General features: G+C 39.2%; 1 protein-coding gene and 1 long non-coding RNA gene across 4 annotated transcripts; both read left to right on the forward strand.

Moving 5' to 3' along the window:
• The first annotated feature begins 2,728 nt into the window (after positions 1 to 2,728).
• Positions 2,729 to 3,306, forward strand: LOC124875725. The gene is made up of 2 exons (XR_007040108.1): positions 2,729 to 3,155; positions 3,232 to 3,306. It is a non-coding gene; the product is annotated as an uncharacterized LOC124875725 (long non-coding RNA).
• Positions 3,307 to 4,041: 735 nt separating this feature from the next.
• On the forward strand, positions 4,042 to 118,524 carry sema3b (sema domain, immunoglobulin domain (Ig), short basic domain, secreted, (semaphorin) 3B). Of its 3 annotated transcripts, XM_047364899.1 has the most exons (19): positions 4,042 to 4,502; positions 85,479 to 85,526; positions 85,775 to 85,967; positions 93,249 to 93,406; positions 95,070 to 95,132; positions 101,876 to 101,995; positions 102,124 to 102,217; positions 103,540 to 103,659; positions 103,765 to 103,907; positions 104,009 to 104,123; positions 106,954 to 107,023; positions 107,175 to 107,319; positions 109,218 to 109,437; positions 109,522 to 109,613; positions 111,186 to 111,227; positions 111,608 to 111,765; positions 111,865 to 111,920; positions 113,436 to 113,575; positions 114,307 to 118,524. In XM_047364899.1, the coding sequence occupies exons 3-19, from the start codon at positions 85,784 to 85,786 to the stop codon at positions 114,817 to 114,819; spliced, it is 2,433 nt and encodes an 810-aa protein (XP_047220855.1). In that variant the 5' UTR covers positions 4,042 to 4,502; positions 85,479 to 85,526; positions 85,775 to 85,783; the 3' UTR covers positions 114,820 to 118,524. The 3 variants fall into 3 exon arrangements, with proteins under 3 accessions (XP_047220855.1, XP_047220837.1, XP_047220846.1); XM_047364881.1 differs by having other exon boundaries at positions 4,043 to 4,502; positions 85,479 to 85,967; XM_047364890.1 differs by lacking the exon at positions 4,042 to 4,502 and adding an exon at positions 74,298 to 74,915 and having other exon boundaries at positions 85,479 to 85,967.
• The last annotated feature ends 25,655 nt before the right edge of the window (positions 118,525 to 144,179 follow it).

A 144,179-nucleotide genomic window follows, 5' to 3' on the forward strand; every position in this document is an offset into this window, starting at 1 on the left:
TTAAAATATAAAAACACAAACATAAGAAAAAGATATAAAGTCAAACTAGTTGAAAAATATCTAAACGGGACAAAAATCTTGAAATGCATTTGTTGTTACTTTTAGCTTTAGAAAAATAAATGAAACTATTTGATGGAGGAACAACAATATGACTGTAACAGGAAATTCAAATCAATAGGGACATCAGAGGGAGCAACAAGACATCATTAGGTCAAGTAAAAACAAGCTTGCAAGGAAAAGGAGTGGCTGAGTTTAAACAGACGTGAAAGAGAGAATGGAAGTGGAGGCTATGCATGTCGGTAAATCATGACTTAAAGCAGGGTAGTGGCGCATGAAGACATTTTGGGGTAGGCTCGCCTCAGTGGGAGCATCATATGGGAAGTGTCAAAGCATCATTTTGGATTACAGCAGGAAGACTTTCTTCTGCACTGGCACAACCAAGAACAGAGCTGTGTTTCTGATGGTTCCAACTAGAATGGAAATTAACTTATTTAGGTTACATTTTCTTAAATATGAGCCCTTAATGTACAAAGACTTCAATAACAAATGCTTGGGTATTACCAATTACTCCTCCCTCCAGTGTATGCTCAGATAACATAGAAAATCATAATGCAAGCACATAAGCCCAAAATCATTTTATTACTGACTGCAAATTACAAATTGTGGACAAGAAGCAAAATGAGGCAGCCTCCTACAAGAGAAGGCAAATAACTCAATTTATATACATTTTCATGTCCCTTTTATTATAAAAAAACTAATAAACTAAAAAAAACACCTGTGATTCCTGATGGTGTGGTAATTGCTTTTCAACTTTTTTAGCTTCTCCCAGCATTGCTTTGATGTTCGCTGGTAGCTGTGAGCAGCCATTAGCTCATTAGCTCAGACACCTCTTTGAATACTTTCTTGTTTCATGTTTCTCCGCCTAGCTCCCTCTGTATCTTCTTCTCAGCCACCAAGCACAGGAACGTCTACACCTCGCTGTGGAACCATGGTGTCGATTTCAGTGCTTCTACTGTATTTAAAGCTTGAAACATGCTCAGTTGCTGTGGGTTTTTACAAATGGCAGCTCTGAGAAAGCCTGAGTACCTTAAAAGAAAACGTGAGGAGTATGTAAACTCCTTGCCAAAATGTCCCTGGCTTGGATTTGAACCCAAGATATTTTTGCTGTGAGGTAGCAGCAATAACAACTGCCTCATTTGCAGCCTTTGGTAAGAACTAAGGATGAAAAATAGACACTATTAGCGAGCACAACTCCGAAACTTTGAACATTACAGTGGGTGCTGAGGTATGAAGAGATTCAAATATGCTCAAAACCCACACTCACTGTTTCATTTGGACTAGGGATTGGCATGCTCAAGAAAATGTACAGATGTTTGAATTTACAGATAATGTTTTACACTTACTTTCAACCAACTTGACTTCTCACACAACTCTGATACAGAATGTGCACATATACTAACCCCTTTCCCATGGACACAGAAACTGTCCTACAAAGCCATATTCACATAATTTACAACATGTCACTTTGTTCTTCAGTCATACAATACTAATACAATCAATATTTTAGCTTGGCAGGCTTAAATTTTTGATGAGTCATTTAAGTCAAAATGTAGTCTGGTTCCCAGTGTCTGTGTCTCTCAGTATAAGTAGATAATTACTGCCATCTTGCCTGGCCTACCAGCTCATCAAAGCCATTCCCAGAGAAAATCTCAGTATGGTTTTGGAAATGAGGAGACTGAGCTGTAGGGTTTACCCAAAAACAGCAAAGCAGATCGGAACCAACTTGATTTATATCGGTAAATAAACCAGCTTCTTCTAAACACAAAAAACCAAGTTTGACTTTTCTCTTCAAATCTGTATGCTATAATGGCTTTTTTTTTTTAAATATACAGCCCAGCCCTGGCAACACCTGATGAGGATTCAAGTATGCTCTTTACTGGAAACTGTAGCAAGGACTCTGGCAAATAAATTGAAAGATGTTCTGATTGGACAGCAACTCTCAAGAAGGCTGTGATGGATGAGAATCATTGAGACAAACTTCTAAGAAATGATTGTTTTGCTGCACCCTTATCACAGGAAGTGAAGCAGGTGCAAGCAGAGGAGTGGCTGGATTTTATGACCACGATGTCTACTTGATTATTCTTTGGAGGTAGACTTAGCACATGGATGAGTTCTTACAAAACGAACTTCTAAATCAAAGGTATAAGCAGGGATTGACTTGTTCCACCCATGGGTCTTCTAACTCTGTTGGGTCTCTGCCTTCAGAGATCCGCTGGTTAGGAACTCATGGTTCAAGTCAAGGACAAGTCGAATGCAAAGACAGTGAAATTAGAGTATAGACACAGAATAAGGTTGATTGGACTCTAAAACATGATGAATTCCAAGGTCATCCTTGAGTTAAGGAAACATGTGAAACAATATTTTAAATTAAGAAAAAACACCAAAACTAAGCTCAGGAGAGGTAAAAAAAAATAAAATAAAATAACAAAGGAAAGCAAAGCAACATGGCATGGGTGTTTTAATGCCACTTTGATAAAAGTTAGGGCTTTGTTTGTTATGATTCTGCACTGGTTGTCTGCATCATCTCTGTCTGCCTGCTCTGTGCTGCAGGTTTTAGGAGGATTGTTTTCACCTGCTCTTTCCCTGCCAGCTCCCTAATTACACTTCATCTGCTCCACCTGTGCTCCTGTCTTTATAAGCAGCTCTCTGACAGACAACCAGTGCCAGATTTTCAAAAGCCTTTGTGTGAGTAGTAGCCAACGGTCCTTCCTTGCGTTTGCCTGATCTGATCTCGGTTTATTCACAGATTTCCCTACTCTGCCTTGTCCATGTCAGGTACCTTCTTGTCTTCTGCTTTCTGGACAAACGACCTTGCTTCTGCCTCCTGACCAACCCTCTCTGCCTAACCCTTGGATCTGTATGCCTGTATCTGGCTCCCCGTTCATGACCTCACCTCTGTGCCCCGACGCACGATTGCAGCCTCTCCCTCAGATCCTGTCGCCTGTTTCTGTCCTCCCGGCTCTGTCCCTGTTTTTGTCTGCTGACACTGGGTTTGCAAACCTGACAGCCAGTGTGACGTTGCCCTGCTGCCTCCTGATGATCACACTGAGGAGCCGAAATTCAGTTAACCTGATCCTCTCACGGACTCTGAAAAGGTTAGTGGCTTTATTTTTGAGTGTTGCTATATTCTCAGTTCTTCGCTTAGCCGCTAACCAGTATGTGTGTCTCCAGAGGTTCCTGTGTCTGTTGCTGGTGGTTTCATGCCGAAGGCCTTCCAGAAAGACCAATAAATATTTTAAAACTTAACAGTTGTGTCCAGCTGAAATTTCGGGTCTTCTGAACAACCTGTTACATGGTTGGGTTGCTCATGCACGTGTTTCTGATTTTTGAAATCAGAATATAATGTGTGGAAAAGTATTCATGAAGCTATAAGATAAAACCATCTGGAGTGTTGTACTTCAAAAAGTTGATAAACATGTCATATGTAAGATTGTCAAATTTACTTTCTGAAATATCACTTCACCAGCCACAATCACGACATCTGTCTCCAACCCAAAGTACATAATAAACAGAGTGCAGGTTCCACGTTTAATTTAACCGAGAGACACACATTGCAGGGAAAATAAAATGTTACTTGGTGCTCTGCTCTGGGTTAGGTTGTTAGGGTGAGCAAATCATAATTTTTACTTAAAGAAATGCAAAAGCAAATTAGAAACTTTGGAATGACTTGACATTTTGAATTATATCAAGAACATTAAAATTGGTTTGAGACATCTACCCAAGGACTGGAATTCAACTAGGTTATAGAGTGCTATTTATAATCATAGGAGAAGGATGAGCTGATTTCTTTTTTTTTTTTTTTTTACCTTCATTTAACCAGACACAGTCTTGGTGATATATACAATTTTGTATAACAGGACTGTGACAAACAGACTTCACCTCTGGACTGTGGTAGAGGGAGTGGCATTGAAAGAAAGAGACGGGTGTGTGCAAGACACAAGGTTTGCTTTCACGCCTTGCTAAGCAGTGAAAGAGTATCGGTCACAGAGGGCAAGTCAAAAGACAGAGCGTAAAAGTTGAGGCAAAAGACGCACAGAAGAGAGAAAAGGCAGAGGAGGAAGAGCAGAACGAGAGAGTTTTGCTAAAAGCAGCTTCTGTCCCACCCCCTGAGTGTCTTCCCCTCCTTTCTGTCAGGATGGGAGGGAAAGGAGTGCAGCAGGAGAGACGGAGAAAGAGCTCAGCCATGCTCGCTCTTTAGCGTAGGACCCAGGAATTCCAGGACCTTTGGAGTTGTGAGCACGCAAACACTCACACATAAATAGGGCTTTGATACAAATCTATACAGGGCTCAGAAGGAGTGAAAGAGAAAAAAAGCTCAGAAAAAAAAAAATAACAGCTCTTTTCGGTGGACTATTTGACCATGATGGCACCTGCCGAGTGGAAAGTGGTTCAGAGGGGCTGAGGACTGAAACGGGACGCAGGCAGGGAATCCACTGATAAAGGTGAGAATGGGAATTAATTACATAATCCATGCAGCTCCTGCATTCTTTTGTCTTTGGGATTGTTCCAACTCAAACAAAGATTTATAGGGAAGGTACATTTAATGAGTGTGTTGAGCTGTGATCTAAAGTGACATGTGAACATAGATGCTTTTAAACATCTCTATTTTTAAACACATCATTTATAACTATGAATTAAAGCCACAGTGTGTTTGATATTTTCACCCCCTGATGCTGAGAATACCCTGTTCGGGTTTATGTTGTGATGAATTTTTATTTTTATTTTTTTTTTACATTTATTTATTACAGGATAAATCTCACTCAGGAAAAAAAAAATCTCATTTCAAGAGAGACCTGTTTCAACATTATATAAAGTCATAAAAGTGCATATTAAATCAGTGTTAAAATGTTTAAGATAATAAATAATCATAAAGCCATGATTAAGAATAAAAGCAGGAGCCTACTGCCACATTCTCAATATTTTTATACTATATTTTACACTTTAACAGTCTGGTTATTTTTGTTCTTCCACGTCTGTGTTCACCATCAGGGTCAATGTAATGTGTAACACAATGCTATTGCTCTAAAGTGCTAGTGGATTGATTTTCAAAGAAAGAAAATCAGCAATTGGATTATTATTTGTGTTATTATTCATTTTGATTTCAGAAGTAAGTGATTTATCTGAGGACAGACTAGGAAGGAAAAGAGTTTCCATGCTTGCAGGTGAATGTGTCTGGGATGTTTTATTTACTACAACCAGTGGATGTAGAGGATTTGGGGCAGTTTTTTTTTTTTTTTTTTTTTTTTTTTACTTTTACAGGCAGTTTTGAGTTTTGTATTGTTTTTGTTACATGCAATAGAAAAGTTTTGATAAGGTCTTACAAGACTTTCATGCACGTTTCTGACCCTTGTAGGCCTAAACCAAGCATTTCTGCAGTTTAGACTGTATAATTGAGTAATGTTTGTTTTTTCTTGTGCAATTAACCTGTCCTTTTTTTATTCTTACCCTCATCCAAAATCATTCTGTCCCTTTTGTTTTCCTGATATCATTACTTCTGCTTTCTTCTCCAGTGTTACAAATACTGATGTTGAATATCCTTCCTCTGCCGTCCCACCCGTCTTCTCTTTTCATCTTCACCATCTTTATAACTATTCACGTAGCTGTATAAAGCTTTTTTGTGTCTGTTATGCCTTTTGTGCCACCCATTATTTCTTGTCACTAAGCATCCCTCTGTTTTGTGTGCAAGGGAGTGTATGTGGTTTTTGGCCCATTTGTGTTTTTTTTCAGTTATATTGCCCCTACAACCCAAATGCATTTTGCACACAAACCCTTCTATTACCATACCATGGAGTCTGAACATTAACCCTTGAGTGGGTCTAAAAAGAAACTACCAAAGTTATTTAAGTGAAATACCTTTTGGGTGCTGCTATTCATCATGCTGTTTATCCACAGAAAAAAGAACCTTCCATTCAAACACAACATCTTCAAGTTTTTCCAAAATGCTATTATGCTGTCATTTGCTGAATTCTCTTTAAAAAAAAAAAGAATATTTCCACAACTACATGGGAGTGTGACCAGTTTGATATGCCTTGGAGTCTGTGGTGGAAACAGACAAGAGGCCGCAGGATTTATTCCACAAACATGAAAATGAAATATGCACACTGGATCGACTTTGGAACATTTATCATGCTTTTGCTTATTGATTGCTTGAGTTCACTGCCTGTTATGTGGATAATTTTAGTAGGAAATTCTCAGATTCCTATATTGTCTGTTTTTGACAGAACAGCAACACACTCCTTGGCCACTTTATTAGGTACAACTTGCAGGCACCAGGTTCAACCCAAGTTTGACCTCTGAAGTACCTTAATTCTCTGTGGCATACATTTAACAGAAGTCAGAAACATTAATCAGAGATTCTGGTCCATATTGACATGATAGCATCCCGCAAGAGCTGCAGAACTGTCAGTGGCACATTCAATATGTAAATACTGTACCAACTTTATCTCCAGTTCAACCACATCTCAAAGGGGGACATTGAGTTGTGGTAACTATAATGGTCTTTGGTGTACAATAAACTACTCTTCACAAAATCACTTTGTGATTAATGTGACCTGGAGCATTATCCTGCTGGAAGTAGCCTTCAGAAGATGGATACACTAAGGTCATAAAGGGACGAGCATGGTCAGCAACAATACTCAATCAGGCTGTGGCATTTGAACAATACTCTGTTGGTACCAAGAGGCTCAAAGTGTGCCAAGAAAATATCCCACACACCATCATACCACCACCAAAATAACCAGTCTGTACCTTTGATACAAGGCTGGACAGATTCATGCTTTCATGCTGTTTACACAAAATTATGAGAATCTGAAAGTCTCAACTGAAACGGAGACTCATCAAACCAGGCAACATTTTCCCAATCTGTTATTTTCTAACTTTAGTGAGACTGTGAGAATTGTAGTCTCAGTTTCCAGTTCTTTTCTGGCAGAAGTGGAACCAAACATTGTCTTCTGCTGCTGTAGCCCATCTGCTTCAAGGTTTGTTGTGCATTCAGAGATAGTATTTGACATACTTTGCTTGTAGCAAGTGATTACTTGGGCTACTGTTGCATTACTATCATCTTGAAACAGTCTGCCGATTCTCATCTGACATCAACAGGGATTTTTGTCCACACAAAGCGCTCACTGGATATTTTCTCTTTTTCTGATGATCTTCTGTAAATCTGAGACATGGGTCTGCAATTAAATCCCAATAGATTGGCTGTGTGTAAAATGCTCAAACCACCTACTCAGGTACCAACACCCATGACACATTCAAAGTCCCTAAAATCCTATTTTTTCCTTTTTCTGATGCTCAGTTTGAAGGTCAGCAAGTCATCTTCACCACATTTAGATGCCTAAGTCCATTTAGTTGGCCATTTGGTTAGATGATTTGTTATTTATGTAGAGCAACTAAACATGTGTCCTTAATAAAGTGGCCAGTGGGTATAAATATGTCTGATCAAAATAGCCAGCAACATCTTGGGTAATGTTTAATCATTATCATTTACCCAGAAAGTAGTAAGTGATTAGGTAGTGGTTGCACTAGTTTATAAGGGAGTGTTCCTCATTATTTGCTGAAAAACCAACGGAGAGACGACAAATGTCGGACATAGGTTAATCCCCTTTTTTAAACACCTTGGTTGAAGTGTATTACAGGCTAAGATGTTAATTACAGAGACAAACAGTTGTTTCCAGTGTCCTTTGAAACATCTGTTATTTAACTTTGAGCATGAGTTGCCACAAGGGCAAAACACTGCAATATTTAAACAAATTTACCAATGGTTATGGGGCAATTAGGTAATTTTACTGAGGGAGCTTTATCATTAAAAAAATGTGTCCCTCTTGTTAATGACATTTAAAAAAAGGTTGTGGTGGATTGGAAAGGATGCAAGGCAAACGTGACCAAATTGTATGTCTTGAAATGAAACACAGGAAAACATTCCTAAAGCATAAATGGTTCAAATGTCAAATATGTTGTTAAAATATGAACTGAAAATACTTCATACAATCCATCTAAATATTAAAAATAAAAACTGTAACATTTTTGCAGATTCACAATGGTTAGGTATGACAAAAGACTTTTTTTAATAGCAAACATACATTGAATGATTGCATATTACTAAGATAAGCCATCTGTGTTCGGCATGACAGAAAACCATATAAATACAAACTAACCAGCTGAAGAGACATATGCATTCGATTTTAAAAATCAGCACATCAGCTTTTTCATCAACATCTTTTTGTTAGGGCTGCAAATGTCATGAGACAATACTCAATACTGACTTAATTAGAAAACATGACCTTTTAGAAATATATTTGGGAAAACTAGGAATCCACATTTTTTCCATAAATATAGTAAAGGTTTCAGAGATCCCAAACTGTGGTTAAAAAATGTTGAATCACTGTGCAATATTCCAGTCCAGGTTTTAATAGTTCTTACTGTCCTTATGATAGTCTAATTATAAGGTGGCCCTAATGCAAAAATAGCTCCCTTTTAGTGTCTTTACAAATAGAATAAAGGCTTAGTAAAAGTCAAACTTAGGTTTAGTCACTCTAAGTATTTAAGGTTTTGAATTAGAGGTAACCCCACGGAATGGAGGTTTGAAGTCAACCGACTTCCCTTATCCACCTAAAGAGGTAGTCATAAACCCAAATCCACTATGAGCTGTAGGGGGTAATATGGGACTGCCGAACGGGTGTGATGTAGTTAGATGGTGCAAAGCAAAATCGGTTGTAGAAGCAACAGGAATATACAGATGCAGATGTGCACAGATGTCCCAAAATCAGTCTGAACTGGGGAGCATGGTTATCAGCAGAATCAGATGCAGCTAACATGTTGAGGATAGTACACAACAATTTTACTTGAATGTAAAGTATTGAATGGATTGCACGTGAATCACAACCTAAACCATAAACTCAGCCCTCTGATGATTTTCTCTTCAGAAATCCCTCGCAGGTCTTAGGTACTTCAATGGTAAATGCTGCAAGTTGTGAGCCATGGTTTAATAAATTCAGCAGTTTGTTGTGTAAGCACACAGATTTTGATGAACTTGTATAATATGAAAGGACAACATTATCCATCATAGGGTGTTCGTGGGTGGATGGTAATCTATATACTGAAAGGGGTTATTGATATGAAGTTTCCTTATTTTCTCTTGATGTAAGGCCATATTAGCTGACCTAGCAAACTTTGTATTTTCGAGTTACTTGCCTACAATAATACATTAGCAACTTGTTGAAAGTTTACTTTAAGTAAAGGATAGAAACTCATGCATCAAGTTTGCGATTTATGTGAGCCAGCTATGTACAAAGAGCTGATTTAAAAAAAAAAAAAAAAAGATTTGGTACACTGATGTTTATTTACTGTGAGTTGACTTGTCTTTCATGTTTTCAGTAAGTTTCCTTTGATGATGCAATGTTCAGAGTAGTGTCTGTTCCTGTTCATGATAATTACACCATATCCTGTGTGTATTGCAAACACCCTTTAAGTAGTTAGCAAAATGTGTTGCCCAGTACAAACAGCTTTGGTAAAGACATACACTGAATATTAGTTTTACCGCAGGTACCAGATGTTCACATGCTACATTCCTTTTCCTGTGCAATCCTTTTATGCAACAGAGCTGCAAAGAGGACATTTATTTAACCCAATAAATACTATGGGTTCAAGGTGGGTCTGCAGATTGCCTGGTGATGAATCGACCACCAAGCTAACTTTACGGTTAAAGTACCTATAGACTGATCCGCTGTCACACCTTAAAACCCATTAACCCCTCGCTCAACTCTGGCTCTGCACATTGACCTTTCCCTTAACCATTTGCTCAGGTGGAAAATGGTCCACCATATCAGCAGAAACCAGCTATCCTATATGTGTATAACAAGCACAGAAAAGTTTTAAAGATGTAGGCTGTTATAGATCCTAATGTGTCTCTTGGACTGATATTGCTAGACTGTAGCTCTTTCTTCATTCACTGTTTGCATGCTATGTCAGTTTTTATTTTGTTTGAAATATTAAATAAGTACCTTTGCTCTCTTGAAATATTGACTTTTTTTTTGCCTATAGGCAAAGTGGAAAAACGGCAGAGAAGGTTATTTCTTTATTTAAACCAAAAGCAAAAGGGTGTTAGCATCAAACATTTATTACTTTCTTTTTAATATTTATTTTTTGGTTTTCTTTGACAAGCCTCTTGATTTAAAAATACTTAGATTTCTTGACTAATGAACAATAGAATTTGTGTTTTTCTTAGAGAGGGAATAGACGGAGGTTTGTTAATAAAGGGTCTCGCAAAATAGCTATTCACATTTTAACAGACCATTTTCACATTGTGTGACATCATGTTTCAACCCAAAACTTTAGTGTATTTTATTACGATTTAATATCATAGACCAACACAAAGTATTGCACCACAGTGAGGTGGAAGAATAATTAAACATTGTTTATTTATGTATTCCCTAAATAACTAAATAAAATGCAGTGCAACCGGTTGCCCAGATATGCATATTTTCTGTTTTTGTCTGGGATGCTGAAGCTTATGTTTACATAACCTATGTTCCAGCCTGGCTTTATGCTTTTTCCTTTATGCATAATGGCCAGTTGTCCTAGTCATATCCAGTAAGGACAAAACAAAACCTTTAACCAACTGCTTAAAATAAATTTTACCTTTCTGATGACACTCACATCTATCAGTAGTTGTATTATTTAACATAGACAAATGTTTTGTACATTTCTTTTATAGTTTATATGACCCAGCTTTGGGATGGCCATCTTAAAATACAGTATAAACATGAGAAGCAATCTTTACTAATATGATTATTTATGAGTATACAGTTTTACCTTTTGATAGGGGGAATTCTTAATTGACATCTTTGTAGGTTTCCTGATCAGGAATTTAGAGTTTATAAAAGCTTTGGGTACTGTGGAAAACAACAGCTCATGCCGTAAAGTTGTTATATGATCCATGAGGATAGCCTAACCCAGTGGATGCATGGTTGCTTAGACAACAAAGGAGTTGAGCCTTGGGTCAGCAAAGGCAGTTTCCTAATCCATCACTTTGTTACACAAGTAGATAAAAAGGTAGGCAAGTGCATGATTGATATTTAAGTTTAACCTCTTAATGTGGGAAGATATTCTAAGACAAGAAAGAGCATGTACAAATATCAAGTTTATTTGTTGAATGTTTCTTACAGTAGGAAGTTATTGATGCCTAGAAAGGAAAGAGTAAATAACAAAAACAGGCTTTAAATATTCCATTACAGGGTTAGTATATTGGTTAATATGGTATAGAAAAAATTCCTGGGAGGACTTTGTGTGCAGGTTCAAACATACAGGGGTTGGACAATGAAACTGAAACACCTGGTTTTAGACCACAATAATTTATTAGTATGGTGTAGGGCCTCCTTTTGCGGCCAATACAGCGTCAATTCGTCTTGGGAATGACATATACAAGTCCTGCACAGTGGTCAGAGGGATTAAAAGCCATTCTTCTTGCAGGATAGTGGCCAGGTCAATACGTGATACTGGTGGAGGAAAACGTTTCTTGACTCACTCCTCCAAAACACCCCAAAGTGGCTCAATAATATTTAGATCTGGTGACTGTGCAGGCCATGGGAGATGTTCAACTTCACTTTCATGTTCATCAAACCAATCTTTCACCAGTCTTGCTGTGTGTATTGGTGCATTGTCATCCTGAAACACGGCACCGCCTTCAGGATACAATATTTGAACCACTGGATGCACATGGTCCTCAAGAATGGTTCGGTAGTCCTTGGTTCACCGATCCATCCCCATGCTTCACTCTGGGCATGCAACAGTCTGGGTGTTACGCTTCTTTGGGGCTTCTTCACACCGTAACTCTCCTGGATGTGGGGAAAACAGTAAAGGTGGACTCATCAGAGAACAATACATGTTTCACATTGTCCACAGCCCAAGATTTGCGCTCCTTGCACCATTGAAACCGACGTTTGGCATTGGCATGAGTGACCAAAGGTTTGGCTATAGCAGCCCGGCCGTGTATATTGACCCTGTGGAGCTCCCGACGGACAGTTCTGGTGGAAACAGGAGAGTTGAGGTGCACATTTAATTCTGCCGTGATTTGGGCAGCCGTGGTTTTATGTTTTTTGGATACAATCCGGGTTAGCACCCGAACATCCCTTTCAGACAGCTTCCTCTTGCGTCCACAGTTAATCCTGTTGGATGTGGTTTGTCCTTCTTGGTGGTATGCTGACATTACCCTGGATACCGTGGCTCTTGATACATCACAAAGACTTGCTGTCTTGGTCACAGATGCACCAGCAAGACGTGCACCAACAATTTGTCCTCTTTTGAACTCTGGTATGTCACCCATAATGTTGTGTGCATTTCAATATTTTGAGCAAAACTGTGCTCTTACCCTGCTAATTGAACCTTCACACTCTGCTCTTACTGGTGCAATGTGCAATCAATGAAGACTGGCTACCAGGCTGGTCCAATTTAGCCTTGAAACCTCCCACACTAAAATGACAGCTGTTTCAGTTTCATTGTCCAACCCCTACATATGCTCGCTTAGTAACTAAGATCTAACTGTTATTCAAAAGACAACAATTTTGATGTAATGTTTTTTTTTTAGCATTCAAGACAGGAAGAAATGAGGAAGTGACGATAATTAAATAATGTTCTCAACAAAGAAAGATAAAGATTTTTAGTTGAGAGCAAGACAGATCTATATTGAACTCAGATGTGAAGGTTCAGAAATAAGTTTAAACACTCTAAACAAACTCTTTATAAAAACTTTATGAGAGACATGTCGTGGTTTAGTCCATGTAGGGAGATTTGCGCTGAGTTGGAATTATTTCTCTGTTACCAAAACAATACTTGAAAGAGTGTTGCTAATCACTTCATACAAGTAGTTGTCTATGGTGATGTCAAAACCAGATAAGTGTTGCTAATCACTTCATACAAATAGTTGTCTACGGTGATGTCAAAACCAGATAAGTGTTGCTTCTGGCTGCAAGGTTTATTTCCATAAAAGGGTTGCTCTTGCTAGCTGTAAAATGTTGCTGCTGCTGCAGGGAGGAAATGTCATCATGATGCCTGACATCTGAGAAATTTAAGTTGCAGTGGATTGATTTTTATTTTGTCCATGTTCCAACAACAGGGGAGAGTTATTATAAAGTTAGCAATGACACAGCATAGCATACTAACCCCCCTACAACATGGCACTCTGTGTATTTAGCAGTTTCTCTAGAACTGACACTTACGTATTATTGTGTGTGTGTGCATGGTTGTTTTTCCTGTGTGTCTCTGTGTTGCATTGTGATGCACTGGCAACCTCTCCAAGGTGTTGCCCATGACCGCAACCCTGCAGGAAAAAGTGGAATTCATCAGTGTTGGATGGATGGATGAATGGATGGATGGATGGATTGATAGCTGGTTTGGTGATTCAAAACCTTTCTTAAATGTAAGTGTGAGCTATACTGTATCTCTGAACTGTACTGAGTCGTTTTATTTTAGTCTTTCCACAGCAAACATAAAATTTGTGGGTTTTGCTGGTTTCAGAGCTAATGTAGCTAAAGCTTGGAACCTTAGTTTTGTCATTGCTTAACATGAACTTGAAAATAAAACCAATTTTGATCATTAGGAATTTTTATTTAATTTATGGCACCAAGTTAAAAAGCATAAATATTTTCTCACTAACTTACATGTTGTACAAAATTTCAAAAGGTGTTTTGCTTTGATTCTTTAGCACAGAATTACTAACTAAAGACCTTCTTTACAAATAAAACATTATTGCAGCATGGGGTCCAAAGACATCCATATACAACTCTAAAAGAGTTGTTTAGGGTATTTATTCAGATATTACTGTGAAATCATGTTGATGAAAAATACAACTGCTATATATATATTTATTTGAAGTCTCTCAGTTGCCACTCGCATGCCGCCGAATCTGGAGATCATATAACGTATCAGAGGAATCGCAATCTGTTTAAAGCTTTGCTCTTTCTCACGCAATAGAAGCACCAAGCAGATATGCACTACTGTGACAGTGATATTAGCTGTGTTTCAGTTTGCACCAATTTACTTATGATTTTGTTGTCATAGAAATGCTTCTATAAACTGATGTTTTTTCAGTGTTAATTCTAGTGAAAAGACCTATAACTTATAGAAAACTAAACTTCAGTGCTGTGACCTCAGTAGTAGAGTGTTTTATATTTTATCTGGATTTTAACAAATTTTATTTATAGTTCCTTAAGTAAAACTCTCAATGTTATACTGTATTTTTGCCATCCTCCTACAGGATAAAAGATTGAGCTATACAGTCTGAAGTTTAAAGTAATGTATTATGTATTACTATAACAATGTGCTCATTACGTGCATTTTCTAATGCTAGAAAATATACCCTAGAAAAACAACACTGTCAGGTCTGCCAGGTCTCTCTGTTATGAAAGTGGCCTCTACGTACCTTCTTGTTTTCCTAGCCAGACTAGCTGTCTTCCTGTCTTTTTCTCATATGATTGGGTGAATTTGTCGCAAGTGGAAAAAAGCCAAACCATTGCCAGACTGACTAGAAATTGCCCTTTGAGTTTGTGCAGAGGTTTCTGATTGCATACCTGTGCATTAGGGAAACCGGGCCTGTCCTGTCCCATCACCTTGAGCGGTCATGTGGTGTTGAGGGTAAGGGTGAATCACTAGGCTGTACACAAGGCAATAACAAAATAACGAGATTCCCACCAACTCCATCACACACCCACACTGGAATTGTTTCAGGAACTCTCTCCAGCTCTACCCTTATATCCCAGGGGAGAGCTTGAGGGGCTTATGCAGAGGATTTGGCTGTCCTGCAGTGTGCCAGTCAGATAAGGAAGGAGACACAGGCCTGCCTGGTGACACACTTCTGAGCATGTGCTGTGCTGTATCTCCTCCTTCCGTTTTGCTTCTTTAACCCGTCACTCAAGTACTACTGTGTCTTGTAATGATACTACATGCTTGGACTGTCTGGATCCTATTTTGTTAAAACTATCATATGGAAACAAACACACTTCCAGAGATTTTCTTACCAAATTTTTCCGGCACTTTTCCACTGGATGATTTGGCTGTCCTGATGAAAGATAATTGGAGCATGTCCAACAGACCCATTTAATTTAGCTGATCAGTCAGTAAAAGATTGGTCATTTGAGGTTAAACCCATCTGTTCAGGTTCTTTTTAACTTGTCCTGTTTTCAACCAAAACAGGACAGAAAGTTGCTATTCCTTTCCTGTTTCAATTACCTTTCGCCTAAACAAACCTAGTAAAAAATTGCAAGAAAAAAAACATGATCAGAGAATAAAAGGACAAAAGACAATTAGTGTAGCCAAATTATCCAGCACTTTACCCAAGTCAGAAGCTAAATAACTAATGTAGACTATAAACATAAGCCCACTTTAATTGTCTGAGACATTGAAGGCCAAAGAAGCTTTCACTCACACTTTATGGGTCTTCTTGTATTTGTGTTTAATGCTTACATAATAAATAATATCTGTTCAGCTCTTTGGTCAGTTGTGCTATTTTCTTAAGTGCATTTTAAGAAGGCTAGCTTGGCTTGGCTTAAGTGAATATGTTATGTCCCTCTGAGATAAGAAATACAACAGTGAGGTGTCTTGCAAAAGTATTTATATGTCTTGTTGTTTTTACATTATGTGATGTTACAAACACAAAATTCAACGTATTTTGTTGGGATTTTCTGTGACAGATGAACATGAAGTAAAGGGTAGTAGTATATGTTGAAGTGAAAGGAAAAAAAAATTTAAACAAAATTTTTTGCATACTTTGCAGAAATTCATTATGTTGCAATTACATCTACAAGTCTCTACCAGGATGGTATGTCTAGAGACTCTGATTTATGCCAATCCATCTCTGCAAGATAACTCAAGGTCAGATTAAAAGGATCTCAGCTGTATTTACACACAGACCTGAACCAGACAATTTTAATTGATGGATATATGCTATAAACTGTATGTTTGGAGTTTTTGTCCAACATTGACCATCTTCCCTGTCCCTGCGGAAGGAAACCACCCCCACCCTATGAGGCAGTCACCACTATGTTTCCCTCTATGGATGGTGTGTTCAGGATGATGTGCAGTATTAGTTTTTTGCTACACATAGTGATTTGCATATTGACCAAAATAAAATTTTGGTTTGATCTGACTAGAGCACGCTCTTTCACATGCTTTCTTTGTTCTCAACAAGGCTTGTGGCAAACTGAAAAAAAAAGGCTTCTTTTGGCTTTATTTTAAAAATGTCTCAGTTTAGGTGGACTGCCTTGTCTTGGTAGGCTTGCAGTTATTCATTCTACCTTTAAAATGTTCCACTATTGTTGTTCAGTTATCTTCTCTGACCAACCTATGAGGCCTTTAAACAACAGCTGGATTTATACTGAGATTATATTACACACAGGTGGAGTCTATCTACTAATTTAGACATTTCTGAAGGTAAATGGTTGCACTGGATTTTATTTAGGGGAGCCACAGCAAACGGGGATAAATACAAATGGACGTCACACCTTTTAAATGTTCATTTGTTAAAAAATTTGAAAACCATGTAAAAGCTTTTATTTCCACTTGACAGTGATGTTCCACTTAGTGTTGGTCTGTCATTGAATATTGCAATAAAATACATTGAAGAATTGGGTGTAACATGGCAAAATGTAAAAGAGTTTAAGGTAGTATGACTGCTTTTGCAAGGCACTGTGTATCTTAATATGGTGTCTTTTCTTATATATATATTTTTTTTTTTTTCTGAAATGACTATTTCCTTAATTCGCAGATGTTAGTGTTGACTACACACCATACCATCTTGTGCTTCCAGCCCCCTCCCTCTCGTTGGTTTCCCTCTTTTTACTCCACCTGTAATCCCACTTACTGGTGCTCTCCATCTGCTCTGTATTACAGGAAGACTGTTAAAGAAATTAAAGGAGAGAAGAATTCATGATGGCTATTTACTTATTTCCCCAAGTTTTCCAATATTTTCCATGACAAACACCAAAACTTAAAGACAGATTTTTGCAGGGTCTATTCTGTGCTTCCAGCTGTGATTTGATGTATTGATCTGGTATGAAAATGGCACTGTGCCAGAGCACTCAGCTTCTCACCATCCCTATTCTATGCTCAGTTTAATCCTGCAGCACAGCTGCTGCTACACCTACATCATCATCACTTGAACCCTTTTTTTCCATTACTTCTTTTTCTGTCTCTAGTGAATTTGCCAGCCCATCCTCATTAATGCAAGGGTATCATGTGTTATATGTATGATACTCTGACCATCAGGGTTCATTTACAATTAATTATCATTTTATTTGATGGGTATTTAAACACATACTAAACTGAATCAGCACTCGTAAAATAAAATAGAGAAATGTTATCCACATGTAGAGCTACAGAACATTTTATATTATTTCATACCTTGTGTCATTCCATGAATATTATCCAACCTTTGGCCTTGTCCTGTCTCATCCTGTCCCCACATCACCCTTCACACCCACCACCACCCTCTTTATCATGACCATCCCCCAGCCCCAGCCTCTTGGCAGCTCCTCCAGGCAGGCTAATTGACTCGGTCCCAGGAGGAGGGGGATCATGCCACATTTCTAATTTGGCTTCTCCTTTTCCAGATAAAAGCCATATCCTTCCATCTTTCAACCCTTTCTTTTTTTTTAGAGTCTTCCCTGTCTATCCATCATTTTATGCCATTATTTCTGAACAGTAGCTGTTATTTTTCAAATTAAATCAGCTAATGTTTCTACATGCAAAGCATGTCTTTTTTTAAGATTCTTTAAAACCATCTTTTTATCATCTTGTTATCTACTCAACAGCCAGCCCCGAATATAGAGATTACAGACAAGTCAGTACATGAAAAGAGACACACACCCACACACACAAGCAATTATTTACAGAGCTCAGCCCCCCCACCCCTAACTCAACATGGGGTTCACCTTCAGAAAGCCTTAATCTCCGCACACACCTGGAAGACGTAGATGGGCGTGTCTCTGTCGTTCTCAACACGTGTTCCTGTGTAAAAACACCTTCTTTGGTCATATATTCACTAACAAGCAGACAACTGTAATGAGCAAAAAGATGTTGCTTTTTAGCAGAAATAATAAAAAAATCATCAGTTTCAAACTTAGCAAAGAAAACATAAATATATGCTGTACTGTGTGTATTGTGATGCTGTTAGTTCCTTGTTCCTACCATGTGTGCTATTAAATCAAATATCCAATAGATGAGTAGAATATTAGGTGTAAGTAATGTTTGCTCCAAATATATGAAGTGAACCCAAAGTGCAAGCAGAATATTTGAACACATGACAGTAAAACAGCACAATGGCATTCTGACAAATATTTGAAAGAATAATATGTGATATGTTTTTTTTAAACTATAGTTATTTGCCAATCCCCAAAATGGGATTCTCAGATGGACAGATAGGTATTTTAGTTGGCGACTCAGAGTTATCTGGTTTTTGGAAAATACATTTAACTAGTATTGTGTTGTTTGCTGGGAAGATTGAGAAAAATGTTTGATCTACTCTACTTCTTTATAAAAACAGTGTTTAAATAATATTTACAAACTGTTTATTGATTGGTTTTGTATTCAGATTTTCTATTTTTGTGTGGATTAGGAGTCAACCCTTAATATTTTTGTACCCAATAAACGTTTTCAAATGCTACCATCCAAATTGTCAGTATTTCCATAGAAACCATTAAATATATGAGCAGAAAAATATACTATTTTGATTAGAATAGGGTAAATTGAGAGTTTGTTTTTCATATTCATGGGAAAGTAAGAAAAATAGACAGCCCACTTGAAAAAGTAATCACTCTGTAAAGCCTTATGATATGAAAGACCATATTCAAAAAGGTTCCCGTTGTATCTGTACCTTGTAGAAAGTCTCAAATGATATAAAATGGAAAGATTAAATAACTGTTTAACTAGTCTGCCTAAATGTCTTTTTATTTAAAATTACTGTGATTCCTATATAAATTTAAAAAACATGTTTATCTCTCAATCTCTAAAATTGTGTGACCCTGGTGCAGCAGGTTACAGCTCCCTGAGCTGCAACTTATTGTAGAACTCACCTAATCAGTAGGTAGAGTCCATATTTATTCTCAGTATAAATCTAGCTGTTCTTTGAAGGTCTCAGTGGTTTGTTAGAGAATATTAGTGAAAAAGTAGTATTATAAGGACCAAGGAGCAAAGCAGGTCAACAATACAGCTGTGAGGTTTCAAGCAGGTTTAGTTTAAAAAAATTAAGCTCAGAAAATCTCATGGAGTACTGTTAAATCCCTCCCATGAAAACAGGAAGAATTTGGCAATACTGCAAACCTACCAAGACATGGCTGTCCACCTGCAATGACAGAATGGTGGGTGCTCTATTCAGATTTATATCTGTCAAAAAAGCTTAAAACGATGTCTTATCTTCCATCCCCTTCACAATAATGTACTACTTCGTGTTGGTCTGTCACACAAAAACCCACCATTGAGGTTTGAAGTTATAATGTGACAAAATATATTAATACTTTCAAAAGGCACTTTATGACACAATAGGTCACAAATTATATTTATTATTTGACGAGATAATGGCATACAACTGAAATACAATTTCTTTGTTTGCCATCCAGTGGAGTTTAGAAGTTCCTCTCTGCCTCAGTGGTTGTGCCAGCATCACAAAATAAACTTCCACACAAGTTAGCTGGTGATGATCAGCCTGAAGAGGCTTCTTCTGTCTAAATATCATGATTAGATCAACATGTTATCAATTTATTTTTAGAGATTGAGAGATATACATGTTTTCAGCATAACTGGCCTAACACCCAGAAGCAGGCTTAGGATAGGTGGCTTGAAAAGTATAGGTGGCTTGAAAGAGCTAAAGTGCCACAAAATTTAGCTCAGAAAGGCGGTTTCTAACTTCTTTTTTATTTCTCATCCTGGAAGTCAAACAACTTGTGACTTAAGAGAGCAAGACAAATAGTCAGATTTAGGCAGCTACATCCAGGAATGGTTGACACAGGCAACACAAACTGGGCTAATATACTTTATTGTACGACTGCTTTATTTAAAACACTTGATTCTAACTGCTGGTTCACTTTGCATATCTTTAGAACCCTTTCACACAACTGTACCCTGCACTGTACATTACAGGCTGGTTGCTGAATAATCTGATCCTTATATTGTGCCTTCATTGTCTACTATCATGTTTCCTCGTTTTTCAATGAAGGTGATTTCAGTCAAATTTTCTAGATTACCTGTTCACACTACACATTGAAACTCTATATTGATATTTTTCCATTACTTATATGCAGTTACTGGGTCCTCAGTCACCAATTTGTGTTCCTAAATGCCTTTGAATTCTTAAATAAAGAATCTGTACAAGAGTTGCTTTGAACTGTTGAGTTTCCGTCTCAGTCAGTGCATTTATTGCATTTAATACCAATTGTTGTGTGACGAAAATCTTCTGCTGTGTGTTTATCTGAATTTTCTGCATGTATATGGTTTGTAGATTTAATGCATACATTTGTGAGGTGGGACAAAATGCCTGACAGATAGCTTAGGTCTTTAACGTGAATGCTGAGGTTTACACAAGTTGCACACAAGGATGGAAGAAAAACAAGGGAACAGTAGATGAGTTTTGAATTAAAATTTGAAAACTAAAAGAGTAGTTTTTGAATACAGTGATGGATTAGTGTGAAAGTTGTTATAGCGGGACGCCTCTGTAAGAAGTAATGACAGTGGACAGCAGTGTGATTACATTTAGGCATCTGGGGACCTGTTTAGGTCTTTCTGTCAGGAAGGTGGCTTTCTTGGAATGGGACCCCAGAATGCAGACAAGCAGGTGAAAGTAGCTTGGTGAGTGAAAAGGTTTTAATTACAAAAGAAAAACTCACACAGGCAGGGGAAGCAGTAGCAGGCATGAAAATAGGCAGTCTTGGTGTGACACAGTCATGGACAGACCTGGCATGACAACAATATGTTTCCGCTAAGAGTAAACAGAAGAGCAGTGGATATAAAGGGCATGACACTGGTAAAAACAGAGAAACAGGTGGAACAGATGAAGCTGATCAAGGGCTGACTGTGACAGGGAGTGGTAACCAAAACATGAATGAGCTGAACAGAGATGCAAGGAAACGGTCTTACCAAAGGAAAATCTTACAAATGCAACAGAACATTAAATGCATCATAAAGAAAACAAGTAGGAACCTAGACATAATTGCCAGATTTGGATGCAATTTGTTAGAGAGGCAGACCAATGATTCAGTTGGCAAGGAGGTGGCTTCCCTACCACAGACACTGGAGGGCTGGCATTATGTGTGCAATGTGTTACAAGTAGTTGGTGGAGCTTTTTACAGCAGTGCCATTTCTTGCATGATTAGCGCCCTCAGTAAACCCCTCTGCCTGGGTTCCCACATAAATCCACTCCAACTTAAGGATGTTCCTAAGGCAAATAAATGATTGATAATGCTAAGTTTAGGATTTTCACAAAAAGAATAAAGGTTTCATCAATCTACAATTGTGTTGCAAAGAATATTTTGTTAAGAGTGATTCGTTCACTTGAGGTGTGACCAGTCTAAATATGCAAGATTCTAAAATGGTCAAATGTTATTTAAACTTCCTAAAAACACATAAATAACCCCTCAATTAAGCAGAGTTGTAGGCGATTAATTAGTATCTCTAGCAGCAGTGTTTTCTTACATTGCTTACCGAAACAAGAGCAATTGACAAATAACCTTTTTATTGCCTCATGGCTCCCTCCTGTGGTCGGCTGTCCTGGGCAAAAACCATATTTCCCAAATCAAATATGGCCTCTGTCTCACAGTCAATCTAAACAGCTTTTAAAGTTACTTGATAACGAGTATTCCTCATAGATGCATTAGTTAGCTTGGACCAATCTTAATAAATGTTTGTTTTTGATTGCATGGTGGGTTTAAACAAAGCTGGGAGGTCATATGGAGCCACAACCTGACATGTGTTGCATACCAATTTCACAACAGCCTGATGCTGGAAGTGAGTACGTGCTGGCACCTCATTGAGGTGAAAATGCAAAAAACCCCAAATATATACGGTGGGGAGAACAAGCATTTAATACACTGCCAATTTTGCAGGTTTTCCCACTTGCAAAGCATGTAGAAGTCTTTAATCTTTATCATAGGTACTCTTCAACTGTGAGTGAATCTAAAACAAAAATCCAAAAAATCACATTGTGTGATTTTTAAGTAATTAATTAGCATTTTATTGCATGACCGAAGTATTTGATCACCAGTAAAAATCCAGGCTCTCACAAATCTGCTAGTTCTTTTTCAAGAAGCCCTCCTGTTCTCCACTCATTACCTGTATTAACTGCACCTGTTTGAACTCGTTATCTGTATAAAAGACACCTGTCCACACACTTAATCAAACAAACTCCAGCCTCTCCACAATGGCCAAGACCATAGAGCTGGGTAAGGACGTCAGGGATAAAGTAGTAGATCTGCACAAGGCTGGGATGGGCCACAGGAAAATAACCAAGCAGCTTGGTGAGAAGGCAACAACTGTTGGTGCAATTATAAGAAAATAGAAGAAGTTCAAGCTGATGGTCAATCTCCCTCAATCTGGGGCTCCATGCAAGATCTCATCTTGTGGGGCATCAATGATCATGAGGAAGGTGATGGATCAGCCCAGAACTACACAGCAGGACCTAGTTAATGACATGAAGAGAGCTGGGACCACAGTCTCAAAGAAGACCATTAGTAACACTACGCCGCCATGGATTGAAATCCTGCAGCACAGGCAAGGTCCCCCTGCTCAAGCCAGAACATGTCCGGGCCCGTCTGAAGTTTGCCAGCTACCATCTGGGTGATCCAGAGGAGGAATGGGAGAAGGTCATGTTGTCTGATGAGACAAAATTAGAGCTTTTTGGTCTAAACTCCACTCATCTTGTTTGGAGGAAGAAGAAGGACTAGTACAACCCCAAGAACACCATCCCTAACGTGAAGCATGGAGGTGGAAACATCATTCTATAGGGATGCCTTTCTGCAAAGGAGACAGGACGACTGCATCATATTGAGGGGAGGATGGATGGGACCATGTATCGGGAGATCTTAGCCAACAATGTCCTTCCCTCAGTAAGGGCATTGAAGATGGGTCGTGGCTGGGTCTTCCAGTGTGACAACGAACCGAAACACACAGCCAGGTCAACTAATGAGTGGTTCCGTAAGAGGCTTCTCAAGGTCCTGGAGCGGCCTAGTCAGTGTCCAGACCTGAACCCAATCGAAAATCTTTGGAGGGAGCTGAAAGTCCGTATTGCCCAGCGAGAGCCCTGAAACCTGAAGATCTGTATGGAGGAGTGGTCCAAAATCCCTGCTGCAGTGTGAGCAAACCTTGTCAAAAACTACAGGATACGTCTGATATCTGTAACTGCAAACAAAGGTTTCTGTTTTTCTAATGTATCAAATACTGTCATGCAAAAAAATGCTAATGAATTACTTAAAAATCACACAATGTGATTTTCTGGATTTTTGGTTTAGATTCACTTACAGTTGAGTACCTATGATAAAAATTAAAGACTTCAACATGCTTTGCAAGTGGGAAAACCTGCAAAATCGGCAGTGTATCAAATACTTGTTCTCCCCACTGTACTTTAAGTAGATGTTTGTATAAACTTTTGAAAATTTGTCTGAAAGTGGATGAAAAAGACCAAAAGCTGTTTAGAAAACCCATAATTATTTTTAGTGCCTTTCAATAAAAAAGGGGAAAAAGTAACATAAAAACAACCAGGTGCACTGTCGTATATATGTGTGTTCAGTCCTGCAGAGCTGCAGTGTTTAACAGCATGGTATGGCTACATGCAGATACACTAACACTTCCTGAATAGAGAAAAAAATGTCAATCATCATTATTAGACAAGCATGAGTGTAGAAATTAATCTACGTCCATCACATACTGTGTGTTTTGATGACTCAGTGGGATGGCTGTGAGGTCCTGAAATCCATCCTCAGTGTGAGCTCAGATGATTCTGTTAAGTTCTCAGTTACTTGCTGCTATGCTGAGATAACTTCAGATTGAAATGACATAAGAAGGGACAATAACTGCTTTAGAATCTGAAATGTCTGTAACCAAAAGTGTTTAGTACGTTTTTTTTTTCATTAAATTATGAACTAAAAGAAGCAATGGACACTATAGCATCATTTATTTAAGCTTTGAACAATACAGTCATGTTCAATAAATTAGAATTCCTGTTCCAATAAGGCTTGTTTTTTATATTTAAAGTACCATTTAAAAATAACAACCTTTAACAAGTATTAAACATACTTTATTAAGTCGTATTTCTGTTTTGAGATGTTTTTTTTTTATTGGTCTGATGTAATAGTCTAATCCTAAATGTTGTTTTTTCATTAGCTGTAAGAGGAAAATCATCATATGAAATAGAAATAAAATCTTGAAAACATCTCTTTGCGTGCAAAAATTTCTATTATGTATTTCCCTTAGTAAATTGATTTATTGAAATAAATGAAATTTTAAGGTAAGGTAAGTTTATTTATATAGCGCTTTTCAGTAACGAGGCACTCAAAGTGCTGTACATACAATTACAACACAATCACAAAGAACACAGAAAAACAAATCAAATGCTAAGAAATCTAAAAATCTATGAATCCTTCTGAGAAATCTAAAAACCTCTGGTCAATATTACAATGATACAGATAACATTAATAATCCTTTGGGTTTTACTGGTGAGAGCTGGTTCTAAACCAATCTTTCTAAAGAGGTAATTATATCATTAAGTCCTCTATGTAGGGGAAAGCATCTTGTGCTAAGAAGTCTCATCATTCCACTGAATTCTAACTAGTGAAGCTGAGTCACTGGTACAAAACAGCTTTAATCCACCTTTTCAGGTGCTAATAATATATTGCTTTTACTGGTGAACTAAGTAATCTAATTAAGAAGGCTGGGTCATTGGTGTAAGAGCAGCTAAAGTCCAAGTTACTAATAAAGTTTGGTTTTCGCTGGTAAAATCTATGAAAAGTAATGAAATCAGACATTTACGTAAAGTAAGATAGGAGGGGAAAAAAAATCATATTTCAGACTCTATTCTTAGCAGAATAGAGTCTGAAGTAGTACAAAAAACCTCAGCTGGGGTAAACAACACACACATAAGTAAAGATTCAACAAGGGTATGGTGGAATCTTGAGGGTGTGAATATATATAAGTCTGAGTGTGTTTGCAAGAATTAGACTGTCAACACTGATAGAAGCGCCATTGTCCTTGAGAAGATAGATGGAAGTTTTATCAATCGGCCGCATAGTCCTATCAGCACACAGCTGGTAGGGGAGTGCTGGGGAAGAGCGTCGTGTTTATATAACATCCAGAAGATATTTTGTCGATAGCCAGTTAGCAGAAGTTGCCAAGGCCACATTGGGGAGCCAGATTTAGAAAAACAATAAATGTTGTGGTTCAGGCAGTTGTGAATTTCCAACGACCTTAAGAGTTTTACTTGTATGTCTCAATTGCGGATCCAAATAGCCAAATTTCTGGTATTTTCCGCAGATCTGGAGCGTACAACTTCTCCAAGATTATATCCTTTAACCTCTGAGTCCAACCGCTGCCAGGCTGCGATTCGGTTCAAGAATCGTGTCCAGCTTGCGATTCTGCTCTCTTAGCATTTCAGTCTGAGTGTTGATCGCTCTACAGACTCTATCTAACATCGCAGGAAGCTTTGGAAAGCTTTGAACAGCTGCCCACGTTTTGCGAATCACTCGATAAGCCAGGTAACCACCAACTCCAAAAACCAGAAATCCTGTTATCAAAAAAAAAATAATCAAAAAATTTAATCAAAAAATTTAATCAAAACAATATACAAATTTATTAAATATGACTTTAGAAAGCTCACCCTTTTATGTTAAGCCAAATCTGCAAAATCAGCTGTCTCAATATAGGCAGTATAGTTGTCATTTTATAGACAAATACTACAGGTGAGTAAAAAATATACATGTTTTTTACATGTCCCCAGAGACCCCAAGCACTTCACACCACATTCAGTCATCTACCCAATGACAATGGTGAACTACATTGAAGCCACAGCTACCCTGGGGCACACTGACAGAAATGAGGCCACCTTACACATGCGCCACCGAGCCCTCAGACCAACATCAGTAGGCAAGGCAGTTGAAGTGTCTTGCCCAAGGACACACCGACTGAGACGGATATGACGGGGTCTTGAACCGGCAACCCACTGGTTACAAGGCGAATGTTATTATGTACCAGAGACTACCAGTGCTGGAATGTTTGAACAATTATTGATTGTTAGTGACAGGATCATGTGCAGAGATCATATCTGAAAAGTCATGGTGTGCCATCCAGCCCAAAAAAGTCTGGCCTAAATGTTGTCCTAGTCCAGTAATGGTACCTGGGTTGTTTTTAAATGATTAAGAAAGTCAATCTTGTTCCCAGTTCAGGTTGGCCTCAGCCAGGGCTACCCCTAGTCATTAATCCTGTGTGTGTTTAGTTTGGAAACCTCAGGGTCTCCTCTTTGGTTTTTGGACTTGGTGTGGTTTTGATTGTGTCTTCAAGCCATAACCTTCACAGCTGGCCACTCTAGATCTGAGGCCATGGTTCTAAAGAGGAATAAAGTGGATTGCTTTCTTCAGGTCGGGGGTCATTCTCTGCTTATGACTATCCATCATGGCAGGATGGGTAGGCATATGGATAGACTACTCAGGGCATTGCCTGCATTAATATGGGTAGTATTCTGGTCTGTTGTTTCATTTAAGGACTGGGCCAAAATGATTTATCCTCTCATCAACATTACAACCCTCACTTATACTCATGGGATATAGATCCTAATCGATAGAACAAGATCCTATAAATCTCTGGAGCCGTAGAGCTGCTGCCTATCAATATTTGATATTGTTCTTGGATCTGATCAGAACAACTCCGTTTTACCATCCTTTGGAAGATTTCCTAGCATGTTTCAATGGATGGAGACCCCGGGGCTCAAACTGAACCAAAAAGCTTTGTGAAAAGTATGCGGCAAAGTCCCCATCAAGACAGTGTCTACACTGTATAAAAACTGACATAGGTCATGAACTTCGTTTAATGAAACAGATAACAGAAAACATAAAATCAAACTTCAGAAACAGACAGATGCAAGTCAACTAAGCGCAATCCGGTCTTTGCTGTCTGGCCTCTTGTCCTCTTTGCTGTTCTTTCCATCCATACATGAAATAGTCATTAGGTGTAGTGGTAATTCAGCCCAGCTGTCTTGGCACATTAGCTAATGTACATCACAAGACGTCACAAGCCTGAAGGTCTGTCTGGCGTGTTTGCTGTGTGTGCATGTATACAGTATCTGGAACCTTCCACATGCAGGTCTACGTCTGTCAGTGTTCAGAAGAGCCAGAACGGGAGCTTGGGAGGGCGGTGTGTGTTTTTACGTCAGACAGTTCACATGACATGGTTTTCTGTTCCATGGTTGACAGGTGCTAAATAATAAAAGCAGCTAGTAGGAGCAGGGGAACAGACAGGGCAGGCGTACATGAAGAGGAGATGTGAAGAGGTAGGAATAGCAAGCAGAGATGGTAGAGGAAGGAACCCAGAACAACCGAAGATATGATACAGAGCAATTGTTATTTTCTTAAACTTTAAAACTCTAAACATCTCTTTCTCCTCTGAAGAAATAAAATATCTTTTTCAGGTTATCTAACCCTAAAAGCTTAATTTCCTCTCTAAGCTTCTGGTTGTGGGTTTAGTTAAGCAAAATCAGAGTTATCTGAAATACAGGCAAGGTATGGAAAACTGGAAGAAGAAGTGATATTGCACGCCAAAACTGAGGGTTCATGTTGGTATTGTGCAGATGAATAAGAGAATTTATCCTTTTCAAACATGAGCTTTTGCAACTGAGAAAGAGATTCAGTTTAAGGAGAGGAACAAAAGAGAAACAGACAGAAGGTGACATCTGATTTCCGGCTTTTGTCTTTGTCGTCTCCGTGTCTGCATCACAGATTATGTGTGCATGCATCTGTGAGGCAGACGTGCACCTTTAACTTTTTCTAAGCTGCATGCCAGAACTCCAACTAAAATCTAAGAGCGTATGTCAAAAACAGTAAACTGCAACTGCATATGATGAAATGATGTGCTCTGCTAAGCATCCTGCTGAGATGGTAATGACAATGTGTCAACAGTGAGTGTCAGCTATCTGCCAGTGTTGCATTTCATTGATTCAACCAGATCTGAAAAAGCTCAGCTGAGAGGCCTTCTTTGGAAACCCTTTATGTAGCATACACAGCCTGAGCCACACACCTGGGCAGGATGCAGCTTACCCCAAGGGAAGCTTTGACTGGAACAACTGTGAGCAGAGGAGGCAGCAAAGATAAACTACAGGAAAAGCTAAATTTTTCTTTACTTTGTTTTGTTAGTAGCTTTTGCACTGATAAATTAAACCACACTGACACACCAATGTACATGCTATACCACAATTTCACAGAATTTACATTTTATTTTACAAAACTCTATGGCATGATTTACAAAAACATTAAATATTTCTACACCTGTTCACATTTTTGTATACATATTAATGTTATAACCTTTATACATTGTTTTATATACTGAATAAAGCAAAAATAAAGAATAACATTTGACAAATTTAGGAGTATTCTTAATTGATTATTGTATAGAATATTTGCCCATTTTGGAGGTTTGCTCTTTATGGAGTACCACAAGTCTAAAGAACTAATTTCGGCTAAATTAGTTGGGCTATCTGTTAGGGTAACACACCTCCAGTTAGCCACTTAACAGACATGCAGCTCTTAACTTGCTCACTGTAGTTTTGAAGCACTTACCTTAAAAAGAGTCAGGTTGAGGCTCTTTTAGTTTCAACTGCATGAGTATTTTTTTTCCAGCCACATTTGTCTTAATTGTGAAGGAAAAGTGCAGTATCTGTATTTCAGTTCAATTCAGTTCAATTCAGTTTTATTTATATAGCGCCAATTCACAACACATGTCGTCTCAAGGCACTTCACAAAAGTCAGGTACATACATTCCAATTAATCCTAATCATTGAACAGTGCAGTCAGATTCAGTTATTTATTCAAATTGTGTAAAAAGTTTTTCCATCTAAGGAAACCCAGCAGATTGCATTGAGTCAGTGACTTGCAGCATTCACTCCTCCTGGATGAGCATGTAGAGACAGTGGACAGTCACTGGCGTTGACTTTGCAGCAATCCCTCATACTGAGCATGCATGTAGCGACAGTGGAGAGGAAAAACTCCCTTTTAACAGGAATAAACCTCCAGCAGAACCAGGCTCAGTGTGAGCGGCAGTGGAGCCAGCTGGCACTTAGTTTCGTTAGACAGAAAACATTTTAACCAATTTGAATAATAAACTGAATCCGACTGCACTAGGATTAATAGGAATTTATGTACTCCACTTGAAATCTGTATGATTGGACTGAATTGACTTTGTAAAGTGCCTTGAGACGACATGTGTTGTGAATTTGAGCTATATAAATAAAACTCTATTGAAAATTGAAAACTAAATTAATATAAAAGCACTGAAATAAACTAACTTTCCAACGATATTCCTAAAAAGAAAGACCAGCATTGTCCACTAAGTTAAGACACAGACCTGTTCTCCTTCATGACGTGCCTGTCAGGATGTATGAATAATATCTTTTATTCACGGATAAAACAAAAAATATACCGAGGAGCAATTTTCAGACACCAGATATGGAATCTGCTGGAGGTTGGTAATTGAGCACTGTGAAGACACTATGACTGGTATGCGAATGTTTTGACTGTGTGTGTGTGTGTGTGTGTTTCAGCATGGCTGAGTAGGCTGAGCACTGAGGCGGGTGGAGTTTGGACAATTAAAAGAATTCCTGACTGGATTCTTTGTCCCATGAAACACTCCCATACGTATCAACGGTGGCTCAAAACACAGGGAGTGAGTGCAGAAGAGACACTTGATATCCTATAATCCATTCCCCTGTGTCTGTGAATCATTTTACTATGACAGAACTACACACAGTGAAGCGTATTACCTTCCTGCTCGTTAAAAAATGCAATTAGTGTTTTTTTGTATATTATTTTCTTGTTTATTGCCACCTTGTCTTACATCTGTACATCTTGTGCATACACTGAAAAACTCTTCAGCTCTCATTAGTAGAAGAGGTGACTTTATCTTTAAACGCAAGTTCATCATTACAAAAGTACATTCCTAAAGTGCTGACAGGCAACATTCTGTGGTGTTGCTGAGTTTCATCTATGTTGCATTGCGGCATGGGCATTCCAACATGCAGCACTGAGCTATGTGTAGTTTTGTCTAATTTCACAAAACCAAGCATCTTCTTGGGTTTTTCAAATCTTCTTATACCATAACTACTCCTAGTCCTCAATATTTGAAACATGTTGACACTTATGGAAATGAAGTGAGCAGAGGATTAGGGGATTTGTTGCCAATCCCATCTGTCATCTTCCTAAGTGGTCTTAAATCCCAGCTCAAATGGTGATGTTATTTAATGAGCTGTCGTCTGATTTAAGCCAGGTATCAATGCTACTTTTTGCTTTTTAAATTAACTGAATGGAATTTTGCTGAATCCAGAAAGCAATTGTGGGAATAAAACTAGAAAGCTGAGAAGTTTTGCTGCAATGTAAGATGTCTGTGTTTCTCTTAGTAACCGTTTAGAAGCTGATAACAGGGAAGAGCATAAACATGCAGTTTTAACAAACAGAACATCTGCTGGCCTAATTTTACCCAACAACTTTCCCCTGAAAAGCTGTATAGCTGCAGTCTTTTACTCACAGAGCATTGAATTCAGTTCATTCTCCAAAAAGATCTAAGTCATGGATCCCGTCATGTGCTGCGGTGTCACAGAGAACGAACATACTGTTTTCCTAAAGCACACTGTTGCTTTAGGAAAACAGGTGAGTCCAAGCTGTTTAGCTTTGTAAGCTATTTAATCTGTCATCTTTTTAAGGTTATTGAAATAAACTGACTGGTTCATCTGAAATGTTCACGTAGGCTGATTTAAACCTAGTTTGGTTGCAATTCAAAGATAAATAATTTAAAATTTGTAAGTAATGGCTGTATATTGTCTGCTTTATGGAAATAAACTTTTTTGATTGATAATATACAGGGGTTGGACAATGAAACTGAAACACCTGGTTTTAGACCACAATAATTTATTAGTATGGTGTAGGGCCTCGTTTTGCGGTCAATACAGCGTCAATTCGTCTTGGGAATGACATATACAAGTCCTGCACAGTGGTCAGAGGGATTTTAAGCCATTCTTCTTGCAGGATAGTGGCTAGGTCACTACGTGATACTGGTGGAGGAAAACGTTTCCTGACTCGCTCCTCCAAAACACCCCAAAGTGGCTCAATAATATTTAGATCTGGTGACTGTGCAGGCCATGGGAGATGTTCAACTTCACTTTCATGTTCATCAAACCAATCTTTCACCAGTCTTGCTGTGTGTATTGGTGCATTGTCATCCTGAAACACGGCACCGCCTTCAGGATACAATATTTGAACCACTGGATGCACATGGTCCTCAAGAATGGTTCGGTAGTCCTTGGTTCACCGATCCATCCCCATGCTTCACTCTGGGCATTGTCATCCTGAAACACGGCACCGCCTTCAGGATACAATGTTTGAACCATTGGATGCACATGGTCCTCAAGAATGGTTCGGTAGTCCTTGGCAGTGACGCACCCATCTAGCACAAGTATTGGGCCAAGGGAATGCCATGATATGGCAGCCCAAACCATCACTGATCCACCCCCATGCTTCACTCTGGGCATGCAACAGTCTGGGTGGTACGCTTCTTTGGGGCTTCTCCACACCGTAACTCTCCCGGATGTGGGGAAAACAGTAAAGGTGGACTCATCAGAGAACAATACATGTTTCACATTGTCCACAGCCCAAGATTTGCGCTCCTTGCACCATTGAAACCGACGTTTGGCATTGGCATGAGTGACCAAAGGTTTGGCTATAGCAGCCCGGCTGTGTATATTGACCCTGTGGAGCTCCTGACGGACAGTTCTGGTGGAAACAGGAGAGTTGAGGTGCACATTTAATTCTGCCGTGATTTGAGCAGCCATGGTTTTATGTTTTTTGGATACAATCCGGGTTAGCACCTGAACATCCATTTCAGACAGCTTCCTCTTGCGTCCACAGTTAATCCTGTTGGATGTGGTTGGTCCTTCTTCAGAATCAGAATCAGAATCAGAATCAGAAAAGCTTTATTGCCAAGTACGTTTTTGGACATACAAGGAATTTGTTTTGGCGTAGTCGGTGCAATACAGTACAAGTTAAACAGTACAAACATATCTACAATATAATATAAATATAAGTGCACAGTTTTAAGTGAGTGAGAGTAAATATAGAGCAGTATAAGATGAGTCCAGTATAAGAGAGTCCAAGCTGAGCGTTAATGTAACGCATAGTTACAGGTTACAAGTGTCCTGTCAGCAAAAAAAGGGGGGGTGTGGGGGAAAGGGACAGTGTCAGTGTGGTTTCCGGGCTTTGTTAACCAGGCTGGTGGCAGATGGGAAAAAACTGTTCTTGTGGCGTGAGGTTTTGGTCCGGATGGACCGCAGCCTCCTGCCAGAGGGGAGAGTCTCAAAGAGTCTGTGACCGGGGTGGGAGGGATCAGCCAGAATCTTCCCTGCCCGCTTCAGGGTCCTGGAGGTGTACAGTTCCTGGAGCGACAGTAGACTGCAGCCAATCACCTTCTCAGCAGACCGAATGACACGCTGCAGCCTGCCCTTATCCTTGGCTGTAGCAGCGGCGTACCAGATGGTGATGGAGGAGGTGAGGATGGACTCAATGATGGCTGTGTAGAAGTGCACCATCATAGTCTTTGGCAGGTTGAATTTCTTCAGCTGCCGCAGGAAGAACATCCTCTGCTGGGCTTTCTTGATGAGGGAGCTGATGTTTGGCTCCCACTTGAGATCCTGGGAGATGATGGTTCCCAGGAAGCGGAAAGATTCCACAGTGTCAATTGTGGAGTCACAGAGGGTGATGGGGGCAGGTGGGGCTGGGTTCTGCCTGAAGTTCACAACCATCTCCACTGTCTTTAGAGCGTTGAGCTCAAGGCTGTTCTGGCTGCACCAGTCCAACAGATGGTCCACTTCCCATCTGTACGCGGACTCGTCACCATCAGAGATGAGTCCGATCAGGGTGGTGTCGTCCGCAAACTTCAGAAGCTTGACAGACTGGTGACTGGAGGTGCAGCTGTTGGTGTACAGGGAGAAGAGCAGAGGAGAGAGAACACAGCCTTGGGGGGAACCGGTGCTGATGGTCAGGGAGTCAGAGACATGCTTCCCCAGCCTCACGCGCTGCTTCCTGTCAGACAGGAAGTCAGTGATCCACCTGCAGGTGGAGTCGGGCACACTCAGCTGGGAGAGCTTCTCCTGGAGCAGAGCTGGGACGATGGTGTTGAAGGCAGAGCTGAAATCCACAAACAGGATCCTGGCATAGGTTCCTGTGGAGTCCAGGTGCCGGAGGATGAAGTGAAGGGCTAGGTTGACTGCATCATCTACAGACCTGTTGGCTCTGTAGGCAAACTGCAGGGGGTCCAGGAGGGGGTCGGTGATGTCTTTTAGGTGTGAGAGCACAAGGCGCTCAAAGGACTTCATCACCACAGAGGTCAGGGCGACGGGTCTGAAGTCATTAAGCCCTGTGGTCCTTGGCTTCTTGGGAACAGGGACGATGGTGGAGGACTTGAAGCAGGCTGGCACATGACATGTCTCCAGTGAGGTGTTAAAAATGTCTGTGAAGACTGGAGACAGCTGATCAGCGCAGTGCTTCAGGCTGGCTGGTGAGACAGAATCCGGACCAGCAGCTTTCCGGGGGTTCTGTCTCCTGAAGAGTTTGTTGACGTCCCTCTCCTGGATGGAAAGAGCCGTCCTCGGCGTGGGTAGGGGGCTGGTGGGGGTTGGAGGTGCCAAGGCCCCTCTTGAGGTTGGGGAGGTGGGGGTGGTGGATTGTGGCTGCAGCTGTTGGGGGGCGTCGTGGGAGATGGTTGCAGGACTGTCCCTTTGTCTTTCAAAGCGGCAGTAGAACTCGTTCAGGTCGTTGGCGAGGCGTCGGTCGTTGATGGAGTGGGGGGCTTTCGGCTTGTAGTTGGTGATTTGCCCTTTCCAGACAGACGCAGAGTCGTTGGCTGAGAACTGGATTTGGAGCTTCTCAGAGTACAGTCGTTTGGCCTCTTTCACTGCCTTGCCAAACTTGTACTTAGCCTCTCTGTATATGTCTTTGTCCCCACTCCTGAAGGCCTCTTCCTTATCCAGTCTTAACCTTCTGAGTTTAGCTGTGAACCAGGGTTTGTCGTTGTTGTAACTCACCCTGGTGCATGATGGTACACAGCTGTCCTCACAGAAGCTGATGTAGGAAGTCACAGCCTCTGTGTACTCGTCCAGACTGTTGGTAGTAGTCCTGAACACATCCCAGTCTGTACAGCCTAAACACGCCTGGAGATTCTCCACAGCCTCACTGCTCCACTTCCTTGTCGTCCTCACAACAGGTTTGCAGAGCTTTAGTTTCTGCCTGTATGCAGGAATCAGGTGGACCATGATGTGGTCGGATTGGCCCAGTGCAGCACGTGGGACGGCGTGATAAGCGTCTCTGATGGTGGTGTAACAGTGATCCAGAATGTTGTCCTCTCTGGTCGGACATTTTATAAACTGTCTGTATTTGGGAAGTTCGTGGGTGAGATTACCTTTGTGGTATGCTGACATTATCCTGGATACCGTGGCTCTTGATACATCACAAAGACTTGCTGTCTTGGTCACAGATGCGCCAGCAAGACGTGCACCAACAATTTGTCCTCTTTTGAACTCTGGTATGTCACCCATAATTTAATTGATTTAATGATTTAATTTCCCTTTGGGATTAATAAAGTATTTTTGAATTGAATTGAATAATGTTGTGTGCATTTCAATATTTTGGGCAAAACTGTGCTCTTACCCTGCTAATTGAACCTTCACACTCTGCTCTTACTGGTGCAATGTGCAATCAATGAAGACTGGCTTCCAAGCTCGTCCAATTTAGCCATGAAACCTCCCACACTAAAATTACAGGTGTTTCAGTTTTATTGTCCAACCCCTGTATATTGCAACCTGATTCCTGTCATAAGAGTTCCCCAAAGGTGCAGAGATACTAAAATATTAGTTTGAATAATTGATTATTTTCAATGCAATTCAGATCAGTTAACTGATTTTGCCCCGACAAATATCATCTCAAGATGCACCAAACAAACAGGTCCAATTTATATATCGAAATATACAGTAAACAATAGAGGACGTTCTATAAACCTGTGGTAGCCTCTGCAGGGTTCTATGCTGTGTTCTGCTGGGGGAGTGGCTGCACGGAGCAGGACAGGAGTAGACTGGACACGATGGTCAGGAGGACTAGTTCAGTTGTTGCCTGGTAGAGGAGGCATGTTGGCTAGACTAACATCCATCATGAACAACGCCATGAAAAGTAAAGCTTCCCCATAGCATGAAGCTGCTGCCACCATGTTTCATGGTGGGTATGGAGTAATTAGGGGGAAATGCAGAGTAAACTTTCTGCCACAATGTGATTTGCATGTAGGCCAGATAATTAAATTGTGGTCTCCTCTGCCCAGAGCATCTTCTTCCACATCTTTGCTGTATCCCCTACATGCCTTGTGTCAAACTGAAAATGAGACTTCTAATGGCTTTCTTTTAAAAAGCAGTGCTCTCTTCGCAGTCTTTCATGAATGGATGATTTGTGGTGATCTATGTGGAGTGCATAGCTAATAGTTGTCCTGTTGACAGATTCACCCTCCTGAGCTATGCATCTTTGCAGCTCCTCCAGCATTACCTCACAACGTTTGGCTGTTTCTATGATTAATGCTAACTTTGTCTGACCCTGCAGTTTAGGTAGACCTCCCAGACTTTATAGGTAGTCAGTTGTGTCATACACTTTCCATTTTTGAGCGTTAAAGTTGAAAGTGCTCTGTTAGTAAAAGTTTAGGATATTGTTTTCTAACCTAACCCTGCTCAAAACTTCTTCACAGCTTTATCCCTAACTTGTTTGATGTAGTTCCTGGTCTTTGTAATGCTGTGTGTTAACAATTCTAACAAACCTCTGAGGTCTTCATGCAGCTGAATTTATGCTAAGATTATATTATACACAGGTAGACTCTTATCTACTAGTTAGGTGGTAAATGGCTGCACTACATTTTATTGAGGAGCATCTGAGTATGTAAACCACACTTTTCATGTTGGTATTTGTAAAAAAAAAACAAATAAAACAATGAACACCATACATCCTGCTGCTTCTTCTACCTCATAGTTTTGCACTACTTTGTGCTGGTCTATCACATAAAATACACTGACGTTTTTCATTGCATACATTTGAAGTTCTTAAGAAAGCATGGTTCAAAATAATGTGTCAGAAAAATTTTATGGGGTGTCGTTTGTATTGATAGGATTAAAGATTTTCTTAATACTTTATTGCTGGATTTTTGTCTGAATTGGGTACAAATGTTTAGCACTGAACTTTAGCCTCCCTCATGAGAAAAATGGGACAGTTGTTTGCCGCTTGTCTCCATCTGCCTCTTGCTTTTTTTCTCTCCAATGTTTGCTTGAAGTGTTATGAATTAAATAGGAAGGGTTAAAGAAACAAACAACTTTGTGAACTATTCTATTCTCTTCCAATGAAACATCTCTCTTACATACATTATTAAACCCTCTCATCTGCAACAACATGTTCTTTGGCGAGTGAGTGAAACTCTAGCTGTTTCACTGCTCTTGGAGGATCATATCAAGATGAATATTTTCTAGTATTTGCTCACCAGCATCTCCCTTACCCTGAATCAGGGATGTACTCCACAGGAACAAGGAGCTGGCAGACTCAACTGGTTAATAAGCCAATTAACCCTACAAAAGCCTAATCAAAGAGTCAGTTAGCATGGGACACATGCAGTTAGACACAACCAATTAGAGAAGGCTTTCAGACTGAAGTTGTGAGGTATGCACTCACAAAGTGTGTTTATTAATGAGAAGGTGCAAATCAGAGGAGCAGAAGGGCACAGTGTTGTGAAACAATATTTACCCCCCTACAGAATTCTGTTTCAGCAGTTTTGTCACACTTAAAATTTCTTTAATGATCTAAACCATTTATGCTAAATCATGAAATAAACTTAATATCAGAAAAAGATAAAAAGTGTAAATACAAGATGCTGTTTTCAAGTGAAAATTTTATTTAAGGAAAGAAGCTATCCAAACCAACTTGGCCCAATTTCCCCTGTTAACTTTAATTACCCAGACTGTTTGGGTTCAGTTTCACTAGCCACAACCAGGCCTGATCATTGCCAGACCTTTAACATTAAGAAATTACTCATATAGAAGCTGTCTGACAACATATAGTAGACTAAAAGATCTCAAAAAGCCACATATCATGACCTGATCTAAAGAAACTCAAGAACAGACGAGAAACAAAGTCATTAACATCTATCAGTATGTTAAGTATTACAAAGCCAGGGCAGGGTCAATGCAGCTAGCTATCAGGAGATTTTGGAGCACTTCATGCTTCCATCTGCTGAAAAGCTTTATGGAGATGAAGATTTCATTTTTCAGCACGACATGGCACCTGCTCACAGTGCCAAAACCACTGGTAAATGGTTTACTGACCATGGTATCACTGTGCTCAATTGGCCTGCCAACTCTCCTGACCTGAACCCCATAGAGAATCTGTGGGATATTGTGAAGAGAACGTTGAGAGACTCAAGACCCAACACTCTGGATGAGCTAAAGGCCGCTATCGAAGCATCCTGGGCCTCCATAAGACCTCAGCAGTGCCACAGGCTGATTGCCTCCATGCCACGCCGCATTGAAGCAGTCATTTCTGCAAAAGGATTCCCGACCAAGTATTGAGTGCATAACTGTACATGATTATTTGAAGGTTGACGTTTTTAGTATTAAAAACACTTTTCTTTTATTGGTCGGATGAAATATGCTAATTTTGTGAGATAGGAATTTTGGGTTTTCATGAGCTGTATGCCACAATCATCCGTATTAAGACAATAAAAGACCTAAAATATTTCAGTTAGTGTGCAATGAATCTAAAATATATGAATGTTAAATTTTCATCATGACATTATGGAAAATAATGAACTTTATCACAATATGCTAATTCTTTGAGAAGGACCTGTATACCCTACGCCCCTCTATGAAGTGTTTGCTTTGTAAAAGTGCATGTAGGGTTTGAAATACGTAGGTTACAAGCGTGCAAAATTGGAGAATTGGGACGGTAGGGGTTACGTAATCGACTTGCACCTCTGCACCGTAACTGCGACATCAAAAATGAAGGGACCCGTGGCTGTTTTTGCAGTCTTGCTGCTAAAAAAATATTTATAAAATGCAACAAGCAATTGTTTTGAGGATAAGAAAGTGCAGAAACCGAAGGAGGGTTATACACCAGACTCTTGCCACGGCGCCAGTATTTGTTTGAAAGCTAATTTCAGTGTTATGGGCTACTGACTGCCCAGACTCACTCTGAATCCAGTGGCGTCTTACAATATTGAGCCTGGAAAACCATTAAAAAACATATATTTGTCAGCTGGCTGTATAAAGTTTACGCATTTCTTATTACTCTGATTTGAAGGTTGATTACATTGATGGTTGTGATTGATGTTTGCTCAAAACGTCACCTGTAGAAGTGAATTGTGGGTAATATACTTCGGCAAAGTCTGGTTAGATGCGCATTTAGCCAAAGCGTGGATTGAGGGCACAAAGGGGGCAGGCCAAGGACCACTCTGGAGAATTGGGACACACTACGCACTCAAACCCATCAATGGGAACCCGCAATTCAGGGACACCAGGGTGGAAATGTGAGTATTGGGAGAGAGCCTATGTTTGAGGTTGTACATGGCTCTTTTAAAATAAATAAGTGACATTCAAAGTTGTTGGTGGTAGTATTATTATCTGGGCCTGCATGGCTGTTTCAGGAATTGAATGACTAGCAATGATTTATGGAACTATGAATTCTGCTCTCTCATGAAAATCCTGAAACAGAATGTCTGGCCATCAGTTTTTGACCTTACGTTCAAGCCCACTTGGTTAGCAGGACAATGATCTTAAGCACACCAGCAAGTCCAACGGCTGAAAAAAAAAAGGTTTTGCAGTGGCCTAGTCAAAGTCCATGATTAAATGTAAATCAGATGCAGCGCAATGAACTTCAAAGTCGTTCACAGTTGAAAAAAATGCTAAGGTTTATTATTTATTTTTCACAAAAGACCAGATTGGTTTGGGAAGCATTTTCCTTTAACAAATAAAATCCGAGTTTAAATAAGGCTTTGTGTGTTCACTCTGATGATCTTTGTCTAATAATAACATGTTTACTCAATTGTCTGACATTGAAGCTTGTTTGATGATCTCAAGCAAGTGTGACATAAAAGCAAAAATTAAAACAAATCTGAATGGAAGGACATATTGTTTCCAGCACTGTTGTTTACTCCCACTGTTTTGTTTTATGTGTTTGCCCAAAAACCAGAAACTTCATGGAGTAATACTTTCTCATGCCTTGTTTATGTTCTTAATGCTAAATCTACTTGAGAGTAAGTAAATTCTGTTAAAGTATCTGTATCTTTAAGGTTGAAAAAATCATTTTGGTTCAGCACTCCTGGGTCTTATAAGAGTGAAACTAGATTTAAAATACCCCAGTACCCAAAAAGCATGTTCCAAATGCTTCATTAAGTTACATTCGAGGCACCACAAGACAGTTTGTTCTGCAGTGGTAATCTCTGTGGCTCAATGTTTTTGGCATTGAATGCATGAATGTTTGGGTAAAACTTGACTCTGCTCAGTCCCTCTTTTGTACTCTTTTGTTGTCTTCATTAACTGAAATAAAGAGGAGGCCACCAAAAGCTCCATCATGTGGTTTCCTCTGTCGTAGGCACTAAATATTTAGAGGAAGCACTGATCTAATATTGTTGCTAGAGCAAAAGCAAAACATAAACAAACAACAAAATAAATTGGAGAATAATAAGGGATTTCCTTGCTGCGGATTATACTGTAGGGTTTCACTTGACAGCCAGATGCCAATTGTTTTGGGTTGGTTTTGAAAAGGTTTTCATAAAGTTATCATAAAGCTGTTGGGATTTTAGGTGAAAGGCCAACACAAATAAAAATCCGAACAGTGTGGCGTGGATTTGTAATTAGTTCCCTGAATCAATACTTGTATTGAGCCACCTTTCACTGCAAAAACAGCTGCAAGTCTATTGAGGTATGTCTGTACTAGCTTTCCACACCTAGAGACTAGACTTTTTGCCTGTTTTTCCTTCCAAAATAGGCAAAAAGCCCAGATTTGTGGAGTGCATCACTAATACCAGCCAATTAGGAGACTTTCAATAGAAATTGTTTGCTAATTATTTTATTTAGCAGAAACAGAGTAAAAGGCGGTGAACACAGATTAACGCCACACTTTTGAGATTTCTATCTGTAAATTTTGAAAATTATGTATCATTTTGCTTTCACTTCATATTTATGTGCTACCGGACGAAATGTGAAGAAGTTTATGAATACTTTTGCTAAGCACTATATGAAGGTACAAGGCATGCAATCTAAAATCATGTCAGTTTTTAGTGAACTTCAAGTCTTAGGTTAAAACACAGAACCTAGCTGCATATGTTTTCTGGATATTTATTCACCGACACCTTACTCCAGGTTTGAATCCAGGCATTTACGTTTTCCTCACTGATGTAATTATGTGATGTTTAAAGCTGGAATTTTGGTTGCCAAACACTAAAAGAATTGGAGAGAAGTTAGAGGTGTTGTTGGAAAGAGAGAAGAAGAACAGAAAGAAATGATTTATGACCAAGCTGTAATATTCTTTCCTTGGTCATTCCTCTCGTCCTGTCTCTCTCTTCCTTCTCTTCAGCTCTTATTTTTCATTTGTTTCCCAGCTGTTTTTATTATCAAACCTTCTCCTTTCCACTGCTTCTTTTCATCTATAGCAATGTCATCTCTCTCTGCAGTTCAGGTGTTGTTTGACTAACTTATTTAACCATCTTGCCTTAAGCAGATACTCTTACTGAAACCCACTCTGGAGAAAATGTACAAAACTTCCATTATGTCACCCATGAGCCACTACAAAATCGACAGGTGGGGTTAGATTGCAGAGTACAGCAATGAGTGGTATTTGAGAGCAGCTGTAATAAAGAGAAAACGATTATAGCATGCAGCGAATTATCTTGGTTCACGATTATGTGGTCTTTGCATGAAAACTGACTCATCCCTCAACAAAAATTATTGAATCCCACAGTTGGACAAAATGTTTTAGGGTACTCTTCATGAGTTAGATTTTTTTTTCATTCCTGATTTTTACAAACAGAAGATTAAAAACCTAAGCTTGCAAACTGTTATTTATATTATTTTTCTTTTTGATCATATGCCAAGAATACCCAGAATATATTCCAGAGAAAATTAAGGCCGCTTAATTGTAGAGATTGTTGTTAGCTTGGTTTACAGACTAACACAGAGAAAATAAGTTAAAAAAATTAATGTTTATACATATAGGTCCCAGGCATATTGCTTCAGAATTGTTATTTAACAGACGTTTGTTTACTGGTCAGTGTTTTTATGGATTCACACTGTGGAATTCCAATCTAAATTGCTGTAACGCCTATGCTGCACCACTGGGTGGTGAAAATGCTGACGTTAAGTATATGAAAATTCTAAAGAAAAAGATTCTGATGGTTGGTTCTCAGTGTCCGGGGCTGGATGCTTTGGTGTGTGGCGGCTCACTCCCGGTGGCTGCTTGCTGGGGCCTGGGCCATTCCAGAAGCTCAGGTAAGCTTGTTGTATTCATTCTCCAGTTGTATGTTTGCTTGGAATTTTTTTTCCCACTGGAACACCCAATTGGGTCCAACTTTAAATGACCTAGCTGTTGATTGATTAATTAGTTTTCAAGGTGGAGCTGAAAAATGTAAAGGCAGTCCTCTGTCTTAATGAATTAAGACACTTTTTTCGATGTACAAGGACCAACTTCATCTTCCAGTTTATGATCATCTTGAACCTCTGTGGATACTGGGCTTTTAATGAACATTCTAAATAATGTTATTTCATCTGATGGGTGACAGTTTGTCTTAGATGGAGGGAACTTTTTCCAACAGTGTAACAATCTAAAGTGCACAACAGAAGTTGTTTTAGTTAGTTTTAAGTTTGCAAAGCAGGCCATCATTAAGCTTTGGGAAAGACTCTGACTTCTGCTGTTTTTTCGAATGCATAGACCTAACCTTAAATTCAATTCAATTCAATTCAAAGATACTTTATTGATCCCCGAGGGGAAATTAGAATTCCAGTACAACACATCCAAACATACATCATGACACAAGACAAGGGGGGGACGGGTCACCGAGGCTTTGCTGCCCACTCACAGGCGCTGCCCTTGCTAGATGAGAAAAGAGGCCACATTAGGAAAATAGAGGGAAACAAATTCATATTTCACACTTTATCCTTAGCAGGATTCAGTTTGAGATTGCAAAAAACCTCAGCACAAAGAAGCAACAAGTTTACAAAACAACATCATGCCGGGAACGGTGAAGGTGGTGTGAGGGGTGCATATGTTTATCTTGAGCATGTGTGTGTGTGCGGGTGAGTGTGTGCAAGTAAGTCCATGAAGCACTGTCACAGAAGCCATTGTCCTTGATGGTTCGTTGGAATGTTCATCAACCGGCCACAAAGTTCTGAGCAGGTCCACAGATGTCCTCATGGAAGCGAGGGGGCAGAAGGAGCAGAGCGTCATGTTTACATAACTTCCAGGAGAAGTTGAAGATAGCCAGCCATCAAGGCCTTGCAAGGGAGCCAGATTCAGAAAAACAATAATTATTTGGGTTAGGCTGACTCTTAATTCTCCATCAGCCTTGAGAGTCTTGCTGGTGCTTCTCAAAGGTGAATCCAAACAGCCAAATTCCTGGTCTTTCACCAGATCCGAGCGAACAACTTTCTCCAAGATTTATCCCATTTCACCCTGAGTCCAGGAACCGCAACCTGCCTGCGATCCTGTGTAAGGATCACATCCAGTCTGCGATTCAGCTCACGTAACATCTCAGTCTGAGTGCTGATCGCCCTGAAGATCCCATCACACATGCCAGGCAACCTCACAATTGCCAGAACAGCTGCTGACATTCTCCGAATTTCTCGATATGCCAGGTAACCGCTGACTCCAAAAAGCAGAAATCCTGATATCAAACATCCAATTATATACACATCTTCCACATCCTCGACTGACATTATCGACAAACACATAATCCTCCACTTCTGCCAGGAGTCCATTGTGTATCCAGAGAAAAACGTACAGTCCGGACTGCCTCAGTAAAGCCAGAAATTAAGACATTTATATCCATTACTGCATGTCAACTTCTGAACAGAACTATACATTCAGTAATACTTTCCTGCATTGTGGTCTTCAAATGTGCTATTAACCCAAAATGTTATGACTGACTTAGCTTCTTTAAAACACATTAGAGTGTAAGTAACACCGGTTCAGGAGTCACAAAATCTGAGTTTGATTTCAGCTGAATTACTTATTAGCTTAGACACATTTCTGTAGCACTGTTGATTTTTCAGACAGAGTTTTGTGGCAGGTGTGGTGTGTTTATCCAGATTTTAGTCAGACTGCAGATAAACCTGGCTGTGAGCAAGAGTTGTTCTCATGGTGATGTGATTCCCATCTGAGGGTTGTGTTGGCCAGAAGCTGCTTGAGGATACAAGTGAGAAGAAAATAATTAACCACTGTGGACACAGGCTGCATTTAAAGTTGAGTTTTCTTTAAACTCGTTTTATTTTCTCATTATTTCATCAAAATGTGTAGAGGAAGAGAAAGAGGAAATAAGTTTCATGTGACCTGGATAGTTGTTCATGGAAAAAATGGGTGGGGAAACATTAAGATGGGAGCCAAGGGATAGGGTAATAAAGAACAAATAGTGAAGTAAGATATTTTGGTCGATGATTAACAGAAAGGAATGAAGAGATAGGATCCATCTTTGCTATGAGTTTGGTTGATCTGTGCTTATGAATTAATGTGAAACTGTTAATACTATCTCCCCTGCCTTTTATGCGCTTTATGGTCCAGGCTTTACTCCCTCACATTTTCCTTTTTGGTCACTGAAGCCCTGACCGCATATTCACAGTGTTAAAACTCACCACCTATTTTATAGTCTTTCCTCAAACACATGGCAGGAGAACCCATTTAATGTTTCTTCATTCATCCAAATGCTGTTCAAGTCATTGTGGTGGTGCTGACATGTCCTCTATCATGCAGCTGCTTAATATTAGGAAAGAAAACACTTTTTGTATTAATTCTTAACTATGAACAACTTTTAGCTGCTTAAAAAAAGTGGAAATCAATGGGCCATTTTAATTAAAAACACATATATATATATATATATATATATATATATATATATATATATATATATATATTATTTGAAAATAAATGTGTGAAAGCAACATCAATAGTATGTGGTTATACTTCTTTGTTCAGATTTCATCTTGTCTGGATTTTGTTAGACGTTAATCAACAGCCTGAGGAAAAAAAGCTGTGTAACAGTCTAGTGGTTCCACTTTTAATACTACCATACTGTTTGCAGCTAACAGCTAGTCTGAGAGGGGCAAAGGCCGAAATACACTTTTCAAACAAATCCATCCATCCATCCCTCCCTCCCTCCCTCCCTCCCTCCCTCCCTCCCTCCCTCCATCCATCCCTCCCTCCCTCCCTCCCTCCCTCCCTCCCTCCCTCCCTCCCTCCCTCCCTCCATCCATCCATCCATCCCTCCATCCATCCATCCATCCCTCCATCCATCCATCCATCCATCCACCCATCCATCCATCCATCCATCCATCCATCCATCCATCCCCAGCAAACAGAGCAGAGCTACCAATTGATACTCCAGCAGAATTTGATGCAGACAGTAACTTATCGAAGATGACAGATTAGTACAATGATCTGAAAGGAACTGAAGTTACCCATGAATCAGAATCAGCTTTATTGCCAAGTTCGTGCATACAAACAAGGAATTTGACTCTGGTACGCTCTTCTGTTCTGATTTTGCATTACAGAATATACATATTTACAATGTACATTATACACATATCTAATAAAAGGTGCATTTGCAACATCTGTATGCTGTTGTTTTGTACTCTATTAAATGTTCATCAGAGAAACAGCCTGGGGGAAAAAACTGTCTCTGTGGTTGCTGGTTTTAGTGAACAGTGCTCTGTAGTGACGGCCTGAAGGTAAAACTCTAAACAGTTTATGTGCAGGGTGTGTGGGGTCTGCAGAAATTTTAGCAGCTCTTTTACTGACCCTAGACCTGTATAAGTCCTGGATGGAGGGAAGGTCAGCCCTGATTATTCTCTCTGCAGTCCTGATTATTCGTTGCAGTCTCGACCTGTCCTGTTTTGTGGATGAGCCAAACCACACTGAGATGGATGAAGACAGGACAGACTGAATGATGGCAGTGTAGAAGATCACCAGCAGCTCCTGTGGAAGGTTGAACTTCTTGAGTTGCCTCAGGAAGTACAGTCTCTGCTGGGCCTTCTTTCGAACAGTGTCTATGTGTGAAGACCATCTCAGGTCCTCAGAGATGGTGGTTCCTAAGAACCTGACGTGGTCCACGGCCGATACAGTGTTGTTGAGGATGGTGAGGGGGGTGTATGGGGGTGGTGTTCTCCGAAAGTCCACCACCATTTCCACAGTCTTGAGTGGGTTCAGTCCAATGACAGTGGTGTCGTCTGCAAACTTAAGGAGTTTCACGGACGAGTCCGATGAGGTGCAGTCATTTATGTACAGAGAGAAGAGGAGTGGGGATAGAACACACCCCTGGGGGGCACCAGTACTTATTGATCTGGATCGGGAGAAGATGCTCCCCAGTCTCACCTGCTGCTGTCAGTCTGTCAGGAAGCTGTTGATCCACTGACAGGTGGAGGCTGGGACATTGAGCTGGGTGAGCTTCTGGTGGAGGATGTCTGGTATGATAGTGTTGAAGGCCGAGCTGAAGTCTACAAACAGGATCCTGGCGTACGTCCCTGGGTGGTCGAGGTGTTGCAGGATGAAGTGTAGACCTAAGTTAACAGCATCATCTGCTGACCTGTTTGCTCGGTAAGCAAACTGCAGGGGTCCAGCAGGCGGTCTGTGATGTCTTTCAGGTGCTTCAACACCAGCCGCTCAAAGGATTTCATGATCACAGACGTCAGGGCTACAGGCCTGTAGTCATTTAATCCTACGATGGTGGGTTTCTTGGGCACCGGGATGATGGTGGATTGTTTGAGGCAGGAGGGGACCTCACATTTCTCCAGTGACTTGTTGAAGATCCTTGTGAAGATCGGAGCGAGTTGATTTGCACAGGCTTTCAGGCATGATGAGGTGACGTTATCAGGTCCTCCAGCTTCTTTGTTTTCATGCGCTGAAAGAGCCTATTTACATCTTCCTCGGAGATCTTTAGTGCAGGCAGAGGATCTGAAGGTAGGGGGTTGGTTGCTTTATGGGAGGAATTTGTTCCTGAATGGGATGTGGAGGGGATGATTTGAGGTGTGAATGGCTTCTTGTCATGTCTGCAGTAGAAGCCATTCAGACGGTTGGCCAAGAGATGACTCTGTTCAGGATGGGTGGAGGGGCTCTTGTAGGCAGTCAGGTTTCTCAGACCAGTCCATACAGCTGAAGTGTCACCAGTAGAAAGGCTGTTCTTAATCAGAATCAGAATCAGAAAAGCTTTATTGCCAAGTACGTTTTTGGACATACAAGGAATTTGTTTTGGCGTAGTCGGTACAATACAATACAAATTAAACAGTATAAACATATCTACAATATAATATAAATATATGTGCACAGTTTTAAGTGAGTGAGAGTAAATATAGAGCTGTATAAGATGCAAGAGCAATACAACAGTGCAGGTGATCATTGTGCAAGTATGGCAGTGCAAGTAAAGCAGGAGTCCATGCTGAACGTTAATGTAACGCATAGAGTTATAAGTTACGGGTGTCCTGTCAGCAAAAACAGGGGGGGTGTGGGGGAAAGGGAGAGTGTCAGGGTGGTTTCTGGGCTTTGTTAATCAGGCTGGTGGCAGATGGGAAAAAACTGTTCTTGTGGCGTGAGGTTTTGGTCCGGATGGACCGCAGCCTCCTGCCAGAGGGGAGAGTCTCAAATAGTCTGTGACCAGGGTGGGAGGGATCAGCCAGAATCTTCCCTGTCCGCTTCAGGGTCCTGGAGGTGTACAGTTCCTGGAGCGACAGTAGACTGCAGCCAATCACCTTCTCAGCAGACCGAATGACACGCTGCAGCCCGCCCTTATCCTTGGCTGTAGCAGCGGCGTACCAGATGGTGATGGAGGAGGTGAGGATTGACTCAATGATGGCTGTGTAGAAGTGCACCATCATAGTCTTTGGCAGGTTGAATTTCTTCAGCTGCCGCAGGAAGAACATCCTCTGCTGGGCTTTCTTGATGAGGGAGCTGATGTTTGGCTCCCACTTGAGATCCTGGGAGATGATGGTTCCCAGGAAGTGGAAATATTCCACAGTGTCAATTGTGGAGTCACAGAGGGTGATGGGGGCAGGTTGGCCTGGGTTCTGCCTGAAGTCCACAACCAGCTCTTTAGAGCGTTGAACTCAAGGTTGTTCTGGCTGCACCAGTCCAACAGATGGTCCACCTCCCATCTGTACGCGGACTCATCACCATCAGAGATGAGTCCGATCAGGGTGGTGTCGTCCACAAACTTCAGAAGCTTGACAGACTGGTGACTGGAGGTGCAGCTGTTGGTGTACAGGGAGAAGAGCAGAGGAGAGAGAACACAGCCTTGGGGGGAACCGGTGCTGATGGTCAGGGAGTCAGAGACGTGCTTCCCCAGCCTCACGCGCTGCTTCCTGTCAGACAGGAAGTCAGTGATCCACCTGCAGGTAGAGTCGGGCACACTCAGCTGGGAGAGCTTCTCCTGTAGCAAAACTGGGACGATGGTGTTGAAGGCAGAGCTGAAATCCACAAACAGGATCCTGGCATAGGTTCCTGTGGAGTCCAGGTGCCGGAGGATGAAGTGAAGGGCTAGGTTGACTGCATCATCTACAGACCTGTTGGCTCTGTAGGCAAACTGCAGGGGGTCCAGGAGGGGGTCGGTGATGTCTTTTAGGTGTGAGAGCACAAGGCGCTCAAAGGACTTCATCACCACAGAGGTCAGGGCGACGGGTCTGAAGTCATTAAGCCCTGTGGTCCTTGGTTTCTTGGGAACAGGGACGATGGTGGAAGACTTGAAGCAGGCTGGCACATGACATGTCTCCAGTGAGGTGTTAAAAATGTCTGTGAAGACTGGAGACAGCTGATCAGTGCAGTGCTTCAGGCTGGCTGGTGAGACAGAATCCGGACCAGCAGCTTTCCGGGGGTTCTGTCTCCTGAAGAGTTTGTTTACGTCCCTCTCCTGGATGGAAAGAGCCGTCCTCGGCGTGGGTAGGGGGCTGGTTGGGGGGAACTTCAGGGGGGGGGTTGGAGGTGCCAAGGCCCCTCTTGAGGTTGGGGAGGTGGGGGTGGTGGATTGTTGCTGCAGCTGTTGGGAGGCGTCGTGTGGCATGGTTGCAGGACTGTCCCTTTGTCTTTCAAAGCGGCAGTAGAACTCGTTCAGGTCGTTGGCGAGGCGTCGGTCGTTGATGGAGTGGGGGGCTTTCGGCTTGTAGTTGGTGTTTTGCTTGAGCCCTTTCCAGACAGATGCAGAGTCGTTGGCTGAGAACTGGTTTTGGAGCTTCTCAGAGTACAGTCGTTTGGCCTCTTTCACTGCCTTGCCAAACTTGTACTTTGCCTCTCTGTATATGTCTTTGTCCCCACTCCTGAAGGCCTCTTCCTTATCCAGTCTTAACCTTCTGAGTTTAGCTGTGAACCAGGGTTTGTCGTTGTTGTAACTCACCCTGGTGCATGATGGTACACAGCTGTCCTCACAGAAGCTGATGTAGGAAGTCACAGCCTCTGTGTACTCGTCCAGACTGTTGGTAGTAGTCCTGAACACATCCCAGTCTGTACAGCCTAAACACGCCTGGAGATTCTCCACAGCCTCACTGCTCCACTTTCTTGTCGTCCTCACAACAGGTTTGCAGAGCTTTAGTTTCTGCCTGTATGCAGGAATCAGGTGGACCATGATGTGGTCGGATTGGCCTAGTGCAGCACGTGGGACGGCGTGATAAGCGTCTCTGATGGTGGTGTAACAGTGATCCAGAATGTTGTCCTCTCTGGTCGGACATTTAATAAACTGTCTATATTTGGGGAGTTCGTGGGTGAGATTACCTTTGTTAAAGTCGTCAACGACAATTACTAAGGAGTCCGGGTTGGTCCGCTCCACACTCAGTATCGGGTCGGCGAGCATGCGTTGTGTGACCTGCACGTTAGCTTGCGGCGGGATGAAAACACCGACCAGGATGAATGAAGCGAACTCACGGGGGGAATAGAAAGGCTTACAGTTTATGATGAAGGATTCCAGGTCTGGAGAACAGTGCTGCTGAATCACTGTCACGTCGTTGCACCAACCACTGTTGAGGTAAAAACAGATTCCTCCACCTTTCGCTTTGCCGGAGAGTTCCGTGTCTCTGTCCGCTCTGTAGAGCTGGAATCCTGCCAGCTGCAGCGCAGAGTCCGGTATTAATCCACACAGCCACGTCTCCGTGAAGCACAAAACTGCCGATGAATAAAAGTCCCTGTTTTTCCCCAACAACAGTTGTAGTTCCTCAATTTTGTTGGGAAGTGAGCGCACGTTAGAGAGAAATATTCCAGGTAACGGTGTTCGTAGTCCACGCTGGCGAAGACGTACCAGCACCCCAGCCCGTTTCCCTCTCTTCCGGCGTTTCACCGCGTGAACAAAGGTGAGCGCACCTTTGACCAGAATGTCCAAAAATTCCAGAGCAGTAGGCAGAAAAGTGGGAAATAACTCCTCTGGTGTAGTAGCCCTGATGTTCATGAGTTCTTCTCTGGTGAGAGAGCTCCGGGTACCATCACAGAAGACCGTTTTAAAGCAAAAAACAAAACAAAACAATGCGCATCTGCGGCGCCATTTTGGATTAAGCTTCTCACTATAGCTTCTCTTGGCTGCTTTGATCTCTTTTGTTAGTTTGTTCCTGGCCTGCTTGTACAGCGCCCAATCTCCACTTCTGTGAGCTTCTTCCTTTTCCCTGCGCAGATTCCTGAGGTGTGGAGTAAACCATGGCTTGTTATTGCCAAAGGTGCAGAAGGTTTTGGTCTGCACACACATGTCCTCACAGAAACTGATGTATGATGTCACCACATCAGTTAGTTGGTTTAAGTCAGTGGCTGAAGTTTCAAAAACAGTCCAGTCTGTGCATTCAAAGCCGGCTTGTAGCATCTGCTTTGATTCCTCAGTCCATTTCTTAACAGTGTGAACCGTGGGTTTGGAAGCTCTTAGTCTCTGTCTGTAGGTTGGGATGAGGTGGATTAAGTAATGATCCGAAAAACCCAGAGCAGCCCTGGTAACAACATGATATGAGTCCTTTAAAGCTGTGTAACAATGGTCCAGTGTGTTTTTGTCTCTGGTGGGACACTTCATATGCTGTCTGTATTTGGGGAGTTCATGGGAGAGGTTTGCTCTGTTAAAATCTCCCAGTATTATGATGAAAGAGTCCGTGTATTTTTTCTCCACGTCTGTAATCAGCTCAGCAAGATGTTTTTCCGCAGCAGAAGTGCAGCCATGCGGTTGAAAATATGAGCCAATTATTATAAACGAGCAAAACTCTCTCGGTGAGTAAAACGGTTTACAGATTATGGAAAATGACTCCAGATCCGGGCTACATGTTTTCCCCAGCACTTTTACGTCTCTGCACCTACCTTCATTTATATAAAAGCAGATTCCGCCTCCTCGCCTCTTCGCTGATAGCGGTCCGGGATGTTTTCACTCAGCCATGTCTCGGTGAAGCAGAGAACCGCTGATCCGCGGAGGTCCGTGTTTTTACCGGTGAGGAGAAGCAGCTCGTCCATCTTGTTGTTTAGAGAGCGGACATTTGTCAGGTGGATTGAAGGTAGTGGTGTCCGAAGTCCTCTTTTGCGGAGCTTTACCAGCGCGCCAGCACTTTTTCCCCTTCGACGTTTTCGGTGCAGAATCCCGTATAGAGCCGCAGCCCCACTCGCCAGGAGCACAGTGAACCTCGGATCGATGAAAGATGGTGAAAAAATCCCAAGAGAGGACTCTCTGATGTTGAGAAGTTTCTCTCTACTGAATGAGACCACAGGATTGTGGCCAGACACCACAGAACTGTGGCTCAAAAAACATAAAAACACACAAAATACAAAAACAAAGAGAGAGCGAAGCACCGAGGCTGCCATCGTCGGCGCCATCAGTAGTGAAGGAGAAGAATCATGAGCATGGGGTTTAATCTCTCCAGACAATCTTTAGTGTCCCTTAAGGCCTCCTCCAAACTGGACATGTTGAGAATCTCTTCTGGGAAAACTACTAATATATAAACCATCCTTATCATTTGCCTCAGTCACCTTGATTGGATTTTTTCCGATGACCAACAACTCTTTTCGGAGCCCCTCTTGAGTTGATTTGTTCTCAGCCACCTTTTGAAATAGGCCTTTTTGGGCCACTTGTACTGGTGATCTCATTCTTTTGATTAGTAGGCATGGGTTGCAACCAGGACAGAGGAAAATAAGGTAGACTAGTCAAATGGTCGTTTTGTGCCTCAACTTTACTCTTCATTCACCACAAGTCATCGTCTGCCTGTCAGTCTTTCTTGCCCTTTGTGTTTGGGAAGCTGTAACAGAGTCCACTCACTTATCAGAAATAACTTTAACTACACTTGATATGCCACGATATCAATAAGATCATTGATAATAATTAATCAATTTGAAAGAAACACAGCTGTGTCTATCACCATTTAGTGTCAATGTATGATTACAGCTGTCAGCAGCATACGTAATACTTAATTCAAAAGAAACTTTATGTTAGTATAATTGAAAAACAGCTGGTTTATTCATAATCGGAGATGCTATGAAAATGCATTATGGAGAAAGAAATAAACAAATAAAACTGCTGGAATGGAATCTATACTCATCCCTGTTCAATGTTAGCATCGTGGCACACGTAGCTGCAGCAGGAAGTTAAAAAAGTACATTTTAAAACTTTGATGATGCTTTTGCTTCAGACATACTGGAGACTGTGAAACATTAGTTTTTTTTTTGCCAAGGGATATACATTTCATTAGAAAATTATGGTTGATACTATGTTTAGTCTTTCGTACAAGTTTTCACAAGGTTGTTGCTGGAAATTGCTGTCAATCTGTTTTTTTTTCTAGTCATGTTTGTTGGCGTTGTGAAAATCCTGTGTTAAGTGGGTCGAAACATGAGGAAATTATTAGGTAAGGTAAGTTAAGTTTATTTATATAGCGCTTTTCAGCAACGAGACACTCAAAGCGCTGTACATACAATTACAATACAATCACAAAGCACATAAACACAGATACAGACACAGAAAAACAAATCAAATGATAAAATCAAACAACAGGGGTAATTTGAAAAAGTAAAATAAAATAAAGAGAATAGAATGATGGACAAGAAAATGAAAGGAAAATTGGACTGAAAACGCAACTAATCTAACTGTGCCTAAATGGCACAGTCAAAGGCCACTCTACACAAATAAGTTTTTAATCTTGATTTAAAGCAACTTAGGGTTTTGGTGCTTTTACAGTTTTCTGGCAGTTTATTCCAGATTAGTGGAGCATAAGAACTAAAAGCTGCTTCTCCATGTTTAGTTCTGGTTCTGGGTATGCAGAGTAGATTTGAGCCAGATGACCTGAGACGTCTGGATGGTTGATACACTGATAACAAGTCTGTAATGTATTTTGGTGCTAAGCCATTCAGTGATTTATAGACTAACAGAAGTATTTTAAAGTCTATTCTCTGAGCTACAGGGAGCCAGTGTAGGGACTTTAGAACCAGGGTGATGTGCTCCACCTTCTTAGTTCTAGTGAGGACGCAGGCAGATTTCATGGAACGCAAAGTCCTGTCACGTCTGTGAGTTGTGTGTTCTGCTTTTGATGCACTCCCATTCTGAATAGTGTGTGTATGCTGAGATCAGTGGTGTGGAATTAAGTGCTCTGCTGTGTTGACTGGGTGCTTTACTGTTCTGTAAAGTATGTCTCAATTTTATTTCGTTAGTAAAGAAAAAACTCATTTACTGCAAAGGGCATTCAAATGCTCAATAAGTACTCCGACATGATCATATAAATATTAGCAGTATTAATCAGACAATGAATGATGACTTGAGTCTTACTTTTAGTTTCAAGTATCCCAACATCCTGAGTTGAGTAAAGGGTGTGCAGCGCAAAGTGAGAGAATAAGTGATGTTATTGGGTCATTGCTGCAATGTTTCAGTTGCAATTGCAATTATTTGGTAACAGTGGTGCATATATTTGGTATACACGATATGAAGCAGAAGGGTGATGGCAGCCTGGTTAATGTGACTTATGTGGTGCAAAAATACAACTTTTGTGATTCAAATAAGCATTGGGTCTGCTGAGCTCAAAGCCTCTGTCAATAACAAAGTATTAAATAGAAGACTGATATGTGTTCTGTGTGGAAATTATGCTAAATGACTTTTTCCAACAAATTCTGTTGAGAATTTAAATTAGTTTAGTTTTTTGCTGGTTCTAATTGTAATGTAGGTGTCATTTCTAAACTTTAATCGGTTGATGCACATATTCTTCTAATCACTAGATGAGTACTTACTGAAAGTACTGTGCGTTTCCCAGTTTCCAACTTTCCAGACGGTTTTGTGTTCCAAACCATCTGGCATTCAAGATTAGATGGCGATCCGAGACGGAGTTCATAGAAAAACAAAAACTGAACTTACATAAGGACGCAGTTAACCTTCTTACTATCTTCAAAAAAGTGTCCTGCTCTGCTGTATGTAAAAATAAATGCAGATTATGTCTCAGTGTGTAGTGCATGCTTCCTAGCACTGCTTCTTGAAGTACAAGTGCAAACGTCTTGATAACAATACAGGACTGTAAAACAAAATAACCTGATAGACTTCAGGCATACAAAATGCTGCTTTTAGTGAAAACAAAATCCGTTAGTAAAAAAGCCAGATTAATTAAGGAGAATTTTAACAAAATCCAACAAAGCAAACAAATTAAATGTAGGATAGTTTTTTTTGAAAATCTCATTTTCTTGTAAGGATGTGAACATTTTTATTCACTTTCAACAACTGACGAAGGTAATATTCAACCTTGTGAACACAACCTCTTTGTTTTTTTTTTGGTTTTTTGCGAGAGAGCCCCACAATGCCATTGAAGCTTACCTGACAAAATGAGTCCAATCTACCCAAAACAATACCTAACACTAAAACTAACTTTTGATCTAATGTTATAGAAAGTTTTATTCCAGCTATAACTTGGTCTCATGAAACACTCATCACTTGCTCACCTTCTCTTCAAGTATTAATTTACTATGTTAAGTTGACATGTCCTTTATTATGGATTAAATTTAAACCTCATGGTAGTCCTGTTTAAACTATTGCACTCGAAAAAGGTTGCAGTGTTATATCTCATTTAATATATTTAAACACTGTTTTTGACCCTTTGCACACAGCTGTCACAACATGCTCAATTGTTTAGTTTTGTTTTCTATATGCATACAGTACTACAAAAAAGTATTTAGCCTCTTCCAGATTACTTCTGTTTTAGCTTTTTTGTGACACTCCTTAAAATCAACAAACTTTAAAATTAGACAAAAATAACCAGAGTATACAAAATAATGAATTGAATTTGATTAACCATTTATCTTAGAAAGCTGAGTTCAATTTTACAAGCCACACATAGGCATGATTACTGCCAGACCTGCAGAACCAAGAAATCTCTTTACTAGAGCCTATCTGACAACATGAAGTTGGATAAATAATGTCTTAAAGCAACACACCATGGTGCTAATATGATGAACCTAGGATGCTTTGCTGCTTTGGAAACTGGATGACTTGGCGTAATTGATAGATCTATGAATTCTGCTCTCTAGCAGAAAATCCTGAGGGAGAATGCCCAACCCTCAGTTCATGTTCTTAAGCTCAAGTGTACTTTGGCTATGCTGCAGGAAATTCCAAAGCACAGCAGCAAGTCCACCAAATGAAGGTTGTTTTGTGTGGCCTAGTTTATGTCTGCATTGGAATCTGACTAAGATGCTGTGACGAGACCTTAAACATCTCGTTCATGCTTGACAACCTTTCAGTGTGGCTGAATTAAAATAATTTTGAAAAGAAGAATGGGCTGAAATTCCTCCGATGGGATTTGAGCCATGCTGGTCTGAATTGCCTTTTCCCTGAATAAATGAAATTTTGATTTAAAATCTGCTCTTTCTATTTAGTCAAATCATCTTTGTCTTACATCAAAATTAGCTTGATGATTTGAAACATGTGTCTGCTGTTCACAAATGACTGAATAAATCAGCAAGTACTAGACGGTATAACAATAAACCTGGGAATAAATCCTTATGCTGGTGTGTTTATCTGGGAAGGTGGACTGTGGTTGCAGCCAACACATTCATTACATTTAGGAAAGATGATCTCCACAAAGCAGTGTGATGACTCTGGGATTTCCTTTGGAAATGGGGACCTTGGATTATTTTACCTTTTGTATGACAATTTCAGTACCACATAAAAGCATTATGATTATATCAATGCAGGCATGTGACTATTTGAAAGAGCATTGTTTTCTTGTATGTCCCACTTTAACCCTTACAAATTAGGAGGACGTCTAAGGGAAAGTGAAGCCAGATTTAAACGAGGAATTCAAAACAGTTCTCTACCATGTATATATAAAAAAAACTGTCTCTACCATTAAAAAAAAACAGATGCATCATAGAGTGATGCTTTTGTTTCTGTTACGGGAGAAAGTAAAGTTAATTCTAGAGAAGAGCGGAATAAAAGGGCTAGAAGTTTACTTTCTAGTGAAAAAAGACACTTGAATGAACATGTTGTGCAATTAACCACTGTAAGAGCAAAGACTAAAGAGGAAACTGGATGTGTGTGGCTTTGCTGATGTTTACACAGCATTAAAATAGCATTACCCTGTCAAGGACACTGTGTGTGTACAGTGTAATCCATATGTTTAATCTTAGAGCAGATGCAATGTACTGCAATCATTCTTCATAACTGGCTTTGAAATTAATTTTTTGGTTTTTACACTGCCGCATTTGACTTTTTGATTTTTTTCACTTTGCTAAACAGATTTATTTTGCAATTCAGATGCTGATTTGGAGGTTTTTTGTATTGCTAGAGTCTTAACCATGCATCCAGCCCATGAAACAAGATGAGAAACCAGATTTGGTTCACAAGAACAAGAAAAGATTAGATTTCATCAACAGTTTTTGGAAACCTAAGAATCACAGAATTTTTTATTTTCCTAAACAGAAACATCCATAGCCATTGTAGATTATTTTAGTCGAGATTTGACTTGTTTATGATTTGACATATATCTTATGCTGGTCTAATTCTAAGGTGGGCCTTACACGAAAAAAGCATTGCAAATGCACTTTTTGTGTTTATATAAACAGAAAAAATATTTTATAAATCTCAAACTTGGCTTTATAACTTTAAAACTATCTAGTTCTTCTTAAAAGCATTTTATAATTTTTTTTTCCAATGATTCAATTCACTCCATCCATTTAGTTTATCATCAACAGGAAGCTTCAGTGCCAATAACAGCCATAACCAGTGCCCAAAAATTGTTCACCGTGTACTTCAAATGTTGGCACACAGTGGTCGGGGGCAGACTGATGGACTTTCTCAACTAGTGAGCTCTTTCAACACAACAGGAGAACTAAATACTACTTCCTTTCTTACTTCAAAATAAGAACATCAAATACAGATATTGGTAGTGTTATTATGTATAATAACACAATAATAAGTATCTTAATCAGTGACATTTTGTAATGATTTTATTATAATATTTGCTAAAATGTAATTGCATTATGTCACTACAGTACTGTGTGAAGATCAGAAAGTGGAAAATAGCCTGTAGTCACAACGAGAAAGCCAAGTAACCTGGGAATAAAAAGTATTACATTCTGTTTATTTCTGGGTTTCCTATCTTGGCAGCAACTCTCCTCTGAAATATTCTTTTTTATTGGATATTTAACTGACCTTGTCTCACTTAATCTCTCATTTTTTACTACTCTTTTCCTTACTTCTTGAGTTTTGAGATTCTCAGTTTAAACAGCTTTGTTTTTTCTGTTGGCTTTGAAAACAGAGAGGGAGAAAAAGGAGGGGTCTAACGAGAAGATTTGGGACAAAAAAGGAAGGAAATGACAGTTTGGTCAAGAAAGCTCACGTCTTCCTATAGTTGACTTACTAGCTTTATGGTCAAACAGGATGAAACTGACCTGAAGACACAGGTTGTGGTGTGTGGAGAATTTTAAACTAAGAAGTCTTCCTTGAAAAAGCCATGCCGTTTTTCTTTAAAGGTTAGTTTTAGAAAATGCTGAGACATGTAGCTGCAAGCAGGAGAAATTGCTGATTTTCTATGTAAATCTAATAAAGATTGAACAAATTTAAAATAGCCCAGAGGAAAGCTGCACATTGCCTGTGATGCCTTAATAAATCCACCTGTTGGACAGCTGTGACATCTTGAGTTGATGTCCTGCTCCAAAACACTTTTTTTTTCTTTTCCTGTCAATGACTGGCACAAAAATAAAACTACATATTTCCCTTAAGGCTATATAGACTAGGGATGGTATTTTCATGTGTCGCCACATTTTCTTGTGTGTGAGTGTTTGTTCTTTTTGATTTGAGAGCTATGTTAATGACAGTTGTTGACTCTGTGATCATGAGGTGATTTCCCACGTTTCTCTGGAAACCCCAAATCACACTCATCGTCCTGTACCCTTTGTGTGTGTGTGTGTATAACGCAGGCAAACAGACCTCTATTTGCCCTGATTTGTGTCTGGATTAAATATGGACCCAATTGTTCCTTTATGGCCTTGCCATTCAGCTGCATGCTTAGTTCTCCAATCAGGATTTACACAGCTTTTAAATTTTAGAAGCATAACAATCCTAAACATGTTCACTTGTTCTGAATAAAGGCCTAATTTGCATAATTATAATTTGTGAGGCCTACAAGTGAGATTTATTATTTCTGTGAGAGGTAGGTCTTTGCTCAAACTTATTTTAAAAGCAAATTTGCAACAGCTTTTTATCTTGGTATTTATCTGGGAAAAAAAAAGTTTATTAGCCCAGCTTCCAGAAAATATCAGGATTGCTCCTTCAGTGTCTTTCTTGTCTTGAAAGCCACAACTTTAATACATTAAGACTGCAAACATGGGCACAATCAAATTTATTTGAACACATTAAAACTCTTTAGAGCAGTTTTTTAAATGGATTCATGTAAAATTATTTTACATTGTGGTATCTTAATCCTTTATTCTGTTTTTGAGATTTTTATCTATTTGGTGCCATGCATATCTGGTTCAACCCTCATCTCTTAAACTGCTGTACAGATCAACCCAAAACAGTTTCATGTTATCTAATGCAGAAGAGAAATGCAATTTGTTTTATATATAAACATGACAGCATCCATATCTCAAAATAAAATTTTCTTTCAATTTCCCACAACCTAGCTGCAAGAAGTAACAATTAACTCAATGTCATTTCATATACTTTATATCAAAAATACACAATAAAATGAAATTGCGTTCCTCTGGTCTCTGGATGTTATCAGTACAGTTTTTAGGTCTTCTAAGAGCACGTGAAAGGGGACCAGCCCCTGTCGCATCTCTTGACTCCCAGACATCAGCATGACCTCCCAGTCAGCAAAGCTTGCATTGTGTCTTCGTTGTAACAAACCTCTGCAATAGCCAATGGATGGCTGGCACTCACCCTTACGTCCACTACTGCTGTAGGTTTTAACTCAGAAATGCGACACATCATCAGGAAATAGTTTTAGCAGTAGACCCAGTACCACAGAAATAAGTTAGATTCCTGCACCTCTAGTATGTATGAATTCAGAGATGTTGCTATTGATAGAGAAAACAACAACCCAGCATTCTCACTTGCACATGAACCATGTAGTGTATTTACTTGCAGCTGTAAAGAATTCATCCTCTTTTCTATGGGAGGATCATCAGCAGGAAAAAGTACTGATGTAATCAATTCCTGCTGGTCAGCTTAAAGCTGTACTCAGCAAAAGGTTCTGCTGTCCAGCCTCCATCACTAAGCACACTGTACTCTGTGTATCCTCTCTTGGTCAGCTCAGGCAGTAAGCTGCATCCTCAGCAGTTGATCATTTTGGGCTTCCTCTATTACAAGCCACGTATTACCTTCCACACTGGTTGAAAGGTTTCCTATTCCCCATTGAAAACAAAAAAAAAAAAGCATAGCATTGTAATGCATGGAGCCAGAAAGAAACCTACGTTTCCTGGAGCATGCAAAGCCACTGCCATTCTTGAATTAATGACTTCGTCTTTGTGATGGTTGCTCTACAAAAGTAGGGAGTGCATAAACATATATCTATTGTGCCAACAGATATAGAAACCACCAACATTTGAAAAGACAAACAAAGAAAGGGAACAAATGGTTTGTCAAAACACAGCTGGCAATCCTGGACAGCACGTGCTGAAGTAAATAATCTGAAACACACATCAGATGTGGAAAATGAGAAGTTTGAAACTCAAAAACAAAAAATAAACCGCAATGAGCTTTGCACAACCTAACACCAAACACATTACAGACAAAATCATGAAAATTGGAACAAACAAGTGAAGGAACAAAAAGAAATCAAAGGCATGCTTTGGAAAAAAAACATGAACACAAAAGCCAGCTTAACCACAAGCAGACAGAAATAATAAACTATGACAGGTGCATTCTTTAGTGCTTTAAATAGTTGTGTGGTCCAATTTCTTGATTTGCAGAGACAAAATTTCACCTCGGTCAGTCTTTGAGACAGTTGATTTTCTGATGATATCGTAAGTCTGTCCCATCTAATTTTGTGTAGAAAAACTATTTTAATTGCTCCTCTGTACACTGATATATAATTACACTGTTTTGGAGCAATAACCAGCAATATACTGTAAGTCATTTACATTGGTCAACAGTTGAATGGTGCAGGACTACATGTTAGTGTTACTTGTGTTCCATAATCTGTTGTGTATTTAAAAAGAAAATACGCATGTGATGGTGAAATCAGTGAAGAATCTCACTGCTGCTGCTGGAAAGCCAGAAAGTCCAGCGAGATAAGAAATGCTCTAGGCATTTAGGAGTAAAAGTAACCTTGAAAAGATGTTGCAGTCTCAGAGGAAATGGACAGATAACTTAGCAAAAACAGGAAGAGAACTCAGGAATGTTTGCTGTCTGGTTATCTTTTTTTCTGTTTTCACATGTACTCTTACGTACTTCTTTGAAATGTCCTTTTCCACAACTTTACATGTATCACTTCTTTTCCTTTCACTTTTTCCCATCAACTCTGGACTTTGATTTACTTTATTAACTTCCTGGAGCCATCAATGAGAGTTAGATCAACATCAACACACAAATTGCTGACCACATTTATTTGCATAACTGGTAAAGATGTGTAAGAAGCCTTAAATAAATTCACCTTTCATTGCAGTAGCATAATCCCTGCTATTTTAAAATAAGAATCTGCCAGTCATTCAAAGAGCTGATGATGCAGGGCACTCTCATAAGATTTCCCTGGCCTTTAGAAGAAAAACTGACCCTATCCCAGAAGAGTTTAGGATGTTTTTGTTCATGGTGGTAAGACAGAACATGTTTTTTCCTGGCATAATTCCCAGATAATCAGTTGGCAACTCTAATGGTTGTTATGGAGACTCGGTGACCCCGAGATACCTTTCTTTGCTGCAGTTCTCAAACAGTAAGCAAGAAATGTATGTTTTTCTTACCTCCTTTACCATCCTTTCTACTGTACGTTTTTACGTTGATATTATGCTTCACTGTAATAAAACACTATATTTTAAGGCTTTTTTTCCACACATCTTTACCAGAGGAGGCAATATATTGTTAGCCTCATAGCATAATTGGATGTTATCGATGTAGTTTTTAGTTTTGTTTTAGTTTTTTTTTGTTTTATCTTGACAAAAATGATTTAGGCAATAATGCTATGAGGCTAACGATACGTATCTGGTACCGTCTGTACATGAGATTAATCCGTATTACAATTACATACCATATAACCTTCCTCTGCTCTTATGATTGGTACGTCCTCCTTTTTCATCCTCCCCTTTTTAACTATTGTGAATTGCTGGTTGACGATGGGGGATTTCTTGCCCACCAGCCAGGCTGCTTACCTGTGATGTAGGTGCACATGGCTGTTTGCCTCAGAGGTTAATGAAACTGCAGTTGTAAGATCTAAAATTAAAATAATGACAACACTGAAAATTGGAGCTTCTGTTTGTATGTTTTTATGCATCATTCTGCCTGACTGGCAATGAGAGGCTACATTTTTCAAATGCCTCTAACTGTGGAACGGTTTTTGTGAGGGTTTACACAGCCTGTAAGGGTTTACTTTGGGGTTTTGTTATTTATCGAGGCCATAATTTGCTTCCAACATAGTGATAAATCTCTTTTGCTTGGTTTTCTCACTCAAATATAAAAACACCTCTAAAATTTAGGTGAGTAATACAGAGAAGGAGGGAGGTTTTCCAGTTAGGGGTTGAAATTACAGAAATGTTAAATTTCCCTTATCCACTGTGATATAAGGAGTGGATAAACTGTATTTATTAGTGTTAGAGTTTAAGAAAGCCACTGTGTAACATGATCTGTAACTAGTGTGTTCACCCTGAAGAACTGCATGGTGTGTGTTTGTGTGTGTGTGTGTTTCTGCATATTTGTTACATATTGTGACAAGCAGAATCACCTGTGTAAGCGAGCACCGTTAATGTTCTCGTGAAGTCTTTTCAGCACTAAGCTTGTCTTAGATTTCCCCCAGGAGTCTATCCGCACAGTCAAACACTAATAACTGCACAATCTAGTGTTTCAACGGCTCCCTGTGGAAGTGTGTGTTCTTGCATGTGTATGTATGTGTGTGTGTTATGGGAGTGTGTTAATAATCCTTGATGGTGCTGAGAGCAGCCTGTCTGGCTGGATCAGTGCCTGTCAGGATCAGTTGAGTCTGCTCACTGCTATCAAATCTCAGGTCTTAATGAGGCAGTGCAGCAACTCTGCAGGATGTGTGTGTGTGTGTGTGTGTGTGTGTGTGTATGTGTGTTGATTCTTTGCATCTCATTTGCCCACTTTTTAGCTGAAATTATTTAAAAACAATACATGTTTCACATTGTCCACAGCCCAAGATTTGCACTCCTTGCACCATTGTAACCGACGTTTGGCATTGGCATGAGTGACCAAAGGTTTGGCTATAGCAGTCCGGCCGTGTATATTGACCCTGTGGAGCTCCCGACAGATAGTTCTGGTGGAAACAGGAGAGTTTAGGTGCACATTTAATTCTGCTGTGATTTGGGCAGCCGCGGTTTTATGTTTTTTGGATACAATCCGGGTTAGCACCTGAACATCCCTTTCAGACAGCTTCCTCTTGCGTCCACAGTTAATCCTGTTGGATGTGGTTCGTCCTTCTTGGTGGTATGCTGACATTACCCTGGATACCGTGGCTCTTGATACATCACAAAGACTTGCTGTCTTGGTCACAGATGCGCCAGCAAGACGTGCACCAACAATTTGTCCTCTTTTGAACTCTGGTATGTCACCCATAATGTTGTGTGCATTTCAATATTTTGAGCAAAACTGTGCTCTTACCCTGCTAATTGAACCTTCACACTCTGCTCTTACTGGTGCAATGTGCAATCAATGAAGACTGGCTACCAGGCTGGTCCAATTTAGCCATGAAACCTCCCACACTAAAATGACGGGTGTTTCATTTTCATTGTCTAACCCCTGTACATCTATGTGCAGGACAACATGTGTGTAGTCATTGCTGACTAAAGAAACACAACATGCTGTGTCAAGGTTGTGTTTGTGGCTTATCAGTTTGGTAAACTTGTTCAAAGTTAAAGGACTGCATTTATCCAGATGGACTTTGGATGGGAATTATCCAATCTCAGTTTTAATTTCAATTAGTTTTTTCAGTTTAACAGAAATGTGCGGGGCAGCCCATCGCTTTAAAACCCATTAATGTGTACATATTTATTGGTACCTATCTCCAGCTTTTATTGGGTGAGAAGTGGTGCACACCCATGACAGGTTGCAAGCCCATCACAGGGCAACACTGTGACACACGGGACAAACAACCATGCACACACACACAAATAACTAAGGGCAAGTTAGAGTAACCAATTAACCAAATGGGCATCTTATTGGATTGTGGGAGGAAGCTGAAGTACCCGGTTAGAACCCACACATGCAAGGAGAGAACATGGAGATGTAGGGATTTATGATTATTGATTATCAATATTTAAAAATCATAATTCAGAAGAAATACATTGTAACCAAAAATTATTCCTTACAAATAAAGATCAGAGATACACTCTGGTGATGTGATTATTGGGCTCACAGCACCCTAATAATTACAGGTATTTAATCATCATTAATAATTGATCATTATTAACCAAAACCAAACCACCCTAAACGTCACTGTGTTATTAACTGTTTTACCGAATGGTGGGGACACTAACCTTATAATGACAGATAACCACTCTTACACCAAATAAACACAGATGCTGTCTCTTCATGTGAATTCATGTGAAAATGAATTAAACCAATAGTCCACAATTACAATCCACTGTCCTGGACTAACAACTTTCACCTAATCAAGCATGCACTATTCTACAAAGGTGGGAAATTAACAATATAAAATAAAGATGCGAACTGAGCATAGTGAATATCAAACCAGCAGTTTATGGACTGAGTGGGAATGAGACAATAATTTGGATTGACTTGGAAAAAGGGAGCAGAATTAATAACGGCGAAGCCTTCTTTTTGGTCCGTTATTGTGTCTCAATGGCGGCTGTCAGCTGTTTTACAGTAGAGCCAGAGCATAAACTTCAATCAATATTTCATGTAACAAGTTAATACACTGGATTAACTAATGGTGATCCTAGGCCACCTGTATCAATGTACCTCACCCTGCCCAGACTAGTGTCCAAAAATTTCAGAAGTAGGAAACAAAATGGGTTTACTTGGTGGCGAATCCTCTCGGAAAGGGGTTTCAGACAAGTGGGCTTCCTTCTAGGAAGGGATGAATTTATGAGTGGCAAGTGTCGAACGTTCAAAACCACTAAACGGTCTCCTTCGTCCAAAAAGCTATGAAAATATGATGAACGTTGCAGTCAACTGAACAAACAAGGAGGAAATTTGTCTTCTTGGGAAACCTCTGTGGGTTTTCACCTTTGCCTAGAGAACGACTTCAATAAGGATATGAATCTTCTGATCATCCTATATCAGACAGATTTCCACCTTTGTCAAGCCATTCCGGCCAGCAGGGAGACAAGTAAACCTGCCTGCGAGCTTCTATTTCTCCAGAGATCACATCCGAGCACACGATCAGCAAGATACTATGCCTTGAAATGGCAGCTCAGCTTTTGCTTCAGTGGGTTTTTTATAAACTCTGCTGATGTCAGAGCCACGACGCCTGTTGAGCTGCGTAGTAGTTCGGTACAAAATGGACGATGACCCAACACAGACTCAATGTAAAAGTATTCAAGGCCAGGATTTAAACCCAGGACCCTCCTGCTGCAAGCCAACAGTGCCCAAGTGCATCCCCAGTTGGATGATGATGGTGATAAATTAAGTTTATTTTGTTTTGAAATGACCCAAGGTCATTTAACACAATTAATATTTAGTTGGAGACACATTCATGAACGGATTGTTTTTCAGCTTTTAACAACCCTCACTCTGTGAAAGTCCCTGGCTAATAATTGAAGAGCAGCCTTCTATTGGAAACTAATTCCCATAAAGGCAATCACCTGGCCAAACTGCTGCTGTAGCTTATACTGTATACCATCATGCTTTCACTCCTGATTACATGAGATAAATATTGTACAAACATCTTGAGTTTCAGACCACGAGTTCTAGGCCCCAGGTCACGGGTCACGAGTAAAGTATAAAGTCTTTGTTTTGGGAATCAAGAGTGATTCAAAACTGATTCTGAATCTTGAGTCACCATGTCTGTCATGCAAACAAAATCAAATTCTGTGTGTATGCACTGATCACTGCAAGATGATCAAACTTAGTTTCAAAAACCTAAGGTTGTTTTCAGTTAATTTGAAATCGAGAGGCTTCCACTCTGTTTTCCATGAAGTGACAATGAAGAGGTTGTCTTTGCCAAGCAGCCAAATGAGCCTGAACTCTTTCAACTCAATTCTAATATCCTGATGGTATATACTGTACATGTGCCATGGCTTTTCTTTGACAGGAAGACACTGTTTGTCCCACTGAAAAAGTTATTTATTTTATCTCATAGCAATTAGCAAAGCTAAGGATGGCCTTGATTTCTAGGTTTGCTGCACATCCTGCACACTGTGTATCTCACGCAGCATGCATTACATGTTCAAATATGAAAGGAATAAATTCAAATGATAATTTAGGGACATTTAGGAGCAAAAATGTGCACTGTGTGCGGCCTGAAGTTTATGGGCATTTCTTCAGTCGGTGATTTCCCATGTTTTGTCTTTTATCTGACTTACTTGTGATCTGTGCCCTGTAGCAACAGTATAAAAACCAGCTAAGTTTAAAGGGGTGTACTCCAGAATTACAAGTCCCTGTGCAGTACATCTGCCAAACAACCACAAACCTCCTTAACACATAGTAACACCATAAAAACTTTTGAATCTTCTACTATTTGTATAATATTGTTGAAGTACTTCAATCTTTTACTATCAGTATGAACAAAATATATTTATACATAAACAGTTTTAAAAATATGTCTAAAAAATGTATTCTCTCTAAAGATTAGCAGTGTTCAAAGAAAAGACAAGCAGTGCAAATACTGATAGAATTGAAATCTTGGATAATACACATCCCTACACTGTTCTACTTTTGGCAAATGGTGGAACTATTACAAAATACCACAAAATGTTGTGAAGTTTATTTAACTGAAAAGTCCTGCTGTTGAAAACCAGTGTGTGAAAAATGTATATGTTAAAAAAAAGAGGACACGGCTTTGGTCAAGCAAAGTGCTATAATCCACTGCGAGACCTGGAGAACCTGCTGTTTGTGTTTATCTGCAAATGCGTCACTAAAGCCATGCATTGGTTTGAAGGTGGTCTTATCCATCTAAAGACCCTTTGAACCAGAAGGTGTGTGACTGCATGCCTTTGAGCATTCAAGAGTATGTGTCCCATCTGAGCCTCCTGGCCCTGCAGTCAGCACCCACATTCATCCTCTCACCCACCCACTCAGACTGCCTTCTGACATGCCAGTCCATCATCCTTTTATCCTCCATTTTCTCAGTTGGGTGTGATTACATCAAAGTGCAACAGGGGGATTACAGGTTCCTTTGCCCCAAGGGGTCCCAGACTCGACCCCTCTCCCTCTCCCTAACTGTGGCACACACACACCCTTTTCCATTCCTGACACCGCTCCTGGGGCCCCTGTAATCCGTATAGTGTCAAAAGGTTAGAGGACCTTATCAATGATGTCCATTTAGGACCTGCAGAATACAGCTATATGCTGTTTGTTCTCACTGTTCAATTTCTTTCTTTCTTTCTTTAAACTTTTTTCCTCCTTTAAATCTGTTACGACCCTGCTGAAAGCATGACACTCCCTGCTTTAAATACACAATAATTTTGAAAAATAGACTTAAATAAAATAAATGCAGAAGCAGGGCTTGAGATGCCAATTTTCTTTTACCTGGCACTGGTAATAATATACATTTGTTCATTACCTATTTTTATGGTTATCCCTTATTAATTCAATAAACACTGTACTGTGAAGAAAAACATAGCTTTTTATTTTGCCAGTTTCTTACCAATTTTCCTCATTTTGTGCCCGCACATTCATTTTTTTTTACCTGTAAACAAACCACTTCTTACTTATTTATGTAAACAAGTTATTTTTGATTATTGAGATGGATAAATAATCATGATCATTTGGAAATCTCACATAATTTTGTTCAATTGTACAAGATTTTATATTACACTGTATTTCTGCTGATTTTAATTCAGATCCCTACTCGTGTCCAGTTGAGTCATATGAAATATTCCAGGTTATGACTCCCCCCAAGGCAAATAAATGTAACCGTCTTCCTGCTGTCATCTATTGGATTACCAATAACAGATTACAGAAAATTTATTTCATTTATCGATTGTTAAAGTGGGTTGCTCCTGTCAAAAAACTAGCCAGTCCCGTAACTCTGTGTTGTCAATTGTTTTCCACTTTAACTTCAGGTTTATCACTTGGCGCCTTGTGCATTCCTGCCTCCCACAGGTCAGTTCTAGAAGCTGGACTCTGGTCCAAATTGTAAACCCACCACTGTATTCAAATCCAGGCAAATATGGCCAGTGTGGAATGCTAAAGCTCATGCCTGTGAAAAGCCTATTTAACAAAACATAACCCGCAAAGACGAGCTGCTTCTAAGATCCCCCTGGTGTTATTGGAGATGGTGTTATCCAGTGCAGTTGTGGGTTTATAAAAATAAAGTCGATCGTGAGGAGTTGTCGTGCAAAAAGCATAAGTGAGACAGGCAAATATTTCATGTGCTAAAACCCAAACTATTTTACTTATAGTATACTATCAACGAATAAGAGGAGATAAAAAAGGTACAAAAGGTACCCTGTCCTGTATTGTGGGCACAATGACTAGAAGAAAAGCAAAGCTTTGGGCCTCTTAAAAGTATTAAGACTAAAAATACAACACCATAATGTGCTTGTGCTCTACACCTAAATATAGAAATATCACACACAAACTGTGCACACAGCCAATTAAAATGAATAAATCTTAAAAAGGATGAAAGCATGGCAATGCTAAAAGTATGAAAGAACACCCAGGTGTTTCAAGCCATATATATATATTTTTATTTAAACAATCATCCATCTATGTGACTAACAATCTTCTTTACAGCCACATAAGCAAGTTGCATGTACTGTATGAGGAGTATGTTTAAATAAAAGCCTGTATTTAATATTTTTGCTGAGGGGACCTATTCCTACAGCAACACTGCTTCCACAGCACTTATGCTAATAGGTGCAATTTTTGAAGTCAATATGGTGTCATTAACTGCAATGAAGCATGACCCTTTAGCACCGTGGCGCTGTTATTTCCCTTTCATCCTGAGTGTTTAGTTCATGATTGACATCAGAAGGGAGTCAATGCTACATTAATATTTTCATATGCACACAGTGAGCATGCTCAATTTCATCATATTATGAAAATATCTAATAACAAATCTAATATCAGTTTTCCAAGGTTTGGTTCATGGGTTTTACAAGCCAAAATCGAGTCATGTTGTATTGGTCTCTTTTCCCAACAGAGGTTATTGAGCCTCTTGGCGGTGAAATTGTGCTGCTACGCTCCAGTTTCATTTCAGTTTCAGTAGCTGCTGATTAGATGGTTTCCATGTTGCATATGGACAATTTAGTATTTATTTAAGAAGGTTTATACATGTTTATGAACTGGAAAAAACTAATCAATACAAGTTTATTTTGTTTTTTTAAATGTAATCATGATAGACATTGAATTTGTTTGAGCATTGGGGTAAACAGAGTAATCCCAAGGTATATGCACTAAACAAAACTGCATCCACTGCGTCCATTGAAGAATGGAATTTGATTCAGCACACCATGAAATATATTCACACCCCTTAAATGTTGTCACTTTTTGTTATGTTACAATCACAATGTTTAATGTATGTTATTTGTATTAATTTGTGCTAGACAGACGCGAAGTAGTACATAGTTGTGAAGTGAAAAGAAAATAATAGATGATTTTCCAACTGTTTGACAAATAAACAAAAAATGAGGAGCACCTTCATTTTTAGCATGCTTTTTACTCTGATACCCTTTAATACAGCTTTCGGAGTCTTTTGAACAACATTAGTGAATAAACCGCATTATGAAGACCTCCGCGGGGTCAGGGATAAAATTGTGGAGAAATTTGAATCTGGGTTAGGTTATAAAGTAAGATCCTTAGCTTTGAACTGTTCAGTTAATTAACCAAAAATTGAAAGAATATGGAACAGTGGGAAACCAAACAGGACATGGCTTTTTACTTAAACCTACAGGCTGGGCAAGGATTACATTAATCAGAAAAGCAGCCAAGTGGATCATGGCAATTCTGGAGGAGCTGCAGAGATTCATAGCTCAAGTGGCAGAACCTGTTGACAGGAAAACTATTAGTCATGCAGTCCAGACAGCTAACCTTTATGGAGAAGTGGCAGGAAGAAAATCATTGTTAATATGCAATTTGCAACAAGCCATGTCCAGTACATGTAGAAGAAAGCAATCAGGTCAAATGACACATGTAGAACTTTTTCAAAATTGTATGTGTTCCAGAAAACTAATACTGCTCATAACCCTAAACACACCATACCCACGTTGAAACACAGCGGTGGGAGCATTATGCTGTAGAGATACCTTACTTTAGCCATTACAAAGAAGTTTGCTTCAATTGATAGGAAGTTGAATGGAGCTAAAAGCACTGCAATCCTGGAAGAAAACCTGAAAGAGGCAGAAAAGGACTGGAGACTGGGTTTAAATTCACCTTGTAGCATGACAACAAGCCTAAATGCAACACTAGAGCTACAGTGGAATTGTTTAGATCAAACATAATAAATGTGTTACAGTGGCCTAGTCAAAGGCCAAACCTAAATCCAAATCAGAAACTTTGTCAGGGTTTGAACGTTTATGCTAAAATAGGATTTCCATTCAATCTCACCATTTTTTAAAGCTCAATGGGCAAAAAAAATTAATCTCTAAATGAGCAAAATAAGATACATACATTAAGAGACCGTCAGTTAATTTCCGACATTGCATATAAAATCAGTTAGGCTTTGAAAAAACAAAACGTCTGGGATTAGGGTACAATCATTATAACCTTCACTCTACAAATCATTATGTCACATTATGTTTGTCACACAAGGCTCATTTAGAAGCGTGATACATGATTTTGGTTTCAAGAAGCATATTTTCCTGGCAACTGTGATGATTATATAAACCTGTTATGAATATTGTACAACCTTTTACTGCACCTCCAGAGTTGCATGACTTTTTTAAGCCTAGCTCTGACTTGAAACATGTACTAAGCCTATTTCAGAAGTTGTTTTTTTTTTAAGCAGCTGTCTTAATTTAATTTAATCAGGTTAAATCTGGACTGATTTAATGTAATTTTCTAGAATCTTTTTATGAACTGTCATCTCTTAACAAATCTTCTTAAGAGAGATAAACTGACAAGGCACACTCATATAGTCCAATATATTTGGCATTACCTAAAAAGCCTAAAATAGGAACTAAATAAAGTCGCCATGTGAGTGTTGCAGCCTGCCTGATTATGTAACATGAAACATATGATAAAACAAAAAGAAGTTCTACTATCCATTTACAAAACAATTCAGCTGACTCACATTACCTTAGCTGGCCTATCTGTAGTAGCATTTTCTTATAGTTACAGTTCAGTATATCCTAAAGTATTCTTTGTTATTAGACATTTAATACTCTCACCGAGTAATAAATAGATGAGAACACACCAAGAGGAGGCTCTGATATGTCTAATGGTTGTTTCATTCCAATATAAAATCATTGTGGTTCAGTGACTTGCAGTGAAACACATATTCAGTTGGAGATGTTAAGACACTGAACCCTCATCTGTTTCAATAGCACAAAGGCTTTAGCTGAGACAAAAGCTTTTGTCATGATCACAGAGCTTACTCTGCAGCCTGTAGAGACATCAGGCTGGTTTATGACAGACAGGTCAGCAGGGGGTGGGGCAGGGGGCTGAGACATACATATAGCTTTAAAAGTGTTTGGAGCTCTCGGGATGAGTGTGCATTGTGTAAAAACTGCCCTGCAAACCTGGGGACAGGGCCCACCCTTGCTTTAGTGTGCCCCCTGATGTGAGACCTATGATCTGGTCAGAGTAGGTTATAGTTGCGTTTGTGTATGCGTGTGTGTGTGTGTGTGCGTGTGTGTGTGTGTGCGTGTGTGTGTGTGTGTGTGTGAGTCAGGGTTGCCAGGTGCAGTATGGCACCTGCTGCTGGAATGCTGGAAAACGATCAATGCAATATTGGTGTGAGTGTAAGATTTTAATCAAGATTCTGCCTCCATAACTCACCTACTGGCACAATCTGTTAAACAAAATGTTGGCTTGAGGTAAAAATTGACTGAGAATAATCTCCTTGCTAACCATCTTGTAGCCAGCTTGAAATACATTAAGTGATAAGAGGAAATCTTAACTAATAAGGTAGATAGTGAAGTAGAAGAATTGGAAAAAGGTAAAAACAAATTACCTGTGGTGAATTTGTGTGCGTACTTGAAAGTTGGAATTTTTGAATTCCAAGTCTATAAAGGTCTGTAGTACATCCCATGAAGTTGAAATTCTAGCTTGGAAAGTCAAAATTATGACTAAGGTCCCCAGCCATCCATAAGTTTAATCCATATACGATATATTCTTAGTTGGGGGAATTGTTCATCAGCACCACTGACAGCTTTCATCACATTGCACTAGTGGCACACATGATACAGTACAATCTTTATTTGTGAGCATGTTATTTTGCAGAAAACTGATTTTCTCTCACTAGAAAGCATTCAGCTTAAGTTGGACTTTACTTCAAGATTTGAGCTCAGCTCCTGGAACAAACCAAACGCAGCACAGGGACATAACCTTGAATTGACTGCTTTATGCCCACATAGTGTTTAAAATGAAAAACAAAAACAACATGAAATAGTGACTGGAGAAGTGAAAAGTTTAAACACAGAGTAAATTTGACTGCTGATTGTATCCACTGAAGCTAGACAGTGTAGAAAAAAAGAAAAAAAAAAAGAAAGTAAGAAAAAATTACCCTAGGCAATAATATTCATAAACAGTTCACAGAGATCTTTCTGCATCAGAAACATTTCATCTTATTGAAATGTTATATTAACTGACATCAGTCATCTTGACAGGAAGGTTAAAGACTGTACACAGAGAGTCAGAAACCGACTGTGTCCTAGTTGATCTGAAAGTTACAGAAATTGATATTTAACATCTGCCAATTTGTAATGGGCCAAAATCAAACGAGTGCATTGTATAAACAGGAAGACTTAAAAACTTAATTTAGCTTATTCAATTACATTTGATAAAAATTACATTTGATAAAAAAGCACCTTTTTGAAAATTATATCTTTCTCAATAATGAATGGAAAATCTTATTTGGCATTACAAACAAACAAATCTTCTTATACCTGAGGTGTCTTATATCCCTGTGTTATTTTGATGATTTATTTTTGGTGATGATCTTCCACGGTTGAAAGAACTATTTAGCTTCCTCCTCATATTATCTATCAGACTCAAGTAGGAAATGTGCAGTATTAGTCTAATAAATTGTAATTAACAATCTAAAGGGTGCAACATCAGACAAAAATAATAATTATTTTTATGATGTGTTTTATTTTAGACAAGAAATGTCTGCGTGTTGAGAAGAGTGGGAGCAATACGTAGTTTCTGAGGTCTTCAATAACACAATAAATCGCTAAAGTCCTTGCTAGATGCTTATTAAAAAATATTTAGAAGGGAATGAAAAGTCGCTAAATACAAAGAGAAAATTGACAAGTTTACACCAGTCTCAAAACAAATGCAGGAAGTCAATGTCATTGCAAAGGGTAAGAAAAAACAAATTGGAAAACACTAATTTGTTAGAATAACTAAATAATTTGGATGGTGTAATACACAGTGTTGCAAGCCTTTTAAGAATTATGGCTGTTCATGTAAAGGTTGGATCTGCAAACGGTAGCTCCTTGGCTCATGGCTGGGGTTGCAGCAGAAATATAATCACATACAGCACAACAGGGATTGGGAGTTAGGTTTAGGCACACAGTCCTATACCAACCCTGACTGAGAATGGATTTAACTAGCTTAAAGGCTATCAATTGCACAGCGACTCTGTTATGGTATTTATCTGCAGTCCATCATGGTGATTGTAGGTGTTTTCAGTTAAAAGGGTTATTTGAATGATTAGGTGGTCTATGAACAGTTGAGATACTAGAAAAGAAAAGCGAAACAGGCCTGAGACTGAATTTGAGTTTTTTTTCTCTACGACTGTGGTATTTAACACTGTAAGGGTCATTATTGAGATCTCATTATGTCATTTTTTTCTGTCAAAAATATTTTTGGAGCAGAGTGCAAGAAAAGGCTGATCCACATCTGAGCTCTGATATGACCACAAGATGATGTAAACCCTCATATGCCACAAACGTATGCCGATTACCTTCATACTGGGCGTGCTTTAAGTTAGTTAAATCATTCTTACTATACTGGAAACTGTTTTTATCTCTACATGTTTATACAGATTTTATCCAAACGGTTCTGCTATCTTAGTATATCAATATACAAAGTCTTTAGAGGGAATTCTTGTGTCAGTCAGAGGGTTAAGTCACGTCTTCCAGCAATTAGAGCCAAGTTTTTAAGCGTTGACAGATGAGAGCTGTGCAACAACTAGCTTGTTCTATCACATGTCACACTGTGTGAGGTGATTTTGGCAAACGTTTTGTCAAAGTCTCTGTCAAAAAATATCAGTTAGAGACGTGTTAATGTACTTGGCAGTTCTTAAAAGATATAGTGAAGTTCCCGTCCAAATGTGATGTTGATTTTATCCAAATTGTCTGAATTTGTTTTTTTCTTTTCTCCACAAACTGAGTCTGAAGTTTCATGCCACTAAGCCACTGCAGACGTCTTGATTTAAAAAGCAGCAATAACTGCAAAAACAATGGGAAGCCACGTGGAAAGTATGATGAGGTTATGTTGGAGGAACTTTTCTTTTTAGATTTTCCGGTGCTTTTCTGACAGCTGTGTGTAACAGTGTGGGCTTTATGAAGGGAGTTTCTTAGTTGAGGTTTCATGCCTTCAGCAGTACTTTGTTAAAGTCTCTCGTCACAATCAAAGGTGGAAGAGGAAACAGCTTCACCCAGGTAGCTACATAAATATACAGTGGCATTCGTACACACACAGAAGAAACAACACACCACATGTCTTTGGCCCTTTCTATGCCCCTCCTCTCACCTCCCACCTTTTTTCTCCTCTCTTCAACCCCTCCCTCCATCCATCTCTCCCTCCTGTTCTCTCCCCTTTTGAATTAAGTCCATTCTTTCAGCCTGTTCTCCCTCTGAGCATTTCTGCTCCACTCAGCTCCTGTGAAAACTCCCTGTGTTTGTGTGTGTGTGTTTGAACTCCTTGCGTGTGTGTGTTAAGAAGAGTTTTATGTGTGTGCACAGTGCTGTGTGTGTGTGTATTTTTTTTTTTAAGAGGAGCTGAAGTGCAGCCGTTCATCAGTGGTGCTGACTGCAGTCAGGGGAATACTCAGATCTCACAGCGCCGCTTTTCAACTTACTGCCTCTTACAGGACTGTTTTATTTTTTTAACTCACTGGACTTTTATTTTGCACCAAACCTGGACTGCACTGCTGCTCTCTTTCGGTCCCACCTTTATCTTTCACTGGAATTACCATTGTCCATTCTTCCAGAGATTCTTCTTGGATTGTAAAATTTTGTTTTATTTATTCTCCTAGTTTCTGGTTTGTCAATTTCTGCAGTTTGGATTCCTGGGATTCTGTGCTTCCATACTTTATTGACTTGAGGCATGTTAAACCTTAAATGGAAAGCTTCAAAACAAGTAATGGTGTAAAGGTGTACATGAACCATAAGATTGGTAATATTTGCGACAGAGAAAAGTTGTTCAAACAATGGAAACCATCAGTGCCACAAGAGGCATGATGGGCTCAGGTGGATGCTGATCCTGACCTGGAATGTTCTGAACTGGATGGGAAGGTGAGTTTTGATTCATTGTATACACGGCTCAAATCTCTAAAGTGTTTTCATGTATAACATTAAATCATTAATAGGGGTGTTACTAGAGGCATTTTTAGGATCCTGAAACTTTTGAGTTTAGCGCAGCTTGGAAATATTTTAATTTAATGCGACAGCAGAATCACTTCTGTAACTCAATATTAAAATAGTAGCAGACATGTTGTATGAGTTATGTTCTGCCTGGCCTGTTTTTTCCTAAGTGAAACAAATAAAAAAATGACTACAATCCATTTACTTTTTTAATCTGGAGTAAAAACTACATTAAATGCTACAAAAACTAAATCTTGTTACTTTACAAGGTTTTACACATCTGCTATAGCAGAAGACTTTTTTATTTACTTTTTGTAAATGATTACAGACACGTCCCATGTCAACCTAATATGCCAAAGTTAAATAAAATCAACCTGATTCTTAAAGAGGAAGCAGATCAGCTCCAGTGTTTCTGCAGCAGGATGCTATGTTTTGTCCTACATCGGATTCGGCTGTACTTTTCTGACTAAGGAAGAAGACCTTTTAATACGTTAAATCCTAATAGAATAAATTTTTGAAAGCAATACAGATTGCTCTTTACAGGCTGTTTTTTTTTTTTTATGCAAATCAAAAATCTTTGAAACGTTGCTTGTTTAGTTGCTCTTTAGGCTTTTGCCTTCATGCAATTTCCATTGACAAAAAGTTACATTTTGCTTGCATTCTAAAAACACATGGCACAGTTAAACTGCATTTATTACTTTTACCATTTTTAAAACTTTATATATTTAGCAACGTATTAACTCAATAAAGCAGGGTTTGTGGCAAATACTAACTGTCAAAAAGGTACATGTCTCTAAACTACTTGTAACCAAACATGATACATTTGATGTTAGAATGACATGAACAAAGATACTGTGGTAATATTTGGTGGCAACCACTTGCATGTTAACACTGTTGTGTTGTGGAACATATGTATGTTTTTTACATAGACAAGCCACAGTGCCTGATTTTGTTGGTATTCTACGGGCTAAGTGTATGATGTTAATAGATTATGCATTGATAAATTGTATCCCGGATGGATTAAGGGTCTGATTACCAAACATCAGCCTGAATGTCTAGGTCTAACAATGTCTATGGGTGAGGGACCATACCTGATACTGGTTCACAAACATCAGTAGAGACAAGATTGTAGCATTACTTATAGATAAACTAAAAGTTTAAAGTGCGTAAACGATATATAATAAACCAGTTTAGGTTTGATTAGTTAATATGTTGAGTTTGATTTTCTGATTCTAGTGCAGCCATTCTGGCTAAAAGGCATTAAATTATTCCTTTTTATGTTTTACAAAAATAGATTAATAGTTTAAAAACTGCATTTTAAAGATTTCTGGTCAGTTCTCAATTAACTGTGGTTTGTCACAAGAGCTACTTCCTTTTATACTTCAAAGTAAGAGTCTAAAACGTTGTCAGGGTGTCAAGCTTAAAGCACACCCTACACATCCACAGCTCATATAAATAGCTGAGGTAATGGCTTAGACAACTGCCAGAAAAAGACACATACTGCTAACAGTTGTAACTTTGTCAAGAAATATTCTGATAATTTAATTCCACAACACCCGTAGCTATTAATATACATTGTTGTGGCTTTAGCTGGCATAAACTGGGCCATCTGAAGAAGCCTTAACAGCTGTTGAAGCTTTACTCAGCCAGCTGTCTTCAGAACCTGAATGTGTGCAACAATACTACTCCCGACGCATTACAATTCAAAGCATCTTTCATCATTGCTGATTGCTAGTGGGATTTTTTTTTTTCTTCACAGAACTACAATGAAAGCTGAGCTCTTGTTTCACTTACAGGAGAAAGTTGTCTTTCCTCTGAGAGCTCTTTGGAACAGATCCAGTCAGAAGACCAGAGGCAGCTCTGTAAGGTCTTGATTCACAGCAGCTTGTTACCATTGACCAGAAAGCTGCATTTACCTTAGTGGTCCTTTAACTGTCGTTAATTTGCAATACTGTATTGCACCACAACAGTAAGGCACTTTTAAAAGGCATACATATCTACAGAGGCAGCAATCAGTCGGGCGGAAATCAGAATGTGACACTTTTCTTTTACTCTGATCACTGATTGGCAGGTCAAACGGACATCATCATGACTAGAAATCATTATATCAGGTTACCTCTTGCACCTTTTTTTCTTCTGTGTGTTATATTTCTTTGAAAAAAAAAAATCTCAATATATCAAATCCGAACTGGCAGGTCAGATGGAAAGAAAACTCAGTCTGTTACCAGTTAGGAATAGCTTGATTTAAGCATTTCTGTAAATTGACATACATTTATCAAATATAAGATCAATCCAATCCACCAAAGTCCATCATGGCAGACCTGACCAGTGAAAACATCCATCTTTATGAGACACTTTTAGCAGGAAGCGACCCTAACTCTAATCCTAACTCCAAATTGAATCCACTCCAGTGGCAACATTTCTTTTTCCTATTAAAGCCTTGAATACTTGGAATAATTAATCCAAATCAAACAAAGATTAACCACAGGTTTGCAGGCTGGGAAACTTCCCCTTCATGTTGCAGAGCCAGATGGCTCATTACCAGCAACCAGCAGAGTGCTGTGGTCTCGCTGGTTCTTTATTCACTTGGTCTCTGTTTCTGAGCACTTAGTTTATTCGACTCTAATCGCCTTACAGTTTCTGGTTCAGCATAAAGTCCCATAAAGACTGTTCATAGCTTTGTTTTACTTTACATACTGTGGATGTGTGCATTTGAGATTGTCTGTAAGTAAGACTGTGTGAAACCGTACTGTACTGCAGAAAATTCCAAAAGCAATACTGTCGTGCTACGCTGTGAGCATGAGTTCAAATTCATTCCATCCTCATATGAGATTTCACCGGATGTGCTGGTGTAAATCAATCTAATAGCTTTTTCTCATTTTACTTTCAGTTTAGTAATCTGCCTAAATATCAATAACATAGCTATCACTAAACTAATCATTTTTCACAACACTGGTGGTCTGTTCATTGCAGTTTTGAAAATACAGAAGTGAAATGAGGCACTGCTCACCTACCTGTAATTCTGAGTAAGACTAAACGCTGTCTGTCAAATACAAATCACAGTAGTAAGGTTTTTATTTTATATTTCTGCATACTTGCTCCATGCTTGTGCTCCCATCTTGGGATTGTTTGTAGAAATCTGCGGCATGTCCACGTTCTGCCATGCTTCTCCAACTTCACCTGCACTCTTAAGGCTGAATATATCAGCTAAATCAAAACACAATTGCTCCTAATGGTGCGTTTTCAGCATGGTTTTTGTTTAATAGTCCAGGCTGGAATGTTGCACAAGTCACATCCAACTTTTTACATGCATGCTGAATTTGTACTACAGTGCACATGAAGGCTAAGAGTGCGGTCCCTGGACACGTTTTTTTCACTTTCACCTATCAGAGTTGAAAACCACATACCTTTCCGTGTCCATGAAGGTGTGTCACATGGACCTTAGTGATCAGGGCACCCTTATTTATACGATTTTTGACTAGGTTAAACTAAAGCTTTCCACTCAGAGATGTTTTCCCTACATCCTTACAAAGTGTGACAATGCACTGGTTTCTAAAGTGTACACTAAAGAACCCAAAAGAAAAAGCAATGTTACTTGTCACCAAAAAAGCAACAAAACAATAGATCTCCGCATAATATATTCTCTAAACACAATGGTTGTTGTTTTTCTTCTTCCTCTTGACCTCTGACTTGTAGTTTGATTTAACTGTTGTGTGTTTAATGGGACTGTTTGAAAGGCAGTGTTAGTGTCGCTGTTTTTGTGAGCGGTCAGCAATACTGTAGTATTGATGATGGTTCCCCTACCATTAGTAGAGAGATGTCCAATCCTTGTGAGGATGTTTGGAAATTAAATAGGTCCTGGGTGGTGGATGGCTACCAGCTAGTCATATATACACTGTTTGCTTTAGCTCACTTAAGCCATTTAAAACAGTTTAAAATTAAAATTGTTCAACTCAGTTATCACTGCAGTTTCATACCTAGGTGATATTGCGATGGTTTGTAAACTGTCAGTCAGTCAGTCATTTTCTACCGCTTATTCCATAGTGGGTCGCGGGGGAGCTGGTGCCTATCTCCAGCAGTCTGTGGGCGAGAGGCAGGGTACACCCTGGACAGGTCGCCAGTCCATCGCAGGGCAACACACAAACAACCATGCACACACTCATTCATACACCTAAGGGCAATTTAGAAAGACCAATTAACCTAACAGGCATGTCTTTGGACTGTGGGAGGAAGCCGGAGTACCCGGTGAGAACCCACGCATGCACGGGGAGAACATGCAAACTCCATGCAGAAAGACCCCTGGTTGGGAATTGAACCCAGGACCTTCTTGCTGCAAGGCAACAGTGCTACCAACTGCGCCACCGTGTAAACTGTTTAAAAAACTGCATTGATTTTGGAGTAAACAGGTTTGTAAACTGTTTACTCCAAAATCAATGCAGTTTTTGTATCTTTTTGTGGTCTCTGGGAGATAATTCATGCAAATGTGGTTAAACAGCAGATCTTTACAGGCTATAAACCTTGAAAACAAGCATAATTGTTTTTTCTTCTACAGATCTGACTTGAACTATTTTTCTTGTATAAAAAATTCCAAAGCTACGTAGTATAAAGTTTAAACTACTTTTCTCAAAAGAAAACTGTTTTTGGTGCCTAAAATTAAGTTTTAGGTGCATCCTTCTAATTAAATATTTTAAGGTAAAAGCATACAAACCCACCCAAAATAAACTCATGAACTATTAAGCGGGCTGAATAGGTTCTCCCTAAAGTAAATAAATGGGGCAAAAAAAAAACATAAGAGTGTGAAATCTGTGCTTGAATTTTCACTAAACAAGTAGTCACCCGGTTGCAAAAGCTAAACCTTGTTCCCATTTTTTGTTAAGTGTCTGCACTAAGCTCCTTTCTGTCTGATTTGTTGTGCTTTCTCGCCCTTTCAGTCACTCTTTGAGTTAAACTCTTATCCCTTTTTCAGATTTTCCTTCTTTTGACAGTGCAGTACATGTGATTATATGCCGACATGGTGCAGAGATGTAAAATCCCATTAAAACTAAACATTTTCACCCCCAGTAACTCACTTCTTGCTTCCACCCTCTTCCTGCCCTCAATGTCTCCTGCCAATCAAACTGAGCCAAAAGCCACCAGTTACCTGCTGTTTGGTATTTTGCTCTTTAAAGTATAAACCCCTCCTTCCACCTCAATCGCTCCTTCAAATTCTTTCTTGTCTTCCACCCATCTCTCCTGCTTTTCATTTCTCATTTGCAAGGAAGCTTAGATTTGTTGGTTGCCGGCCAGGGAAACTCTTTTCTCTGTGAAGGCAAAACAATTGGCTCCTTTCTCTGCATCACATACCTTTTCTTTTCATTCTTTTTGTGGGACTGTATGCAGGCATGATGTAGGCCCTAAGTGCCCAAATCCCCACGTCTTGCCCTTTCAAAACTTCCCTCCACTTCCATTCTGAATGCTGTTTTTGTCTTTCCTTGCCTTTACTGTTCTTCTTTTTGCTTGTAAATCAGATTTCTAACAGTTCTACTTTTCTCTCTTCTGTATTCATGTGCTCATACAGTTTAACTTTCACCTTTTTTCACAGCTCTTCTCTTTCCTTTGGTTCTTTCCCAGCTATCAGAGATTATCATCCCATTACACGCATCTGCCCTCTTCTTGTTATTGTATAGTGTAAAACAGCAAACTTGTTGTACTCCATTTAACCTTGCTGTTATCAGCTTTAAGTGTCACTCTCTCTTGCTCTCTTGCAGCCAGAAAGAACAGCTGAAATGTCTCACTGTGGTTTAAAGAATTCAGTTTTATTTGAAACATTTCTTACCCATATTTATCTGTGCTTTCCCTGACTGAAAAATGGCCAAATTTGAATCATCTTCTCACAACAAAAACACTTCCACATCAGTAAGTGCTGCTCTCAGCGGGATCTAGTAGCTCTTATATATGATGCATTTATCTGGAAAAAATAACGGTAGTGAGTCTCAAACCAGCCAGATACTTATCAGGGTCGATCAGGCAGGAAATCAGTACATTTCTTGATGCATATTTGGTCAAATTGTCTAATGTTGAGCATGGAAATAAACCTGAGTATCTGGAGAGAAGCTATGCCTGCCCATGCCATCTCTGTAGTGCTAATAACTATGCCACCATGCAACTCTGAAATAGTTTTATTTTTAATTTAATTTAACTTCAACATTATTAGATTGAAAAATTGGACAATAACCTTATCATATCAAAATTTGATTTTCACTGACAAACAGCTGGATTTGGAAGATACATTATGACAAAATTGTGTAATGTTTTGCCTATTTATACTAGCTTTATGTGTATGTTCAGTGAATGTTCAGTATTACTAGCACTAGCTTGTGCTAACTATTTAGCAGGTAAAAGGCTAGTGTTATTTTACATGAATAAAGTTGTTACATGAACTAAAGTTACTAAAACAATTCACTGACATTAATAAGCAACATTTTAGCATTTCTTATTTCATCTTGTTGAAAAAGTTCAGTGAAATCTGATCAGGTTGCTGTATAGTTAAAATTTGTGGGCTGGGCGTGGCATCGGTGGTGCAGGGGTTAAGCATAAGAACCATGTCTTAGTCCTCGACGCAAGTTGGGATTGCGGGTTTGGGTCCTGACATTTGACAGTAAGCTGACAGGCAAAGGGGTGGAGATGGAGGGAAGACAAGCAGCAAATATTGCCTGGGCCAAGAGCTGAACCCGCAACAGGCTGCGTCGACTGCCATGCCCTCTTGTCTCTTTTCTAACCCGAGTCCCAATTATTGACCCATTATTTGACTTAAAGTACCCATCTTCTGTCCCAACAGCAGCATAAACCCAGCATATGGATTAATTTGATATTCACCTATCTGACCATCATAGTTTCAAACATTTCTTCTTTGTCCCACCCTGTGGAAGTAAAAGGCTAAAAGTTATGTTGCTAATATTCATTCATTCATTCTTGCTTGTGGTACCATAGGGTTGCACTCTAACTTCTCTCTGTAAAGGCGCGTCTCACCCAGGGGGCGGCCTGCTTTGTCTGCCTGTCTTATTTAGGCTGGTTTTTGACAGGACAGCTTGGCCCCTCGTCTCCTTCCTTTGAATCTCTGTCTGTCTTTATTTTTAATCCATTCCCTCTTGGCATGCCGCCGCTCAATGTCTATTGAAGCTGAACTGAATGCAAGTGTCGAGAGCCCTTTTTTTTATTATTATTAAGATGCACTGCAGGGCATGCAGGGAGTTTGAGTACTCGTGCACAAGAGTGTGTTTGTTGACTTGGGTGCTGACTGGGAGGTGTTTGTTGTCAAAATAAGGACTTTAATCACTTGTGTATAAGTATTCAAGGGATGTTGTCTGCAGTTGTTTTAAAGAAACAATACTTTTAAACTGATGATGGCACATAAAGCCGACATCACCAGACATTCAAGTGTGGACACACACACACACAACTCTGGGAGACTGAGGGACAATGGGACCAGTCGTTTGGTTTATACAAGTCGACAGGAGCGTAAGGACTTTACTGGAGCCTCTGTCACTCCCAGGAACTGTGACGTTAACTGTGCTTGACTGTGTTCCTCTTTGCAAGTCACGGAGCTCCAGCTGACGAGAGCACTGACGTCCATCTCCATGAAAACACTGCAAGCATCTTTGCAGCTTTGAGCGCAACCTTGGGCCCACAAACACACACAGTGTCTCTTTCTTTCTGCTTCACAGAGAAACACTTTATTGTATGTTATCACTTTAATGTTCTTTTATGACAACAGTTTGTGTGTGCATAAATCTAAACAGGGCTGGGTTTATGAAAGCATTTTTGTGTCTACTTAAACATTAGAATAAGGTTGCATTCTGTGCAGTACTTGAATGTATTTGTCCATTCAAAAACGTGTGGGTGTGTGTATGTGTCTAGATGTTCATAATACTGCAGGGTTTGAGAGAGTTTATGTCTCCTTTCAGCTCTGCCCTGTTGTGTTGTGGTCTGGCAGCCGTGAGCTTATGAGAGCTCTCCTGTCTCAATGCCTCAATGGCTCTATTATTCATCAAACTGAGTGCCAACAGCTCTTGACTGTGTGTGTGCATGCATGTATGAGTTGTCGTTGACTGTTTTGGGATTCATATGTGTGCTTTTAATTCTTCAACACAGCCTTCAATGGTAGTTCAACTGAAATCAAAAAATATGAGGGCTAACATGAAGAGCAATTTGACTTCTTCTCTGGCCCTTGAATTTCCTTGCTTCTTAATTATATTTCATGGTTCCTGTAAATGCCTAAAAAAAGGACATTTAGCCTAGAAAAGGGACATTGCCTTCTTTTTGAGTAGTCAGGGACTACCATCACATGGATAAGATGGACTGTAAAAGAATCTACACTAACAATAAGATTGAGAAAATAAAAACCTACAACCCCAAACATCTCCAGACCTATAAAAATTGAATTTGATGTCAATAAAGGCACAACTATGGTACCAAATTAGCCTTTTTTAATCACTTCATTTCTTAGATTGTTATCTCCATAACTCATGCAAATGACCAGATTATATAGGTTATCTTTGAAAATAAAGTTTCATTATCTGCAACACTTACGGGTGACAAACAAACAAAACCTGGAGAAATCTAGAAGAGCACTTTTTCACAGAACTTAATTATTGTAAATGTTGAAAGTCATTAAAGACAAAAATTTAAGACATGGGGATGAAATTGTGACATGTGCCATATAAAAAGGCTTCTTTTAAGCATATGAAATAACAGTTGGTCAAGACTAAATGCCATTGTGAAAGAATAAAATTATAAAATTATTTGTTTCTTGTTATGCATTGTTGGTAGCTGGGGACAGAATAGCAAAGTGTGAGTTTAAAATGTTATGCGTAAGGATACACAATGGCACTAGATTGGTGCAAAATGAAACTAAGTGGGCATGACATGGAACAACGTGGGAATAATGTGTGAGTGCAAAAATGTTTAATAGAAAATGGGACTTACCAAAATGACCAACTCAGAGAAACAGAAACATATGCTATAGTAAGTACAGCATGGTGAAAAGGTCAGAATGAATTGGTGAGCACCCAGAACAAAACAAGCAGATGTGGGTACAAAATGATTTGTTAATGGGTACAAATGGTGGCAGGGATGGGTACAAAATGGTTTGCTCACATACTACAATCACATACTACAATCACATACTACAATCACAGGTATGTGATTATAGTGTGTGGGCACAAAAGGACTTTGTGTGGGTACAAAAATGGTTTATAGGTACATTATTTTATTAGGTTGAGGCAAAATGGTAATGTCCTGTTGTGGAATAAATGGCAAATGCTTCAAAATGTCACTATGAATATCAATACAAAAATGAATGGCGAAGAAACAAATGCATTCAATTTTCAATTTAACTTTTACTCTTGCCTCTATTTAGTTTTATTTTATATAGGTAAAAGATAGACATTTGTGTAATTTTGAGCCCTAGAAGAAAAACTTTTGAGGTTTCAAAAGTTTTTATTTTTAAACTTCCATATTGCAAAAGATGCTGATTGTTTGAGAGGGTAGTAGATTATAGGCAGTGATAGGGTATTATTGTCAGGAGGGGTGGAAGAGGTAAAGGTGAAAAAAAATTTAAGTCTGTTGCCTGCCTGTTACTCAATGCCAACAATGAGGTACAATATCATGGAGACTGTTTCCAGTGAAAGACTTTATTGTACTGACTGCCTGGAAGAGTCCAAAGTACTGAAAGAAAGGTGTGTGTGTGTCCACTGCACACAACACCACACTGCTATATATGTACTGACTGGTTTACAAACCAGTGACCTGGTTCTTGTTGTGAGTCATAACACAGTACATATCCTTAACACATAGTCCATATCCATGAAGTCATTGGTTAAATCTGCTGAGACAATTTTTTACTTTGAATTTTGTAGATCCTCAAATACACTCTGTGTGTCAGGTTACGATGTATAATTTAAAATTTTACAAGTATACAGTATTTCTTAATATAATAGCTCAACTCTCACACAGATGCTAAAAAACGTGGTGATGCCTTCATTCATTCATCTATGCATCTGTCTATCCAAGTATCTGTAAGCTCGTCAGCAAAGGGATTATTTGATACAGTCTGCAAAAGTGTAGAGAGAATGTGGGAGTGGGTCGTCTGTCTTGGCAGTGCCACAGACATAGAGAGGTTGAGCTCGGCTTGGCATTTGTCGCTGCATAGCTCTATCTCACACATGCTGTCTCCATTGCTGTGGTCAGTGTGTTCGTGCGTGTAGGTGTGTGTGTGTGTGTGTGTGTATAATTTGGACTCTGTTCCCCTGTTTCGTGCTGTAATGTGAAGGGATTACAGTGTAGCTGCCATAATAGAGGTTGGCATTGACACACCCTGGCATGAGCATCAATCTGATTCAGACTAAATATACCTCAGTATTTGTGTATCAGTGTGTGCGAATGCAAGGGCATCCCTGGCAGAAGCAGAGCTAATTTCTGAATCATCCCTCTCTCTCTCTCTCTCTCTAATTTTAGGTCCATGAGTCCAGGCGGAATGTTTTTGTCCTGTCTTGGATGTGAGAGGTAATCTGTGTCGTCCTTCATAAGACAGCCAGCGAATATATCAGGAAAACTCTTGAGAAGAAATAAGTCTGGAAGAGACGCCAACTAGAAGCTTAGATAACTGGTTCTTTTCAATTTAGTAAAATACTTTGTTTGACAGTGAAAGAGAACTGGACAAGAAACAGATAAATAAAGCATCTTTAAAAACAAATATTGAGCACTCAAAGCCACCAAACCCAGTAAACCCTAACTAAGAGGTTTTTGTAAAGGGTGCCAAAATGATGACCATGATGATGATGATGATGATGATGGTCACCTGCAGCTCTCTATTGCTGCTCGGGATGGCTGCTGCCTACTCTGCCTCCAGCACTGTGACCCGTGCTTCATCTTCACCCTCCTCCTCATCTTCTTCGTCCTCCTCTTCCTCCTCCTCCTCACCACGCATGAAACTTTCATACAAAGGTAAGGACAAAAGTCAGTTCGTCTTAGCTGTGCACTACTGATGTAAGCTATTTAAAAACAACCAGATGCATACATACACACACAGCTAAAAATATATTGGCACAGTTATGTGATCCATTTCAAGTTTTTTAATGCTACAAGAGGCAGCACAATGCCCAGCACAACCACATAAACCAGGGATGTGCGCCATCATTGAAAGCTTGCAATTACAGCCTGAAGTCACTCTCCAAGGACGAGAGGCTCACTGCAAGCTGCCTACCCGGCTGAAATATGCGCCGGCTTCAATTTCAGCTCAGGGTGACTTGTAGGCTAGGGATTGAAATGATTTGAGTATTCTTTTTTTTTTGTATGATCGACAAAACACTGTCTCTTTCCATGCTTAAATACATTCAAGTTTAATAAGTAAGCAGAATTAGAAATGGCTTATTATTGTTATTTTTTAAAGACTTGCTTTGCGGCACCAGCGGCCTTTATTTTGTCATGTTTCTTTGAAAGTAGGCAGACAGGAAATGGGCTGAAAATGGGGAAGACATGCAGCACAGGCCACCGCGGTCAGAACTTGAAACAGGGCACAGCCGGGTCGAGAGCCAAAGCCTCTCTATACATGGGCTGCACGCTCTACCACTGCACCAGCACCTCACCCAGAAATGGCTTAATTTTGTCTAAACAATGTTTCATATGTTTTAGCTAAAAGACATTTGTCATGTAAGTAAACTAAATTGTTCCCATACTTAATTACATTGATAAACAGTTTTCATCTAATTAAACTTAACAAACTCTTGCTTTTTCTGGTTAGGCGTCAGCACGTATTAACACAATTGCATTTCAACGTAAAACAAAAAAGTAAATATAACACATTATCTAGGTTTGAGCCATGCATATTGGTTATGTTGAATATAAGTCAGTTACTGTGTTAGCATAGCATAGTAACATGTTGATATACCATTCTTACTTACCAAACAGAAAACAAAGCCTAGTTGGCATTGAATACATGGAGTTGGTTTTGATTTTATCATAAAGGCATCAAAATATCTGTGAAGCACATTTCTGCTTCTGTACCACAATTATCATCATGTAAAGCTTTATTTGTAGAGTTATCCCTCTTCCTTTTATCATAATAACACTGTATTTTATGCCTCAGAAGTTAGAACCTGGATCTGAAAATTACATCATATCCCAATTTTTCTAGTGAAAACCCGAAGGATTTTTCAAATAGTTGTGCTCAGTGCCCAGGCTAAGTACCATTAGCAACACAAATCCACTGTCATTTAGTTGTCTACACTTTCAAACACTAAAGGAACATGTTTAAAACAGTGGAAAGGTTCTATGTGTGACATTGATTTTTTGGGAAAAAGGATTTGAAATACAAATATTTATTTTATTATCACAACGTATAGTGTGTTTTATACATACAACAGCCATATTAGATTTTGCAGTCAAAGTTGATAACAGCATGCACATCTTGACGTCTGAGTTTCCAACTTCAGGGAAAGTTTCTGTTATTTCTGTTAACTTGGACTTCATGGACCACACCTTTCACTGTTTTTAAGTAGAGTACTGCAATGCATTAGTTTAGTTAATCTCCCCTAAATATTTAACATTAACTTACTAATATAGTCCTTAATAAGCCATTGAAAAAGTGCTTTCAAGACTACCCAGATTAATAATTAATAGGATTTCTGGTTATTCCTGATTTGTTTTTTTTTATATTTGCTTGATGTTACTGCATGTGACTATTAAAGTAACTGCAAGTATAGTTTTAGCCAAGTAGCTGAGTTTTATTAGGTTGTCTACACAATTCTTTACCATTTATTTGATTGTCTGTCATTTTTAATTCAACACATGGCTTTATTGGACTCAAGGTTGATTTAACCACAAGATAGTGGGACTGAGTAGTAAAGTCCCTGATGTCATGCAGACTGCTTTTAGGTGGCGTCAGAGTTAGAACAATAACAAGCTAATAAAGTCTTTTACATGTGTAAATTAATAAGGCTTCGGTTCATTTTCTTAAACTCCTCATTTAAGCTAGGACAATGGGGGAGAATATTTTTATCCTCTTCTCTGGCCAACAGCTTTTTTTTCCCCCCAAAGGTTTGGGTTGACACTCATTTTTTCCATTGTAACCATTAGGATATTTTTCTGTCCTCACAAGTCAATGGCCGTAGGCATCAGTCTTGAAATTGTATGTACATAACTTAAAATGATGTAATATTTTAATCAACCAGAAAATATATTGCAGCCCTTTAGCCAGCTGATTTTGATCTTCAGATTCCAATGCCATGTTCTGACACTGATATTTTAAACCAAACATCTTTCCCAGGTAATATTATAATTGCTACTCTCACAAAATAGAATTAGTTTTTTTCATAATAGCAATAAAAATAATTCACAATTGTCAAGCCAATTTATAAAGCACTCAAAAAACAGCAATTACTGACCAAAAGTGTAAAAAACCAACAACAACATCATAATTAAAAAGATTTTATTTTAGCAATCCTTATTTCCTTATTTTAAAATATCTTACAGAAAATGTGACCAATATTTATTCAGATCCCCTGAAGGTTTTAGATGCATTTTTCTGTCTTGTCCTTTATTTGACTCTTTTTATTGGAAGCACTACATTGGAAGGAGAACCCAAAAGATTAACTAACGTTGTGTCTCCACATAACAGACAATATAGTGGAGAACTATATTTAAACTGGATTTTTTAACTTGTTCCAACCTTTGCAGTTGTGCCAATGAGAAAGTTTCAAAAAGCCCATTCAGATGATTGTAGAGATGTGAAATTAGCATTGTTTAAAATATAGTATTGTATAATTAATCAGTAAGTCCGATATATTAATGAGTTTATAAATCTATTTAACAATCAAATGTGAATTCTTGACCTTCCCTAGAAACTCAATTCAGTTCATTTCAGTTTATTTAAATAGCGCCAATTCACAACACATGTTGTCTCAAGGCACTTCATAAAGTCAGGTACATACATTCCAATTAATCCTAATAATTGAGCAGTGCAGTCAGATTCAGTTATTTATTCAAATTAGATAAAACGTTTTTCTGTCTAAGGAAACCCAGCAGATTGCATCCAGTCAGAGATTTGTAGTATCCACCCCTCCTGGATGAGCATGTAGAGACAGGGGACAGTCACTGGCGTTGACTTTGCAGCAATCCCTCATACTGAACATGCACGTAGCGACAGTGGAGAGGAAAAACTCCCTTTTAACAGGAAGAAACCTCCAGCAGAACCAGGCTCAGTGTGAGCGGCCATCTGCCACGACCGACTGGGTGTTTGAGAGAACAGAGCAGAGACAGACAAAGAATACAGAAGCACTGCTCCAGGAGTACTTTCTATGGTAAGGAAAAGTAGATGTTAGTGGATGTAGCTCCTAGTCGTTTCATCTAGAAAGAAAGAACAGATAAACTTTGAGCCAGTTTTCAAGGATAGAGTCTGAAAGAGAGCAGATATAATTAGTTACAATAAAAGCTCAGTCAATTGCTATATCTAGGAGAGAGAAAGGGTTAAACACTGAAAGACAGGGACAAGTGGATCATCTGTAGAAGGTGAGCATTAAGTTGTTGCCAGCAGAAGCTCGGATGATTCCCCTCTCCAGAAAGGTGTCACAGGTAGACACAGTCAGGCCAGGTGTAGCTTCTAGGAAGAGAAAAGAGAGAACAACATTAAAAGCTGAAATAACAACAAATAATGCAAAATTGGAGACTAGTGTGAGAATGTAGCGAAGAGGGTGAAAGTGGTCATTATGTCCTCCAGCAGCCTAAGCCTATAGCAGCATAACTACACAGATAGTTTCAGTTTATTTTTTTATATAGCGCTTATTTACAACAATGTCGTCTCAAGGCACCCCACGGCACGGGGCCACCGGGGAAGCCAGACCAAACCACTGAGTGCCAGAGCCCGGCCACCCCACTAAGTAAAATAATAAACTGATAAAGTTTGTCCATCTAGAGCCCTCTGATGGCCATTGTTATACTAAAAACCACAAGGATCGGGATACCTCTCACTGTCAGACTGATTATAACCAATGGAAAAGAGAAGGGGTCATTCAGGTAGCAGAAATGGAGGGTGTGTTTGCACCTCAACCATAACTGAGCTGATTTAGGCTAAACCTGACTCCCCCTTATTCCATCCAACAGGGAGGGAGAAAGGCGGAGGTAAAAAATAAGGAAGATAGCCTAAGCCACTCTAACTATAAACTTTATCAAAAAGGAAAGTTTTAAGCCTAGCCTTAAAAGTAGACAGGGTGTCCGCCGCACGGACCAAAACCGGGAGCTGGTTCCAAAGGAGAGGAGCTCGATAACTAAAGGATCTGCCTCCCATTCTACTTCTAGAGACTGTAGGAACCACCAGTAAACCTGCAGTCTGAGAACGAAGTGCTCTGTTTGGAGCATATGGAACAATCAGATCTCCAATGTATGACGGAGCTAAATCATTAAGGGCTTTATATGTGAGGAGGAGAATTTTAAATTCTATTCTGGATTTAACAGGGAGCCAATGAAGGGAAGCTAAAATAGGAGAAATATGATCTCTCTTTTTAATTTTCATCAGAACTCTTTAACTGCATTTTGTGGACATACTGATAGTAAATATTTACAATTTGAGGCTGTAAGAATATCATTAGTGACTTTCAGTAGAGCTGTTTCAGTGCTATGATGAGCTCAGAAGCCTGACTGAAACTCTTCAAACAGGCCATTGCTGTGTAAATACTCTCACATTTGATTAGCAACTATTTTCTCAAGAAAGCTACCTTAAAACCCTGTGGTACATATCCATTTACTAAAGATAGATTGATCATATCTAAAATGGGGCTGGTAATCAGAGGGAACACTTCCTTAAATAATTTGGTTGGGATTTGGTCTAACATACAAGTTGAAGGTTTAAATGAAGCTAATATTTCTGATAACTCAGGAAGCTCCACAGGATCAAAACAGTCCAATCACAAATCAGGTTCTGCAGTTATTTCCAATGTTGTCTCACTTGCTGAGAATGAAGTAATCATCTTTGGGAGTATGTCAAAATTTTATTTTTAATAGAATCAATTTTATTTTAGAAGAATCCCATAAAGTCATGACTGCTGAAAGCTAAGGGAATGGATGGCTTAACAGAGCTATGACTCTGTGTACGTTTAGCAACTGTACCAAAGAGAAACATAGGATTATTCTTGTTCTCTTCTGTTAATGATGAGAAATAAGCTGTTCTAGCTTGGCGAAGTGTCTTTTTATACAACAGTACAACAATCACCATCATACATTAGAAACGACATTTAGATATCTTTATTTTTCTCAATGCCATGATTCATTTTAATCAGAGATGAGGAAACAACATCTAAAGATTACGAAAAAATAATCTAGAGCAACCAATAGTCAAAGTGTTAATCCATTAATAATCAAACTATAATACATTTCCATGAACTTACTGATTACAGATTAATAGACCATCAAACCACTAATAAGTTCTAACAATGAACAAATTATTTCTACTGATAAGAACTAACAGGATAATGATTGAATGTTGAACACACTTATGATTCAACTCATTAAGCTCTAATGTTATCCAGTAATTATCAGGCTATCATAAGTCCTTGTATGAAAAGATCTCCACTTAATCTGATTACTATCTGATCTAAGATAAAAAGGGAGTTTAGGGCCTTGAGTTACATATTTTACAGCAATCTTAAAAAGATTTTCTCTTACCTGAAGTGATTCAGTCTCTTGCTCTCTTCATCTCAGACTCTCAGCAATCAGGCAGGATAAAAGCTCTTAGCCTTTAGTACCAGCCTGTTTCTTTAGAGGAAAGAGAGAAGGCAACAGATTTCGATTTTAACAGTTTTAGATGTTTGGATTGTCAACTCTTTAGATGCCAGCCAGGACCCAGCATCAGTATGACAGCAGTTAAAAGACAGAGGTTACTTGTTGGGTTTAACTACAGAGGGTACCCCAGGGGATAATTAGGTAAAGCACTCACTTAAGGAGTTGCAAGGAAATTCCCATTCTCAGAAATGCAGCAAACAAACAGGTAATTCTGTTCAAGGCAACAGAAACAAAATTCAAAAAAGTCTTTCATGGTCCCAGATGAACTACATATGGCATGTCTTACTCTGGTCTGAAGCTTACATTCATCTAGTATATCATTAGATGGCCAAGTATTAAAATGTGTCTCTCTCCTGGAGGTTTTGCCTATGTTGCCACAGTTGGGAGGGAAAACAAAAATGGGAGATCATGTATGGGATCCTGTATTGACACCTCAGTGAGAACCACCAAGAAGCATTATAAAGGAGATGTTCGCAAGAAACCCCTTCAACAATCAATGTTAAAAAAAAAGTTCTTAAAAAGTTCTAATCATATCATTCATGAATATTGCTGGAACATCATATTAATTTAAAAGGTTGATACTATTGTTATTAATAAGTAAAGCTCAAAGAATGATCAGAAATGATTAATCTGTCTGGATTTATTCTCACCAAAAAAAAAAAAAACAAAGCAGTCATTGTTTATAATGCAAATAAACTCACAAACATTAAGGTCTCCAGCCCTGTGTGCACTAAATGATAAAACATTATTTTCGGACTCAAATTGGGGATTTCAGTTTGTGTGACCGATAAGGAAAATAAAAGATGAAAATCTCACATCCTAAGGTCCACGTATGGTACATCATACTTTTAGTATATAACACTCTGATATATGAAATATGTTGTAGAGTAGAAGCTGATGCAGATGATATAATGTTGAGAATTACATTCAACAGGTTTTCTAATATTTTAACCCTCTGAATGAAATTGGAAAGCCAACAGGAGGATGGTAACAGGGAACTCACTTGGCATCATTGCTGGTAGTGCTTACATAAACACTTTGGATTTATAATTATGCTCCCTGGGCTTCATGATCCTGTGTTGTTGTCTGATCAACTTGATGATGTTTTACCCCCATTTTACTCCTGTTTTACCTTCTTACCACTGGCTGCCTGTACATTTTAGGATTTATTTTGTGCATTTTCTGTGTTTGTTCCAGCTTTAGAGACTTTGTCTTTTACACAATGTTTTTTATACTTGTTGCCCCAACTTAACCAAGAGAAACACAAGCATTGAATAGTATCTAGTGTTTAACTCTAACAGAAGGGAGTACACAGTCAGTACAGATACATTTTTATTTCCTCATTAGATCCTTCTCTTAAGAATATTTAAGCTGCAAATGTTAATGTAAAAACATTAATTGGTTATGCATTACGTAAGATTTGATTACCATGGTTAATTAATTTATTTTTTTTAGAACTGCAACAGTACCACGGAGTGCGGCGATTTGAGCTGGAGCGCTCCTGCTGTTTCAGTGCCATGTTGCTGGATGAAGAGAGAGGCCGACTGTTTGTGGGGGCCAAGAACTTTTTGCTGTCACTCTCATTGGACAACATTGCCAAACAAGAGCACAAGGTAAACTTGTTTGCTTGTAAAATATGTTTCAGTGTCATAAGTCTTTCCACTGATAATACTAATTAACTGAAGTATGGATTTAACCTTCCCATCACTATGGCTATGTTCACACTGCTGGCAAATGCGACTCATATACGGCTTTTTCATGGCAGTCAGAAAGGCCAAATTCTGATCTTTTCATCTCCAAAGAAATCAAAATTGTGCTACTTCCAAATATGGCACTTAATTGGATAAGTATCTGATAGTTTTCAAATTGTCTCCAGTCAGAGCCGTCATGTCGCATTTCATTGCAGAAGTAGCAGTCACGGCTTCAGAAAAGGCCATTGTATTCAGTTGTGCTCTTTTTTCTTACCTTTCTTACCTCCTATTATGATGTGCTCATAATATTATTGGTTCCTATTGCTCAACAACTCAATAATAGCACAGAGACGCAGACATCCATTATTACTTTCGTAAACAGCGTGCAGCTCGGTGACGTCTACATTCTCCTTCTGCATGCGGGTTGCTTTGTGGTTTTGAAATGTTCAGACTGAAGTCTGATGGCAGTCACATTTAATGAGCAGCTTAAACGACCATTAAAAAAATGTGAATTTCAGCAAAAAATCTGAATTGAGCATCAAAACCTGCAGTCTGACCGTAGCCTATCGTTTATGTTAAACATGTTCATATACTCAGTTTTTTTCTCTATGGAAATAGAAAGAAGAAAAAAAAAACTGTATTGTATTTTGTTGATGAAGAACTGCTGTGAAACAGACTATTTTATTTTGACAAAAAAGTGCTCCCTTTTTGTCGTTCATGCTTATCGCAAAGCAGATATCTGTATAATACTGTCAACAATTAAAAGGATATAAGTAAGTAGGGCTTATTTACGATCTATCTACGTTTGCTGTTCACTTTCTAGGAACTAGTTATTGTCTCCTTTTCAAAACTAGGCTTCACATTGAGAAGGACTTGAGGGAATGACAGGAAGGTAAATATTCAAATTCTTTTACAATTGGCCATTGAGTACATATGACCCTGGTTTCCGACCGGAGGTAATCGGATAAATGTTGGATTGAGAAGATTTTAAAAAGTATTGAACAAACATGAAAAGAAAACTATTCTGTAAATGAAACTTCAGACATAACAGCACATAATAGTCATATTCTACTTTTTCAGTTACAGACATATACTTCCACCGTCCTAAAAATACTTTGAACTACAGGTGTACTTTAACAATAAGAATGTACAGCATCCCGTACAAATGTTTTAGTTACGTGTACTATATGAGCAAAACACAGTCTAGTGGAAATGTGTCTACAGCTGTTTGCAGTAAAATTACATGTTTGTTGTGTCAGATTTGAAAACGTTGTTGGTCTTTGGCGTTTGGGTGAGTTTGATTTATGGACAGGGTTTGCAGGTTCATCATAGCTGATGTCGTTTACTCCTTGTGGTCACATGTGCAGGGGAGGAAGGTGTCAGAGGAGTAGATGAAATGAGAAATAACAGACCTAGACAGAGGGAAGAGACAGGAAGTAAGCTGATGAAAAGTATGGGTAGCCATAATGAAGACCTTTCATCAAAACAGACGTTTTTAAAAGAAGTGCAGAACCCTGCTCAAAGACATGAATCAGGCTTTGTGAAGGTTTTGAACAGCTGATATTTTTCTGATCTTTTCTTTCAGATCTATTGGCCTGCTCCTGTTGACTGGAGAGAGGAGTGTAACTGGGCTGGCAAGGACATTACTGTAAGTCCTGTTTTTGTGTTGTTTTTTTCAGTTTCTCAGTTATAAAGTACGAGCAAAAAGGAAACCTTTTTGGAAAATGTAAAAATAGTAAAATCTTAGCCTAGGCAGGCAAAAAAAGACAGAATTGTGACAGACTGTGAGATATCATATTTTTCCTTTCCAGCTAAAAAGCACAATTGCAAAGCACAACATCAAGTTCCTGTTTATGAACTTTTATGAACATCAGATTTCTTATCAGCCTACAGTCATCACACACTGTACACAGCGCAGACAAATGAGAGGCCTATGGAGGTGTCCACTCCTACCCGGCCCGACACAATACTACCTTTTAATCCACTGGAGTCATGGGAGTCATCACAAGACAGAATCACTGCATGTAAACTGATAACATGCAATAATAGGTGCAGCACTCCTACTTTTAGACCTGCCATGTGGTGAGATCACTTCCTTAAAAACTAGTTATTTAAAGCCCAAATGAGATTTACACTTTGATAGAAAGTCAAAAACCTTTCTTTTGTTTTATCCACAGCTTTGAACCAGAAGAACCACTATAAACATCAAATTAATTTTGGAGCAGTGGTATTGCATATTTTACTATGATTATGGTTAAGTTGCTGTTATACTGTTTCTTATTTTGGTAAATGATGCAGCCCTGTTTTGTATAGAGCATATGTAATCAAACTCTTTCCTGCATGATGACAGGTACATTATTTTTCCTATGATGACAGTGTGTTCTATTTTTCTATAAAATGTAATCATCACCTGAGGAAAGTGCAATGCTCTTTGCACAGTCTCTGAGTGCCATTAAGCGATCAAATAATTATTTGCCGGATGACTTCTAAAAGAGGCTGGGCTGCAGATGGACCTAGTTCAAGCATTTAGCATGTCGATGTGAGCGACTCATCCACAGTGCTGACTGGCTTGAGTTTAATCAATGTTTTGTCATTGCTGCGATTGAGTTGCTCCTATGTCTATTCAGTTGCAGATGTGAATCTGGCATCTTAAAGTTGTGATGCTAATGCCAGGTGTGTCCTAAAGGTTTGCCAGATTGGTTTAGCTGATAGTCAGATTGTGTATGCTGCAAAAATGCAGAGGAAGGCAAGTCCATAAATTGTGTTAGCAAGATTGTTTACAGTGAACAAAAGATCTTGTGGAAATGTGATTACTGACATGAAAATAAACATCATGAAATAATTTATTGTTCATGTTTATCTTCAATAACCTAGATAGCCTGGTGCTGTTAAAAACATACTAAATTCCGTGATTGAAAACAGTCTATAATACTGACCAACAGCATTGAAGGAGCTGAATTAAACCATGTTACACTTAATTATTATTTTTTTTGCTGGTGTGACCGATTGTTATGCATATGAATATGCATGTAAAATCTGTTTCTACTTCACAGACAAATTTAAGGATTACCAAAGTCCCCAAGACCACCCAGGATTAAATAACAAACAAGGCTATACATCTTTATGAGTTTAAAAGTTCTTTGAGCCTTTTTGTGCATCTTTTTATTTTTATTTTTGTGTGCTAAAATGTAATGTCCAACCAGAATGTGGAGACATGCCACAAATTTGTTCTCTTATATTTAATAGATTTTCCTCTGTTATATATATCCTCTTTTAACATTTATTCATAAACTGTATGCATAAAGCATCCAGAACGTGTGTGTGTGTGTGTGTGTGTGTGTGTGTGTTAGGCAAACCCGTCATCAGTGTGAATACACAGCTGTAGCAGACAGACAACGGGCTCCATTCATACGAAAATCCAGGCTCCAGTTTCAAATGACCAGAAGATGGACTGTGTGTATTCAGGTTTCGTTGTGTTTGTGTGTCTGAAAGAGAAAGTAATGGTGAGGGTGATGAATGGTGAAAAGAAAGTTTAAAATTGTTTCTGAAAAACAAGGGAAGAGATTAAGCGAAATAAATGAGGAAGTTTTAAAACATTGAAACTTTCTTGGATGGTCAGGTTTTTTTCTTGAGTTTTAGGCTTTTCACTTCTGTTGAACGTTTCCACCTCACTTCTTGTTCTCATTAATTGTTCTTGTTTCTAAGTGGAAACTCGCCCACACAGGAACAGCGCTAGCCTTACACTTTTGACCCAAATTAGAGAAGTCTGTTTTTCAACCTTCTATGTGGATCTTCTCTCTCTCACACACACCTTTACCTTCTCTTTATATTCTTCCTGTGTGCTCCGTACACAACTGTTTTAATCTAAATATTAATAATATATATATTTTCCCCATATTATCAAACTCTTTCAAATTTTAAGGGTGGGAGGCCTGTTTAATATTGTTCTTTGGCCAGTAACTCAGTGTGGCCTAATCTATATAAGTCGGTAAATTGGGTGAAATGGTTGCCCATATCGAGGCAGCTCATCACTCTCACAGTCAGGCATACAGAGGAAAGCTTCCAAACAAACAGAGGTGTTCACATAAACACAGACAGACAGCAGCAATAAACAGTTGACACTTCACTGAGACACTTAGTCTGACTCAGAACAGGAGTGCCACTCTGGAGCTGCATTTAAATCCATAGAAGAGAGTGATTATTGTTGCATTTTCACGTAAAAAACATTTTCCAGAAACGAGAGTAGTCTTTTAGGGCCATTCTTAAACACTTACTGCTTCCACTACATTTACCAAGGTAAAAAAAAGAAGATTACCTAGATAGAAGAGTAACCCAAAAACCAGCCTTATCAGGGAAGTACTGTTTTCGCAGTAAAAGAAAGAATCAGCTGCGGCATTATCTCAAAACCTAAAAGTACCTTTTAAAATGAGCATGAGACTTAGCAATGACACATCTTATTTCTTTATTAGATTCTAAATTCACAGTAGAATTTATCTGGACTAATTATGAGTGGCTAAGAATCAGTATGCCATCGATAAACTCCTTGATGGTTCACCAGGCTTGCAGAATACTTTTGGTCATGTTCAAAAGCACAGAAATAACACAAACATAGTATTTTTCATGCAGGAGGAACTGAACTGACCAGTGAACTTTGAACCCTCAAATTTTGAGTGAGGCAGCTCAGTAGCCATGTAAATATCTTTGCCAAATATTTTGTAGGCAACTTTAACCATTTGTGTCTACTGCAGAAATGATGTTAAATTAATAAGAAACTATTGCTTTTAAGGATATCCATTTCATTTGCAGTTTGTATAAGGGAAAGGCCCAGATCTTTACTTAGAGGAATATGTCAAACTGGTCAATTCAGCGGCACTGCTATGATCAACAGAGGTGATCAAATGCATTCCTGGCCTATTACACTGTGCTGTGTTGTGTATCCAACAGATATCTATGGTGCACCACCAACCCAGTCAAGTGCAAACTCAAAACCTAGCTATTAACTTTGTTAAAGCCTGTTGGATTGTACAGAGTTGCAGTTTGAACAGGAAGTGAAAGATAAACTCTAATTCTGTTGCGTTTAAAGCTATATTGTGATTACGGAAATATGTGTTTTTAATGAGGGAAATATGTAAGTATCAGAGATAAGAGCATAAAGGGAACTAATACACACAGAGACAAGAATAAATACATATAAAGAAACAATCCAAAAATTTGTAAAGAAATTGCAGTGGCAATGAATACTTTTATCAAAACAGACAGATGGGAGGGCAGAAAAATAAACTGAACTGTTAAGCTAACCATCTCCAGAAAAGACAAAAGGTGAGAGGAAAAAAAGTCCTCAATTGAACAATACAGCTTTGAAAGAGCTGATGGTGAGATGTCAACTGAGGCAGTGTTGAGGTCACAGCCTGCTTTTCTTTGCCCACTATTTCAACTAATGAGTCAGTGAAAGGTCAAAGGTTATTCATTGAACCCTTTAACATCCCCCACCAGCACAATCACAGAAAGATCTACAAACCCCCTTTGAGAAAACCTGATTGCTGACATAAGTCACTGTCCCTGTTCTCTGTGTCTCTGAAGCATCCTTTATGTGCTGTCTTTCTCTTTTTCTCCTCTGAAGCACAGCTACCCAGACTGTCTCACCACGCGATAACACTGACATCCAAAAAAAAAGAACTACAAACTACACACACTAAGGGTTAAGATTAAGCAGAGGGTGTCAGGTATCTTCACACTGAACAGGTTAAGTCAAACTTTGTACAGTAACATTATAATATAGAAATAAAAAAGGTTACATACGCAGGAAAATGAAACATATTCAGCTCTGACCAGCTTCTCTATTCATGCTGAAGAAAAGCATTTTCACAGCATGATGCTGCCCCCACCACGTTTTACAGTGGGGATAGTGTGTTCAGAGTTCAGTTTTGATCTTATCTTGCCAGAGCACCTTCTTCCATGTGTTCATTATCTCTAAATAGCTTGTTGCAAACTACATACAGGTCTCTTAAAAGCTTTTTTACAGCAATGGTTTTCTTCATGCCACTCTTCTATAAAGTCCAGAAGGGCACAGATGTTTGCTGGCCTATTGATAAATTCTCTTATGTGAGCAGTCAATGAGCAGCTTCTCCAGAGTTACCTTAGGTCCCTTTTTTCTTCTCTGATTACTACTGTCCATGCCCGGCCTGTCAGTTTAAGTGTCTTGGTAGCTTCCAGTTTTTACATACTCTTTCTATTTTCAAAAGATGGTTTTATTAGTCCTCAGTGACATGTTCCAAGCTTGGAATATTGTTTACTAATGTTACTCTGCTTTAAACTTCTCCACAACCATCCCTGACTTGCCTGACGTGATCCTGGTCTTCTTGATGGTGTTTGTTCTCTATTGTTCTTGAACTAACCTCTGAAGCCTTCACAGAACAGCTGGATTTATCATGGAATTATATTTTACATGCAGGCTAACTCAGGCAATTGGTTGCACTTATTTTCTTGAGGAGCGTCAGAGGAAAGGGAGATGAGTAGAAATTCACACTTTTTCATTTTCTTTTAGGAAAAAAAAAACTTGAGAAACTGAAAACTGTATAATTTTCCTTATACTTTCCAATTACATTCACTTTGTGCTGGTCTATAACATAGAATCCAATGACATAGGCTGACATTTGTGGTTGTTATCGGTCAAAACATGGAACAGTTTAAGGGATATGACTGTATTTGCATTGCACTGTATGTAGTATTTGTATGCTGCTAGGGTTGCATCACTGTCAATCACAGGTATCTTTAATTATTGCATTTGTCCTGTCTTCATCCATCTCAGTGTGGTTTGGCTCATCCACAAAACAGGACAGGTCCAGACTGCAACGAATAATCAGGACTGCAGAGAGAATAATCAGGGCTGACCTTCCCTCCATCCAGGAGTTATACAGGTCTAGGGTCAGGAAAAGAGCTGTTAAAATCTCTGCAGACCCCACACACCCTGCACATAAACTGTTCAGAGCTTTACCTTCAGCCCGCCTCTACAGAGCACTGTTCGCTAAAACCAGCCGCCACAGAGACAGTTTCTTCCCCCAGGCTGTTTCTCTGTTGAACATTCAATAGAGTACAAAACAACCTCATACAGATGTTGCAAATGCACCTTTTTATTTATATATGTGTATATTGTATATTGTAAATATGTATATTCTGTAATGCAAAAACAAAACCAAAGAGCAAAGTGTACCGGAGTCAAATTCCTTGTTTGTATGTTTGTATGTACAAACTTGGCAATAAAGCTGATTCTGATTCTGATTTTAAACCTTCAGAGTTTGATCTCTTTGCAGATTATTGTGTACAATATAAAAGGCTATATTTGAAGAGGACGGTGTTGTTATCACAGCTGACTAGTGTGACTAGACACTAAAAATAAAATCTGATGCACATTCATTTCCAAAACAAAGTTCCAGAGAAGCCAGGGTAACTGGAACAACTTATTCTCCCTCAACTCCATCCTTCTAATCCTTGTTTCCATACTGGTTGAAAAAGCACTGATGAACTGCATACTTTGCTGTCACTGCAGTTTGTGTGTCACAGCATCAACGCCAGGGGCACTTTGTAATTCCAGCCCATTCTTGCTGCTAATTGTACTGCTATTTTTTTCACAAACAATTAGATCTATGTGATGTAATATATACCCCTGGAGAAAAATGCCATTAATGATAATAATGATTATGTCCACATTCTCATTATTTAATGTCAGAGCTCAGTGTTCTAAGGTTGCACAGTTAATGTATCTTGTAGTCTCTTAGCGTACCCTAAGTCATTTGTTAGCGGTCCCTGGAGAGCAAGCTTACTGTAATGTGTCTCTGAGATGGACAGATGTGTCTCGGAGTCAATAACATGCTATCTGATAGGACAAAGAAGGATCAGAAAGAGGTCAAGATACTGAAAACAGTTTTTTTTACCTAAATTTTGATTTTGGTTTATTTATATAGTTTATCAGTTAAACAATTCATTTGAAAATCAAAGGATGTCTGGTCAACTTGTTGGGTTTAGTGCATTCAGATTCAAATTTATATGTGGATAGCTGTGGACACTTCTATAAAAACACACTGCAGGCATGTGTGTATTCAGCCAGGACACAAAGAGTGTCACAACAGTCTGCTGGAGTTTGATGTAAGAGCTTGGCCGAGTTGTCACAGCCACATAGTGTGAGGAACTATGTGAGGAATGTGCATCAATAAGCCGAAGGACAGAATGTCCAACTTAATCCTGGTACAGCTCCCTCTGAACAAGTGAAATCTTTATATATGTAGTTTATTAAAGCTCAGAAAAAGTGTTAATATCAAACCTGTTGGCACAGAAAAGAAACATCCTACTTACACTACAGTTAAAGTAAAAATAATCTATGTGTTTCTGTTTCAGTCTGACTGTGTGAACTATGTGAAGATTGTGCACCACTATAACCGTACCCACCTGTATGCCTGTGGAACTGGGGCCTTCCACCCTACCTGTGCCTTTGTGGAGGTGGGAAACAGGATGGAGGTGAGGAACAAACAACAAAACCAACACAAACACACTTCATTAAAGACAGAATCTAACATTTCATAGGTGAGCTTGCTTTCTTGCTGTAGCATAAAAATCATTTTCTTTGTGATCTGGTTCCATGTCAGGACCACGTGTTTAGGATCGACCCCTCTAAGGTGGAGGACGGTAAAGGGAAGAGTCCATACGATCCTCGACATAATGCTGCCTCTGTGCTGATCGGTAACTCAATCCATACAAAATAATGTGACTATTTTTAATTTGTGTTATGTGACTTAGTTTTTCATATATTGGGCTACTACAGGCCTAAAAAATGACTGTAATTAAATTGCGTTACTAAAGTGTTCATACCCTAAAGTTTCTCACATTTTGTCAACCTACAACCACAAACCTCATCTTATTTAAATAGGATTTTGTGAGCTAGACAAACAAAAATAGTGAATAATTGGGAAATACAAGAAAAGCTATGCATGGTTTTTTAACATTTTTTTAAAAAAAATCTAAAAATGTTATAGTCATTTGTATTCGGCCTTTTTAACTCTGATACCCCTAAAGGAATCCAGTGCAACCACTGGCCTTTAGAAGCCACCAAACTTGTAAATTGCATTTCAGAGGTTTGATGGAGAACATTAGTCAAGAAACAGCTTCATGAATACCAAGGAACATACCAGGCAGGTCAGGGAGAACGTTTATAAGAAGTCAAACCAGAGTTAGGTTACAGACCAACATCCCAAGCTTTCTGAATCTCATACAGCACTGTTTAAACTGTAATCTGAAAACGGAAGGATTGCAGTGACAAACCTAGGAAGTCATGGTTATCTAGCTAAACTGACAGGCTGGGCAAGTACAGCATTAACCAGAGAATCTGTTGACAGGACAATTATTAGTTGTGCATTTACAAATCTGGCCTTTTATGGAAGAGCAGCAAGAAGAAAACCACTGTGGAAAGAGAGCCTCACATCCTGTTCACAGTTGTAGAGGACAAAGAAACATGTGAAAGAAGGTGGTTTGGTCAGATGGATCAAAAGTCTAACTTTTAAGCTTACATGGATGTAAGTAAGATGGAAAGCTAACACTGCACATCATCCTGAAAACACCATCCCTATAGTAAAACATGGTGGCAGCATTATGTTGTGGGTATATGTTTTATTATCATGGACAGCGAAGCTGGACATGGAAAAAAGTCTAGACCTAATCACTCTCCATTCAATCTGACTGAGCTGGAGATATTTTGCAAAGAGCAGGTAAAACCTTTAGTCTCTTTATGTGCAAGGCTGTTGGAGACAGCAACTCAAAAGTCATGCAGCTGTAATTGCAGCAAAAGGTGGTTATTTTAAGTATTGACTCAGGAGGCACTGAACCTGCTACACTTAGTTCATTTATTTGAAGACCATGTCTCCTTTTACCTGAATTTTAAAACTGTGTATTACTTTGTGTTGGTCTGTCACTTACTGGGAAAATGTTGAGGTTAGTGGTTGTAATGTGACAAAATGCGAAAATACTTTTGCAAGCTCTGTAACTGTAACATTATTTCTGTTTTCCAGGTGATGAGCTTTATGCAGGTGTAGCCACAGACTTAATGGGGCGGGACTTCACCATCTTCAGGAGTCTGGGGAAACGTCCCTCCATCCGCACCGAACAGCACGACTCACGCTGGCTCAGTGGTGTGTGTCCTTTTGTTTGTTCTGTTAATAAGCATCAAGCACCTCATGGGACAACATGGTGCGATGACTAACACTGTGCTAATTTTCTTTAATTCTGCCAACCAGAACCAAAGTTTGTGGGTTCCTTTTGGGTCCCTGAGAGTGAAAATCCAGATGATGACAAGATATTTTTCTTCTTTCGGGAAACAGCAGTTGAAGCTCAGGGTTTGGGAAAGTCCACTTACTCCCGAATTGGACAGTTGTGCAGGGTGAGAGATCATTTAATCAACATATAACAACATGGAAAATTAGGTTTAAAAGCTTGAATGTTCATGAAAAATCTGATTATAACTGAGTTTTATTTTGCCAGAATGACATGGGTGGACAGAGAAGTCTGGTGAACAAGTGGACAACATTCCTCAAGACCCGTCTGATTTGCTCAGTACCAGGAGCTGATGGCAGTGACACGTACTTTGATGAACTGCGTAAGTCTACCATGCACACAGTTTGGGGCAGGAACACTCAAATAAAACTACCAATTCAGGGGTTTTCCAAGTTAAATATGATGTAATATACAAAATATGTGAAGTCCAGGTTCTTCAGGACACTCAAATAAAACTTGCAGTATGTTAATTTAATCACGAAGGACATTGAACTGGTTTCATTACCTGTAATTTGCAGTTATATTGATTTCTACACAGAAACATATTCTGGTGGTTGTAATGGAGACAATGTTAGGAAAATGTGAAAAATTCACTGGGATTTATTCACTGCAGATTACCTTTTAGTGTTCAGCCCTAAAGAATTTAGACAATTTAAAGAACCAAAAAGATTTACAGTAGTGCTTTTGATTTTTGCATTTGTATCTTACAATAATTTAGTCCTCCTATGCCAGAAAGAGCTGAAAACAACTGAAAAAAGCTTAAAATCCTCCTACTACTTTTAGACACATTTTGTTAATCTTGCTTTAAAAAAAAGCTATTGCAGGAGCATTTATTAATTACAATTTAAACAATAAAACAGGTACAAAAATTTGCACACGTTATGGTTTAGATTTGAATTAGTAATCTGCTCAATTTTGAGCAGAGGTAATGTAGCTTTAAAAGAATAAAAGACACTTATGTAAGTAAATAAATAAATAAATGTGTAATTCCAGACAGTGTTCCTGTTGCGATCTGCCTGTGTTAAGTTTTTGAGTTTGTGTTCACAGCCAGGTTCTTCTCTGTTAATTCAGGTTATTTGATTCCTTCTGTTTAGTTTTGTTTCTTCCTGAGTTAGATGTGTTTAGTTTTTATTTCCTTACAGATCTGGTTTCCCCTTGTTGATATCCTCTAGTTTAGTTCCATTGTTTACCTTTTATGTTCAGTTAGACATGTTTTCCTGTTACCTCCCTGCTCAGTGGTCTATCTCCCAGTTAGCTCCTGTCTCCCGGTTCAACCAGCTGTTCCCGATATTCCTCCTGATTAGTGCCCTAGGTTCATTGGTCCATTCTCCTCCTTGCCTCGGTATTTAAACTCTCTGGTTTTCTGATATCATCACGCGTTCATACTGCCAGTTTCCATGGTCCTTGTCCTCATGTTTCTTCATGCCTGAGTTTATAAGTCATCTGTTCATAACATTATTAAAGACCTTTTCCTCATCATGGATTACCCGTCCTCCTGCTTGTGCTTGGGTCCTGCTTCACCTCCATGCTTTCCATGAAAGTTGCAATACTTAATTAATTTAATTTCTGTTCTGTTTCTTATTTTTATACAGTTAAGACCAAAATTATTCATACATCCGACAGATTTAGGTTTGAAGTATTTTAATTTTTTTAATTTTATCAATGTGTTTATTTTAAATGAACATATAATTAACATTTTGGAATGGCTCTGCCAGAATCCCAACTTAAATATGATAAAGAATTGTTGTTGGAGCGAACGATTAGGGTGATGGCAAGGATACCTTCCAACCTCTAACACATGGAGCTCATCTCTAAAGATAAATCATCAAAATACCAGTGAAAACATGCAAAAAAACTGCTCAGCAATTTTAAGAAATGCATTATTGCTATAATGCCAATTCCTTTATCAGATAGATGTCCAAAACATTTGTTTTATTAACAGTTAATGTATTTAACATCTTCCAACTGCTGGCTTAAGTGTGCACCAGCAAATGTAAAGGATGCATAATTTAAAAATTATTACCAATAAGAACCTTCACTATTTCTTCCGTAATCTGATTTTTCCTCCATCTTAAAAAAAAAAAGAAAAAATGTGTTTGTGAAAAATGCTCCTGAAATGGCAAGAAATTGTTAAATCTATTCGATCTATGGCATGTAAACATGTTCTTTGACAACATGGCTGCATTAGCTTCATTGTCTCATTCTTAAGAGGTTCAGCTTGTTAAGAAGTTAAACTTAACTAGCATTAATGTTGTCATTAAGCTAAAATCGTTCATAATAAAATCCATAAAAATGTATGATTGACCATATGTACCATTCTCTGTAGTAGTCACAACACATGAGAATGAAAGCTGACTGAACCAGCATAACGTCTAATCTTAATGGTTAAATTTGTTACCCTAAAAAACATTATTTGTTTTAGAATTTAACAAATATTGTGCAATACATAAATACCTATGCTTCATCAACATTTATTCTATTATTTATTGGCTATTTTAATGGCTACATTTTAATATTCTTCAAACTTCCATTTTCTAGTGTAAGACTTTATATTATGTAATATATTTCTCAGAGCTGTAGTCATGTGGATTTCCCATCTGCTGCAGGAGTTTTAAGATGTTTCTGATAAAAGTGTCTGGACCTTTCTGTGGCCTATAATATGATCTGCCTTTGTGTTCATCTCATGACGGAGTGAAAGGTTAACTAACTGGAAGACTTTGTCCAAACCCTAACCCCACCTTAGGCTACACCTGTCATTCACATTTCTCTATGTGGACGATGAGTCTCTTATCTTTACGATTAGCTTGGGACTATACCTGAGGCCACAAATAGAAAAGGTCTAGCTGTAAAACTGTGTAGGTAATCTACAAAAGCTATCTGGCAAAAAATGGACCGCATTATTTTGCAAACCTTTTTTATATCTGGAACTATTACATTTTTAAGTCATCTTTGTTTAAGAGGCAAGATTGAGTTTGCCGACATCCACATTAAGCTGCAGTGGATTCTGTTACATGTCATGACCCCCACTAATCAGCAAAATGTCTCTTTAAAGTGGTTAGACATGTCCGTAGGGCTCTGTTTATCTTTTTGCCAACCTTTGACCTTTGGGCTACCACCACCTGACTAGACTGTCTGTGTGTGTTTGTCCTCAGGGGATGTGTTCTTGCTGCAGACAAGGGACAGAAAGAACCCTCTGGTGTACACTGTCTTCTCTACTTCCAGGTCAGAGTTTAGTGACATGAGCATGTTTGTTTTTGTACAAGAGGGAGTGTGTGAATATGCGCATGAGAGAAAGCGAATGGCGATTGAACTAAAGTGAATGCAATGAGTGTATTTGTTGCATCTAACCCTGGTTCTCTTGTCCTCCCAGCAGCAGTGTATTTAAAGGCTCAGCTGTGTGTCTTTATTCCATGAATGACATCCGGAGGGCCTTCCTGGGGCCCTTTGCACACAAAGAGGGGCCTAACTATCAATGGGTCCCTTTCCAGGGAAAAGTACCCTATCCTCGCCCAGGAATGGTATGTTAATAACCACAATGACAAAACAACAGAGACACTGTAAAAACATCTACTGGTGACAGTTTAGCAAAATAATGAAAGCTCAATGGGGCAAATGCAAATTTGCATCATTTGCTATGTTACTTATTTTCTATTTAATGCTAAAATAAACATTTACCACATATTATTCACTTATGAGAAGTTTCTGTCCTTAAAATGTAGCATACTGTCATCCCTGTGTGGGTAAGCAGTTGAAGCATTTGTGAAAATCTTCAGGTTTTTTCAACTTGAAAAAAAAAACAGGGTTGTTTCTGACCAAAAGAAAAACTGATTAAACTCACATACATAGAGTGTAAAGGTATGTTCTTTTTCCAGATTAAACATTGAATATAAATTATAGTAGACTTGTAGGACAATTTTTAGCCAAAGGATTTAAATAAAAATAAAGAGCTTAAAATATTTATTTTCAAATCAAACCTTTGCAGCAGTTGGGTGAAAGGTGAGCTTTTTATTTCCTCCCTTACTACCCTCCTCGCTGTGTGTAAGACAAAGATGGGCTTAGTACTTTGTAGATAGAGGGAAGTTTAAGCTTATAGATAATGTTTGAGTAATTTTTCTGACTGATTTAAATAAGGCACATCTGTCTTACTTAAGTATCTTGTCTTTCGCATTTTACAAACTGGCTAATAGATATGGGACTCTGTAACACATCATATTTATACACCAGCTATACAGGAAGTTGTGAATTATTACATAAACATTCATTGACATTCTGATTGACTTAAACAAGTAATGTATACTTAATGTATGATTCAACTCCCCGTCCCCTTCCCACTGCATAATTGTTATTAGATAAAAGTTTGGATTGTTCTAAATATTTCAGAAGGAGATAAAACTTATCAAGAGTTAACCTGTGTCTATGAGGCCTAAAGAAAAGGCAATTCTAGCATTACTCTGGGGTTTAATACCTAATTTAATCTAAGAGTGGAAAGAAGAAAATAAAGTCCTTCTGATGAATAAATTGTTACCAGACACTGATCAGTGGACTTAGGGTTACAACCAGTAAAATATTGGATTCTGGTCATTTTAAAACACCTTTGTTAGATCAAGAGAGACGTTTTAAGTATAAAAATGTCCTCAATCTCTCAATGTAAGCAAAACAACTATACGGTGACTGAGATTGTTTTCACATTACTATACAGCTATTAAGTACTTATCGGTTTACTTACGATGCTGAAATGGAAAAAAAATACTTTCATTTAAATAGATACAACTATCTTATATAATACTTCTATATTAATAGGTACTTCAGTACAATGCTGAATACCAGACCTTTTTTTCCATGCAAACCTTTTCCACAGTTGTCCCAATCAATATAGTTTTCACACTCCACTAACCACAGAAGCATTCAGTCAGCAAGATTTGCTCGTGCTGAAGAATGCAACACAAACAACGTAATAACAACGCATATTTTTTTCTGATTTGGATTTAAGATTAAATAAAACATAAAAGAGTCAAATTTCTTTATATAAATGCACAGAAGCAATAACCTAAATAGCTTTCCGCTAAGATGTCCAAAGGTGCTAAAGAGCACATAAGTGTTCAGAAAATCCAGGACTGGAATTTTAATTAAAGAGAGAAGCTGGACTCTGACCTGGGAATAATTCTCTTCCAAGTCCCTGAAAACCCTCACACCATAATGACCTCAATGTGGCCTGCAGGACTGTGGTTTAGTGCATTTTTAACCAACTCAAATGCTGATGAGTCAGATGTTTTATTCCACTTATAAAAACACCAAAGCAAAAATATGTTTCTGTGGTATGGATAACTTCAGTCATAGTGATATTATTTTCATGTTTCAGCAAGTTATTCAAAATCCATCTGGAAACTAAATTGTGATTATCCTTTCCTTCCATTAGTGTCCCAGTAAGACATTTGGGAGTTTTGAGTCCACAAAAGGTTTCCCAGATGATGTGATCCAGTTTGCACGTCACCACCCTCTGATGTACAACCCTGTTTACCCCATGAGTCGACGACCTGTTTTTGTTAGAACCAATGTGGACTACAGCTTCACACAGATCGTCGTGGACAGGGTAAACGCTGCGGATGGACAGTATGATGTCATGTTCATTGGCACAGGTATGTGAATGGTTCTCTTTGCTTTAAATTTATTCTTAACTAAAATTAAAATGATGGTAAGATACTATGCATGTGGTATTTCAGACAAGGGGACAGTGCTAAAGGTAATCAGTGTCCCCAAGGAGAGCTGGAACAACATGGAAGAACTTTTACTGGAAGAGCTGGAGGTCTTCAAAGTAAGAACGCAATGAGAACTTTAATATCTTGTGCATTAAAGTGGAGATATATACTACACTGCATACTTTTATCTAACCTCACTTGTCTCCCTTTTTTTCTTTAATATGACAAAGGGTTTATTTTTCCAAATTTCTTTCAGTTGCGTTCAGACTTTTACCTCATGACAATTATGTTAAAATCAATGTCAGGAAAAGCGAGGAAGAAGGAAAAGAAAGTCAAGGCAATTAAGCATTCAACTGAAAGTTGCCAAAGACTGATAATATTATGTACAGAAAAACAAACTACACAGTGGCCACCAAAGAAGAATGAAGTTACAGCTAAATTGTCACTTTGGATGTGAGGTAATATAAGGTGAAGATTTGTATTGTGATTTATCTACTGTGGAGGAGGAAGTCAGGACAAATGTTTAGGAGGTAGTAGCTTAGAGACCTAACAGACCAGCACCCTACCCAGGGATTTAAAATCATTGTGCCACAGTGGTCAAATATATAAAAAACAGTCACACTTCTAGCAATATACAGGCATATGTTATTTCTGCCCTTTCTTTAACAACTACTTTATAAGAATGCCTTAAATCCATAAGCTGTGCAGTGATCGTGTAAAAGCAAATGGTAGTGAATGGAAGCAGCTGAAGTCTCACTTGTCTACACATTATTAGTATGGATTTTACGTGTGATTATTTATTTGCTCCACAATAATGTAGCTGTCAAAACATTTAAGGACACTCTCTGTCATGCCACTCAAGCTCTTTAAGTCCATCTACAGTTTACTTTTAGTGTTGTCACAACATATCATTTGACATAGTAATGCTGCACATGTACTGGATGGAAAGGAGGTCAAAATACTGTTACACATTCGATTGCTTATTTGGCTCTGTCACTGAGGAAAAAAACTGTAGCTTTTAATGGTTCTAATATTGGTTGACATATGCTCTTTAAAACAGAGTTTAAAGCATAACTTTGCTTTTTTACACTCATCTAGCAGGAAGTTATACATTTTGCCTCAACAGGACCTTTTTAGAAAGGTTACCTTCCAACAATAAAAAACAAATATATATATATATAGTCATCAGTCATTTTCTACTGCTTATTCCATAGTGGGTCACGGGGGAGCTGGTGCCTATCTCCAGCAGTCTATGGGCAAGAGGCGGGGTACACCCTGGACAGGTCGCCAGTCCATCGCAGGGCAACACACAAACAACCATGCACACACTCATTCATACACCTAAGGGCAGTTTAGAGAGACCGATTAACCTAACTGGCATGTCTTTGGACTGTGGGAGGAAGCCGGAGTACCCGGTGAGAACCCACACATGCATGGGGAGAACATGCAAACTCCATGCAGAAAGACCCCTGGCTGGGAATCAAACCCAGGACCTTCTTGCTGCAAGGCAACAGTGCTACCAACTGCGCCACCGTGCAGCCCTATATATATAAATATATATCTATATATATATATTTTTGTTTTTACCCTAAATAAAGTAGTACAAACAAGTATTTTCAATGGCTACAAAAGCAGGACTTTTCCGTTTTAAGGGTACTTATATTTGTATCCATTCTTCCTTTCTTCAGGATGCCTCATCTGTCATCAACATGCAGATCTCTTCCAAAAGGGTAAGTTTACTTTGATACCCAAAGGAAAACATTTGAATGCCTTTTTCATGTTTAAAACAATACTGATGATGATCTTTGCAGTACTAATTAATAATTTTGGGGAACAACAATATGTTCACAAGATGACAACCCCGGATTATATGTTGAAAAGACATGGAGAAAAAAAGAAGGTTGTTCAAGGGAATACTAAATCAGAATGGTTATAGAAATTGCACTTCAAATCGCTTAAAGGCATCATAAATTATCAGCTGTCCCTGTTACAGAGAGCTAGCATTGATTTATGGCAGATAATAGCTCTAGCTGTTTTTAACTCTGATAGGAGAACATTCTTCAGGCGATTTTGGCAAAAGTTTCCATCTTGCCTGTGCCTGTTTTCACAGCAACAGCTGTATGTCGGCTCGGACACAGGAATCGCTCAAGTCCCTCTTCACCGCTGCAGTGTTTATGGGAAGGCTTGCGCTGAGTGCTGCCTGGCCCGAGACCCTTACTGCGCTTGGGATGGAACATCCTGTACCCGCTACCTGCCAAATACAAAGAGGTCTGTGACAAGTCTATGACAAAGCTATGGAGAGGTACCTATGAAATAAAGTCTTCACACAAACAGAACTTACTATAACCAATTTTTTATTCCTTTCAGACGTTTCCGTCGTCAGGATGTAAGAAACGGTGACCCTAACACCCTTTGCTCAGGAGGTAAGATAACCAAACCTATACAGCAGAATGCAGCAGAGTTAAGTTTTATAAGTAGGAGAGTAATCTTGTGTTTAGATTACGAGATGATACGGGGTGCTAGGTATACGAGAATGAGAGCACCCCAGATTTTGGCACTATTTTCAGGAAAACTAAGAATCCCCAATTTCTCTGTTTTCACAAATAGAGTAAATATTTCACTAACCATAAACATTTTTGCCAAGAATCTCTATTTATTGTATAATATTTTAGTCTAGGTTTGATAAGTCCATATATCGGGGGTTCTTTTATGATTTTCTAATTCTATGATGATCCTCTTTTAGTCTCTTTTTGTGTTTTCAGAAAAAACAAATTATTTTAAAAATCTAAAATCTCAGTTTCTTAAAGAAAATCTGTGTTTAAAATTTTCCATTCAGGATGAGAGGTCAAGGTATTTTGTGTGTTGACTTACCAAATGCAATCAATGCCTAAAAACTAAAATAGCCCTTTAGCTCTGACAGGAAGCATTGAAACAGATACCAACTTTATTGTAGTTAGCAGGTAACGGCTATAGCCAGTTGTGCTTTGCTTGTGCTTACAATTCATTTGCATTTTATGTCAATTTGTCACACTTTCTTTTTTCTCAGTTTACAACTATTTGTCGTTCATTCATATTTTTTTCTGAAACAAAGTTTAAAAACAGATATGTAGTTCATGGCTTCCTTTACCAATTAGCATTCCAATTATTTGATTGTGCAGTATTTGCAGTAAAGCCATTCATTCATTTGCTTTACTCTCCCCTATTCTATTTTGCTCTTATAAACTGTATTTTGTTATGGCCGAATTCTCAAAACCTTGACTTGCTTTGATATGTGAAAACTCTTATTAGTCTTACTGTCTTTATGGCAAAAGAGCCAAAACACTTCACCTCTGGTGACATTCGTCCTCCCACACCACAAAGCGAGCATTATCTGTGTTTTTGCACCACAACTAAATCAGGCTAATCGCTCCAGCTGAAAGAGCTTCTGGGTAATACGATTACATCATGTGGCAGGCAAGCTGAGTAAAACTAATGAAGCATAATTGTTTCTAATTTGACTGGACTGGCCTCAACTGCAGATCTGTCTGTTTGGCAGGTTGCACACCATTGTTTCCTCTTTAAGCAGCATACCAGTGCTTTCTTTTAATGCTCTATTCTCTATCTTTGTTGAGTAGTTTTTTTTTCATCTTTCAGTCCTTTTAGCTAAAGCATAGGAACACAAAGTGTCACCAAGTGCTGTGAGGATATTATAAGTCACAACTTGTGAACAGATATTCAGATCAACTCACTAAGGCCTGATAAATAATGAGAAAAACAATGCTCATAAAAATAACATCCTTTTCAATTTTCACCTGTCAATTTCCCATCAGTTACACAAGAATTGTCATATATAAGTAGAGCTTTTTTAAAATGTCCTTACAAGCAACAGGGGCCAAGGTAAAGATAGGCCCATACAAGAAATAGAAAAGTCATATATTTGTCTCTACTGCCCTCTTCAGACCACCACAAGCACCATGTTGCAGAGAGGAAGCTGTATGGAGTTGAGGGAAGCAGCACTTTCTTGGAGTGTATCCCAAAATCGCTTCAGGCCAGAGTCACCTGGACCTTCCAGAAACATCCCCAGAACCCCAGAGAAGAGGTGAGAGGAAGATGTGGATGAGTTGAGAACCAAGCCATATAGTAATGATGCTCTCTGAGGTCATAGTAATGTCTTGCTTTTTTTCAAATTATCCAATTTATTTTCTTCTGGTTATCTTCTGATTGCTCTAAAAAATGTAATAGAAGTAACTATATACATAAAGAGGCACTGACAAGACTGGGCTTCATAAGTGCATTATCTAAAAATACTGTTTAGATGCTGAGTGTGTTTATGAGTGTTTCGGAGCCTTTTCAGTATCTGGCTCCTAAAACTGATTAAAAATGTGCCCTATGATGCATGGGACCATTGCTGGTGACATGACTTGATTTAGGTATTTTCTAGTAGTTCTTTTATTTTTGATGTACAAACGCATCTTTTTGCATACATTCAGATCCTAGCAGAAGTATTAATACCCCTTTGAACCATTCCACATTGTGTTATGTTTCAACCACAAACTTCAGTGTATACACTTGCGATAAACAACTGCAGATAATCCATTATTGGAGAGTAGAAAGAGAAAGTAGCCACTCTAATTATATGTTTTATCCAAAAAGAATGTTTTAAGCCTAGTCCTAATAGTAAACACAATCAAAATATATACCAACAGACCTGCAGCTGCCATTGCAGCAAAATGTGGTTCTACAAAGTGTATATTATATTTATTGTACAGTCAGGTAGAAAAATAGTAACAGACATTAAAAGCTGAATTGAATTGTATATTTTGTCTGTAGGTACGTCTTGATGAGCGTATCCTCCAGACAGACAGGGGCCTCCTCATTCGCCGGGTCCTGAAGAGGGATGTTGGTGTTTATCAGTGCCATGCTATGGAGCACGGATTCACCCAGACACTGCTGGGCATCACTTTAGAAGTTGTTCCATCAACATCTTCCTCCATCTCAAATATACCCTCTGACACCCCTGTCCGATTAGATCCTCGCAGCGGAGGTGGTCCCTCATCGACCAATCAAAAGCTTTGGTACCGGGACTTCATGCAGCTTGTGGACCACCCTAACCTCAGCACTGTCGACCAGATTTGTGAGCAAGTTTGGGCGAGGAAGCAAGCTGGTGCTGACCAGGTGGCAAAGAGTTTTCCTTTACCAGGGAAGGAGATCCTACCTTTGGGTCCTGCTGTCCGACCAGCCAATAAGAAGTGGAAACATCTCCAGGTGATCAGAAAGGGGAGAAACCGCAGGACCCACGATGGGAAACCAAGCCCTCGGGCACCTCGCAGTGCAGGGGAGTAATGATGAGAAAAAGATGAAAAAAAAGTAAGGGAGGAGGGTGAAAGAAAGGAACTGAGACTAGATACTCATGGAGGTTTTAACGCATACATATACAAACATAAAGACATGCACAGACACAAACACAGCACCTCCTGAATTGTGTTTATTTATCGATGGATGCCACCACTATATGGTACACCATTCCCATGATTCCTCATCCCTATGACCAGCTTTCTGCATGTGCTGCCTTACTGCCCAAACTGATTCTGCACGATCCCTTTACACTGCTTCACTAGGATAGTAAAGTGTGCTAGAAAATACTTGAGAAGAAAGTCACCCTTATGAGGAGGCAATAAACTGACACACACATTTAAAGCTTTTCTTAAAAGCCATCTCTGGACAACACCATTGATAAACAGTCCCAAAGGTTTGGATAAACTCACGTCAAGGTATAACATTTCTTTAAGTGACTAACATCTGGACAGAATGGAGAAAGTGACAACTGGACCATGATGCAAAAATATTATCTTTAACTGAAAAAAAACAATATTGTTATTAGTTGTACATGCATGCTGCATTTAAATTTGTAAGAAACTGAGTAATTGAACATGTTTCTGTGTCCCCCCCTTTCCATTACAACTACTTGCCTTTTGTGCTAATCGCACAGTAGAGCCATATAGACATGCCAGCACCTGTGGAACACATTTGTGGTGAAAATGTTATACATTTGCAGCTGTTTCCATTGACACATTGAGGTGTGTGAGCATAAACAACTAACTTAAATCAAGAGATGCACTGATCAGGGTTTTCTGGACAGTTTCCAGTTGGTAGGGTTTTGACCTGGGAGTACCAATTTTTGCTGATCCCAATATCTTTGTAAAGGTGTGTTTTGATTATGAGACCAAGAGGATTTTTAATTTGTTTTTTGAGAGCTTATTTTTCATAGAATCCTGAAATTTAATATGAGCATTTTTACTGTGGAACAGGGATGTTAGATGAGCAAATGAGTGGTATCTCCTTCCACTGCAGGAGTGTCAACCGAAGTTTTACTCAGTGGCTCAGTAAAATAATTGTTCCCATCTTAGATTTGAAAGCCAAAATTTTTAACTGAAAAAATATAACAAATGATTCTGTCACAGCAGCTACAAATTGTAACTTTTATAGAGTCACTACAAAGTCCATGACAAGGCGTAACTGTTTTAAGCTTCAAATTTTACACAAACGTCTATTTTGTATCACTTTTGAGGCGAAAAAAGTGTAAAGACACCTCTGGTCAGGATTACTACCTGTTGTTTTAGTCATATATCTGTGGTTATTTTACAGGGTTAACACTATGACAAAATTCTAATCGCTACAGGGTCAGGGGAATCTTGCACCATTCACAGACATTTCAAAAATGCCTCAGTGATCTGCTCAAAGCCATAACCGTACACATATAGCAGTTGCAACAGCTCTTTATCTCTTATTTCAGTTTCTATTTGTGCCACAAAACATAAAAGGTTTTAAACCATAAAAAGTACTTTGAATGAAGGACACAGATAATTAAAATATATTACACTTAGAGTTAACTGGATGTATGAGCTTTAGAATATGTGACCATTATAATGGTACAATTATTTTCTTAAACTAGAATAAAATAATTATGACATTTTAAACTGGCTTAATGTGCCTGTGACATCGAATGTTTATGATAAATCCAATTACATTCATGGAAAGGAAACATTAATAAAATATTTCAAAAAGTAGTCATGCCACTGATATCAACAGTTGTTGAAATATATATGGTCATACATTTCACTAAAAAGGCATTTCCAGACTACTCCTTTGCGATTTTGTTGAGCTCTTTTATGACGTCAAAGGGGAACCCCTGCAGGTAAACTGACTGCTGCTACAATAGCAGCAACACAGACAGCAGCAAAGAATCTGATATTTTTTTAGATATATTTCAGTCACTATCAGAGAGAGATGCAGCAGAGTCAGGAGAAGTCAGCTGTCAACAGATGGATCTCGCTATATTAATAAATACATACATGTATTTATATATACATGTGTATATATTAGCAGTTGTTAACATTAGATTAATTAGATCAGTTACTGGGTTAACTAAGGTATTATAAACGGAGCAATTCAACATTAAATGCACCAAATTAAGCAACAAATATTGCTTTGCTACACTCAGTGTAGTCACCCTTTGTAGAACAAAACATAGGAAAATATCTGAATGCATAAAACAAAAAGTGAAGCATTTTAACTGGTTTAACTTCCAAATAATTAGTTGTTTTGGACTTGCTACCGCATTTATCTCTCTTTTATTGCGCGATCTGCGTATGGTTCTTGGAGCTCCTCCAGGCTTCGCAGGGGACCGGACCAAACCGGACCGGAGCAGATACGGCAAATACGGCAATGGGTGCAGTAACAACCAGAGGTGAAGTGAGCATCATGGAGCAGCAGCAGCAGCAGCAGCAGACACAAGGGATGATTCCAGATCTTAAGACACTACCTGGTGTCATTTTTGTAACTTTATATTAGAATCTTTAGAGAAACATTTATTTAAATATGTTGTATGCATGTGTAAATTATCTTATTTTTATAACAATAATTTTGGGTTATTATTAATATTAATAATAATAAAATAATAATTTCGGCTTTGTAATTATTAACAATAACTGGCGATATCTAAATGTACTTTTGCGACAAGGATGTGTTCTTGCCTGTTGAGCCTTGATCCGTTTAGCAACAGCAGCAACATCCCTTAATTTAATGATCTTTTCCCATTAGATGCTCTGAACAGCATGGCTATAGACTCTGCTTCAACATTCTCCTTCGCCTGTCAGATATCCTGACCTCTGACATCATTTTTCATGTAAATTCAGAGGTTTCTTGTTCGAAGCAGTTTGACAAAAAGTCCTCTGATCAACACTGGCTGTGCTTGGTGGGACCAGCTCATCTGTCACTAGTCAGTTTTCAAGCTCTGATCCAGGCAGCTCTGATCCTCTTTACTTCAGGAAAGTAGGACAGACTAATGACTGCTGTCGTAGTATCACTGCCACCACCAGCAATGCACCGTTTCACCAGATCAACACTGTTCTTAATGCATCTTGGCTTCAACATGAACAGTTTACCATTGACGCTCACACAATAAATGACCGGAGACTTCCCCTTTCACATCATTTTCGGGCAACTTTGGACTTGTTAAATTTAACAACGAACTATGCTTATTTTGTGTCACAATTGTCTTTTATCACATATTCAATCCCAATATATTGTCAATTACTGCCCAATTTCTTCAATATAAAGATGTTTTCTTTCAATTTCTGCATTTGTGGGAAAAGTGTCACAGGCACTTAAACAGCTTAACAAGGCAGGGTGATGACAGTTAGCATTACAATAAAATTCTGTCAATTTTTTTGAGAAAATAGAACCACACCTTAACTGTCAGATATTCAACATATTTCATGACAGGCAGAGTTTAAAATTGCCAGTGGACAATAACAACTTTGCTGTAATCAATTTAGTCTTCATGATATCTGCTAATGCGTATGTTTCTATAGGTTGCATTCTGAATGGTCAACAGACATTCAGAATGTTGAATAGGTTTTTTTTAATGGCTTCTTACAACTTTTGTTTTTTCCCTTTCTCTCCTTTTTTCAGTAACAACTTGTGCACTGTAATTGGTATTGTCCATTCACTAAAAGAAAAAAGATTAAATTTGGAGTTTCAGACTGACTGGAAATTGACCTGGATTGATGACCAGAAGATTCCATGGTGCATCTCTGCTCAGAATAGTTACTTGAGTCATTGCATATGGTCTTAGTTAAGAACAGACCATAACTGGCCTGTGGTTATTACATTGCATTGCTAGTTAAAACCACTAGTAAGTAGGTGGTGGAAAATGTACTCACATTCCATAAAGTGAGAGAACGATAAGATGTCTACAGAACTCAGTCAAAGCTAAAAGAAAAAATGAAATAAATCAATGAATTTAAAGAAAAACTATTTGAAAACACAATTAGGAATCAAAGCTTGATGTGGTTTCATTTGTATAAACATACACTACCAGTCAAAAGTTTTAGACACACTTTCTCACCTAATGGGTCTGTTTATTTTCATAACTATTTACATTGTAGATTCTCAAAAAAGGCAAAAAAAAAAAAAAAAAAACAGTGAATGAAAACTCGCAATTATCTAGTAAACAAAAAGTGTGAAATAACTAACTATTTTTATATTTTAGATTATTTAAAAGAGCCACCCTTTGCTTTGATGACCGCTTTGCTCTCTTAGCATTCTCTCCATGAGCTTCATGAGGTGGTCACCTGAAATGGTTTCCATAGAACCTTAAAAGAACTTCCCTGAGTTTCATTGAGATACGGCCAGAGGTTAATATTTCAGTCATCACAGTAATGGGTGGCTACTTTAAGGATTTTAAAATATAAAACATATTCAAAGTTATTTTGCAAGTTTTTGTTTGCTACATAATTCCAGATGTGTTCATTCACAGTTTTGATGCCTTCAGTGAGAATCTACGTACAATGTAAATAGTCATAAACCTAATGAAAGCCTTTAAATGAGAAAGTGCTTCTGAAGCTTTTGACCATTTGTGTACAGCCAGAAAAAGAGCTTTGACATAATTCAGAACTTTGATTTGTAAAATAATATTTATATATGTATATCCTGCATTTTTGACATTAAAGAGAAATAATGAATATTATGGTTTGTGGGGAAAGGGATACATATAGTAAGCAAGGTCAGAATTAATGGGAAAGATTTAAGCAGACTCAAAACATGACAACCCATGTCGGTGGGCAACAGTACAGTGTATAAATATACACACACACACATACATATATATATATATATATGCACATATATATATATATATATATATATATATATATATATATTAGCATGATATTTATGAGTGAGACTAAGACTTTTTTGTATTCTAAGTGGTACTGCATTTCTTTGACATAGTTAGTGATACATAAATATGCAAGCAATATGAAGTGAGTATGAGATAATTAGTTCAGCACAGTGAACTTCCTACAATGCATTTTCTACAGTTTCTGAAAAATAAAAAAAATCATACACTGTTTGTAATCACTGTTTGTGTAATGTTACAGTCATTTAGATCATTGATTGCTGCCTATGGATGTTATCTCTAGTTAAAGGACAGTTAGGACTATAAGGTCTTCCTTTTTGATGTCTTTGTCTCTAGGCGTTTTATTTGTAAAGAAACCCTCTTGGTTGGTTGTTTGTGCTAACATGGTTTGTGTAGCCTGCTCCCTAGTGTTCATTGCTTGAACAGGCTCATATTAGGAGCCTCTCTGTGGTACTTTGATATATCATAATCTGTATGCAAGAAAGAAACTGATGGGTCTTGCCAGATAAAACATTTGTCTACGTTTTACAGTTATTAAATCTTAAATGTATCATCTTTTTTGTGCTGCTACCACCAAATATCATGGTTTTAATCAAATTATCTTAATTTAATGCATTCATCGCAGTTAAAAGCAAGGTAGCACAACCTGGGTCTGTGTGGAGATTTTAGATGTATGATATTGTCATTGTTATTTATGTACTTTCGTTATAAATGTGTACTAAACTCTTTAAACTAAACTGAACAATGACGAGTATAAAAGGGACACTCAGCATTTCGACACCATTTTGAAAACAAGATTGACTTTGATTAGCCAAAACAAAACAGGCTTTATTGCTTAAGGATGTAGCTGTGTGTTGCCCATATCTGCACCAAATAATTCTGAACCAGCAGTAATGTCAACCATGCCTGAGTATCCCTTTTCAGTCAGCTGTTGTTTTGTGCTTGAACTTGCATGACTAAAGTTCATGGCTAATGCATCTGACAATGACATGGTGGCAAGAGAGTTAGAGAGGTAAAGAAAGCACAATGTTATTCCTATGTATTTATGTGAAAAGATAAGCTGCGATGTTGTAGATTTTTTTGTTTTCATATAAATGTAGATTTCCTTCAGTAGCATTCATGTTCTGCTGATAAGGACTTGTCCTTAGCATTTTTAGTACTTTAAAGGAAATGGAAAAGCTTTCCTGGACACTGTCCAGTTAAAGTCTTTTGGTGTTCTAAGAGTCCTCTGTTCCAAAACCTCCTTATATATCCCATTCTATATGATGTGGCATTGTTCAAAAGCTCACAAGGAGAGGCTTTTCTGTTTGTATGTTGAGTGAGTGTGTGTGTCTGTGTGCAAGAGTAAACTGTACACTTGAACTCAGTTTGTGTCTTCCGTCTTTTGTGGACAACAGAGCTCTGTATATAATGGCAAAGGTACAGTGGTGTGTAGGGAGGTCTGTTGCTGAAAGTCTGAGGTCAAAGGCCAAAGTTAATGTGGTGCACTGTAATATTCCCGGGTCTTTGTGAAATGTCATGTCAAATCTTTTTTTGATTAATACAATAAAAATATGTAGTTACTTCAAGATTTCCTTGACTTTTGTAAACACCATTCTCATCTTAATGGTCCCTGATTACACTGAAACTGTGTTTTTTGTTTAACTTAATAAAAATGATTATTTTTCACACTGACCAGCATTAGGTCAGTATGTACAACTGCAAAGATAGCTCTGCATTGCTTACACATCTTTCCATTTTTCAGTCTATATTCAGTCTATGTTCAATTTTTTTTTTTTGGAAAGTGATTAAGGCCTATCCCTGTTGATACTTAATTAGTCAGGACACAACACCCATTTAAATAATGTTGCACTTAAATGCATATACTTAGTTAATTTCACTAGTCAAACTAACATGCAAGGTGTTGGGTTTTTGTAATAAATAGAAAGCAGGGGTACTTAAAATCCACATCCCTGGAACATCAAAAACCATCACAAAAAGCCTGCATGGGGTCCAAATCCACTTGCTGGTGATCACTGTCATCTATACATGGCTTATGTTTTTTTTTTTTTGTGTTGTGTTGTCATGTTTTTATTTGTTTTAAATTTTGAACTATTGTTGTAATTTGCTGTTTTGTGTGCAACACTTTGGCCAAGGGTAGTTGGTTTTAAATGTGCCATATAAAAAATTGGATTTCATTTGACATGGATGTCATAAAATAGAACAGCATCAGAAAGTTTATTTATTTCAGTAACTCAAATGAAAAATTTAATTGCATATATTTTATAGATGTTTTACATACTCAGAAAATTAAGCTAATTCATTAGAACAATATAAACAGGGTTTCTGATGCTAAAACACTGGCCTAACAAAAAATATTTCCATGGGCTTTACAGTATATGCATTCAATCCTTGGTTGGTGCTCCTGTTGCATGAATTACAGCATCAGTGCAGCGCAGCATGGAGGTAATCAGCCTCTGACTCTGCTAAAGTGTTAAGAAAACCTAGTTTTACTTCATTTAGCCAGTATTGTTGGCTCTGGTGTCTCTCACCCTTTTCTTGACCATACTCCATAGATTCTTCGTGGGGTTTAGGTCCGGAGAGTTTACTGTCCAGTCAACACAGGGATACCATTATTATCAAAACAGGAATGGTACTTTTCTTAGTTTGGCCCCATAGCTGGAAACTTTCAGCTGGACATTAAGTAACTTGGATTCTGTGCTTCTCCACTCTGTTTCTACACTCTGGGACTTTAATGTCCAAATAAAAAGTAAGATTTGCTTTCATTTCAATCTGTGTGGTGGTTCTTGAAATACATATTCTAACTGCAGTGTATGGCTTGTCAGTGGACTTTGTTTCAGAATCCTCTCAGTCCTATAATTTTCTACCACACTTTTGTCTTCCACTCAATTTTCTGTTAATATGCTTAGATACAGCTATGTAAACGCACAGGAATGACGTTCTTTTGCTTACCCTCCTTGAAGAGGCGGGCACTATTTTCTGGACAACTACCCAGTCAGCAATCTTCCCAATGATTTTGCAGACCACAGCACAGACATAACAGATTGATTGTTGGAACATACACAGACCAGTAAATCACGCTTTTTGGCTCAGCATTTTTATATTTTAGATTCTTCAAAATAGCCACTCTTTGTTTTGATTACTGCTTTGCACGCTTGACGTTCTTTCCATGAGCTTCATGAGGTGGTCACCTGAAATTGTTTTACAGAGAGTCTTGAAAGAGAGTATTCCTTTTCACTCTGTACACCTCAGACTTCCAGTACAAGACAGACTCCTGTCATCTGCAGAAATACTCAAGATGATTCTGCAGTCGTGGGGTGGATCAGAGATGGACAAGAAGCTGAGTACAGGAAGGTGATGGACCGCTTTGTGGCATGATGTGGAAACAATCATCTGATTTTGAACGTGACTAAAACAAAGGAGATGATTGTAGATTTTAAGAGAAACAGGAATAAGTCAAAAACTATTTCTATCATGGGAGAAGAAGTGGAGGTGGTGGAGGAGTATAAATACCTCGGTGTTCACCTGGACAACAGACTGGAGTGGAGATGCAACTATGAAGCCATCTACAAGAAGGAACAGAGCAGACTGTACTTATTGAGGAAGCTTAGGTCCTTTGGTGTTTGCAGCAAGATGCTGTATATCTTCTATAAGTCTGTTGTGGAGAGTTTGATCTCTTCTACCATCATCTGCTGGGGAAGCAGCATCAGAGCCAGGGACTTAAAAAAGCTCAACAAGCTGATAAAAAAGGCTGGTTCTGTTCTGGGGACTCCTCTGGAACCTCTGGACATCATTGTGGAAAGACGGATTCTTCATAAAATGAAGAACATTATGGAGAACCCTGGGCATCCTCTTCATGAGACTGTCCTACAACAACAGAGTGTCTTCAGTCAGAGGCTTCTTCAGATCTGCTGTAAGACGGAACGCTACAGGAGATCCTTCCTGCCCACAGCCATCAGCATCTACAACGGCTCTTTGAGGAAACCTTCATAATATGAGCTATTTCCCTAAAGTAGTTTTGAATTGAATTGAATTGAATTGAAATAACTTCCCAGAATTTCATTGAGAGATGGCCAAAGGTTAATATTTAAGTCATCATAGCAAAATGGTTATTTTAAGAAATTTAAAATATAAAATACATTTTATTTCCTTTATAATGTGTTGTTTGCTACATAACTGCATATGTGTTCAGTCACAGTCTTGATACCTTCAGTGAGAATCTACTTATAATTTAAATAGCATAAAGAAAAACAGTAAATGAGAAAGTGTTTCTAAAACTATATATATATATATATATATATATATATATATATATATATATAGTTTTTTTTGTTTTTTGTTTTTTGTTTTGAATTTTAAACAAGTGAATTAAATGGTTAATAGTACAAATAAAATCAACATGAAGAAAAAAATAAAAACTAATTAAAACCTTATACTGGGTCAAGTGCCAAAGATGGCACCCTGAGGTTCCACAACCAGACACCCTCTTCTTCGTGACGGTGCCTTAAGATAAGCTCCATGCACACCTCAAGCAGGATTGTGGATAAGAGGCAGCCCTAGCGGAGCCCCATACACACTGGGAACAAGCTCATCTTTTGGCCGGCAATGTGCACACAGCTGTTGCTTTGGGTATACAAGAATTGGAAAGTCCTTAAAAGCGTTCCTGACACCTAGTACTCCTGCAGCACCCCCAAAAACATATCTATCTTTTGGGATACATAGTAGTTGTAACCCTACTCCAGATCCCCAAGACACATGTGAACTGGAGAATTAAACTCTAGGAGGAGGTAAAGGTTGAAACTGTTCCTCTTATGTGGAGGATTTCAAGGCGATAGAGATCAAAGAACACCAGAAATGTGAGTAGCACCAGTCATATGCCTATGATGACTAAGCAGAAGCAGGACTTGCTTAAAAAATACAGGGGTTGGACAATGAAACTGAAACACCTGTCATTTTAGTGTGGGAGGTTTATCAGTTGTTTTTATCAGTTGTTCTATACATTTGTAATTTAAGTGTTTCTGCCTGTTGTAGCCACTTAGGTTTCACTCTGTACATATTTGTTTTCCTTCAGATTTCTCATCATACATCTCAAGCGTTTTCGGTTTACTTCATCTTTCAATCTGGAGAAGGTCAATGATCCTGTTAGACTTCAAAGGGAGCTGGTGGTGTCCTCCAAGCTGGTAAAAATCTCTGAACTTTTCACTGAATGTGGTGAAACATCAGAATCCTTTAAAAATAAACAAACACGCTGTCTACAGTGTTTAAAGTACTTGAAAAGCTAACTGTTCTACACTGTGGTTTTTGCCAGGGTGGTAGCCACTACAGTCTGATCAGCACCATCAGTCATTTCGGGAACACTGAAGGAGGACATTACATCTGTGATGGCATATACCCAGAAAACCGTCCAGATGGGCCAACGGACCTCTGGCTCACATTCAATGATTCAGAGGTTCGTGAAACGACTGGTTGGAAAGTTTGCTGGAAACGGAAAGAGTCCGCATACGTCCTGTTCTACAGGAGAGACGTAAGGAATTAAAACTATAAAATCCCAACCTGAGGTCCACACAGGTTACATGAAAATAACATGTTAGACTGGCTAATACAATTCTTTTTATATTTCTGTTCTTTTCTATATTTTCAGCTGTAGAGGGCACTGGCACCTGGTCGTGGTAAAAAATGGAGGAGCAATATTTTTTTATATGTTTATTAATATTAAATTTAGGAATAATATAATATAATAATATAATAGATTGTTCACACACGTTTAAATTCGACATGCTTTTACCTTGGAGTTTGCATGTTCATCTCTGTACATGGGTTTTCACCGGGCGCTTCGGTTTCCAAAAACATCTATGTTAGGTTGAATGGAGACTGGGTATGAGAGTTAGCGTGTGTGGTTGTGGTGCAAAATAGAGAACAATACTCATTTACTCTTTATCCATTTGCATTGTTTTTATATTCAAGTAAAATAGCATAGGAAAAAAGCTACTCGTACTCGTCGTCTTCTGCTTATCCGGGACCGGGTTGCGGGGGCAGCAGACTCAGCAGAGACACCCAGACGTCCCTCTCTCCAGACACCTCCTCCAGCTCCTCCGGGGGGAGCCCAAGGCGTTCCCAGGCCAGCCGAGAGACATAGTCACTCCAGCGTGTCCTGGGTCGTCCCCTGGGCCTCCTCCCGGTGGGACGTGTCTGGAACACCTCCCGAGGAAGGCGTCCAGGAGGCATCCGGTATAGATGCCTGAGCCACCTGAACTGGATCCTCTCGATGTGGAGGAGCAGTGGCTCTACTCCGAGCATGTAGTTTTTATATATAGTTTTACTGTTGCAGTTGGGATGGGATGCATGATCAACAGTAGTTAGTACTGTTGCCTCACAGTGAGAAGGTGACGGGGGACCAGATGGGAAGTGAACGATTTTAACTAAATGTACTGAGTGCGACCTGAAACATATGAATAACACCAGTTAAGAGGTGTATTTGTGATGCCAAGAGAGGAAAGTTTGTCGATCAGGATGGTGTGTGAGATTGTATCAAAGGCAGCAGGAGGAGAATGGATAATGAACTGGAGTCAGCAGCAAAGTCGTTAGTGAATTTAAGAAGTGCTGTTTCAGTGCTATGAAGGGATGGAAACCAGACTGCAGCTGATCATATAACGTATTGCAGGATAAATTGATGTGGGTTTGATTAACTACTGTTTTTCAAGAATTTTGGAATTGAATGAAATTTGAATGAAAATTAGTAAGGTTATTAGGGTCTGAATCCAGGTTTCTTGAGTATTGTGGTTACAACAGCGTTTTTGATGGCAGAAGATACAACACCATTGGTAAGGAAATGTATGACGGTAGTGTAAATAGTCTGTGATGAGAGGGGACAGAGAGGAAAAGGTGGATTTAACAAGAACAGTGGGAATAGGGTCTAATGGGCAAGTTGAAGATTTGGATTTATGAATGAGGTTGGATACCTCAATACCTGATGGTAAATTGAATACTGAAAGCGAATGGCACAAAGGGGGCGGGAGGAAAGACAAACTCTGGAGAATTGGACCACACACTCAAACCCATCAACAGGAACGTGCAATTGAGGGACACAAGGGAGGAAGTGTGAGTATTGGGACAGGGCCATCGGAACAATGAATAACAGCGAATTATTAAAACACTACTGGCTCGATCATGCAGGGATTCACCTCCTAAACAGCCGAGCAAATGAGCAGATAAACTTCTATAAAGATTAGGACAGGTTAAAGGTGCACCTCTAGTGAAGTAATATTAGGAAGGATAAATAAATAATAGAAACAGTGATAAATTACCATGACTTAAAACTGACCAAAATTACAAACAATATCATACAGAATTATTTAAATATTTACAGATGGTAAAATGCTTTCAACAAATAAATTTGAAACAAATTGAACAAAAAAAGAAACAAAAAAAAAAACCCTACTTGAATCGCCACCTTAACGTGGTGGAGGGGTGATCCCAGAGGCTATGTTGTCCGGGGCTTAAATGCCCCTGGTAGGGTCTCCCATGGCAAACAGGCTCTAGGTGAGGGGCCAGACTAAGAGCGATTCAAACACCTTCAAAAGGATTATTACAACGAGTCATGTAACGTTGCCCGGTACATCGGAGCTGGGGTCCCATCCCGGATCCAGTCCTAGGGTCAGGACTCATCTGCGAGCGCCTTGTGGCCAGGTTACTCCTCACGGCACGGGACCCAGCCGGGCCAAGCCTGAACGAGAGATGCAAGGCCATCCCCCAGTGGGCTTACCACCTGAAAGGGGGAGCCTCGATGGACTGGTGCAAAGAGGATCGGGCAGCGGATGAAGGTGGAGACCTCGATGACCTGATCTCCTGCTGCTTAAACTGGCTCTAGGGGCGTGGAATGTCACCTTGCTGGGAGGGAAAGAGTACTTGCTTTTTGTGTGATGGCTGGAAAGGGCTTCTCTCCCCTCTCCCATCCACAACCACATTCAACAGAGAAACCATTAAAAGTGTGCTGGCCAGCTGGATCTCCCTTTAGTCTGCTGGCTGCAATGTTGCAGACTGGAAGGCTCTCTAAGAAGCGATGAGGAGAGTGAAAAAAAATCATTAGGACTTCTCTTTCTCCAGGACATTGCATTAAAACATTGTGTGACCTGGGCCCAGAGAATTACCATTCCAACCCACTCCCACCATGGACTGTTCAGTCTGCTGGACTTTGGTAGGAGCTTATGCAGCATCCAGCACTGGATGCTGTATTTTCTTCTAAAATGCAGTTTCGGTCACCCAGGATAGTCATCCTTTTCTTTTTCTGCTGAAACACATAACAGTGCAATAACTATTTCTGTAAATATACTATGGAGTAAAATGTATGCACATTTTTTCTATTCTATTCTAGAATACAATAAGCACATTTATTTTATCATAATTCCATAAAAGAAAATGAAGTTAGGATTTACAGGTAAATATGAGATAAATGACTGAAAAGCAACTCCAGAGATCCTAGGCTTTGTGGTCAAACATCTGTTCCTCAAGCACTTTATTTATTTCATGTTACTTTCATTCACTTGCAGGAGAAAACTGATTGGATTTATCACACATAAAGGAAGGACTTCAACTATTCTTTTGGGAAAAAATGTCATTCCATTGTGTATAGTGTGTACAGTTACTACTGACATACTATGCTATTCAATATTTTATAAATTTGAGATTCTTACCAGGACATTTAAGACACCAGATCCCTGCAAAGGAATCTTGCATCTAGATCCAGATCCACATAATCCTGCTTAAAAGTCTGATTGAATTATCCCATTGCCTTTGTTTTGTCAGTGTATTTGATAAGACCTGAAACTTCACTGGTATACTTTTGATAGCAAAATTTGATAGCTTATGGTCCATTTGAAAAATGCCAAGTTGTAAGAAATCAGTGATTTATTACCAGTGTCATGGGTATGTGGACTATATTCCAACTGTACAATCTGTAAGATCTTCTGCTTGTCGTTCTTGAACAACTGTTTCCCATCCTTTGGCTCATCAACCTTATCACTCTGTAGTTATTACAGCTCCCCTGATCACAAAAGCTGCTACTAATACATTTCTTCTTCCTTCCTCAGGCCTCCTCTCAGCAAATTTGTTAAATAGTCAATTTAACAAAAAGCCCACCGCCTTCACTGCTACATCTTTCACATCTCCATATTTCATTAGGGGCCAAATGGACCAACTGCCTTTCCCCCTTTCATCCATTTTACTGTCTTCTTGTTTCCCCTGATTAAGTTTCCTCACTCAGTCTTTTATTTTTTTTAATCATCAGCTGCTAAGTACCCATCCTCAACACACTCTCTTTACATGTTAGTACATTATCTCTATCCTTTATAAGTGTAACCTGCTTCACAATTGGCTCAGTTTAGTTTAGAAATTATATACTTAGTTATACTTGTTTTTAGTGATTTTGTCCCCATGTCTACACTTAGTATTTTACAGGTTCTAACCACATGGGGGCAGTAAATGTACCACAATATATTTGTACTACACATCTAAAAGTTCACATACGAGGCAGTAGCTGCATGGAGGAAATTTAAATGTTTTATTATGTGAACAGATGTCTTTCGAGTCTTTTAAGTTGTGTTTTGTGGATAATTTAGAATGATGTCTATGCATGGGTTTTAAGCAAAACACATCCTCCTATATGCACCTCTTCTCACAGTTGTTCTCCACAGTTGCACTGCTGATGTAATGACAGATTTTTTGCAGACCCTTTGACACATGAAATAAACACAAAGGTACAGAGTGTTTAAATGTTTCCCTCTTCTCTTCAAAACAAAAAACGTGTAAACGTGCCTGACATAATTTATTCTGATTCAATCATGAGCTGCCTGTAAGTACTGGCAACATGAACGCACATTTACATCGGACGAGACACACTGCAAGAAGTGATGCTTTCATTCCTTTCTTATGAACACTCACATATGTTTAAGTATTCGCTTAAGCTCACACATACACACGCACACACATCATGCCGTCAACAGTCATAAAGTCTTAGGAAATTAAATTGCATCTGTAATTCTCACACTGGCAGGCATTTATTCCCCCTGTGTTTTTAAAGGCGTTCAGAATTCTGTGTGGGTAAAATTGGTTTGCAATGGTCTGTGGGGTCCTAATTGAGCTCATTTCCGCTGACTGATTTTTACTGGTTACCACTTACCCTTATCACTGGATCTAAGTTTTAGTCAAGGAAAGAAAGGATGCTTGTGTGTTTACATCACTCCTCTTTTCTATTCACGGCTCCACTTCACTTGACCTCGCTCTACTCAACCTGTTGTGTTTCCATTGACTTGCCGACGAGCCCCAAGCGCTGTGCTTCAGAAACGTGTAACCAAAATGTGTGTTGTCATTTTTCTCGGACACCATCAAGCTGCCGCTGAACATTGCAGTCTTCTATGATGCACAGAAAAGCTTGCACCTCATCGTTGCTCTAAAGGTTAGTTTTGCTGGTTACTTGTGAGGATTCCATGGTGTGCCTGTAATGTAGTAAGTTTGGAAATATGGTTGCTGTTTTTCTGCTCATGGCATCCATACAGCTGACATCCATGACCAATCAGTATACAACAGTCTGTTCAGTATAAGTATAAGAAAACCCAGTAATGGAAATGGTTTGAAAACATGCTGAGTGGAGTGTAGCCGGCCAAAGTAGAACCCATGGAAATGCGTCAATCTCTCCCTTAGTCGGAGTAATGTTAAACATTGTATATTTTACTGAATTTGGGTCATGATTTTTACCCCTGATCATAACTGAAGTTACTTGTAACATAACCAGTTTCAGACTTCTTGTAGACCAATGAACATGCACATGTATGAACACCTTTCTCTGTATGCTTAATCACACAAAGTATGTGTGCCATTCAGATACTTTTGTTTTTTCACACATAAAACTATTTGTATGTATATTTTTAAACAGTAAGTCTTTTAGTTTTACTGGAACTGAAAAACTACAACACTATTGCCCTGTACATACCCTTTGCTAGCATGTTTACATGAATTTTGCTTATTTCCTTATGACCTTGTGAAGTAATTTTAAAGTCATTCTAATGCCAGTGCCGAAAAATGTAAAAGTTTGAACACAAAACTGAATTGGAAATAAATAAATCAAAAAATAAGCTACATTGAAGGAATTGGGAGCGTAAGATCCAATTAGAGATCTTTAGAGTCAGATTTAGTCTTTTTTTCTTCGAAAGATTAACTAAACAAAAAATTTATTTCAAGTAAATACCTTGCTATTTTTTAGGACCTTTGTCTTCACAGTTCAGGTTTGTTTCCTTTTATGTGTAATTCCCACTTCTAACTCAAACATGTCACTGTCCGCAAGCGATTTATTTGTCTAAAAAAGTACACAAAAATTGTTTTATTAAATCAATTCAATTAGGTATCTTTTCTTCAAAGTAAATTTTTTTGACAAATGCAAACATATGAACATTTATATGTTTATATAAATGTTTTTTTTTTCCATTCAGGAAAGCATTTTTTAATACTGAATCTTCTGTGTGGGAAGTTGAATGTTATACATGTATTGTTGTAAACCATTTGGAAATTTAAGTTTGTTAAAAATAGTCAACATTAACCACAAACACTGAAGTCTTCTAAATGTAAAGGTTGATGTACATATCAGTGCAAATAGCTGAATATATATGAGAGCTATTACTCAATTGTAATTTATCCGACTTTATACCAGTTACTGATATAAAATGAACCATTTCTTAGGCACTTCCCTTACAATATACTTAAACATGCATGGCTATACACAAACCTTACCTGACAATAAAGCAGACTGACAGGTCTGATGATTAATGACCCTAATTTGAAGTAATTACACCAGTGATTACCCTCATCAAGAGAAAAAGACATGTTAACATATAGAAGAAAAAACTCCCGCTAACCATATCCAGGTAATCAAACACTTAAACTCAAACATCAGGTCTGGGATATATGCAGCCATTGAAAATCGACTACCTTGACAAACCAAACATATAACTATTTTTCTTAGAAAACGAATAGGTCAGACAAGAAAGCAAAAAGAAAAATATAGACAACATTGCACAAACCAATCTGAAAAGAAGTTTGAAATATAACTGGCCTACAATCTGGGACAGTTTATCTTGCTAAGACATGAGAGAATCTCCAGTTATGGCTCATCAGCACCAAAGGGTTTGCATTACAGTTTAAAAGTTGCTGGAAATGGCACAATACATAATATGTTATCTAATCAGTGTTATCAGATTATGTGCAGAAATAAAAAGCAGACTATGTGGACATCAGACTATCGCTGAGCACTGTGTATTTGGGTGAGTGAGGAACATTTTCAGCCATAGGGAAAATGTCCCCAAAGCAAAATCAGGTTATCGCATTCATTCATGTCAGCAGAAGGTCCTGCTTCCTCCCTGAATCATGCCATTTGATCACCTTGGACATCATATTGAAATGACACAGTTGGCTCAGGTTCGCATTTAAGAAGAAAATACAAAAATTTCTGAAAATGACTCCATTAGAAATGAGAATGACTGCTTGTTGTGAAAGGAAACCAGTCAAGAGAAACAAATTCAAAAGAGACAAAAAGCAAACTAAGGCCTCTATGACAATACTCTTGTTGTGTGGCATTTCAGTCCTGTTGCATTTTACCATTTATATATATACCTGCATTAGATAACTGTCTTGGCCTCTTTATTTAGTTTAAATCCAGATTAGTTGGACCCAGCGTAAGCTAATGTTTTAGGAATCATAGTGATATGTGCAAATGTAACTTTTTGAACCTTTGTATTTATTTATTTCAAATTTACACAGAGAACATGTTACATCTAACAAAAACCATTGTCCTGTTTATAGTCGAGCCAAAGCCCAATTTGCAGGCCAAGTCCCTGGTTAGGCTTTGAGAAGTTAACCTTTAAAACTACCCCTCCTTGAACCGTCACCTTAACGTGGTGGAGGGGTTTGAGTGCTCAAATGATCCTAGAGGCTATGTTGTCTGGGGCCTAAATGCCCCTGGTAGGGTCTCCCATGGCAAAGAGGCTCTAGGTGATGGGTCAGACAAAGAATGGTTCAAGAACCCCTCGTGAAGAACAAAATATCGAGGCACGTGACATCGCCCGGTACGGCGGAGCCGGGGTCCCACCCTGGAGCCAGGCCTGGGGTCGGGACTCGTCGGAGAGTGCCTGGTGGCCGGGTTGCTCCTCGCGGGACCCGGCCGGGCCAAGCCCGAACGAGAGACGCGAGGCCATCCCCCAGTGGGCCCACCACCTGCAGGGGGAACCGTGAGGGACCGGTGCAAAGAGGATTGGGTGGCGGACGAATGTGGAGACCTCAGCGGCCCGATCCCCGGATGCTTAGGCTGGCTCTAGGGACGTGGAATGTCACCTCGCTGGGGGGGAAGGAGCCTGAGCTTGTGCGGGAGGTCAAGAGATATCGACTAGAAATAGTCGGGCTCGCCTTCACGCACAGCGTGGGCTCTGGAACCCATCTCCTTGAGAGGGGTTGGACTCTCTTCTACTCTGGAGTGGCCCACGGGGAGAGGCGGCGGGCTGGTGTGGGTTTGCTTGTTGCCCCCCAGCTCAGCCGTCTCGTGTTGGGGTTTACCCCAGTGGATGAGAGGGTTGTATCCCTGCGCCTTCGGGTTGGGGAGAGGTCTCTGACTATCATTTCAGCCTACGGGCCGAGTGGTAGTGCAGAGTACCCTGCCTTCTTGGCGTCCCTGTTGGGGGTGCTGGATAGTGCCCCTCCCGGGGACTCCATTATTCTGCTGGGGGACTTCAACGCCCACGTAGGAAACGAGAGTGACACCTGGAGAGGCGTGATCGGGAGGAATGGCCTCCCCGATCTGAATCCGAGTGGTGTTTTGTTATTGGACTTCTGTGCTAGTCACGGATTGTCCATAACGAACACCATGTTCAAACATAAGGGTGTCCATCAGTGCACTTGGCACCAGGACACCCTAGACAGGAGGTCGATGATCGACTTTGTTGTCGTATCATCAGACCTTCGGCCGCATGTTTTGGACACTCGGGTGAAGAGAGGGGCTGAGCTGTCCACTGATCATCACCTGGTGGTGAGTTGGATCCGCTGGAGGAGGAGAAAGCCAGACAGACTTGGCAGGCCCAAGCGCATAGTGAGGGTCTGCTGGGAACGCCTGGCGGAGCCCTCGGCCAGGGATGTATTCAACTCCCACCTCCGGGAGAGCTTCGACCAGATCCCGGGGGATGTTGGAGACATAGAGTCCGAGTGGACCATGTTCTCTGCATCTATTGTCGATGCTGCTGCCCATAGCTGCGGCCGTAAGGTCTGCGGTGCCTGTCGCGGTGGCAATCCCAGAACCCGGTGGTGGACACCGGCAGTAAGGGATGCTGTTAAGCTGAAGAAGGAGTCCTATCGGCTGTGGATGGCTTGTGGGACTCCTGAGGCGGCTGACGGGTACCGTGAGGCCAAGCGTGCTGCGGCCCGGGCTGTGGCAGAGGCAAAAACTTGGGCTTGGGAAGAGTTCGGTGAGGCCACGGAGAAGGACTACCGGTTGGCCTTGAAGCGATTCTGGCAAACCGTCCGGCGCCTCAGGAGGGGGAAGCAGTGCTTTGCCAACACTGTTTATAGTGGGGGCAGGAGACTCCTGACCTCGACTGAGGACATTATCGGGCGGTGGAAGGAGTACTTCGAGGATCTGCTCAATCCTGCCATCACGCATTCCGTGGTGGAAACAGAGGCTGGGGACTCGGGGTTGGACTCTTTCATCACCCAGGCTGAAGTCACCGAGGTGGTTAAAAAGCTCCGCGGTGGCAAGGCTTCGGGGGTGGATGAGATCCACCCTGAGTACCTCAAGTGTCTGGATGTTGTAGGGCTGTCATGGTTGACACGCCTCTTCAACATTGCGTGGCGGTCGGGGACAGGCCTACGCCAGGGTATTGGAGAGGAGAGTCCGACCGATAGTCGAACCTCGGCTTCAGGAGGAACAGTGTGGTTTTCGTCCCAGCCGTGGAACACTGGACCAGCTCTATACCCTCTACAGGGTGCTCGAGGGTTCATGGGAGTTTGCCCAACCGGTTCACATGTGTTTTGTGGACCTGGAGAAGGCATTCGACTGTGTCCCTCGTGATGCCCTGTGGGGGGTGCTCCAGGAGTATGGAATCGGGGGCCCTTTATTAGGGGCCATCCGGTCCCTGTACGAGCGGAGCAGGAGTTTGGTCCGCATTGCCGGCACTAAGTCGGACCTGTTCCCAGTGCATGTTGGACTCCGGCAGGGCTGCCCTTTGTCGCCGGTCCTGTTCATAACTTTTATGGACAGGATTTCTAGACGCAGCCAAGGGCCGGAGGGGGTCTGGTTTGGGGACCAGTGGATTTCGTCTCTTCTTTTTGCGGATGACGTGGTCCTGCTGGCCCCCTCTAGCCAAGACCTACAGCATGCGCTGTGGCGGTTCGCAGCCGAGTGTGAAGCGGCTGGGATGAGGATCAGCTCCTCCAAGTCCGAGGCCATGGTACTCGACCGGAAAAGGGTGGCTTGTCCTCTTCAGGTTGGAGGGGAGTTCCTGCCTCAAGTGGAGGAGTTTAAGTATCTCGGGGTCTTGTTCACGAGTGAGGGAAGAATGGAGCGGGAGATCGACAGACGGATCGGTGCGGCTGCCACAGTAATGGGGGCGCTGTGCCGGTCCATTGTGGTGAAGAGAGAGCTGAGCCGAAAAGCAAAGCTCTCAATTTACTGGTCGGTCTACGTTCCTACCTTCACCTATGGCCATGAACTTTGGGTCATGACCGAAAGAACGAGATCACGGATACAAGCGGCTGAAATGAGCTTCCTCCGTAGGGTGGCCGGGCACTCCCTTAGAGATAGGGTGAGGAGCTTGGCCATCCGGGAGGAGCTCGGAGTAGAGCCGCTGCTCCTCCACATCGAGAGGAGCCAGTTGAGGTGGCTCGGGCATCTATACCGGATGCCTCCTGGACGCCTTCCTCGGGAAGTGTTCCAGGCACGTCCCACCGGGAGGAGGCCCAGGGGACGGCCCAGGACACGCTGGAGGGACTATGTCTCTCGGCTGGCCTGGGAACGCCTTGGGCTCCCCCTGGAGGAGCTGGAGGAGGTGTCTGGAGAGAGGGACGTCTGGGCGTCTCTGCTGAGTCTGCTGCCCCCGCGACCCGGTCCTGGATAAGCGGAAGACGACGAACGAACGAACCTTTAAAACTAATGATACAAAGAAATGTATTTCTGCTTTCTGCTCTCGGTGGAGGAGGACGCTTTTTCTCTGTCTCCCACCCCCTCCCATATCTGCCCTGCTTCAGCTCTGTGTCTTGTCGTTGGAGCCTCTTCTTGCATATCTTCCAAATTCTTAGTTATGGATTTGGTCAGCTGATAGTTACTCGGACCAGAAACGCTTTACATGTTCTGTTGGTTTATCAGTATTTGAACCACTGCCTCCATTTCCTATAAAATAATCATCGGCTTCTGTGTAAATAACCACCCAGCACAAATGTGGCAATGGTTTAATAATTATTGAAAGAGCATTGACAGAAATTACTTTAACCTTTTAAAAAAAACCTTATTAAAGACAAAAAAAAACTCTGAGCATCCTTTTAAGTTAAGTTGAAAATAAATCAAGGTTGTGCCCAAATTACATTTTAAATTGATGACAGGACAAGAAGAGCTCAAAGAACATTCTTGATTTTGGGCATTACCTGTAAGCATGAATGGCATTATCCATCATATAGAAGTTGCAACATTGTATATGAATAATTGAAAATGTATAATTGTTAGGATATTATGAATTATTGCACACTATTTTTGTTTCATGTATGTTTTGAGTTTGTTAAATTGGCATGATGGTCTAGATCACACAAATGAAAAAATATGTATATGCAGACACATTGGGTATTTTGGGTTTGTGATAATTAAAGGTTGTTCTCCAGTTACTTCTCATTTATTTTCTGACATTGAACTGAATTTTGTGTACTTTTTGTAATGTGCTTTCAAATGTTAAATGGATTAAAAACACATCTGACTAAATAAACAATAAATCAACAGACCATTACACAGGTACATCAGAGAGAGATTGCACCAACATCTGAAATGTATTACTTTGGGTAAAAATGAAAACAGCTGCCTGAAAAAGTTATATTGAGTAAGACTTAACCTAAAATCAAGAGCATATTAATGCACAGTAAAAAACTGAAGCTGGTTCTTTACTTTTGCATTGGTTTCAACATGCAGTTGCAGGGAAAAATCATGGCTCTAAAGATGTGAGAAAACTGCAGGAAGGAGGAAGCTGTATGCCCAATAGTATGCATGTGGATCATGTTTATTAACAAGATAAAACACAAATGATTTGTGCTTGCATGCACATCAGTCAAAATTGAACACAAAGCAGAACTCATTTACTTGCCTAGATTATGAAAGAAACAGTTTACTTTTAATCCTAACAAAGGTAAATGGAGGATAGAGGGGTATTTTAGGATTGGGCTGTAGGGGCATGTTTATTAAACCCCTGTATGCATTTAGTATGTGGAAATATCATAAAAGGGTTGAATGAGACAGGATTACGATGTGTTGTAAATTGTATTTTCAGTGCTAAATCAAAAGAAATTAAAGTTTTTAATTGTTTCCTGACCAACCTTTATGATCATATGCTTATAAATGTAAGTGTGTGTGCAAGTGTGTTTATGTCGTTGGATTGACTGACAGATTTTACTATGTTACCTATATTGCAGAGTCTGTTTAAAAAAGGTTTGGTCTCAGGTGGGCAGTTCCAGAGGTGCCTGCTCTGTCAGCCAGCACCTCACAGCTGCTGCAGCCATAATTCACAATGGGCTGGTCCTGTCAGGCCACTCTTTACCTCCAGCATAATCAAGGCGATCTGGAAGGAGACCAAATCTAATTTCAGCACTGTTCCTAAACAGGAAGAAATCAGGAATGATGCATGAGTGTGTGTGAAGGTAGAGAACCAGCAGTATGTGACATAAAGGACAGATTTCCCAGCAGCCAAAGCTCGGCCATGTGAGTTACCCCAACATTTAACCAGCCAGGTGCTTGTTTTGCTTGGGGTTGTTTATTCCGTTCAGGGTAGAAGCGGTACTTAGTCTCCAGCTCTATCTGTTTCTAATAGCAAAGGAATGACAGAACAGCGTAAGAACATGTTCTTCTTTTGTTGTTGCAGCAACATCTGTTTAAACCTAAAACTGTTTTCCTGCATGTGTTGAAAAGAAGGAAATTAGCTGGCCCCTATCTCATCAACTGTGTTTACTAATGACTACTATTTCGTTGGCACAATGATGATTCATTTGGTGGACAACGAGAAATGAGCTGCGGCAGTCATGACTCATTCCTGTAGGAATGAGGTTAAAGAGCAGGTACACAACTTAAGGTTAAACACACTCATTCTGTATTGTGGCCTAATAACCATTTGTGATAGTTTAAAAGTGTGTTGACCCAGACTTCCGTGTATTCTGTTCAGTCTCTACATTGGAAACTAACCTCCAATTTTTTGTTCTATTGATGTTTTTTATAACCGCTGCTGATTTTAAGCCCCAATGCGATTTGGTTGTTCCTGAAGCCAGATATTCTTTCCTTTCATCGAATCTCCTGCCGAAATGGAAATGCTCTAAAATGAAACTTACTTTTATGATCTTCCAATCTTTCTTGTCTTTCTTGGGTAATCATCAACAGTCAAAGTGGAATCTTTGCATCTGTTGGTGGTTTTCTGCAGATCATGTAAGCACATGCACTCTGTTGTCTTCTCAACATACAGCAAAAAATAGTAAATAGAAACTAGTTATTTGAAAGGCTACAAAGTAATTGTGGGGCCTGCACCTTTGAGAAAAAGTGTCACTATTTCTAACAAGAGATAATTATGCAGGCCAGTTTACTTTAAGATTATTCAGAATTGCCGTAAGTGTCTTTGGCAAAGCCGTGAGTCGTGGGGTTTGTTTCTCAGCAGATGAGATTTTGCAGGAAAATTAATGAAGCATGAAATCATTATCAAGCTGTGGTGTAGCAGAGCTCTGAGTGGAATGCAGAACGAGATGATCTAAACATGGTACAGAAATGAAACTGAAAGCTCTGCACATATGCTCATATTGCATTTTGCACAATCTTTTGAACTGAAGGAATGAGATAATAATCCACATTGTTTGTTTGGGGGACATTAGTTCAGTGGACCTTCTGTTTGGCTCTGAACATCTACTGCATAAGCAACCTTTGGGTTTAAAATTCTGGACCAAAGCCTCCCAGAGGTTAACCATCTGAGGTCTTATTTATTCACCTTTAATTGCACCCGAGTGTATTTGAAACTTTCATCAGAGCAACTGACGTTTTAACCATGTGTAAATAACACGGTCATGCTGGGTCGACTTACCACTTAAGGTGGGATTTATTTTCGATTCAATTCATTTTATTTATTCAGTTGAAAAAGTATGAAAAATATAATAATATAATTATAATTATACAGAAACACTCAATCAATTCAATCGAATCACAGGCATATAACCAGACTCAAAGTATGTTACGTATATAGTCCAATTTGATCCTAATTATAAAACACTGCATTGACGTTCACTTTATTTTTCCAGTTGGTAAAAGGTTTTCTATCTAAAGAAAACCAGCCATCTGCATTGAGTCACTGACTTTGCAGCAATCACTCTTCATGTTGATTGCATTGTGTTGTTACCAATGCATCATTCCCTAAAACCAAGCAAGCCTGTGATGCAGACGAGAATAAACAAAACTGTTAATGGTTCAATATTCAATGGCAAATGTGGTGAAATTCAAATTGTGTTTAATATGCACAAAAAAGTGAATTTGTTTAAGGACAACATCCCAGCTTTTGCCCATTGTAAAATGTATATTCCCTCAGCAGAAACTTAATAATTATGGTAAATAAATGTGTTGTTTTCCTATTATCATGTTCTGCTACATTCACAAGATTTGTAAAATCTCCTTCTTGTTTTCCTGAGTTGAGTTAAAAGAATCAAAAAAAAGTTTTACATTTCAATTTATGGGACACAGCTGCTTCAAAGCTCTGATTTAGGTTTATTAGAGAAACTCTGAACCATTGGGCAGTCTTCATGTGGTGGAGTTCAAACACTTTTTCCTTCGTTTTATTTTGTTACTGATTACATCTACCAGAGTAGTCTAACCTCATTGATCCTGATAGAAGACATGGGACTTTCTTTGTGCATGCTGGAGAGTATCAGTTCTCACACTGAAAGACCACAGATCTTGCCCTGCCCAATGCAACATGTGTTTTTTATTTAACAGGCACGGTTCTGTTTGTGTTTATGCTTCTGACCTAATACTGGTCAGTTCTACTTAAAAAATCTGAATTAGGTAGACTGTTATTTTAAAGGAATGTTCCTTTAATAGGAGGGGGGATATGGACTTTGAAAGATTTGGTGTAGCTTCCTTCATTTACTGATCACAAAGTGCAGCATTTCCATGTCAATGTATGTTTGCAGTGGCCGGAAAAAAAGGATTTCTACCCCTTGATATTTTTCACGTTATAATACAGTGGTGGCAGGATCATGCTGTGTGATTGTTTTTCTTTAGCAGGAACATGAAAGCCAGTCAGGCTTGACAGGAAGATAGTTGGAGGTAAGAAATGGGCAATCCTGAAAGAGAATGTGTTAGAACCTGCAAAACACATGCCACAGTTGCAATGTGAAGGCTGATATTATGGCACATTCAAAGTCTAGACCTAATTCTATTTTAAAATCTGATACAAAACTTGGAAAATGATGTCAAAGACAAGAATAAGGAAAATATTAGTAAGCAAAGCTAGAACCAAAGAAAAGACCTAGAAGAAAGGTATCCTCTAACAAGACTTACTGTTAAAACTAGGGCAAAAGCTGGCTTTACAAAGTATTGACTTAGAGGGCCGAAACATTTTCAGATTTGTATATTTTCTATTAGCATAACAATATGAAAAAAAAAAAAACTTACAGCTTTTTCATCCCACTGTAGTTTTCTCTGCCATGACTGAAACAGCATTTTAAAGTATCTGAAAATTGCTTTTTGTGGACTTGTGCTTTAAGCTAACCATTATAATGCTGTTAATTTCTTATATACCAAAGCTATTGAATGAGAGAAGCACCCGATAAAAGTTTTTTAGAAGAAGTGATAAAAAACGAGGCCAAAGTGTCAGCTACACACAACTACACTTAAAATGCCCTTTCCCCTTTCAGTTTCCCTCGTCTTTGTATTACCTAAGTAGGACAAGGAAAATGACAGTGTAACTTTAAATAAACTTAGGAGACCATAAAGCTCCTTAAAGTATCACAGTTTCAACATGTTTTTCATAAAAATACTTTAACCTAATTCAAAGAAGCTAAAAAGATTGGTGTGATCCTGGCATTTGAGCCAAGAAGCTGAACTCTTCACAATCTGGAACAAATCCAAGGATTTTAGGTTGAGGCTTGTAAAAAGGGTGTTGTAGTTATCCAGATGTGATAAGATGAAAGCATGTATGCTGGTCTCTCTTTAAAAGGCACAACATTGAGGTGTTAAAAACATAGATTATTATGAAATCAGACATCACAATTCATTCCAACAAATTCAACATGATCAAAGCAGAACCATCTGGTGGCAGAAGAGGAGTGAGATAATTTATTTCACATTCTCCCTGGCTTTCTGCTGGGATTCTGTGGAGGCCTGTATAAATGAGTTATTGGAGAATCAAAAGGGAAAATGTACAATTGATTTTAGACTGTCAGGATCACAACAGGTAGACATCACACTGCTTAGTCCTCCATACAGAATCAGAATCAGAATCAGCTGTATTGCCAAGTTTGTACATACAAACAAGGAATTTGACTCCGGTACACTTTGCTCTTTGGTTTTGTTTTTGCATTACAGAATATACATATTTACAATGTACAATATACACATATATAATAAAAAGGTGCATTTGCAACATCTGTATGCTGTTGTTTTGTACTCTATTGAATATTCAACAGAGAAACAGCCTGGGGGAAGGAACTGTCTTGAGTGGGTTGAGTTCAAGGTAGTTCTGACTGCACCAGTGTACCAGCCGATCCACCTGCTGTCTGTATGCAGACTCATTACCGTCCTGGATCAGTCCAATGACAGTGGTGTCATCTGCAAACCTAAGGAGTTTCACGGATGAGTCCGCTGAGGTGCAGTCATTTGTGTACAGAGAGAAGAGGAGTGGGGATAGAACACACCCCTGGGGGGCACCAGTACTTATTGATCTGGATCGGGAGAAGATGCTCCCCAGTCTCACCTGCTGCTGTCGGTCAGTCAGGAAGCTGTTGATCCACTGACAGGTGGAAGCTGGGACGTTGAGCTGGGTGAGCTTCTGGTGGAGGATGTCTGGTATGATGGTGTTGAAGGCCGAGCTGAAGTCTACAAACAGGAGCCTGGCGTACGTCCCTGGGTGGTCGAGGTGTTGCAGGATGAAGTGTAGACCTAAGTTAACAGCATCATCTACCGACCTGTTTGCTCAGTAAGCAAATTGCAGGGGGTCCAGCAGGGGGCCTGTGATGTCTTTCAGGTGCTTCAACACCAGCCGCTCAAAGGATTTCATGAGCTACAGGCCTGTAGTCATTTAATCCTAGGATGGTGGGTTTCTTGGGAAACCGGGATGATGGTGGATCGTTTGAGGCAGGAGGGGACCTCACATTTCTCCAGTGATTTGTTGAAAATCCTTGTGAAGATCGGAGCGAGTTGATTTGCACAGGCTTTCAGGCATGATGGGGAGACATTATCAGGTCCTCCAGCTTTCTTTGTTTTCATGCGCTGAAAGAGCCTGTTTACATCTTCCTCGGAGATCTTTAGTGCAGACAGAGGATCTGAAGGTAGGGGGTGGGTTGTTTTACGGGTCAAATTTGTTTCTGAATGGGATGTGGAGGGGATGATTTGAGGTGTGAATGACTTCTTGTCATGTCTGCAGTAGAAGCCATTCAGACGGTTGGCCAGGCGAGGACTCTGTTCAGGAAGGGTGCGGAGGCTCCTATAGGCAGTCAGGTTTCTCAGACCGGTCCATACAGCTGAAGTGTCACCAGTAGAAAGGCTGTTCTTAAGATTCTCACTATAGCTTCTCTTGGCTGCTTTGATCTCTTTTGTTAGTTTGTTCCTGGCCTGCCTGTACCGCGCCCAATCTCCACTGCTGTGAGCTTCTTCCTTTTCCCAGCACAGATTCCTGAGGTGTGGATTAAACCATGGCTTGTTATTCCCAAAGGTGCATAATATTTTGGTCTGCACACACATGTCCTCACAGAAACTGATGTATGATGTCACCACATCAGTTAGTTGGTTTAGGTCAGTGGCTGAGGTTTCAAAAACAGTCCAGTCTGTGCATTCAAAGCAGGCCTGGAGCATCTGCTTTGATTCCTCAGTCCACTTCTTAACAGTGTGAACCTTGGGTTTGGAAGCTCTTAGTCTCTGTCTGTAGGTTGGGATGAGGTGGATTAGATAATGTTGAGAAGTTCCTCTCTACTGAATGAGACCACAGTACTGTGTCTCAAAAAACATAAAAACACACAAAATACAAAAACAAAGAGAGAGCGAAGCTACGAGGCTGCCATCGTCGGCGCATACTTTTTTTAAGAATAAATACTTAAAAAACACAGCAACTCTCTAATGCTTGCGATTGAATATCTTGTAATGATACATTTGTGTTTACAAATCAATGTTTTAGGCATCTATAAAACCATTTACATTGACTTCCAAAGTCATATGCTCTGCTAAAAATAGCTTGTTTCATGATGTAAAAACTGAGACCATGATAAATCATTTTAACCAATTTCCATCTTTAATGTGACATTTATCGCGCATAGTTTAAAGGAAACAAAAACTGTTAGAGAAGAAATGTAAAGAATAAAAAAAGAGCAACAACCCAATTTCAACATTCAATCTTGTTGGACACACTCCTCGCATTGATAACAGTTAATCTGATTAACCAGGAATAAAGTGTGTAATGATCTTTCTGACATTTGCTCGCTTGCATCCGTTCACTAAAGACATAGTGTGCAGAGAGGTGACAGCACCAAAAGATCTCAAGAGGAGGATACAAAAAACTTCCACAGCATCAGATAGATATAACAAGGCACAGTGAAGGCAGTCATTAATAATTTGAGATATTATGGGATAACAGTGACTTTACAGAAACTGGTGTTTTTTTCCCAGTGGAATGAAAAGACAAAGTAAAACTGGCTAGGGATGCTGTTAAGCGAACAACAGCAGGAAGGAAGAAGCTTTAGAAGTTCCTGCGGGAGTTGCAAGTGCTGGTTTTTCTCTACATTAAAAAAAAATCTCCAGTTTCTCTATATGATTGGAATAAGAAGCAGGGCGTAAAGGCAGAAGCCTGGTACGTGAAAATTAAATATTTAGGCCTATTTAAAATCTGCTATAGCCTTGTGGAGGAATGTGGTATGGTCTGATAAAATCTAAATTGGACTTTGGGTCACCATTTCTTTTCCTTTTGTGTTATCCACTTTTACGTTACATCTTTTAGTTTAGCACTCATTGACAGGCATGAAAAATCACATTAAAAAACAAACAATT

Source organism: Girardinichthys multiradiatus, chromosome 1 (genome assembly GCF_021462225.1).
Source record: "Girardinichthys multiradiatus isolate DD_20200921_A chromosome 1, DD_fGirMul_XY1, whole genome shotgun sequence".
Lineage (NCBI taxonomy): Eukaryota > Metazoa > Chordata > Actinopteri > Cyprinodontiformes > Goodeidae > Girardinichthys > Girardinichthys multiradiatus.

Coding starts and splice junctions, on each gene's coding strand:
- sema3b (XM_047364899.1), top strand. CDS start 85,784: ATGATGACCATGATGATGATGATGATGATGATGGTCACCTGCAGCTCT. Junction 102,218..103,539: donor TGCTGCCTCTGTGCTGATCG/GTAACTCAATCC, acceptor TCTGTTTTCCAG/GTGATGAGCTTTATGCAGGT. Junction 109,438..109,521: donor TGTCATGTTCATTGGCACAG/GTATGTGAATGG, acceptor GTGGTATTTCAG/ACAAGGGGACAGTGCTAAAG.